The 144,179-nt window shown below is 40.5% G+C and overlaps 4 protein-coding genes across 6 annotated transcripts; all 4 read left to right on the plus strand.

The window, feature by feature from the left end:
• Nucleotides 1–8,557: 8,557 nt before the first annotated feature.
• gramd1ba (GRAM domain containing 1Ba) lies at nt 8,558–35,303 on the plus strand. Its single transcript, XM_034117252.1, has 20 exons — nt 8,558–8,686; nt 11,737–11,980; nt 14,630–14,650; nt 19,079–19,163; nt 19,974–20,077; nt 20,455–20,550; nt 23,120–23,200; nt 23,904–24,019; nt 24,701–24,869; nt 25,769–25,943; nt 26,096–26,239; nt 27,866–27,984; nt 28,071–28,213; nt 28,397–28,500; nt 29,691–29,936; nt 30,091–30,178; nt 30,683–30,694; nt 30,803–30,910; nt 31,997–32,117; nt 34,513–35,303. The coding sequence occupies exons 1-20, from the start codon at nt 8,676–8,678 to the stop codon at nt 34,606–34,608; spliced, it is 2,283 nt and encodes a 760-aa protein (XP_033973143.1). The 5' UTR covers nt 8,558–8,675; the 3' UTR covers nt 34,609–35,303.
• Nucleotides 35,304–40,965: 5,662 nt separating this feature from the next.
• Nucleotides 40,966–65,088, plus strand: LOC117472128 (dapper homolog 3-like). Its single transcript, XM_034117261.1, is given in 4 exon segments — nt 40,966–41,391; nt 60,317–60,440; nt 62,152–63,266; nt 63,268–65,088. Coding segments are annotated over 4 exon segments (2,046 nt in total). The 5' UTR covers nt 40,966–41,106; the 3' UTR covers nt 63,790–65,088.
• A 21,038-nt stretch (nt 65,089–86,126) lies between these two features.
• On the plus strand, nt 86,127–125,540 carry LOC117472180 (myotonin-protein kinase). 3 transcript variants are annotated; one of them, XM_034117337.1, is made up of 15 exons: nt 86,127–87,140; nt 105,157–105,248; nt 105,420–105,503; nt 106,979–107,074; nt 107,193–107,341; nt 107,672–107,765; nt 107,963–108,160; nt 109,618–109,866; nt 117,907–117,986; nt 118,103–118,199; nt 118,382–118,569; nt 122,678–122,775; nt 123,720–123,781; nt 124,041–124,115; nt 124,431–125,540. In XM_034117337.1, exons 1-15 carry the CDS (start codon nt 86,975–86,977, stop codon nt 124,530–124,532), a joined length of 1,830 nt encoding a protein of 609 aa, XP_033973228.1. In that variant the 5' UTR covers nt 86,127–86,974; the 3' UTR covers nt 124,533–125,540. The 3 variants fall into 3 exon arrangements, 2 of the variants coding, with proteins under 2 accessions (XP_033973228.1, XP_033973229.1); XM_034117338.1 differs by lacking the exon at nt 123,720–123,781; XR_004554885.1 differs by lacking the exons at nt 124,041–124,115; nt 124,431–125,540 and having other exon boundaries at nt 122,678–123,585.
• A 1,500-nt stretch (nt 125,541–127,040) lies between these two features.
• On the plus strand, nt 127,041–136,061 carry ei24 (EI24 autophagy associated transmembrane protein). The gene is made up of 11 exons (XM_034117272.1): nt 127,041–127,195; nt 128,553–128,689; nt 129,933–130,078; nt 130,755–130,815; nt 131,036–131,102; nt 131,198–131,322; nt 132,511–132,630; nt 133,393–133,504; nt 133,594–133,705; nt 134,401–134,475; nt 134,561–136,061. Exons 2-11 carry the CDS (start codon nt 128,648–128,650, stop codon nt 134,721–134,723), a joined length of 1,023 nt encoding a protein of 340 aa, XP_033973163.1. The 5' UTR covers nt 127,041–127,195; nt 128,553–128,647; the 3' UTR covers nt 134,724–136,061.
• The last annotated feature ends 8,118 nt before the right edge of the window (nt 136,062–144,179 follow it).

Below are 144,179 nucleotides of genomic sequence, written 5' to 3' on the forward strand. Positions count from 1 at the left end.
GTATTATTACCACCTGGAACATGGCTCTAAACAGGAAATGATATACATGCACAGTGGGCTGTATAATGGATGTATAATTCCTATTAGAGGTTGTCAGTGGCGCATGAGGCCCAAAATGCCTTTTGCCTCACAGAGCACCAGAGTGAGTTTTCTTTAAGCCCCGCCTCCGATCTACCGCTATTGGCTCAGTCAAATGAATGGAGAGGAAAAATAACTTTGTTTTCGGCCTTTAGTGTATTTTACAACTTTTAGACGATAATGATTCAAATAAGGGCTCTAAAAGTATTAATGCTTGATAGTTTATTCAGCTTTCCCAATGTAAGTCAATGGGAATAAGTCTTTTGGCGCCCGATTACGTCAATGACTAGAACTGGAGTGTGGTACCACTGTTTGGCCATTATCTCCTATCTTCCTATTAGATCATTCACTCGACCAACCATCAACGTGAATAGTGGCAATGTAAATCTTTTAGCACCATGATGGATCCACTGATCAACGTATTGACCCATTCGTCAGATGATGTCTTGGAATGAATGGCATTGAATCAGAAGCAGTCCGCTAAATCTGTAATAACCTGTATCACTCTTCCAATACATGTATGGTTGTTTGTTGATTATAATCCATTTAGGCAGGCTGGGCACATTTTCAGTGGCCACTCGTCAGTAGATGAAACTACTTCCTCTAATAGAGCCGCTTTAAATGTAGGCAATTAATTCAAGACTTTTATTATATACACCTCGAAATAAATACAGAGGTCCGGCCTCGTGACCTCAATGTGGGTACAGCCATGACTTGGAAAACATGGAGAGCATCACATTTAACAACAACAAGTGATGTCACTAACACAACACAACTTTTCAAATCCTACAGAGTTCCAAGCTCATGCGCATCAAAGTACTGTATGGCTTTTGTCTTCATTTGTGAACAATTAGCAAGAGGAAAGGAGTGTTTCTTGCTGATTTGGCACAAAAGGCCCCATGGTTAGCCAGCATTCTGACTGGAAGCATGTTAACGCTGTCCTACATCTTGATCATGGCTGCAGGCTATCATAATAAATACACAAGCTATAGTAATGACCCCTCTGTCATGGTGATAACTGGGGCAGATGAAACCTATTGAATGAACCTAAATGTACATTGTGCCATTAGGTCTCTATCTTGCTAATGGATATTGAACACATCGTTGTGCTGACTGTAGGTAGAGATGTCCCGATCCGATCACGTGATCGGGGATCGGAGCCGATCACGTGATTTTCAAAAGATCGGAATCGGGAGAAAAAAATCGGGGATCGGGAATTTTTTTTTTTTCTTTTTTTTTTTTAATAAAATATTTTTATTATTTTATTTAATGTTACAAAACAAAAATGACCATGTTCACGTCTTGAAGTCATCCTGAGGCCTTAGTTTTGGTTTAAAATTACACAACATCATGTATGTGTTGCTTCTTTTGGGCTTGTTTTCATAGACCTGGTTGCTTATTTCTCTCAAATCTGGCAACAGAGTGGGCGCAGTGTCTAATAGTAGCAGTAAGCTAACGAGAGGCTACGTTCAGCTGGTGACTCGGGAGTCGGGACAGAGAAAATGTCAGGAGTTTGGAAGTATTATAAAATTGAAAGCGAAGGCAGTGTAACAGCCAGATGCAATGTTTGCAAGGCGGAGGTTCCGCGTGGTGGAAAGAACAGAGCTACGTTCAACACGACCAATCTAATACAAACACCAACAACAACACGACGAGTACACACTCAGGTAACGGCACTGAAACAACCGACACTTTCAGAGACTTTTAAAAGGAAAGAGAAACTGCCCCAGAACAGTGAAAAGGCCAAAAAAATAACAGCCAAGATAGCTGAATTCATCGCGTTGGATGACCAGCCGTTAACTGTTACCTTTTTTTTTTCTCTTAATGCATTGCATAAAGATCGGATCGGGAAAAATCGGTATCGGCAGATTGTCAAAATCAAATGATCGGAATCGGATCGGGAGCAAAAAAAGGTGATCGGGACATCCCTAACTGTAGGAGCAAAGAAAATATGACATTATTGATTAATCTTGAAATCCTGACAAACAATATATGCAGTGAGCTCAAATGTGAAGTATAAAATATGAATTATCCTTTTTTCCTCAGTGTGTAAAGCATTTAAACATCTCTATTTAAAGTGGACCTATCATGCTATATTTGAATAACATAGTGTAGGACCATACCTATATAAGGCATATTTATACTTTTTTTTTTTCAAAATACCAAACAGATCATGCATTTTAGCCATGCCTCATTTCGCTCAATTTGCACTTTTTTAGCTCTGTTTTTGCAAGGGCTGTTTCTGTGAGAACAGCACCACCTACAGGCCTGGCATATGTACTACTCCAGCACTTTCGAACGGCAATGGCCGTGGCTGTCTCCTCCTGATAGGTGGAGAGTTGGCCCAATAGCCGTAGCGCCACCGTCCTGACGTCAGGACAGTGTTCAAATCTGGATCAGTTTTTATCAGATCCGTTGCAGCCCCTTTTTTAGAGATTTGGGTATGGAGGAAAATAGAGAGGGTTGTGTTTTCTGACACTTGGTGAGTTCCCTGGAACACCGGGGACACATATTCATGTATAAAAGACGTACAAAAGTGCATTTTGCATGATAGGTCCCCTTTAAGCAATCTATGATATTAATGAAAGACAACAATAATAAGAATCTTGCCTACTGTGGATAAGAGTTCCTGTTTTAACTGATGCCTCCCTGATTGCATCTCTGGAGTGGGTACAGGTGGACAATCTTGTTGGTTTACAGAAAGGAACAACTGAGTGGGCAACAGTCTCTCAAACAGCACTAAACGTGTGCTCCTGCTAAAGAAAGCTAATCATGGCTGAGCATTGTTGCATACTGCAGACACAACAACCCCATCAGGTCAGAGGAGCGGCCATGTTCTGATGTGAAGGGCTTCAAGGAGTCTTCCTGATCCGGTCCCTGTAGCAGCACCAGCCTTCATACCAACACTGCTGAAAACATAAGGGAAGAATCCTGGACCATATATTAATTTCTACTAATTAATAACAATAATACATGTCATTTATAAAGCACTTTTCAAGACACACAAAGATGCTTTACAAAAGTTGAGGGTGGTTTATTGTGGTAATTATAAGACTTATTATTATTACTAATAATTATAGATAGACTAGATGGATATCATATTATTATTATTTTATTATTTTGTGATTGTTTTTAATTATATATTTATGTATCATTTTTCACAGTGCATTGCAAAATCATTTACATAACTAAAGTATTTACAAATATAAATAATACTTACACATAATATAGAAATATAATAATAAAGTATATTATAATAAATATATAAAAATAGGAAAGGAAGAAAAGGAAGCATAATAAAAGGAAATTATTATTAGATTATTATTATAATTATTACATATATAAAAGTATTTACAAAACAAAAAGTATTTTCTAAAACGTAACCAACGCCTAATAACAAAACTGAAGGAGAAAAAAGGAAACGAAGAGACAAGAAGAGGAGAGAATACATTTGTAAATATATTTGTGTATAAGACTTAATAATATTTTTAATTATAATGAGCCCCATCCACTATCCTTAACCATGACAATTAAAAAGTTCACTTGTGTTAAAATATCAGTTATTCGGATCTAATGACCTAATTTCATGATGACAAATGCTCGCTTTGATCCTTTTTGATCTTTACATACATATAAGCCCCTCCCTGGCTCCTGCCTTTTATAAAAGTAGATGTGTCCATTCAGTCCTGAGTGACACTCACAGCTTCTGCCTTTACCTCCTGGAATCACCTTCCATCTTTTACTGACTGCAACCTCCATTGGCTGCATCTCAAACAACTCAGCAGTGAGGCCCTCTGTGATTGGCTGTTACATGGCTCAGTGGGCGGTACACAAGGTTGCAATTGGCTGCCTCTGTCTCAGGCCATATCATAAGGATCTGTCCCGAGGGACATGAAGAATCTGGGTTACTCGACAGAATGGGATCGGATGTATGCAAAGGACGGAGCTCTGCACTGTAAAGATTACAGTAATAATTCAGCACCATTATTAGCTGCTAGGGAGCACTTCACAAACATACATAAAGACAAAAGTAATCACAGTGTTATTTTTATTCATGAATAACATCTGCATATATGAATGCAAACATTTTATTTTTCAAAGTAATGTTCGTTATGATTTCAAATCAGATTTTTCAGACATTATGAATTAATAAACTCTATCACAGATGATGTCTACATAGCTATGAATAACTATGTTTATTACAATAAATAAATACTTCCAATAATAAATCCAGACAATACGATGGTGAATCAGATGAAGTTGTGCTGTGGGTCAGCCAGAGGTCAGTGTTTCTCTCACTCCCTGCAGGCAATGCACAATTAGATAGAATAGGAGAGAATTGACTAAAGCAGTAAGATAAGTGACTTCCTGTGCTGGAATAATAAATAAATTGTATGTGCATCTGTACAAAGCAGATTAAACTTGTTTCACTTAAAAAGGTTGGACCGCTGTCAGGTCGCCTTAATAATACTAAATCACCATTGTATTTATTGTAATGCACATATATTGTAGTACAGTGTGCACATTTAACATTTACATTCTTAAGCTTATACATATTTTTATACATATTTTTATTTTTATATTCGGGATTGTTGGAAACGGTATTTCAATCTCTCTCTCTGTACACACAAACTGGAAGATTGACAATAAAGTTGACTTTGACTTTGACTTATTTAAATAACTGTTTTCTATTTTATTCTATTTTATGTTACTGCACATTTCACTGTAACATCTTATGTTTATCTAATTATCTTAATTTTTTATATATATTTCGCTCATACTTATTCTAACTACTTTCCTTATAAAATATGTATTTTTCAATTTTTGTTTATTTTATTAATTGAATTCCAAAATGATTGATTCTGATCCCTATTATTATACAAACCTGACTCACTTGTTTGTTATTGTGGGTTTACTGTCACATGGAACTGGATTAATCATTGGATGCATCTCATAAGGTGTTTTTATATTGCCCATTGCCAATATAATGAACACAAAAGTCATTCAATTAAAGAGAGGATTTTGTAGGTTTATGCATGGAAAGGGAGGATATGAGAAATAGAGTAAAGGCGGCTTTCAAAAATAAGAAACTGAAAGGTGAGATTTAAGTGAGTCAGATGTGAAAAGTACGGTGGCTGAGAGGTGCAATCGACAATTACAAAGTGTGAAACACTTTAACAAAGCTTGAGACAAATTTACATTTTATAAAACAAATGTACATTTTATAAAACAAATTTACATTTTATAAAACAAAATTACATTAGCAAAACACTTTTACCAAAGAAAAAACAATTGAACATTAACAAAAACAAATTAACAAGATGCAAAACACTTTAACATTTGCCTAAACACTTTAACATTTGCCGAAACACTTTAACATTTCCCGAAACACTTAAACAAACTAGAGAATCAAACCGGAAAGGGAATGCCCATCATACCAGAAGTGACGTATCCCTCAACAAATATAGCAGAATACATGAATGATTGTACTCAGGAGGGGAGTTTGACAGAGTATTACTCAAAAAGTACACAGTAAAAGTACTTCATTGTATTTGTGGTTGTAGTCTAACAAGTACTGAGTCCAACAGTACCAATTTTATTAAGAACTTATGGCTAAAAATCATTTTATCTCTCATCAAATATAGCAGAAGTGGCTTGAATTTGTTCTCAGGAGGGGAGTTTGACAGAGAATAACAGAAAAAGTACACAGTAAAAGTAGTTCATTTTATTGTTGGTAGTAGTCAAACTCGTACTGAGTCCAACAGTGTCAGTTTTATTAAGAACTTATGGTAAAACATATTTTTATCGCAAATATAGCACAAAAACATGCATTATTTTACTCTTGTACTAGCGTCAGTGCCGCTTCTCGGTCGATTACCGTAAGGGCGCGATTAATCGCGCACCCATCTCTTCAAGTCTGTAGAGAGCCCCCCCCCCCTCTCAACCAACTTCCTCCTGACTGCTTTTCTGTTTTGTTTTTTTTATTTTTCTGTTTTGTTTTTGTTTTGTTGTTGTTTTATTGCCTGTCCTTGTTTGTCTACCCTTCCCCAAATGTAAAGCGTCTTTGGGTTTAGAAAAGCGCTATAAAAATAAAATGTATTATTATTATTATTACTCACAAATGAAGAGCTGCTGATTTGACCAAGCAAGCGCGAGAGACGGCTGAGTTGACCGCAGTGTTCCGGTGCACTCAGACAGCACTGAGCACTACATCGAGATTAAGATTAAACACAGTTATTTCATTTGGGAACACACACATATACCTATGGAGTTGGCCAGATGTGTGTAAATTACTGTTCATGGTCATTTGAAAACAAATGCCGGTTTCGGACATTCACAAACACACCGAACACACACACAGAGCGGAACTGAGCACAGCACAAACACACACGTCATGCGCCTTTTAGACCGGACATATCCTTCATAAAACGAGTAATAGGGGGAATAATCGGGCAGTTCGATGTGTGTAGAGGTGTGTGTGTAGAGGTGTGTGTGTGTGTAGAGGTGTGTGTGGCTATAACGAAGCAGCCTGCAGTCGCTCGTTAGCTGTCTAATGAAGGTAAACACAGCGAAGGCTGTGTGTAAAAGGCACAGCTCCACTTCCTACTTGGTGAACCTGTAACTTTCTTGTGTGCACGAGAACGTATTGCGCATGAGAAAGTATATCGTGATGAGCAAAACCATGTCACTTGGCCCAGGTGGTTTCCACAGAACGGACAAAACATGTTTAACGGCCATAAACACACTCGGTCTATCCGCCAAAACAAACTTAAGTTTGTGTCAATCACTTGCACGTCACTTCTGGTATGATGGGCATTCCCTTTCCGGTTTGATTCTCTAGTTTGTTAAAGTGTTTCGGCAAATGTTAAAGTGTTTCGGGAAATGTTAAAGTGTTTCGACACTTGTAAATTTGTCTCTAGCTTTGTAAAAGTGTTTCGCATCTGTTTGTTTTTGTTAATGTTAACCTGTTATGCACCGCCCCCCCGGTACCGGGCGGATAAACGCGTCATTTGCAGGAAACAACGTCTAAAGAATCTTAATATTTAATAAACTATGAATGTGTTATATCCATGTAACGGGAAGAAACTCAGCGAACTGATCTTTTTAATTTTTTTCTCCAAAAAAACCCCACAATGCTAACACTCAGCCTCTGAATTAGCCACGAGCGAAAAAATGTAACCTATCTCTGCACCTAAACTCACTCCTAACTCCCTTATTACTTATCCTAGATGCACAGCCAACCCATTGATTAGCATCAGCTGGAGACACAGGATCTGGGGGTGCCCACCTCAACACTCAGTGATAAACATTTGCGACGCTATAAACAAAAGCGTACATCATAACATGTGGAGCTAGGTAGCTAGAAACGCTAACATGGCTTACCTTGGTCAAAACTGGTCTTCAATGGCATTAAAACGATAAAAAAACGATGCTTTGGCTAAACCTCTCTAAAAAGGTCAAATGTCACTTGTTTTGCATCAATCTTGATACAGGGTACTTATTATATGTTGTACTTTGGATTCCTAAAGCTTTTAGTCTACTAACCCATCATCCAAGGGTAGTTTTCACTATCTGTAAAAAAGAATCTTTGGACGGACACTATAATTTACAGTTTTTTACTATGTAAAATCTGAATTGTCTTTAAAATAAAAAACATCTATATTGATTCTGACACTTCTACATCCAACTCACAGATGTAACCTTGCTTTGATAAAAGAAATTATTCATATAACCCTTTTAGAAGTTAAGTTGTAGTCATTTGTTTTGGGCATGTCATTTTCGAGCCTGAAACATGAAAAACAGGCTTGGTGCTGAACAGGTTAAATAGTTTTTTCTTTGGTAAAAGTGTTTTGCTAATGTAATTTTGTTTTATAAAATGTAATTTTGTTTTATAAAATGTAATTTTGTCTCAAGCTTTGTTAAAGTGTTTCACACTTTGTAATTGTCGATTGCACCTCTCTGCCACCGTAGTAAAGAGAAGGAGCAGATGAACATTATGAGAGTGTGTGTGCCTCTCATTGGATGTCAGAGCTTATGTGTGCATGTTTTAATGGGGAGGGGCCAGCAGAATGGTGTGACAGTGAGGGTTAATCCTCGTCATCAGCGTTCATTCATGAAGCTCATGCATTAATGAGGAGTGGGAGTGTATAAGATGCTGAAGCCCACTGTGCAGAGCGGCAACAGGAGCAGGTATCAAGCTCTGGGCTCTGGCATCCAATCACTGCATAGTGGGTTGGAAGGGGGGGGAATGGGGGGCTCAGAGAGGGCGGGATTAGTGAAAGAGTGGCAGCAGCAGCAGCCTCTGAATGACATTGCAGGGAGTAAAAGAGGGAAAAAATAAAGGAAGGAGACAGAAAGGAAGCATAGAGAATTGGCCTCTTTATCCCTCTGAACTGCATTTCTTGGAGGGGCCGTGTCTGTCTACCAACCCCTCGTTGCATGGACGCTTTGGCACGGATTCTCAGCGGCAGCCCCATCCTCCACCTCCTCTTCCTCCTCCTCTTCCTTCTCTCTGCTTCCTTGTCTCCTCCTCTTCTGCTGTCTGAATGAATGGATGAATGAAGCAGGTAGTCTGATGCTGTGGGCTGAGCTCCTCCATGGCTGCCAGGTTGGTCTCTCCATATAATGCCTTTTCCCGCATCCCTGTGTCCCTGTTGCTCTGTGCTTACAGGAGTGTGTGTGTGCGTGTGTTACTGAGGGAGGGTGTGTCACCTTGCACCATTTTACATCCTACCATGTCTGCTGCATCCGATGGTTAGGCTAGGTTAGAACCACAAGCCCACATCCAGTGATGTACACCCCACACACAGCATGATCATCGTAATGTGTTTCTGTCATGGTGTCTGTGACAGCTGCACCGAGCGGTGAATGCATTGAAATGCATTGAAATGAGATTAAATATAAAAATATATAGGCTGTTATTTCACTACGTGCCCACAGTTAAAGCATGATGATCTAAAATGCAAGATTGAGTCTGATTGGAGGCTTCTGTTATCTACAAGTCTATAGAGTAAATGAAGGATTACATAACTGTAGAGCTTACCGTAGTCAGTCAGCGTTCACTGTGAAGTAAAAACTGACAGTCGTCAATACTGGCATCCCAGCATCCCAGCATGTGCTAACACATGACTATTGATGTCATAATGTTTGCAGGAAGCCCAGATTGACCTCTATAGCTCGGTGCTGTTTATCATTTGACCTTTGACTGGGGGCAGCAATGCAGGGGGAGGAGCTTATCAGTCAGCCCCAGTTCTCCTGGTTAGTTCCCGCGAAAACATGGGGAAGCCATGATGTTCCTGATGTTAGATGAGAAGCTCTTGGAATGGTCTAGGAATGAGCCCCAAGAGAATCTCATTATTCCTATAACTGATTCTGCTATTTCTAGTCTTTAATATGGGTCGAAATGTGAGACACTGGAGCGTATTCACAAAGGATGGATTACTTCCGCTGATAGCACCATGAATTGTGCATCATTGAAAACCACTATCTGCCCCATCTCAAGGTCCGATTCACAAAAGACATTGCAATTATGACATTGCAGTGCAAACACTTAGCAGAATACAATTCCAGAGTTGATTACAATTTTCAAATTGTATGCGCTTGGTGCAATTCTCCATGTGAAATGTATAAATGTTCGCAGATAAGTGTAGGCAGAGAGAATTTATATTTTTGTATTTTTAGTATACATGATACAGGTCCTGTCTGCCAATGTGAAGAGGCATTCCTCCAAAATGCCGGCAAGGATGTTATATTTAACAGGAAGAAATTGTATTTGGGATTGAAAATCCCAGTGTGTCATGTGTGCTTCAGTTACCATAAACTCTATTAACACACTAATCATTGCACTGTAACCTCACATGGCTATTAGCACTGATCTTTGGGAAATGGAGTTTTGCAGTGACGCTTATTTGCCAATTTCTGCCAAATGTCCTAATCTGAATATGTACGAATATCACAGGAGCACAGACATGTTATTTACTTGGCAGCGCAGTTAGGGGTGCATACCAACATTTGCCAGTGCGTACAGTTTATTACTGCCAAAGCCATACATCCGTTTGTGTATTTGTATTAGCGTTGTTTAGACCTGCACTACAGTAACAGTACTAGTACTGTACCTCTATGGTTGCCTATAATATGTAGTATATGTGCTCATCAATACTAGTTAAGCAAAACTGTGATAATGTCTTGTTTATGTGGTCACCTAGTTATTTGTGTCAGAAGTAGGAGAGTTTACTGGGATATTGGAGTAAAGATTCCTCATGCTGTTGCTGTAGTAGAGGCAGCTTGTCTGTATAGCTGCAGGTGTTACAGTTCTTGATGTGTCAGAATTTCATATGTTGTAATTGTTGGAGGATACAATTTTACTAATACATAACAAAATTGCACATTTGAATTGTCCTTAAACTAAAGTGTTCTGAATTTTTGAAGCATTTTATTCTTATTGCGGGTGGTAGTGTTCTGCGTTTAAGAGGTGTTTTTAATCCGTTCTTTGGAAGATGCAATATTTAGCTTTTTTGTATCAGCATAATGGAAAATTAGCTTAAAAGACGGATATTTTTTTTCTTCTCAGGATACGGATGACCCCATAACAGAGCTTAAAGTATAGTGAATTGTGCCCTTACAGGTGGACACTAACATCATGCACCACAAACGAAAACTAATGCTGCTTTGTTCCTGCTGGGTGTGTAAATTAGCAACTGTCTGCTTAAGACTTAATGATGTGACTGATTCAGATAGTATGTCCTCAGTTTGCTCCACTGCCACAAAGAGGCCAAAGATGAATACAGCTGAGAGCTCTTTCATTCTGTTGGCATCAATACTGAATATCAGTTGGTAGATATAAACCCTATAAGGACCAGGTCACAACGATATGTGGGTTAAAGATTTAACTACAGAAGGTATTGAATGTTAAGCACTGATGTATGTAAGGGGAAGCGGTGAAGAACAATCAGGGATGTGGTCTGTTGGCTGGTCTGGAGGACGGACTGAAGTCCAGGCAGAGACGGGGGGGGGGGGGGGTCCTGTCTCGGATATGTTATGAACAAATGGATATAGGGAGGGAGGGATTAAGGGAGGAATGATCATAGGGAAGTAGTTAGGGCTGTAGGGAGGAAGAGATAGGGGAGTATTTGGAGGGAGGAATGAACACTGGACACTTGCAAAACAGAAACGTTAACTTTAATTAAATGAATTATTTCAACAGATTTAACATAACTGTATGAGGTTAGATGAAAGCAATACTATTAAGTTGAACCTAATATATGTTATACAAACTTAATATTATTGCTTTCAACTAACCTAATGTAGTTATGTGAAATCTGTTGACTTAATACATTTAATTAAAGTCAATGTTTCAGTTTTTTCAGTGGATGAATGAATGAAGGGAGGGAGGAATGAAAGGATGTAGGGATGTGGGTAATAATGAAATAGGAAAAATAATGGATGAATTGAAGGGAGAAAGAAGTTGGGTCGTGATAGAGGAGACAAACAATGCCGGATGTGTTGACCTGGTAGCTCAGCATGTTTAGAGGTGTGATTTAGGTGTGGACCTGCTCCCAAACCTCAGTTAACTAAGGTATAAACACTTAGTGGTGACCCTTGCGGATGTCCCATAGCAATTCCAAAATCCAAGCCTCAAAGTGTCTCTCTCTTTTTCAGTACTACCACTGCCACCTCGGACCGGAGCACCCCAGCCTGCTCTCCTGTGCTGCGAAAGCGTTCCCGCGCCTCCACGCCCCAGCTGAGCCCCGATGCTGACAGCAGCATGGTGGAGAAGGGCTCCTCAGACCAGGCCTCGGACCGCTCCCCCACCACTGAGCAGACCATCCAGCACCAACGCTCCACCTCCCAGGCCCTCCACCCCACCAACAGCAGCAGCCGCAGCGGGGGCAAGAACTCCAAGGTGAGCAGACAGAGGCGGACATTGGCTTAACAAAGATGTGCTTTCATTTGCTGACACAAAGCATTACTCCAAGTCAAGAGAGGTTGGCATTACTGCAACAATATTGTCATTACTTTTGAGCTAATACTAGAAGTATTCACTTAAAGTAACAAAGTAAATAGGTCATTGCTACAGTGCATTGATTATGGTGATTTAGGTGTAGATTGATGGTACAAAATGAAACTCATAATGATCTTACATGCAGATTATCTACCAAGGGTTGACATGGGGGGTTTAATTGACTGTATGTGTTCCTGTTGATGTCAAAGGTATACCACTTGTTTAAGGGAACCAGGATCCACAATGTTAACACATACAGATGGGCAAGATGGGCATGGATAAAGAAACGTTGCCCCTGTAAAATCTATAAGAAATAATATATTTTGGCACTACCATTTAAACATGGAAACAATATCTATAGTAAAATGTTGTATCCAAAACACAAAACTTAGTAAGATCATAATCTGAATTGGCTGGTGCTGGTTGATTTGCTTGTTGGTTGAATAAGAACGTGTTGTGTTTGTTGGTATGAACTGGCAAAGCTGGATAGCCTTACTTCTCTATATGAGCCTCACTCAGACACACTTAGTATGCTGAACTGTTCACAATGTGGATGATAGACAGGGACTTTGGTCACCTTACACAGCATGTACTGTAACAGGAGGAAGGACACAAGTAGTAGATTCTGTGGTTTTTCTTTGTGATGTGCTGTTCTGGACTGTTGTTGAGCTGTTGTTCAGGGGTCGGACTCCGGTAGTGTGGAATGTCAGATCAATGTTGTGCATTTGCATTCAAAATGTAGTGGAGTAGAAGTATAAAGTATCATAAATCGAAAATACTCAGGTAAAGTATTACTATAAATACCTCAAAATCGTATTTAAGTTAAAGTACTTCACTACATGACACTACACTACATGTACAACAACATCAGAGACCGAATACTGTAGAGCTGTAGAATCCGCCAATAATATGGTTAGATAATCAGGATGTATACAGCCTGTTATCCTATGTGACTCTGAGTATTTGAACCATCAATTATCACATGTCATCTTTCTGTAAGTTCTCACTTGTAGTGTGTCCTTTAGGATTTAGCTCACTGCAGCAGTAAACACACTGCTGGATTCATGCAGATAGCCATGATACAAAGGTCTATAACTATGATCTAAATCATCAAATCACAATAAGGATTTCCAACAATTGTTCATATCATTATCTAGAAATCATTGCTTATCTTGGAAACATCCTCAGATATTATAGAAACACAGCATCATGGCCCTCTTGTGGTCCAAACATAATCTGTTTCTGAATAGCACATTGGGATACTAGGTTTTACTATTATTTGAAATATTGTATTGTACCGCATACAGAACTTTAATGAGCTTCCTCTCTTATCATATATTAGCTGAGGTGAAGTATCAGACTAACACTTTGAAAACCAAAATTGCTGTCATGTAATGCTTCTTCTGTGAGTAATGTAAAACAACTATCTACTTAAAGCTGATTGTTGTCTTTTTAAAGAACAGAACACACCCACATAAACCCAGATTAATATTATTGATCATGACTGCCTAACTAATATACGCAACTGTCATTTTCAATTTAGATTTCCTATCCAAGGACATCACCTTTAGTTCTCTGCCCATTTCTTCTGTCTTGTTTTGTTTTCTTCAAATCTTGCACTGACTTTGAATGTATTAGTTCTTTTGATTACCACATAAAGTCATGGACTCTTTTAATTCATCCTTTTGCCATGTCTCTTTTATGTTTTTGAATCGACTTCTTTCTTTCCTTCTCATGCATGCAATAGTCTCACCAGCGGCATACTAAAGTAAGCACGATTCTTTTCTGGATCTTTTATTTCTCCTGGAACTCATTATGTCTGGGACACACCAGCTGAGCTATCTATCCTACAACTCGAGTTGCCTAAACATGTCTGAATATTGTTTGATTTCTTCTGCTTATTTGAAAGAGTCTGTAACAGAGCTGAAATGTGTCCACCGATCTTTGAATAAGCATTAGTCCCCAAAGTAAAAGTCTACTTAGTTTCCTGCTTCGGCTGTCACTGTTTTAAGCAACTTATACAAGCATTATGTAAGTGTGAGATACAGACAGTGTGTTTTGTACATTTTGATACTGTTGTTTTGTTATTTTTGATGATTCCTACAAATGAAAAGGCCTTTTGGGTCGGTGTATGTGAGTCCTGTTTTGGGATAAGGATGCATGTTTACATTTTTTCTTTGTCCCTGAATATAATAACTGGAAGAAATGCACATGTTTGCGTTTATTTGTGCAAGGTAACACTGCCTCCTTGTGGCACATATGTGTAATTGGTTAGGATATTATAAAGACCCAATCTCACTAGTAAACAACTGGATGTATTAGTCAAGCTTTAAACTCTGTAAGTCCAACTCTATTATCTGCTTTAAGGAAGCTCGGGTAGACGTTTGAAATGTCATTTTGAGACCTATTATTGACCTCTAAAGTACTTTGCATTAATGACACTGTTGAGAATGTGTTGCTATGAATGATTGTATTAATGAAGTTCTTCCTCTTTCTCTTTTTCTCTTCTCCTTTCCCCAACACCTCCACCATGCTTCCCTGTGACAACAGAAAAGTCCGAGCTGGTACAATGTAAGTTCCTTTGTTTCTTCTACTGTCAACCTTTTTCTGATGTGATGTTTTTTATTATCATATGGTATTAGAGACACATGCGTTTAGAGCACATCTCCATGCTTTAATGTTCAAAAAGCTCTTTATCTCTCTCATACTGTCTGTGCTGCAGCACCTCTTTTCACCCTCTGTCTGAAACCAGAGCCCAGTCTGCTCGGATTGGTTAGCTGGCCGGCTCTGTTGTGATTGGTCAACCGCTTAGAGATGTCCCGCACCTTAGCCTATCACGTACAATATGTTGCGCTAGCCAATAGAAGCGCAATTGTTACATAGTGATGTCATTATGTTATGGAAGTAAACAAAGGAGTGTAATGGAGGTGTTTCAGGGGGTGGGAGAAACACTTCTAGCCTTTGCAGACCATTCACATGCACACAAACCTATATAACACACTATGGGAAAGAGAAACACCCAACTGGCTGTTGGCATGATGAGTTGTGCATTTCCCCTTTCAGAGAAGGCCAAAGTAGGGTGGAAATGAATGATAAGATACAGAGAATAATAGAATCAGCATTTTGAAACAGAGACAACCTGTTATATTTTGGTTGTGTATTTAGTTTTTTACAGTTATCACACAAAGCTGTAGCAGGATTTCATCCAGATAATAGGTTGCTTTGCTTTCATTCCCAGTAAAAAGACGTTTGCTTGTGATGTTTTCCCCTAGTGTGTGAATCTTTCTTCATAATTAGTGCGTACTTCTGTGTGTGTCTGTCGCTGGCCACACTGTATTTGTGTGTGGGAGACATTTTCTCAGGCTTCCATTCTGTGCCTGGGTCATAGTTCACCCAGCCTGTGTTCGGCCTCAGCAGAAAATCCACACAAAACGGACAAAAAGCGACATTGTACAGCTGACCAGTGTCAAACTGCAGCTGACTGAGGCAGAACGGTCTGTGTCTCACAGTGTGTCTCTTTCTCTGCAGCATGTGGGACATGTTTGCTCTTTTTTATTACTGTTACCCTTAGTTGCCCTTTCCCTTGAGACCAGTTGAATGGGGGTATGGGCTCAGAGTCTTCAGGCTAATTGCTGTTGATAATGCAGTCCTTTATTCAAAGACACGGTTGCCCATAACGTTGGAATCATTTAGTTTTCAGACAAATTCCTCTCTTTAATTCCCATTTCATTTTCACTGTGATATGTTTGGAAGAGGTTGATTAATAACGTCTCAAGATTGAATAAATCACATTGTGACAATCATTTCATGAGAAGAGGTACAAAATAGGAAACTCCGTCTGGAGGGATTTTTGTATTTGTAGACCTAAATGCACATAAACCTATATAACACACTACAGGAAAGGGACAATTACAAAAAGCACAATAGGGCCTCTTTAAGAGTGTTTGCTTTTGTAAGAATAGAAAGAACCACAATCCATATACCTGCTACTGGACAAGATGTATCAATGTCCAGTTCACTGAGGCCCAGGCTAGTAGTTTGTTTACCAAAACATAGCAGAACAATCTTTTTATACTGCAATGGTGAAAAGTTGTCAGCTTTCAAATTGAGCTAAAGGAATCTCCAGTTTAATCGCAGGAAGAATGATGAGTACAATGTTACAGCAACATCTGCAAGGAGGAACAGACAGCCTCAATGTGCTTAATGATACATTGATATGAGTCACCCTAATCAATGGGGGATTACAGGAGGCACTTATAATTCTATTGTATTCAAGCTTTGAAAGTAACTTTGGCTTGTGTAAAATGTTTCCCTTTACGGTCTCCATGACATTAACTTTATTATTTACTGAAAATATGATTTAGCATCAACATAAAGCCACCAGTCATGACGTATTTTTATCAACATAATGTGGAGTTTCATCATTTTTTCAACCTAAAATATAACACAACATTGTATTTTCTAAGTTTTCCCACAATATCAGAATTCCCTACAACTAAAGGCCGCTACACACCCACCTGAGACCAAAGAACGCGTACTGAAGGCGTCCCGACTTTTCCCGACTTTTACGTCAGCTACGTCGCTGCGTCGGCTACGCCGCCCGCCTACGCCGCCCGCCACGAACACACCGCAAATACTTCAGTCGACGAGTGGCAATAACTGTCCTTACTAGCAGGCAGCGGTAGTGTGAACAGCCAATCAGAGTGATTGCTTGTCCCGACTTTCTCTGACCTCCCGCGGCCGATTCAACATGTTGAATCGGCCGCGGGAGGTCAGAGAAAGTCGGAGGCCGCGGGAGGTGTGAAAAGGTGCCGTAAAGAGACGACGGTGCGGGACACACCAACCTGAGTAGGGCGCCGCGAATGCCCGACTGCCCTGACGACCTCTGACGGCCTCTGACTCCCAAAATCGGGCTGGTGTGTCCGGGCCTTAAAACATCACCTTTATATGGTTTTCACACACACACACACACACACACACACACACACACACACACACACACACACACACACACACACACACACACACGGAGGAAGTGCATTGATTCCTACACTTCCTGTTGTTTTGGTTGTCGTTGGACACAGTCGGCTTTATACTGACAGGCCAAAGGAGTATTTGGGGGGGAAAAAAGAATAAACAGGAGAGTAGTGAAACTTAACATCTAATGTAGAACCATGGGCAATGGTAAACAAATACTCATAAGCACACACACACACACACTCTCCAGATGAACTTGAGTAAACCCAGACCCTCCTAGGACCAATAACACACTCACTCTGGCTCCTCCTGTTTCCAAACCCTCAGCGCTGTCACACAGCTCAGTCTGAGGAGGAATCTCAGGATTATGTATCCACATGTTGCTCCAGTCGTACCTCTTCTTTTTTCTATAAGTTGTTTTTAAGTTGGACATCAGAAGTGTGTGTGGAGTTATGGTGCGGATGGACTAACGTGAAGAAGAGAACTTTCTGCACAGAGAGAAGAGTTCCTCCTGCAGCCAGGCTGTTCCTTGGAGTTGTGATCTGATGATAATGATCTACAATTTGTGAGATCCAGCAGAACATCATGGACAAAGAACCTCCTGCCTTATTCTGAGACGACCATCAATGGTTTTGGAATGAATTGACTTCATAATACTTCATCATCTTTTACAAAGTCTACTTCTTCCTTTTGAATACTTGAGCCTCTTCCTGAGAACATATGTTGGGTTTGTGTGCAACATGAAGAATGCACATTAAAAAAGGATAGTATAAAAAGGGGGTCGTCATTTTGCTTTCTATCCTGAAATCAATAATACATTGTTGCAACAGTTAAACTCTCAAGCTGTTGCTGCTGCAGACAGAACATGAGTGTGTGACCGGAGTGTGTGTGTGTGTGTGTGTGTGTGTATGGACTCGATCCACTGCTTTTGATACCTGTAAACAGAACAATATGAAGGAAAGGAAAGCAGACACAGATAAAACAAGTTGCCAAAAGGACAATAACTCGAGACAAGACAAAAGGAGAATAAAAAGAAGGACGATGACTCCAGTGCAGACTCAGAGTGTATCAGCCCTGGACTCAGACTGGGACAGAGACTCAGAGTGTGAGGCGGGGGGGCCGGCCCAGTGGCAGCAGTGGGACTGGGCCTCAGAGCGGGTCCCTGCTGTAAGTCAATGGATCACAATCAAAAATTAGAAGGGCTGGTGAAAAATATGTCATTTGTAAAAAGTGAATGTATTGAAAATCTGTGGCGTAGTTTTTAAAAATGGTGTCAAATTTGACCAAAGGTTACCTCAACTTCTGGCAGTTTGAATTCAGAACAAGTAATGAGTCTCATATTATGCAAATGTTTAGAATTCAGCTCTTTCTCTCGGCCTAGGTGCCTCTGACTGATAGGTGCAGTTTTACTGTTAGAAGCAGCAGGTTCATGCTTTGCTTTGATCAGACTTGTTGATGAATTGCAGATTTTATCTCAGGAAGGACCAGTCTATTATAGTCCTTTTTGAATATATTACATTACATGTTACTTGTTAGACGCTTTCATCCAAAGCGACTTACATACTCAATACTGTGGACAATCCCCACAGGAGCAATTTGGGGTGAAGTGTCTCAGGGACACAACGACATGCTGACTGCAGTGGGGTTTGAACCTGTGATCCCAACACCAAGGCTCTACCCACTGCGCCACACGCCTCCCTATCCATAGTGTGATTAGGTCAAACTGGGGGAGACAAAGTGCACTTGAGGCTTCTGGGAATTTCAATTAATGTATTGTCCTGATGATGACACAAAAAAAAAATAGGCCAATCACAACAGTCCTCAAAGACCATAAGTTATTGACGCAAGATCGAAAAGTCCAGCAGGATACATCATCTGGGGACCATGAGTGTACATTTCAATCCATTCAACATTTGTTTACTAGAAAATTGCCATGAGTGCCATTAGTCCCATTGTTTGCACTGTAGGAGTATATGATATGTATACACTGTGAGTATATAAACATGTTTTTTGTCTCCGTAGGTATTGAGTCCAACCTACAAGCAGCGCAATGAGGACTTCAGGAAGCTCTTCAAGCAGCTGCCGGACACTGAACGCCTCATCGTGGGTGAGTCTGAAGCAGGCATCAAACTGCGTCAGGGTCGCTATAATGAGTCAGGGTTCTATAATGAATAGAAGTTCAACAATATCACATTATCAATACATTATCAAAAGAAGAAATCGAAAAATATATATATATAGTTTGAAGATAAAATAGTTTTAAGGGAATTTTACTGTTTTGCCACTTCTCTAAAAAGATAAATCTGCCCAGAATTCATCTAAAATGGCTTGTTTTACACAGACCTACTGCATTCAATACCTGGCTTTACTTTAAAGTGTGTAAGTTGTTATGTTTTATTGCTATGCATTGAACATAATATGGAGTATTCATGAAACTATGTCACCACGTCAGGGTTTGTATCTACTTAAGGGTCCTTTGAGGCAAAAGGTTGGGAACTTGTGGTCTATCAAATAATGTTATCACGTCCCATAGGCTTAAACCAATTGAGAGAAACTAAGCAAAGGGGGTGGTGGGGGGTGGGTGAGGGAGCATATTTCTACAAACTTTGTCTGAGAGGCTTACAGTCTTTGAAAGTGCTCGTCTGCACATGCACTGATATGCATGCATACACTCAAATGTACTTTAATAGCAAAGATGACAAATATTTAAAAAGTGTTGCTCCCATGGCCTCAACTGCTGACATCCTGCCTTCATCCTTTCCACATGACCTCTTAGTCAATAACATTATCCTTTGCTTTTCAATGCTATGGACTCGTGATGGCGCTCCCATGCTCCCTAAGCTCCCAGCTCAATGGTAGAGGTCTGTTTTAAAACACAGTTGTCTTTCGTTGACCTTTGACCTTTAACTCCTTCCAGACTACTCCTGTGCCCTGCAGCGAGACATCCTCCTGCAGGGACGCCTCTACCTCTCAGAGAACTGGATTTGTTTCTACAGCAACATCTTCCGATGGGAAACTCTGGTGAGGACACGCCTCTCACTTTTCATATCGAGCTCGTATGGGGCCGTACAATACTCTCAAGACTGGGTTGGAAAATATTGGTATTGACTTTGTTTTGGCCATAAACACGAAAACAAATCCTAGATCATTTGTTTCACAAAAATATATTTTTATCACAATTTCAACATAAGCATGCAGCACTTTTCCTCTGTCCATTTTTTACTGTATATAATTAAGGATGAGTCTTAAAACATATATTATTGCTTTGGAGGAGAGACACATGTTGGTATAAAAATTATTCAACACAGAGACACATGATTAGAGCTTAGAAAAGTGACTTTTTCTCTCTTTGGTAAGAGGTATTAACTTATACATGATATCTGCTCTTTCCTCTCAAGCTGATGGTGCGACTGAAGGACATCTGCTCCATGACCAAGGAGAAGACGGCCCGCCTCATCCCCAACGCCATCCAGCTCTGCACCGACAACGACAAGGTACTTCCTCATCCATACCTTTATTTAGTGGGAATGCTGATACAGCATTCCAACTATATGTTATGCTACGGACAAAAAGTTTATTATTATTATTCCGCCGACTTATTTTGGCCCTCTTCTCCTCCCACATTCAACATCGCAGAAACTCCGTTCAAACATCAAAACTTTCAGCTCGGTCGGGAATCGCAGGCTATTACTTTTCTCATTCATAACTTTCATAATTCCAGAGATACATCCCATAATTCATCAAATGTTTAACCATTGAAGTCAATGGAGATATTCTTCAGACTTCAACAAATCTTCATGCGACTTCAACTGCTAACTGTTCATTCATACTTTCACTCAGAAACCTCATTCCAACTTTAAAATGTTACACATCTTTCTGACATTATTCGTGTAACACAACTTTTAAATCTGATTCTTACTTTTAGAGATATTAAACATTGTTCAGACCTTGTTAAAGAGGTTTTCTTCAGAATTGAACATTAACTAGAGTGCGTGATGTCACAGCTAGAGTGGAGCAAATCTTGAAATATATCTTTTTTTTAAACTGCCATAATTCCCAAACCCTACATTCCTGAGACATAATTTTTCATGACAAACGTAGGAAAACATCTCGTAGCTTGAAAAATGACAAATAATTAAGCAAAAATAATTAAACAAAATGCCTCTTGAGGGCATGAAGTGACAAAAACGTTCAACATGTCTCCATTAAAACCCATTGTAATTTCAGGCTGATATTTCCTCACAGCAGCACACCTTTAGTTAAACTGTCAAAAAGGCCATATTATTAACCCGAAAGTACACAAAAATTACACTTCAGATACTCAACTTCCTTGACATGCTTCACGTTTTGAAATTTCACAGATATCTGTTATCGTTCTTCCACAAAACGTTCACATGTAAGAGGTTTATCTCTCATTCAGAACAATGCAAACCTTTGATCTCTTCAGAGCTCGTTAGCTCAACTATAAACACCAGTGTAATGGAACACGATGATGTCATCACTCCAACTGACAGCAGTCAGTTCTAACTGTTCATTTCATACTCACACACACACACTCTCTCTCTCTCTCTCACAAACTCTCTCTCTCTCTCTCTCTCTCTCTCTCTGTCTCTCTCTCTCTCTCTCTCTCTCTCTCTCTCTCTCTCTCTGCCACACACACACACAGACACACACACTCTCTCTCTCTCTCTCTCTCTCTCTCTCTCTCTCTCTCTCTCTCTCTCTCTCTCTCTCTCTCTCTCTCTCTCTCACACACAATGTTCCAAACGGCCCAAAACTTCACAGGTTTGGTAACGATGCAGCCATAAACGCATCTAAGCTTAGTATGGGGTGTCATCAAATGCCGTTGCCATGGCGACAGACCACCCGCCATGAAACACGATGTCGCTGTAAGTCCAATGGACACGGTCCAATCGTCCCCCAATCTTCACTTGTATATCACCGGTACATGCCTCAACAGCTCTACGCCAAATCTGAACTCTCACCATATGCCGTTTCCATGGAAACGCATCCCTCGCCATAAAACACGATGTCCCTTTAACTCCTATGAAAATGTTCAAAAAGTGCTCAAAATTCACATGTGTGCTAACAGTCCAGCCGTGAAGACATCTACGGGACAGTTTTGAGATTTCTTCAAATGCCGTTGCCATGGCAACACAATGCTCGCCATGAAACACGGTCTTCTCATAACTTCAGTGAAAATGCTTCAAACAGCCCAAAACTTCCCAGGTTTGGTAACGATGCAGCCATCAACGCATATAAGCGTATTATGGGGTGTCATCAAATGCCGTTGCCATGGCGACAGACCACTCGCCATGAAGCACGATGTCGCTGTAAGTCCAATGGAAATGGTCCGATCGTCCCCCAAACTTCGCTTGTATATCACCGGTCCAGCCCTCAACAGCTCTACGTCAATTATGGTGTTTCTTCAAATGCCGTTGCCATGGCAACACAATGCTCGCCATGAAACACGGTTTTCTCATAACTTCAGTGAAAATGTTCCAAACGGCCCAAAACTTCACAGGTTTGGTAACGATGTAGCCATCAACGCATCTAAGCGTATTATGGTGTGTCATCAAATGCCGTTGCCATGGCGACAGATCATTCGCCATCAAGTTAGTTCAAAGGTTTGCAGTTCAAATATTCTGCTGCTTTTCCAAGCCTTTTTACTTTCTTTTCTTCACTCATCACACATTCAAGCCCCCAGTGTTCATGTATCATTTCAATCTAAATTCTTCACTTTCTTTTTACACATTACATTTCAGCATAGCAGTTTAGCGTCAGCTTTTCAGCATAAAGCATTCCCACTAGCAATTTCTTCAGGAATTGCATTCTCTAGTTATTCACTACTGTACAATCTCAGAAAATGCATTTTATATGTAAGAGGCATTCTTACTAATAAAGAATAGGCATTAGCAGTAAAAAGAAGATTTAGCCTTTTGTCAGACAGGTTTTCAGTTTTCCAAATAATACAAATGATAAAAAAACGACTTCTTAAAAATACTTTTCCATTAATTCATCCATCTTTAATCTCACTGTTTACTGTCTGTACTCTTCTTTCAGCACTTTTTCAGCTCTTTCGGGGCGAGGGACCGGACATACATGATGATGTTCAGACTGTGGCAGAACGCTCTCCTGGAGAAGGTGAGACCACCCACACTGTCATTGTTCAGGGGGGCGTGCTGCTAATGTTTATCACTTAAAGGTAGGGTAGGTAAGAATGGAGAAACTAGCTTGAGTGCGCTAGAATTTGAAAATACACAGCCGAAAGAAATCTGCCCCTTCCTTCAGACTTCCTTACAGAGCCCCTCCTCCAACACACACGAACGCGCACATGACCAATGAGGGCACGAGATAAGTTTGTGCACAGATGGAAGGCTGACAGGCAGGTAGGCCATCCAGTTATTTTAGCCGGGCCAGCTCAGATGATTGGTCGTGCTTTTTACAGTACTACGGCTTCCACAGATGACATTTTTTATGGATTTTTTGTCAAAGCATTTAATATATTCATTGCTATCGGGATGTTAAGAGCATTCCGTGGCATATAACAACAAGTGTTTCTGAAGTGGATTACCTACCCCACCTTTAATATATTATAACTCAACCACGTTTCAGTAATTGAGGCTTTGGAAGGGAGAATTGGTTGATATTCAACATTTATGATTTCAAATTCCTCTTCTGCCAAATACCACATGGACCACATTACACCCCTGCACTTTATGTACTATCATACATTGAGATTTTTTTAAATGTTTCATAGTTATCTGCCACCCAAATTCTGTTTTGACAAGCTCAGAGAGTGACATGTATTTCTCTCTCTTCCTCTCCCCTCTCCCTTCTTTCTCAGCCTTTATGTCCCAAAGAGCTGTGGCACTTTGTCCATCAGTGCTATGGTAATGAACTGGGTCTGACCAGTGATGATGAGGACTATGTCCCTCCTGATGAAGACTTCAACACCATGGGGTGAGTTTTAACACAACCATTCAAATATGATGCATCCACCATGTGTTCCATTTCCTGCAGTTATGGTAAGAAAGACTTCTGGTGTAAACACATGTTTATCTTATTATGAACATTACAATTGATTTGAGTCTGACATGACTGCTTTCTTTCTTACTTCTTTAAGTATTAGGGAATGTATTATTATTAATTGGGTGATGTGTTGTGGTAATGGTAATGAGTGATTCACTAAAAGCATACCAAATTGGTAGAAAGAAAAAAGGATAAAGACAAATTGTGTATTTAAATGTGCCATTTGATAACTCCAATGAACTAGGAATCATAGAATTAAGGTTTAAAGTTTAGGAAGATGGTAAAAATATTCTGCAAATTAAACCAATAACCTGTAGTTTTGGTGATACAGAACAAGGGATACATACAAATCAAAAAAACACGGTGATACACAGGTAAGCCGTACTAAGAAATAAGTAGCAGAGTTTCTATGTGTTTTTTTTAATTATTTACAACTGAAATAGTCATCAGAGATCCAAACAGTCAAAATATTTGATGTCCATCTTGCAGGACAATAAGCACATTAAAACCATGACACCCCCATCACACCATGCATGTGTGCAGCCCAGTGCGGGCAGTGTGCAGCAAGCTGGTAACCTTGACCTACAGCTGCTGTCCGTCTCCATGGTGCAGGTACTGTGAGGAGCTTCCTGTGGAGGAGAACATCGAGCAGAGCCACGACACCAGCAACAACCTCAGCAAGAACCCCGAGGCCAAGCCCGATGTGAGCCCCCTCGTGCCTCACAGACCCTTCCCCGAAATCAGCCCCCCGGAGCTGCCCAGCACGGAGCCCCCAGCCCCTGTGAGTCCACGCTCAACTGTGTTCGTACTGTGTGAGATAGCAAACATTGTATCTTTGGGGACTTCTAAAACATACAAGAAAGTTGAAGCTGGCTTCCTGTAGCGATCATTGTACGTACACACAGTGTTAACAAGATACTGTACACATATACCGGATATTAAACACACACAAGTAAATAGCTATTATATACAGCGAAGCCAAATTAAGGAATAGACAAAAAAACATGCATGTAAAGTTGGTGTCTGTGAGACTATACTGACAGTGGAGACTTCTGATTAGAATAATCAGAGCAGTAATTGCTATAAGAGATAATAATGTGGTTGCCTTTTATTTCATAGAAGTCTTGATAAAGCCCTCAAGGAGTCTGAGTGACATAAATAAATAGGATTTTGTAAAACTGTGCCATCATAATGAACCATCATCACACATTACATAAGTTCTCAATGTGTCCTCATTATCGGCGCAATGATGAATGCAAAGCACATGTTCCACTGCTGTACTGTTTGAACAGAATTGATATATACTGCATTACGACACATGAAGGGTTTGCATAAAACATTTGTTATACTATTACATTTCATCAATGTAGATGTATCATGTTGTTAGTTCACATACAGTACATCTTAAGGAAGTGCTTCAAAGGAAAGCGCAGATTACAGTTTACTCATAACGATCAGTATCTTCATAACAGTTGCTCAGCCAATGAATTCTATTGTATCATTTATTCTGTGGGTCTGCTCTATCGCAGTTTGAGAATTGTTACCCTTTTTTAAATGTTGATTTATCTCTTTTGAGTTCCCCAACTTCATGGACTGGAATACTGAACCTTTTTAAATAAGTGTGATGTGCTTTTACTCTTCAGTATCACTGGTTGATCATGTTCTCTTCCCCTGGTCCAGCAGTGTGACCCGGCCCCTGTGGAGGACGTATCCAGCCCCTTACCTGACGCAGACTTCCTGACCCTTCCCCTGCCCGAGAACCTCTGCAACACCGCCCCTTTGCAGCCGCTGGACCTCAACGAGAACGAGGACCTGCCCACCGAATTAAGCGACTCATCCGAGACACATGATGAAGGTGAGTCATTTCACCCTGCCTCGTAAAAAGAAATCAACAATTAACTTCAGACAGTTCATTCCCAGGGGGTTTTTCTCTATCAAAGTCGATTTCTCATATGTCTATCTGATTAGTTTTAACCGTAGTCTCACACAGAAATATTGTTTATGCAGGTGAGGTCCAGGCTTTCCACGAGGACCTGGGTGGCCGGCAGTTCATCAACGAAGTGTACAAGTTTGGTGTGGACAAGATGTATGACTTACTCTTCACTGAGTCTGACTTCATGAGGGACTTTCGGGAGCAGAGGAGGTTCTCAGGTAAAGTCAGGGGCATCTCCACCAGTGTCACGCTATTACATCAAGACAGAATCTGAAGTTACAAAAAAGTCAACAACCTAAACAAAAGGAAGGGCCTCAGTTCTTCATAACAGTTATTAGTTGAAGACTTGTATTCTTAAAATGGATATATCACTGATTTGTACAGAACATTAAACAGGATTGTATATATTAAGATTCTAGATGCATTTAGTGTCTATCTAAAACACAGGGATGCACAATGCAATGCAACTAGTGATCCCTTTACGAAATACAAAATCACAAAACCAAACTTTGTGTAATGAGTACTGAGGATTACTTCAGGGGTATTACTGACTCTGAAATGAAGCTGCTCTCTAGTCTGATGGTTCGACTGCAGAAACGTCTACATTGTTTAGCAGAAGGAAGTGGGGTGAAAGGTTGTTGTTGGTTCTTTAAATATCTCTCTTGGGATTTGAGATAGGCACTAAAGAAAACTATTATCACTATGCCGTGCAGATTGGTCCCAATATACCCTGTCTACCAGGAGCCCTCGTGTCCTGGGCCGTGCACATCCTATGTTTGTAATGTTTCCAGTCAGAATGCTTTTTATTGCCACTCTGTGAAAGTAAAGACGAGAACTTGGCATGGGATTTTTTTATTAAGTTTCCTTGTAAACTGGCGAGTAATGTTAAGGAAATCCACAATCTACAGAATGATCTCCATGTCGGGGTAGAGTTGTGGGTGTGGGTGTGGGTGTGCGGTAGGGGGCTGAACATACAGCCCTTCAGTGCTCTGGTGAGAACAAGAGAAGAAGATTACCAATTCAGACTGACTGGGGTTTGTTTGTGAGGAAACCAATATCCAGTTGCAGAGTTTAGTAGTACTAGTGCTGAGAATGCCAATGGGGAGATACTGTAGTATTACGGTTGTTTTGCTAAAACTGAGCTGAAATAAACAGATTTGATGCCCCTGCATTTTAGCCTGTGATATTCTGGATATTTTCCAACAAATCTTAAGTGATAGCTCCTCAGTCTTTACTAATGCTACCCCTTTCCCTTATTGATGCCAGCTTTCAGTTCCAATCGCTCAATGCTGTATGTTTCTTTGTTGGCTCTGAACAGGGCCGTCTCCGCTTCCCTTATTGTGATGTTGATGGTTGTGTTTCTATCATAGGCAATGGATGCAGCAAAAAGATAACATATTGAAACAAAGATGTTTTAAGAAATACCCCAGATTGCTGGTTATATTTGATTTGATATAACATAATTACTCATTTCAAAAAATGGTCTGCATCAAAATAAGTACCGTAAAAAGTCAAAGTGAAAAATGAAAGAATGCATTGTTAGGGGTGAACTTAAATCTCTTTAAACGACTATAAGGCCTCAGTTTTTCTAAATATGAAATGGCATATTGTGCTCAGTGGTGATGTGAACCGTGATTGAGAAATTGTGACCTTCTATATTTTTGAAGCTGATTTTAAACAGTTTTTCCGTGTAATTCTACAACTGACTGTTCATCAGCCGAAGTGTGTGAAGTGAAATGTGCGTGTTTTTATCATACAAACAAAACAGATAGATTAGATGTGTAGCCGTGCTCAAAAACTTCTCAGGGTCCCTTGAAGTTTAATTTTCAGATGTTCTCCTGCAGATGTGGTGTATCACACGTGGAGGACAGAGGAGGACGGTAACCAGTCAAAAGAGATCATGTACACCATCGCCCTGAACAATCCCCTGGCTCCAAAGACAGCCACGGTCACTGAGACACAGGTGAGGACTGAGGAGCAGCCTATAGTCCCTGAAGGTCTCACTTGAATGGTTTATTCATTGTGAAAATGTGTGCTGTGTGAGTTCAGACTCTGTACAAGGCCAGCCAGGAGAACGAGTGCTACATCATCGATGCAGAGGTGATCGCCCACGATGTTCCCTACCACGACTACTTCTACACCCTCAACCGCTACATGCTCACCAGAGTAGCCAAGAACAGGTGTCGTCTTAGGTACGGAAATGATTTACTCTCATATGTGTTCCACGACAAAGAGAAGTGTGCTTCCCTCAAGGGCCAAGTGCTGAGTTAATGCATTACAACAAAACTAAAGCACTTTCACTGTGATCCATTTCAGGTGAATATTTTAGAACACGCAGAAATGCTATAATAAATATATGTGTGTGTCTCCTGCAGGGTGTCAACAGAGCTTCGGTACAGGAAGCACCCATGGGGGCTTGTCAAGGGCTTCATTGAGAGGAACTTCTGGAGTGGCCTGAATGAGTACTTCAGACACTTAGGTTAGCACAACACAAACAAGATTTTACAAATATCTCTGGTCTTTTTGAACCTTCGTCTTATCCCTTTGTATTGTGTTTGTGGTTAACACTGTTGCTTACTGTATAGTAAGTATATTTTGGTCAATTTGGCTTTTTTCTTTAAGCTGATTTTAAGGACATTTTTGTTATAAACCCATAGAACAGCTGTGAGAGAGAGCTATCAAGGTGTTTGACAGAAAGCCTTATTCATACCACCACTGCACCATCCTTGAGAAACACCATTTCTTGAGTTTTGACAATTTTAAGTCTTTTAAAAGTATGTGTTTTTTTTATAAATGTTTACATGGACTGGCCCCCCCCCCCCTCCCTTAGGGGAATTCATCCACAGAAAACACACTGGACGCTACACTAGGACAGAAACAAGAGGAGACTGTGAGGTCCACCGCAGACGGACCACTTTTGGACAAAATGTCCTCTCCATTAAAGGCAGCTCTTTGTGGAATAGCCTCCCAACTGAGATACGGGATTGTCCCACTCTCAATAGTTATAAAGGTCAACTCAAAGAATGGTTGAGAAACAAACAGACGTGCAATCACCGCTAAATGTACTTTAACACAGGGGCATCTCCTCTTGCCCTTTATGCATCTCTTGTATCATCTCTTGCACTTTATATGTCGTTGCTGCTATATTGTATGACCATGTGATAAATACTTGTGTGTGCTGCTCTTGCTCTTTTGCACTTTTTGCATATCATGTATTTTGTTTTTGCTATGTTTGTAAAATGTAAACTTCTTAAATGTTTTATGTGAGGGACTGCGGATGGAAATGAGCTCAAAGCTAAATCTGGCACTGTTACGCTTGATACATTTGTAATGTTCATTACTGTGCACTGTAAATAAATAAATAGAAAGTAGATATTAGCTAGCTAGTTCGATGTTTGAATGTGAAAGAGCTACAGAGTATGGGGAAGGGAAGAGTAAAATGTTTTGGCATGTCGATTTTTATGATTGTGTAAAGTTGACAAAAGTCATAATGATTCATCTGATTGTGATTGAGTTTAAGTCATGTGACTCAAGTCAAATTGCAGCTTATTTTGCCAGAAGAAATGGTCAAACCGTTTACTAAATGAAGATGGAATAAAAAACTGAACCAAATACCGACTCTCACTGAAACCTTAACCTCTCATTCTCTCTCTGGTGTATTTCTTCTAGAGTTGGCGCTGAGTAAGCTGGATGTGATGTTGATGGAGCCTCACAGACAGTCACCTAAAACCAAGGCTCTGAGGATGTGTACCAGCCGCCGGAGGAAACGGATACTAGTCCATCACCTCAGAGCTCCGGGGAACATGGACAAGGCTTTGAGCCCTGTCAGCACTCCTGAGAACGAGGAGGACGAAGACATCCACCTCACCAAACACGTGGCAGGCCAGCCCTTCAGAGGCCACCAGCTGATCTGTGGTCAGTGAAGCACTGTAGAACTGACATGACAAGATAAGAAATGTGGCCTCCTTGTGCATTTCAGAGAAAAAAGTCTACACATAACAATCTTTAAAGATGTTTGAGATTCTGTCACAATTCATTTATTTCTGTTCTTTTTTGTATTCTCCGGTAGGTTCCACACAGACCAGACACATACCTGACTCTCCAGGTGGTTTTGCACTCTACAACTTCTCCAAACTCCTGCTTCTCATCGGCCTTGTGTGAGTTACAGTATTTATTGTATATTGTCCCTGTTTGGTGACAGACAAATGTTTCATAACATACTGTACGACCGACAGACAACTCCAACTGCAATCATCTCCAAAATAAATGTTTTCCATTTACTGATCAATAAATGCTTTTACGATTAAGACTGCAATCACTTTTCTGTCCCCTGTTTGGACTAAATGCCCTTCCAATTGTTTTGTGTAAGCATACAAAAGCAGAAAGTCATGTTTGCTTGATTAAATACTTGAATGAGTGGTTGATTATCTGAATGTATGTCAATGAATTGTCTGTCACTTGGCAGAATGTTACTTCCACTAAGACAAAGCCAATTTCTTATCAGGGTTGACATTTGCATTCTATCACATCTCATGGTAAGTGTAATAATCTACCAGGAATATTTGAGGATGTTCTCTGTCTTTCTTCTTTATTTTTGTTTTGTTTCAATCTTTTGTAATCCCCCTGTTCTCTCTGTTCTTGTCTTTAATTGCATCCCATAGGATCTCTATAAGGTATTTTTATTCCTGCCATGGCCCTGATTCCTTTCAGTAAATGGCATGTGATGTGGAAGATGAGGCTCTGTTTTACAGTCTGTGTTTTCTCTCCTTCTCTCTGTGTAGCCTGGTACTGCTGGTGGTTCTCAACGTCATGCTGTTCTACAAGCTGTGGATGCTGGAGTACACCACTCAGAGACTCGCTGCATCGCAGGGACTGAGACCTGATGAAAGGTAAAGATGGACATAGGGAAAGGAATCACTTGTTCTGGTTATGCAGGTGTGTGCATTATTCTGTTGCTTCAGATCCTTGGAATGCAAAGCGACATACATACACACCAGCATCAAATCTCAGAGAGTCTTCAGCCTGCTCATACAGTAAATGCTGGGAGGGTGTCACCCCCCCGAACACAGACTTGGAGCTGGTTCCACGGAACAGGAGCTTGATAGCTGAATGCTCTTGTACTTTTGGAGACTCTATGAACAACAAGGAACAATGCATTCTGTGATCACAGTGCTCTATAGCAGTGATTCTCAAAACACCTTTAGCTGTTGTTCTGATCAAAAGTCGTGTTCAATGGCATTAAAATGAGAAAAACGCTGCTGAAGGTTAATCCATAGGTTAATCCAATGTGTCTGTCACTTTGAAAAAATTATTGATAATCCATAATTATGCGTCACTCTCACTCCTTATTTGGTAACCTGTGTGTGTATGTGGAACCTCCCCTCGATTCCATTGGCTCTAGCGGTTAAAAAGAGATGTCAATCATCAAAATCAACCAATGGGGGCCAGAGATAGGTCAAATCCACCCAAATGACCCCAGAAGTGGGCTTTCTTTGCTAAATCTCTCTAAAAAGGTCAAATTTAACTTGTTTTGCATCAATCTTGATACAGGGTACTTATTATATGTTATAGTTTGGATTCCTAAGGCTTTTAGTCGACCATCCCGTTTTTTTTTGGACGGACACTATAATTTACATTTTTTACATGTTCAATCTGAATTTACTTTAAAATTAAAAAAATCTATATTGATTCTGACTCTTCTACATCCAACTCACAGGTTTATCATTGCTTTGAGAAAAAAGATTATTAATTTTCCCCTTTTAGAAGTGTAGTTATGGTCATTTGTTCTGGGAATGTCATTTTCGAGCCTGAGACCTGGAAAACAGGCTCAGGGCTTAAGAGGTAAAGTCCAGATTTCTGTGTGTCTCATTCCTAATCTTTGTTTGATTCCATCTGATAAAATGATAGATTTTCTTATACAGAGTCCAGCCAAGTCCATCTTTACGGTCAACACTTTTCTACCTGTGTCTCACCAGCGGAGCTCCGGACACCCAGCTGGAATGGGTGCAGCTCACGGACTCCCAGCAGCGCTACGATAAAGAGGATCTCCAGAAGTGGAAGGAGATAATCAGATCCTCAGTGGTGCAGCTCGATAAGGTGAGAGAGCAGGTCAAACTAAAATACTGCACCATAAAAAAGAAAACGTCCCCAGGATAATACAACAACAAAACCCTTAGTTATTGCTAGCTTGTTCAGAGATGTTGAAGTGGGGTTTCATGAGGTACGTATCCATTACAGTCCCTGCAGTCAGCATGTCCACAGTTTGGAAAAACAGAGATTGAGCTGTGCAATGTACTGAAGTGTACATATTTGAACCACCTTACAAATGTCTCACCCAAAATAAATCTATATAGGTCTAATTGTATGATTTATTTAAAATATTTTCACAGCCACTGTTCATCCATTTATGCACTCACCAAAGCTACCAGACTCCTTTGACAACAATAACAATTTGACCTTGCAGAACACGTCAGTTTTGCCAAACTCACCCTCTAAAACAGTGATTCTCAAATGGGGGTACGCGGACCCCTAGGGGTACGTTGGGGTACTGCAGGGGGTACGTGAGATAAAAATGAATAAAAAGGTTAATTAAAAAAATACCATGCATGATTGCAAAAATAATCATAGTACAATAAGTCAACACAACTTTATATAAAATATTCCTAGAACCACCAAGGGTTCAAGATCTGTTCTTGTGCATTTCTGGTGCTTAACTGGTCCTTCTCTGTTTTTACAAGTGTGTGGTCACGTTCTAGTCACTTTGCTCAGCGCTACTGCTTGTTAAACAAAATGCTGTCAATATCAGGAGGCGTATGCTTTGATGGGATTCACGTCAACAAACGGCAACCCGCCCCAGGCATTGTGTTTTTTCTGTGGGGAGAAACTAGCCAACAGCTCGATGAAACCAGCGCACCTCCAGAGACATCTCAGCACCAAACACCTGTGTCATGTTGGTAAGCCACCGGAGTTTTTCAAGAGAAAACTTGCTGAGTACAGATCCTCGCAAGAGATGATGCGAAAAGCCTCCACAACATCAGCCAAAGCACTGGAGGCCTCGTATGCGGTGTCTCTTCTCATCGCTAAAGCCAAAAAGCCGTACACGATCGCTAACGACCTACAACTCCTAAATAGTGTTATTGCAGTGTTATTACATAGTTTGTTTATAATTGCACATTTTTTCAGTTACAACGTTGTTGTTTTTTAACCCTTTCATGCATTGTGGTCACTACATTAGAGACTGCTAATTTAATGCTGTTTTCTTGTATATCCATGGGGTTTCGGTTGGTATAGTTGCACATCAGGCACCACAGTGGATTTTATTATAATATTTGTGTATTATATTTTATAGTTTTTGCATAATATATCATTTTGTTCATTGGTTTGTTAAACATATATTACTTAAAAATCTGTTTAAACGTCTCATGCATAAAGATGAAAATATCCTTAGTTTGTTGTAATTCATGCATGAAGGAGTTAATACATCACACACTGATGGAACATCACTATATTGTAATTATTTGTATAGGCTTTTTCTATCAAAAATGTTCGGGGTCGGTCAGGGGGTACTTGGCTGAGCGGTCCAGACCAGCAGAATGACTATTGTGTAAATAGTTGGCCTTTATTTTGGGATATAAAATATTTTGCTCATGCCCCCATACACAGCATTGCAATGTGTTGCCCCCCTGCCCATACCCCTGGCACGAGTGTGCCCAAAATAGTACAAAAAATATACAACCACAATTCTAAAATTCAAAACTATGCCTAGAATGTTTTTTGTAGAAAAGTTATGTTTTGGTTTGAGTACAAATAACTTCACTTAAGATATCCTCTAAATGCTAAACATTATAAATAAAATAAGTGTACAGCAGTGTAGTATTTTGATGAACAGAGGCTGAGTCGCTCACCAGCCAGCTGTTCATTTATGGAGTGGAAGACTGAAGCAGAGCTCTGTTTCCATCAGCCATAAACAGAAGATCAGAAGGAAGTTATCTCTCCTTCTCTCCCTCCATCAAAGCTCTTTACTCCAGAAACAATGTTTAGAGACAGAGACATTTGACTGGAGACTACTGTAGCTCCAGCCCTTTATTTACAACATATGAGGTTAAGCTGCTTCAGTTATCTGTCTCAGGCGCGTCCTACAGAACAGATACCCTGCTGGTACAATTCATCCAGCAACAGATGTAGTTGCAATAATATTTGGCCACATTCAGTTTTTTGCAGGATGTGACATACCTATTATATCAAAATGTTTAGTTGCTGTTGTCACTTCCTATATTTCCAAATGTGTCCATTCTCGTGTGGATTGTACACTGAAAAAACGGAAACGTGGACCTTAATTAAATGTTTTATGTCAATAAATTACACATAATTGTATAAGGTTAGTTGAAACATCCTCTTTTTTATTTCAATGTATCAGTAATGTAATGTCTCAGTTCTTCAGTTTTTTTATATTCAGATTTTCTGACTCATTTTCTCCTGCCTTTTCATCCAGATAAAAGACTCCCTTCTTCATCTCCATAAAAGCATTGGCCTCAAGGACCACCCGCCACACCCTGAGTCTGAAAAAAGGAGAACCCAGAATAACTGATCGATAACGTCAAGGCATGCGGACATGATGTGCAATATTCATCCTACCTTTCTGAGCCCATGGAGGGAAGGTGGCCTTCAAAAGGCCCTGCTGGGTGTTCAGTCCGAGCTGCACCCCGCTCAAGTGACCTCATCAGACCTGCGGGAGATGAGATGGGATTACACACTGCTGTGTCTCCTGAAGAGAGACAACATCTTTGGCAGGATTTGTCTGCAGCTTACCTTCCATCTTGATCATCCACATTCCTTCTCTCCACACGATGCTGCATCAAAACCTTTTGTTTTTTGTTCACATCCAGACAAAGATCAGACTGACCCAAAGCATGCAACTTCTTCTCACTTCCGGTGCTTTGCCAATTGAGAATCCATATTGGAATTATATATGCATTCGCTTTGAGAGGTGCAAAAACACATAGACATTTTCCTACCCTTCAAGGATCTCAAACAGCTGCTGTATCTCTTTGTGTTACACCTTGAGAAACATGATGAGAGACGTTAACTAATCCACAGCCTGCAGTATCAAAACTACACTGGAAAACCTGACACTTCAATGAAATGTATTATATCAACAGATTTCACATAACTGTATTAGGTTAGTTGAAAGCACTAATATTAAGTTTAAATAACAAATATTAGGTTCAACTTAATATTAATATCTTTCATCTAACCTAATAAAGTTATGTGTAATCTGTTGACATAATACATTTCATTAAATTCAACGTTTCAGTTTCTTCAGTGTACACGGAATCAAAATGTAACCTCATACATTTGTGTGTGTGCGTGTGCGTGGATGTGTGTGTGTGTGTGTGTGTCAGATTATTTTGTAGTCAGGGATATTTTTACTGGGCATGCTGGGCAGATCAGGGCTGGTTCCCTGAGAGCTCATGCCATACTTTGTGATTTTATTTTATTTCGTATGTTTATGTGACTTTTATGGCATGCAGTATTCTGAGCTGTCGCTGGAGCATCGCTCTGCTAGCTGAGTGACGTGGTAATGCAGAGGGTTGCAAGCAGAGAGAATTCATGGAAAGAAAGCAGGGACTCTGAGGTCAGGGTGGCACAGCTCCTACTTTCCTAATGCGTTGCCAAGGAAACAAAGAAATGTTTTGTTCACAGCCAACCATTAATGTCATTCCAGTGTTTAAACGATTTACTCCGACACATCTCACTGCTTCTTCACTGCCAAGGCTCACACGTCAACATTTGATCCTATTAAGGATAGTCACCGTTGTATAAGCCATGTCTGGGTGTTGCATCCATTCATATGTGATTGTAAGGCAAGGCAAGTTTATTTATATAGCACCTTTCAACACAAGGCAATTCAAAGTGTCATTGATCTGTACTGTGGGTCTTAGTCATGAAGCAGACTGAATGTGAGATGCAGTGACATGAAATGCACTGTTCTTTATTTGCTTCAGTTGTCATTTATGCTGGGTGTTTTGATTGACAAACATTTCTCAGTGGCAGAGATGATCTATAACAGAAATGATCTCAATGAATCCAGCAACAGGCCCACATGTAGTTGTTCAGTTTGAATTAAGAAATGCCCATAGTGGCCTGCAATGAAAACACATAATACATTTCATTGAACCTTTTTTTGATATCAAGGAAACTTAGATATAAGCTATATCCTCTCTCCTTGACTTTGGTTTTCTTTAGTTTTCAAGGAACATTTGGCTCTAATTGTTGATATTGACCTCCCAGTGGTTTCTGCCTCTGAGGAATGTTAGTCTAACTCAACAGGACGCTGTTTATCCTCAGTGTTCATATTATTTTTGAGAAAATGTGTTCATGTCCCAGTTGGAAGACTCGTTTCAGAAATGTAATTAGTCACTGCAGCTATAACAATTTGTCTGATGATATATTCATGAATTGATTGATTAATCACACCCTTGACCGCACTGTCTGGGAACAGTGTAATATGTGTGATGTCTTGCAAGACTTCCATGCCTTTATTTTTATAATACTGGTCCAAAGTGTTTTATGACTCAAGGATGAACGCCAAACTCTTCAAATGTATGACAGATCTAATGGAAAACAACATTTACTTTTGGTTTAAAATGTCAAATGTGAAGGTTGATATACAAGGAAAGCTCTTTCAGATGTTTGCTTTGTGCATTATTGAGTGATCGATGGAGAGAAAATAGTGAACGTATTATTTAAATGTCTTTTTATATCATTGGGGTTTGGTGAAATGAAAAAAGGGAAATAGGTGCACCTCAAAACTTCTTTCATATTCTATCATGCTATGCACTAACACAATCATCTTCCCAGCAGCCTTGACATGAATAACTATAGGGACGTTTTTGCTGGATAAAGATGTAGATTCTTCAAGCCCTTCCACAAAATATACTGTAGTACAAATATATCTGTACATCTACAGTATGTGGGTTTGTTTCTACAAGATAAGACAATACATAAATCAGGACCATCAGGTGCATAAAGGACGATCGTTCTTAACAGATCGAACAGGTCAACTACAAATAGAGTACAGTTACGGTATGAATTCGTTTTGGGCAAATATTCAGATACAAGTGCAAACTTTTATTTTCATTTTTGAATCTTATGAAACAAACATACATGATGAATTCCCTATTTTCTCTCCATGTCGTTTGACACTGCAAATGTAAGACTGTTAAATTAAGAGGTGCAATTTGATAACCTTATTTACTCCAAAGCCATGTTTAAAACAGTTCAAATGCACATGTTGAGATGATGTCATTTCACTTGAAATCATGACTTGTTAATGGAATATCTTGTAAAATACCACCGAAGTCACGTGGCTCCTCTACTGTATATACAATGCATGGCTATTCTATTAATGCTAGCGATTAAGATCATGTTGAACTCCATGCATCGACACTAGAGCTTTCAGTTGAGCGCATGTAAACACTGGAGATGAGCCTGAAGAGTAGACACCCTGAGGTTTAATCACCAAGCGTCAGTCACAGTGAGGCCCATATGTGATATGTGACAAGTCTGTTTGTGCAATCAACAACATCAATGAAAATGAACCAGCTGACATCAAAATGGAACTTATAAACGAAGATGGTTTGATTGGATATATTTCTTAAAGGAGCAGTGTAGCATTAGGGGGATCTCTTGGCAGCCATATATTATAGTATTCATGATCATGTTTTTTTAAGAGTTTAATCATGTGTTTTCTATGCTCTGTAATGTTTCTGTTTGCTGTATGGGGATCTAGTTGGCTGCACTCTGCAAACTGGCCACTAGATGTCACTAAAACCTACACACTGAACCTTTAGAGTCGAGTTTCCATGACATCACAGAATGCACCCTCAACTTTCAGCACTCCATACCTATGCTCCATACACACACACACACACACACACACACGCGCGCGCGCGCGCGCGCGCACACACACACACACACACACGCACACACAGCTGCAGTATCTCTTCATCCTGCCTTCAGTCATCTCACTTGGTTGTAAAGCGTTGTGTTCTCCTGTGTGTGCTTACAATATCTGACCTGTCGTCTGAAACCTATTTTGATCTGCATATATGAACAAAAAGTATTTATACAGATATAATAATGTAATGCATATTGTTGTGTAGAGTTATAGTACATATTATAAGGGCTCAAACTACGCTGGCAGTGGTTTGAGGATAAAAAAAAAGTTATTTTAAGGGAAAAAAAGTGATTCAAGACAGAGGAATGAATAAAAGTGCAAAACAATTCATGGATCAAGTGTGATTCTTTTCATTCGGTGATGTCAGATTTTGCTTTTAATACTAGAGCACTTACCTTTGACAAGGTTCTGAAATTGAACATGTTTAATTGATTATTAATAGTGTACAGATGTCCCATTACATATAACATATTTGAGCTGTTCACACTCATAACCTATAGGTGGCATGCTTAGCTCTAAATATTCTTCTGTACAGAAAGTCTTTCCAAAGCTTAGGAAAAGATGACGATGCTGGTCACTGTTGTAAAGGAATCATCTACCACAGGAAAAGGGGTAATGTGTATTTATTGAAAGTACAAAGTGTACTATAAACATAATATCTACAGTATATTCTGTAACTGCAGTATATCCATCAGTGCTGCACGATAGATAGAGGCACTGACTAATATTGACAACATCTTATCCCAAACTATATCTTTGATACTTAAATTGTATTGTAGTGACAATTGCTATAATCTCAGTAATAACTCAAACACACCACTGTGTGTGCCCTTACTCACAATATCAAATTATTGGGGGAGGTTATGTTGTTATTTCCTTTTATATTTCAGATTTGTATTTCATTGTGCTTTCCATTTGCAATCAGAGCATGGAGTGCCCTCAGCAGATAGTGTGTGTGTGTGTGTGTGTGTGTGTGTGTGTGTGTGTGTGTGTGTGTGTGTGTGTGTGTGTGTGTGTGTGTGTGTGTGTGTGTGTGTGTGTGTGTGTGTGTGTGTGGTGTGTGTGTGTGTGTGTGTGTGTGTGGTGTGTGTGTGTGTGTGTGTGTGTGTGTGTGTGTGTGTGTGTGTGTGTCATGCCTTCAGACTCCACCAACAGCTGTCCGAGTGAGCCTGCACAACAGAGACAGGGGTGAAGTCAGTTTGAGGTTGTAGATCCAACAGACTTAGCATGTTTGGCAGTGGGGTGAAAGTGACCAACCTGTATTACTGTTTAAATAGCACAAAACCAGTGTTTTATTTTTGAATACTTTATGCTCAAATCCTAATAAGTTTAATTGGTATTATCTATCCCACTTTTTTGATCAAAAAAGGGTAATTCATTGTTTTAAGATAAATATTTTATCGGCAAACAATGGGTGTTTAGAAATATTGCATGCATGGACCCAGTGGCGTTTATATATGTACAAAAGTGGTGGGGCACGAACAACTTAGATGTTTAGTGTGGCGCTGCTAGTATGAGTTTGCGCTGTGGAAGATTCCCATGTCGGCTAACTTTACCGAACAACGCTCATACATTTTGCAGTTGGAAACTGCCTTCAGTAGAAGCTGCTGGGTCCCATCCTCCGAGTAAATCGCCAGAAGCGCCGACACATCCTCATCACTCCACCTCTCCGATGATTTTCTTATTCTTATTGTTGCCATAACTTCACAAAAGTACTCTTTCCGTTGGTGCGCTGGGCTAATAATGCGAGGATAATAAAATGGCGGCTTAACAAAACTTTTTGGGAGTTTTACGGGGCGTGGTTTGCATTCCGCCCAGCCAATCAGACATAGGAACCTTTTTCTCCCACGAAAGTACCAGGGACGGAAAAGGGGTAAAAAAGGTTCTGATGAACAAATTTTAGTTCCGGCTCTTTTTGGTGTGAACGCGACATTTCGGAACTATCGCGGAACTAAAGTGGGAAAAGTACTGCGGTGTGAACGCGACTATGGAATACAAAAAGACTCTGAGCATGCGCAGTGTAGTTTTTACAGCACCCATTCATTTTGACAGCACCCATTCATTTTGACAGCGAGAGAGGGGCTAGATCGGGGCTTTCCCCACATCGCTCAACACGGTTCAATAGGCACACACACAAGAACGCAGACTAAAACAGCAATGTACAGACGAATCAGATGACTAAACATGATCTTAAAATATATTTTAAGATGTATATTTTTTGGATATTTTTGGAATTATTATTTTAATTACTTTCTGCTGACACTAGGTGGGGCCCAATGACGAGTCGCCACTGCATGGACCACACATGCCACAACTCTTCTTAATGATTGTTACTGCTTGCCCAGTTTTATACAAATATTTTAATTAAAAATGTCTATACATTTTGTATATCTTTTCAATAACTTGTGAGCCAATTTTTGTGTACTTTTAATAACATGTTATGAGAGGGGCACATTTCATGTAGAACAAGAGAGACAAAGACAGTGTTCAACATTTCAAAAATGTTTAGTATTGCATAAAGTCATTGCACACACAAAGATCATAAAATAACATTATTGTTTTTTAATAACAGAGTTTGTGTCAATGACTTAGTCACAATTTTAGTTTAGTTACTTACTTTGCCATTAACCTTAATGCAGTTTGGGGTAATAAATACGTAATTTATGCAGCCAAACATTGTTTTTTATTTGTATTTCTTAATATTTGTTGTTGGTATTTGTTTTGGTAACAGAAGTTGTTTCAGTAACTTAGTTTCAATTTATTTAATTACACTACTGAAAAACGGGGGGCCACAGGGGGGGTCCAAGCACAGTGTTACAGGGGCACAGGCCCCTTGTCTCCCCCCCCCCCTAGAAGCGCCCATGTAACTGAGGGGAAACTGCCGCTGCTGGGTGCAGCGTAACTGTCTGTCGGATATCCAACTTCAAACTAACTTCACTGTGCTTCAGCGTAGCTCAGACTTGAGGAGGAGAACGGGTCCGAGTCTCCAGCGGTGAGTCCAGCCGCTGAACGCCCAGCGCTGCAGCTCCACTGCGGGATCCGGAGAGCTAGAAGAGTGAAGGACTTCAGAGGGTCTATTTAGCCTCCCTTTGTTGGGAAAAAGTTAGAGTAAAACTGGAGGGGAGGATGTCTTCACAGAAGCTACCGGGCTCTTTTGGAGTCCTGTTCCCAGGATACTCTCTGCCGATGAAAGCAGAGCGCAGTCGGAATAAGGAGAGGCTGGAGGCCAGTCTGGCCGGTTTGTGTGAGCTGGAGCTCCTCAAACAGAGGCAGGAATGCCGGGTGCTCAGCGCTCTCTGCCTCGGGGACTCTCCGGTTCCCGGGCGTCCGCCTTGGGGAGCCCTGCGGTCGGCACGCTGCGCCCTGGACGCACCGAGCGGCAGCGCGTCGGAGGACCTCAGCCTCCAAACTGTGAGTAACTGTGAAATGATGCTGTTTTAGATTGCATGGGCTGTAAAGGAGATCCTGCTTTCTGCTGGAGTAAAGGGCAGTTTGGTGTGCATCCTTATGCAAAGTTGACTAAATTGTAGGTTTGTTTGTCGTGCGCAATGGCAGCAGTTTCGAAAACTTTGCATATGAAGGGCACCGAAACAGGATCCTGAAATGATTAGAGACACTCAGCCTGATAAGGTTCGGTCTTATCAGCAGGGTTTGTTGTCATGTGTGACCTGGCCCGTGCCGTGTGTCTGCTGCAGACACAGATCCGGGTATTGGGGAGGGCTGGCATATGGGTTATTTTGTATAATTACTTTATATGCTGACTTTTTAGGATTACATTTGTCATGTCTTTGTTACATGTTTCTTATCTGAGTCTCTTCTTGGAACACTGGAGGTCCCTGGACCTTCTTATGGTACATTAACAATTGAATTAGATTAACAAGCACTGAGAGTATTGGGAACATTAGAAGAAAAGAAAATCCTCCTGGCTGTCATTGACCTCAGTGTGCAAATATGAAGCCATGTCAGGAGGGCCCCTGAAGTCACACTCAACATTACCATTTAAGGGAAAACCTGGGGATAGGCTCATTACCTTATCCATTCCATGCTGAAGACAATGGATTATCCAGACATGTATATCCCCTGAGTTTGGATAAATAATGCTGTAACAGTTGAGGTCATTACTTTCTACAGACTGCCTCACTCCTCCGGATTTGTTCTAGTTCTATCCAACTTCTTGGAACTCTTTGAAATGAATTCAAAAACCAGCATCAGCGTTTTTAGATTAACTGTTACTTACTATTGGCTAGAAGTTTTATATGGCAGTTACTTTAGCCAAAGAGTCTATTTTGCATCTGCTTAATGTTCTTACCAGATGATGCTTCGGAATATAAACGACATGCCTCAGGATACAACAGTTTGGATTTTCTAGCATTTGCCAAATGTAATGCACATTGTTGCAAAAATTGCAAACTATCAGAATAATAGACACTAAAGCAGATACAAACTGTAACGCTGTAGAAAACACTGTCTTATTATTGTTTTATTATATTATACTTGCATACAGGAAACTTTTGTGAGAATGTCACAGCGTTAGCATTTTTTACATTTTAAAGAGCTGTGATATTTCCTCTTGGGATCTGTACCTGAATTTGTGTGGAATTTTCAGCTGTTTCTGAAATTAACTAACTTGTGTAAAAGACCAGCAGATGCTGTTATAATAATAATAATAAATGGGAATTGTATAGCGCTTTTCCTAATGCTCTAGACGCTTGACATAAAATCATCTAAGATATCTCCAGTTTCCTCTGAGGCCAGCGAGCCTGCACTATATCAGCTCTGTGCAGCAGTGAGACAAAAGTGTTCTTGAACAGGGATGCAGCAGATAAGTGGATGAACTGAACAGGCTACATGAAACAAGACGGATTTTGTCTGGCTCTTGACAAAGAAATATTTTAAGTATCACAAGTGCACCATCATGTGTTTTACAGAGATTTGGACATGACCCAGCTCTCCGATTGCTCAGTTACAGCAAACAGTTCTCAAAAAAATAGAAACAACACTGTAGAGGAGAAAAAGGAGCCAGATGCTGTGTTACCACCAGAACCATTTTAGGACTTTATCCATGTAGAGAATTTGAAGGAAAAAACCCCAACCATATTAGCAAATCTAGTAGTCCTGTAAGTAATGGAAGACATTTTAACACTGAGATTAAAGTGCAGTGGTTTGGTCCAGAAAAAGAGGGCTTCTGAGTAATTGACCTTCTCACATCTATCTTTTCCAGACTTTTACTCAGACCATTGTTTAATTCCTAAACTGTGACACAGGATATCTGATTCAGTGTTATTAAGACTGTCTGCACATCTGCTGGCTTTCCAACTGTTAGCTGAAGGAAACTAAAAATGGAAGGCATTCCTTCTGTGAGGTCTTCAGGATCCCACCAGTGTTTGGACTATACATTAACTTGAATCTGATAAGGGTTCCAGTTGCAACATTTTTCATGGCTATAACTTCTTTAAAAGATAAACAAATCCGAAAGGCATAAGCAGAAAACAGCTCAAGCACGGGATTGACCACGAAACAACAATCAACTGAATATTTGTTTAGAGACACAAGTACTTCTTCCCAAAATACCAACGTTTTGTCAGGACCCTTTAGGTTCAGGCAACACATCTACTTGGTCAGTTTACAAAAATATCAAGATTTGGGAAAGTCGGTTTTAGTGTTCGGGTTACTTTACTTAGGTTCATAATTAAAATCAGTTCAACGTTGAGTCTTGGGTTCACATGGGACACAGACTGGGGTCTCCTGGGTGAAAGTCCTGTGTTTGTTGACCCATCAATCCCTTTGCTGATGGAGTGAATAGCGGGCCAGAGCAGTTTCTCTGTTCAGCTGATATTGCTGCTGGTAGATTTCTATTGGAGTGAGGTTTGTCTCAAAGAGATGCTAACCAGGGGCGGCGGGTACTGTAGGCTAGGGAAGGCTAAGCCTTCCCAAATATTTGTGTCACATGCATCCTGGTAAAATAAATATATAATGTATAATGTTTGTGTCTTTGACATTAGCGCTGCTATGCAGCCACCTGTGCCCTGTGCACTACGAAGCCAGTTCAGCATACCCTGGATATGTTTGAGTTATCTTAACTAACCCTAACAAACGAGATCTCGCTAAGCGGTCCTACGACGCTGGTTATCAACTCGGTAAATCAAGCCAGGGTTTCTCTCTCCAGCTGAGAGCGCGTTCACGTGAAAGGGGCGGGGTTAGCTATATTTGACCAATCACAAACAGGGACAAGTGTACTGACAGCGCAGCGTCATACTTCATTAATGAAAAGTAAACTAATATTAGACAAATATGAACTTTAAACATCCATGATTTAAACATATAATCCCGGATACAAGCCACATAGTTGCACCTGCAAGGTGAATATAGAACAACTGGTTAAAAAATAAATAAACGATACCGAGTGTTTGAAAGTGTACAACAGTTTTATGATATCACTGCCCCGTCTAAGACACGAATGGATCTGACTTTAATTACATTTGACTTGAGTGTTTCGTCAACTTAATGTGTTGCTTAAAATAATACTTCTGCATACAGTATGTGACAATGTAAGTGTTGCACGGCCAGATACAGCTCAAGAAGCTGACTCAGATAAGGAAATATATGATATATTATGATATTATATGATCGATGATCTGATTGATGATGTGATATGATATGAATGATAAGTGCAACACGTCGGCGTCTTCTCTGCATACGGCAGTTTAAACTGTATTTCCTTTATCCTGTAATATGACTTGATAGATTTAAACTCTGCACACTGAGCTCTGATTGGTCAGCAGGCGGTGCTTTCATTGAGTTGATCTCTTTTCTATAGAGTGGCGAAGTCCCTCCCTTTCCGGTGGACCTCCATGGGACCTTATTTCGGAAAAATTATGTATTGAAGTCAATGGAGAGAGAAAGATTATCTTTCGATCCCGTTTGAATTGTGCCACGAATTACACATATGATGTTTGTCAATTTAAAAGATAATTTTGCAAGTCAAAAAAATATATATATGTCGTAAAACTGTGAAGTAACACATTTGTTTGTGTGAAACGCTCAATGAACTACATCTCCGGTCTCGCACAATAACACACATTTGTGCAGATAGCATGAAGTGCAAAAGATCGCAGATGCTAATGTAGCGTTAGCGTTAGCCTTTCTCCCCTGGGCTTAAATGGTGTATTATAGAATGATCACACCGGTGTGACAGTACTCTTCAGGGTTCACGAAATATGACTACTACTCTTACTGTTTAACATTTTGGGTTACTTAATGTTACTTCATGTTAAGGCTAATCAAAATGATAAGGCTGTAATGCTAACTAACGTGCTAGCTACTAGCTATGTAGCTAAATTGATCAAGCCACTCCTGGTCCTTTCATCAGACGGGAAGCAAAAGAACGAGCAAGACCCATTGCTGGTATAATAACAACCTGGTACTAAGCACACAGGCATCTTGTTAAAGTTATCTTATCTTAGAATCTATCTATATGGCGCTGATCTTAGCTATCTCTTAGTGGAGGAAAACAATTGTGACATCACTTACGCAACTCTGGGATTTGTAGTCTTTCTAGTTGCGTATTTTTCATAGTCTTATATTTCAACAGTTTTACGACAAACTGTGACTTTTTTGACATGGAAATGATTTTTTAAGATTGACAAACATCATATGTGTAATTCATGGCACAATTCAAATGGGATCGAAAGATAAGTTTTCTCTCCCCATTGACTTCAATGCATAATTTTTCCGAAATAAGGTCCCATACCCCGGAAGTAAGTGGGAGGGACTTCGCCACTCTATAGACGCCGGAGGCGGGCAGCGTCAGGTTAAAAAAAGTTATTTAGCCTTCCCAAACCTGAGACTCACGCGCCGCCTATGATGCTAACGGTTCATGACTCATGTCGGTATTTGTTGACAATGATTCGTAACACAGACACATTACATTTCAGAACATTTGAGTACTTTTTGGTTCCAGACTTTTTACTGTTACAGGCGTTGATCTCATCTTGCATTATATGTAATGCTCATCAGGTTAGGGTTACTGACATCACAATTTTCCAGAGAGAGTTGAATATGAAGAAAACATTCAGTCAGTCCTTAAATAGAGCCAGACAAGCGTGATACAATAAACATGCACAACTTTCAAAGTGAAGTTGAAAGAAAAGTTCAACATTTTTGTGGCAACCGTTATTTATAATCTAACAAACAGAGGTTTAATCCAGTGGTGTTCATCACATTTTAAATGTTTTATTGAAGCTCTATTGACACCAGTTACAAATGTCTATAAAGATATTTGAGATTAGAACAGTTCCAGGCTACAGTGAACATTTTCGGCTATTATTCAGTTGTTGCCACTTTAAATTCATAGCTGGTAAATTAATCTTTTATCTGAAAACCACACAAAATCTTTGGTGTTTACACATACCGCATCAATTTTAATTAGGCTAATAGCCTCACAAATGTTAAATGTCAAGCTAAAATGTTTGATTTTTAAGGAATAGTTAGAAATGTATGGAGCCTGTGCCAGGAGATGTTTTGTTTAGCATAAAGACTGCAAGCATGGGAAACCACCTGTGAATCCCACTGATAAACATGGTGTACCTAATCTGTGTAATCTGATCACAATCTGTTCACAACAGAAATGTGAAAGCATCATGGTATTTGCTGGAACTACTTTCTTGGGAGCAGTGGCTGAAGCCTTGTTGTCACGGTGAGGTTGCCAGGGTAGCAGCAGAGTCTGCAGGAAGTCACTGCACTCTGATGAAATCATTCAGACTGTTGAAAAAAACTTGAAGCTGCCAAAACCCATGTACTTAGTAATAAATGTTCTAAGTAGCTAGCCACAGTCAGAGAGTCTGGAAAGAGATCTGGTCATCGGGCTGCAATACTCCCTCTGAGACCCTCGGTGGTTTCCAACACACTCAAGTTCTCAGCCATGACTGAAGATCTTTAATCATTTCTCAGGCCGGTTCTGCTTCAGACCTGTATTCACCATTACACTCAGTGTTTCCCAGTTCCTACTTAAAGTTATTCTCCCTTGCCATTGTTCCCATCAATCAGAGGGTCTGATTGACTGATGGATTTCCAGTAGAGAATCTCTTCACTCCCTCTTGTTAATTGTTGGATTCTTATACTGCAAAAGCTGAAACGTTGACTTTAATTAAATGTATTTCAACAGAATTCACTACTAGCAATAATATAAAGTTTAAATAGGGACAACTTCATATTATCTCTTTCAAGAAGGTCTTTGTTGACATAATACATTGAATTAAAGTACACTTTTCAGTTTTTACTGTGTAGGATGGTAGCTAAATAACAAATAATTAGCATCCCTTAATGTATTTTATTTTTAAACTTAACTTAAAATAAGTTCTATAAATGTCACATACATTTCCCTTGCCATAATTCAATTGACCACAATTAGACTCTACCAGTGTTGTTCTGAGGGTATAAAGTATCCTTCATCATAGGATTATGCTCAAGTGTAAATAATTATTTTGGAGCACATTTTTGGTATGGTATGTGTGTCAATGTTTATATACACTCAATGAGCTGCACTGACACACTGCTCACTCGGTTCCCTTGTTGATATTGCTGCATATGGCATGTGCTTCAACCGCCAGTCTGAGGGTTTCATATGACACATAACTCACTGCAGACCAGTGGAACGTGTAACTTCTACAGGGTTATATACGGTAACTTTGATATGCTGTATTCAGTAGCAGTTCATGTGTGTGTGTATTCATTAGTGTGTGGAGGAGATATATAAAGAGGTGAAGGGGCAGAGAGAAACACTCCTGTCTGTGATGCAGGATAAACAGAGTCGTGAGAAAGAATGTGTGTCTGTGTGTGTGAGAGAGAAGCTGTGTATGTATTCGTCAGCAAGAGCTGCTGACAGCCATGTGACAGCTGACAGCAGCTGTGGAGGCAGCATAACCTTCAGTGTGTGTGTGTGTGTGTGTGTGTGTGTGTGTGTGTGTGTGTGTGTGCGTGTGCGTGTGCGTGTGCGTGTGCGTGTGCGCGTGCGCGTGCGCGTGCGCGCTCTGCATAATCAAATAAGGACATTGATAACCAGAACGGCACTCAGGGAGCACAGAACTCCACCAAGGCCAATGGGGCGTTCAAATGCTCCTTGGGTGGTCCCATTACCTGAGTTGGGAAGTCGTTCTCTCGACTTCGTGTTTATTAGCTTTAAGTTCTAACATGGTAACAACCTGGATGCTAAAAAGAATAAAGTTGTACGTTGCTCGGAGCATTTCTGATGAGATCACCCAAGCTTATATCTGTTTCAAAATAGTTTTTGGAGTGAACACATTTTCCCATTATTGTAACAAAGTATATTTACTGAGGTACTAAACTACAATTTTGAGGAACTTGTTTTTCATTCTATGCTACTTTATGCTCCTCCTCCACTACATTTTGGAAGCCAACATGTTACTTTTGACTCCATTGCATGTATATAGTTACTTTACAGGTTCAGGTTATTCGCAAAAATGTAAATCAATAATTAAATAAACATTAAAACCAGTGTAGGTTAAGATATCCAGCAGCATTATAATAAGAATTAGCTCCATATTTTTCAGCTGTGATAAACATATCCATGCATCAATAATCATAATTTAACATCTATTTTTACACATAACGAGTACTTTTAGTATATTTTGAAACTGATACTTTTGTACTTTTGTACTTTTTTTACTTTAAACAGAGTACTTTTACAATTATGTATTGCTATTTTACATTATTAAAGGATCTGAATACATTTTCTACCAGTGACCTCAGCCCAAAAGCCTTATATGGCGATGTTAATGAAAGAAATACATTCCTCAAACCAAGCCAAAAATACCGCCTTGGCAGTAAGTAAGGTTGATGATCAGGACGTTGAAACTAATGTTCTTGCAGTTAGGTGAGGTGAATAATAGCATCAGGTTAACAGCAGAAATCTTAAAGGACTTCAAATGAATGATGTTCTGTTTGATAGGGAAATCTTATCTTATTGTCAGTGTGGAGCTGCTTCTTTGATTAGCAGAGCTGCTGACAAAACATCAAGAGAGTGAGCAGTAACACTCTCCCCTTCAACAACAGCTGCAGATGAATTCCCCTTGAGCAAGGCATCAATCCACCAAATGCTCCTGCAGCCATCAGTTAAAGTCTTTCCTGGGAGTGCATGAGGTACATTTGGTACGGTGTGTATTTGTTGACAGAGTGTGTGTTTGTACTGTCATCTATCATACAGTAATTCTCAGTGGAGAGCTTTGCAGCTGTGACCAACATGTCACTGAAGCCAACACAAACATTCTCAACTCTAATGGATTTGTTTTGCTTACGTTTCACACCTTGCTGAATTGGGCAAACACAGTAGCATGTCTGTAGCTGTTTGGGCTGCAGTGGGGTAGAGGGGTGGGCCTGGGGGGTCTTCACTGAGCTGGCAGGTCACTTGTGCGGTCTCCAAAACAAAAACTACCACTTGGTTACTTAAAGTCACAGCTGTGCAGCTTCAGGGGTGTCAAGGGAAAACAATGCATGACTAGGAGCTGGGACACAATAGCCCAGAGCCCATCCTCGGTCTCATTGTTGCACCAATATGTTTCTTTAATAACATAGAAATGTTGCAAGCTTTTGTTACGAACCTTTCTCATGTTGCTGTTCGAGGTGAAGATGGTGAATGCAAAACAAAGATAGAAATCCTGCAGGCCCAAAATACAATCAAAAACACAATAAAGCCGAAAGCTTATTTCCAATCCGTCATGCAGGACAGATTGAATTCCCTCTGAAAAAATGAGCTTTTCTCCTCAAAAAGCTTGCTATGGTTGGCGGGCGGTGCTGAGAGGAATGTAAAGAGAATTTAGGAAACATCGAAACCAGAAAATACAAACGGGTGTACAGACTGCTTAGCCAATGGGTGAGCGCATGCCATTTCCACAGGTCAAGCAGAACTCTCAATGATATTGCTCTGTCACATTCCTTATTTAGTACAGTTAACTCGTAAACAATGTTGGACAGTGTTTGTTTAAATAAGTATAGTACATGCCAAGTATAAACCACCTGATCCACGTCAAATAAGCAACAACACTCAGGACAAATGGGACTATTTTGGAAGAATACTGTCTCTGAATTGATTCCAGTAGACACAAGATAACACATGTAATCCAGTTTGTACTTGGAATGGAAAACATATATATCAGTCACACTCACATTACAATTCATTCCTTATGTGATTAAAGAAAAATAGTCACAGGATCAATACATCCGACAGTAAGCCCCAGTATGTGTTCACTGTCTGGCTTTAATCAAGAGAAAGGAAATGACGGCGACCTCTGCAGGATACTGAGGGCGATTTCCTGCAGTAATCAATATTTGTTTCCAAGAAGGATCAACTCATTTGAGTAGATTGAGTTCTTAAGCATCTCCATCTGACTCTAATAACCTCAGAGCAGTTGAAAAGCAGTCAGTGAATGGATCCTTGGCAGCGTTGGTCCTGATCCTGGATCAGCTGGATCCTCCTAAAGTCCTCTGACTGTGCTACAGTAGTTCCAGCTGAAATATATATTTATATGGATAGGGCAACACCAGCTGCCAAATGCCCCTTAACCTCCCTGTGAAACCTGAGCTGGACCATGGAGGTTTCATGTTCATGCTTGTTTGCCATCTGAAGATACTATCCAGGAAACCGAGAGCCCAGTGTTAGGGTCCCTTCACATCTGGTTTAAAACAGAGCTGTATTAGTGGCAAACATTCCAAGGTGACTTTGAAAATAAGCTTTCAGCCATTCCCAGTGCATGATTTAATAAAACAAATGGCATTCATATTTCCTTTCAAGTTACATTTTGCATATATTATATATAATACCTGTGTCTTTCTTTAAGATAAAACAGCTGAAAGGGGAGTTGTAAAAAACTGATGGTGCAAGGTCTTTAAAGAAGTTACAAGATCCAGTCCTCAGAACTTAGTTACATTTAATTCAGTGACTGATAAGAAAGTGAAGGAAAGTAGATCTTAGTGCCTACACTTGTTACTTTTTAGTGTACTTCAACAACATAGCCTAAACTGATTTCACTATGTAACTTTGGACTAAATGCTACCCAACCGTTACTTACTACCAAGAGCAAACTAAATATTGGAGACCACAGCTAAAAATGCAGGCCTACACAAATGGCATCATGGTGCTGCTTAATGTCAAATTGAGTACATACATTTGCTGTTGTAAAGTATGGCAAAATGCCTTGTACTTAGAGTACACAGATGTTGCACTCATAACGTAAAACAATCTGAGTTTGGAACGGACACTTCACACACTCTGTCGCCATCTTTGCATTGGAAGTCACGTGACCAGCAGTGATTGCAGCTGCTCCTGTCAGCATAGCACTATACAAGTTATACATGTTGGGGTTTTCCACTATTTAAGAAACATTATACTGGTGTCGAAAAGAAGCCACCGTTAGTTTCATAGGGTTGATTGAGCAGTCAGTAATGATTTGGTACCAACTGTTAGCTAAATAGCAAGTTAGCTAGTGTGTACAGAAGCATCAAAATTGAGACACATCATTGGTGCTTTGACTAAGTTAGTTAGCTGTCTTTCTACCAACAGAAAGTCATGCAAAATAAAACAAGCACTCAACACATAGAGAACCTTTCTTATGATGCAAGCCTCCAGTCACAGGCAGAGTAACACAGTTACACGATTAAAGCTAAATTATGGAAACTGTTTAAGTCATTACACTTCTGTTTCTAATTGGAGAACAAAATAAGTTTCTCAAGCCTTGTATACAACTTTCAGAGTGTAATTAACATCACATGTAGCTTAGCTTGAGATACGAGATAAGATCAGCAGACTTCCTCCAGCTTGCTATTTCTGACATACATAGGCTACTGCCCATCCTTCAAACCATCACACTTTGTATGATGTGGTTGCTTCTTAAAAGTATAGTAGTACCTTTATTTAGAACTTCGCAATATTCAAAAACTGGTGTGCATGTAAACTGTGTGTGTGTGTTGTGTGGGTGATAAAGGGTGCAGACAGAACATGTGAAGACTTAGTGTTTAAGCAGTTTAACTTTGCAGGGTAAGGGTTTACATTATTGATCACAGGAAATAAGACTGAATGTTTTCTAAGGCGGCTGCAGGGGGACTCTTTGTTTTTTAGTCCGTCTCTGTTTGTTTGAACTCCTTTGAAACATTACTCCCATTAATCCGTGTTTCCTGGTTCAGTTTTTTTCTCCTTCTCTAATCCCCTAACCTAGAAGGGAGAGCCTTTCTGCTTTCCATCCCATCTTTACCTCTCCATCCTGTATCTCATTGTTGTCATGATGACAGCAATTCAAACCTTTTAAAATTATTTTTAGATTTGGAGTCTAATGTTCAAGGTGCCTGCCTATCAGTACACACACTTACATTGTTCTGCATAACTGAGAGTCCACCACTGTGAAATGACCTTTCATTGAGACAGCCTTCTCAAAAAGCATTCCTACCCCCACACCCAACCACACACACACACACACACACACACACACACACACACACACACACACACACACACACACACACACACACACACACACACACACACACACACACACACACACACACACACACACACACACACACACACACACACACACACACACACTCTCTCTCTCAAGCGGTTTATCTATTCATCTGCACTCATGTTTCAAACAGGCGTATGTCTCGATTTACATTTCAAATTTAATTGTGCGAGAGTTCAGTGGAGCACGCCTACATTCATGTCCATGTAAATGAAAAGTCAGGTTTAGTGCAAAATCACTCATTACACCCCTACATACACAATAAAAGTAGCCTGTATCAAATATGTCGTGGCTCAATTCATTCCTAAAATGCATCTATCTTTGCTAGACTTGTCTAAACATCACAATGCATAATCACATTTCGACAAATCAAATCTGTTGCCAAATGCATTCCTGTGAAAAGACAGAGCTTGTGTTTGTGGAATGCATGTTATGTTCATTATTTGTGTGAAGAGGATGGTCACATACAGGTGTGATTAGTCAGCAATGTCGATGTAATGAATACAGGAAGTGTAGTTCAGTTCTGATCATGGTTGCAGTTAACACAGCAGCATGAAGCCAGAGTGAATATTGTTCATTTATCACAAAAAAATACACTTTCTGAGCAGAGGATGGAAAACATTACAAACTCTACACCCAAACGGGCGTCCTTGCCAAGTATGACTTTGTTATAGTCATGCAGCCAGTAAGCTGAAGTCATCCAGACTATACAGAGTGTTAATTGTCTGGGACGCAGTCATACGAATGCTTTAGAGTTTGACCTCTGTGACCAGTGAAAGTGCGACTGTCAGCTTTACAGCTCAAGGCGGCAGTATTACTGAAGGTGTGTACCCGCGGTTCATGCATGACTGGGTGTCTGTCTATGCAAAGACATGAGTGTGTGTGTGTGTGTGTGTGTGTGTGTGTGTTTGTGTGTGTGTGTGTGCGTGTGCGTGTGTGCACTCATATGAGGGATACAAGCAACCATTGAGCCAGAGTGGTCTCACATAAGTAGCCGCTTAAACCCACACACAACCCCTTTATACAGTGCATGCCTGACAAAAAGCCAGCTTAATGTTGCATGCACAGCCATGTGCATACACACACACACACACACACAAGAGCATGCACAAACACACACACACACACACACACACACACACACACACACACACACACACACAAGAGCACGCACAAACACACACACACACACACACACACACACACACACACACAAGAGCACGCACAAACACACACACACACACACACACACAACACACACACACACACACACACACACACACACACACAAGAGCACACACAAGCACACACACACACACACACACACACACACACACACACACACACACACACACACACACACACACACACACAAGAGCATGCACAGACACAAACACACTCACACACACACACACACACACACACACACACACACACACACACACACACACACACACACACACACACACACACACCACACACACTCTCAGATGCATGTTGAAGAGTCTTGTAATGCACAGACTAAGTTAGTTAACGGTTTGAATCTTCAAGGACAGAGATCTCCATGTCAAACTTCTTCCATTTGAAGTTAATATTCTTTGAGTGAAATTTGCAAAAAAGGCAGCTTTATGAGATTTATTATATTGCTATAACTCCAACTTTGTACAATGAGAAGTGGGTGCAATTATACTCAGATTCAAAGGCTTTTGGATTTGTTCCAAAACTAGCATACTCCTGGAGAGACAGATGTTTTGTTTCACTCTTAGCTTTGTAGCACCTATGCTCTCTGTTATCTGTTCTATTCAACCGTTTTCCAAACTTGATGCATGTGAGCTCTAAAAAGCAATGTATGTGAACTGCATGCCTCAAGTTAATACATCAAGTCTTTGGAGACGTGCCCATTGATGAACTTACCCAAAAAAATGAAATAAATTCTCATACCAAAATCACCGCTATGGACTTATTGTTGACTGTTGGCTGACAAGGAGCCATACATTATGGTATCTTCAGTTTAATGCTGTGTCGTTGGAACTCGAGACATGGACTCAAGTCAAACTTAAGGCATAGAAATGAGGACTTGAGGCTTGACGCCTCTGCTCCTATTTGCTTTGGTGTACCCCAAGGTTTAAATTGAGTCCCTGTTTATTTTTGGGATTTTGTAGAGATTCCCACATATCTTTTTATGGCTTTGCTGATGACAGACACCTCTAGCTGAGGTTCTTTTTTAAGTTACCTCGAGAAATGCTGAATTGCCAAACATTTTCTCCAGCTTAATTTAAGCAAGAGAGGGTTCCTCATTTTTGTTCTTGCAAATTCCACCAGTAGTATAGCCAGAGCCTGTCCTCTCCATACAGTCATTTGGGGATGACCGTTTTGATTCTTCTTTACATTTTACAAAACATTATGCCTACATACAAGTCAAACTCCAAGTGGTATTGGTATTGGTATCCAAATGGTCCAGTATTCTATCAGACCATTTCTACCACAATAGCCAGCCCTATCATATGCCTCCCACTTTAAATCCTGTCTTAAAAAACATATTTTTATAATTACTTTTGAGATAGTCATAATAGACTATACATGATTTATTTAATTGTGTCAGTTACAGTTATTTACCTTTTTTTTATTTCAGTAATTTAATTGTATTTTCCTAGAGTCAGTCAAATATTCTTTCATCATGTATTGCATGTCAACCTTTATTATAATCCCTGCAGGCCTGCTAAATATCACGGGAAAGATCTTTCCTCTTAGCTTGCAAGTTATGATTTGGTCCCTCTTGAGATGATGCTCTGGAACCCCTAAAGTCCTGAAATGTGATGTTTTCTTTTTCTTGTTTGCACAGGTTAAGTTTACCTGTGGAAACAAGGTATAATCTTGTGCACACAAGACAAAAAAACATTACATGTTACAGGACTTGATTGGCTCCATATAATGCTGACGGCTTTTTGTAACATCAAGTCAACAGTGTGAGCATACAAAATGTAAGTTAAGAGCCCCAGAGCCAATGATAAACCAGGGCCAGAGGTTTGACTCTCAGTGTGTGCTCTCTTATTATCCAGTCCAACATCTTGCTTCTGCTAACCAACTTTATGCTTGTCTCAGAGGTGTTTGGATTGGAACTAAAACTTGGAATCACTTCTTCGCCCCCACTTCTTACTGAAACTTTCCTACAGCACAGTAATCCATTTCCTGAAGCGAGTTGGCAGATGTGATTATGTTGGAAAGAGATTTGTCATTTTAAAACCTCTGTTCACATGTATAGATTTGATCTACTGCAAGGCATCCAGTGGATCATTTAGAGGCTGTTGTGTTGTGATACCTGTTAGCTGAGTCTGGAGGGGTTCACATTCACATTCTGTGAAACAAACAGCACATGCCACAAGTCAGTGCAGACAGTCCATCTGTTTGTGTAAGGAGAATTCATGTCTGGAATTTGGTTCTCTTGGTTCAGCTGGTGCATTTTCCTCCCGCAGGATATTATAATGTGGTGCATTAAATACAGCGTAAAAACGACCCTACCAAAAACTAATTGGAAGCTCCCAATTTCCAATAAATTCACAGTGTGAGAGCGCTCTCTCTGCCTCTTTCTCACACTCCGATGTTGATAATGATGGAGATGATGCAACATATAAAGCAGAGTCGAGGGTGGTCTCTACTGTGCTAGTGTTTAACATCAATACATGCAAGATGCAGTCATTATTATTCAATAGTGACGTATTACGGAAACTAAACAAGAAAATGCCTCACAATACCATCCCCTGTTCTGGCCTTTCCTCTGTGTTATTGATGGGTGGTGGAACATTTAATGAACTGCTCTCCAGTAGAAACATTAATGAGGTGTGCTTCTAAGAAAATAACCAGACCTCGATTTTCAAGTTTGAAGCTATATTAAAAGTTGTAGAGAAAGTGAAAAATCTCTCACATCATAATGTCAATTAATATAATGCCTGGGAAATTGGAAAATGACCTCATTGAGAGTACATATATTTTGATTTATTTGTTTTTCAAATGAGCTCAAAATCAGTTTAAAGGAATTCTTCGTTCAAAAATGTAATTTGCCACCCCCCCTCCACTAAAAAGTAAAATGTTTAAAATATAGCCACAGGCCAATTATGTAACCTTTAAAGGGGCCCTATTCTGCTTGTGGGGGGTTTCCCTCTCCTGTAGTGTTTTCCATAGGTTTTAGTGCATGTAAATGGTATGCGAAGACTAAAATCACTGTGTTCCTTCCAGAGGGAGTTTCCCTGAAAAGAAAGAGCTTTTTGAACATGAAATCATGGAAATCATGTCACAGAAGAGGAACAAACATGAACCTAAAAAGGAGCATCATAGAACCCCTTTAAGCTTGAAGACATAACATTTGTGGCATATAATGTTAGAAATAATTGTATAAAACTGTGACATAGCAGTCACTTGTTTAGAATAAGGAGGCTAAAACAAACTTCACCGGCTGTGTGTTGACTAACATTGTGTTCATAATTAATTGCAGCTGGTTTTTCTCTCTTGAAATACAGCTGTTGCTCTGTGAGTGTGTGTCATCAGTGGGGGACGCAGAGAGAAGACTTCTCACAGTCTCCGTGTTTTGGCAGCTTCATGACTCTGGTTTACAGACTTTTATAGACGGCCTCACCATGGAAAACTTATATAAGTAGGACAGACATTTCCCCACTAAAGTATATAACGTTAATTATGTTTTTATACCCTGCAGTATCACTACAGGGGGTTCCTGAGGTGTATCATGTTTGACAAATAGTAGCTACACTATCAAATAAAGTTTAACTGCAGTAGTTGTACAGTGTTACTGCATTAGTCATAGTGGGTTTAAAACCATTGTTTTATCTGAAGGTACTACTAAACAGACTTCATTAGTAATCCAGATGTTGGCATTTGATGGACTTTCTGCGGTAAGCAGGTCTGGAATTTGTAGAAGTGTCTCAAATGCGAAACATGTGGGTTTGGTTAAACATGTGAGGGCTGCTACAGAAATCAGCTGACCATCTCCTGTGTCTCAGGAGTCTGTCTATATTTGTCTCTGTTTTGAGTTAATGGATGGTAAACGTAAACATAATTCATGCAGTGACATTTATCATGAATGTTTTTTAGTACCTATATTTAGTACCTATATGGTGATGACTTCTCTTCCCTGTCACTGTGCACTGTTGTTCAGACAGGTGGGGGGTGCTGGCTGGGGGTAGGGAGGGTGGGGGTGCACTGATGGTTGGCATGTTATTGTTCCAGTGTTGTGATAATAAGTGCTTGTGGTCATAGCTGTCTGTGAATGTGAAGGTTGTTGCTCTCTGTGTCTCTACCTCTCATCCTGGGAGAGGAGAAGTGAGTGGTATCCACACTCCAAATAATTGTGGATTTGAAGTGTTTTCACATATATGTTGCAGTTTGGATTTGGTGTTCTTTTGAAGAGGACATATTCTGCTCATCTTCAGGTTCATATTAGTATGTAGTGTCTCTACTGGGACATGTCTCCATGCTTTAATGTTCAAAAAGCTCTTTATTTTTCTCATACTGCTGATACAGCATTCCAACTATCTGTTCTTCGACGCACGAAATTCTTTATTATTCCGCCGGGTTATTTTGCGCCTCTTCTGCTCCCACATTCCACATCGCAGAAACTCCGTTCAAACATCAAAACGTTCAGCTCGGTTGGGAATCGATGGCTATTACTTTTCTCATTCATAACTTTCATAATTCCAGAGATATATCCCATAATTCATCACATTTCTAACATGGAAGTCAATGGAGAAACTCTTCAGACTTGAAAAATCTTCATGCGACTTCAACTGCTAACTGTTCATTCATACTTTCACTCAGAAACCTCATTCCAACTTTAAAATGTTACACATCTTTCTGACATTATTCGTGTAACACAACTTTTAAATCTGATTCATACTTTTAGAGATATTAAACATTGTTCAGACCTTGGTACAGAGGCCTTCTTCAGATTTTAGAGTGCGTGATGTCACAGCTAGAGTGGAGGACAGCTTGAAATGTGCCTTCATATTTTCTTTTAAACCTGCCATAATTCCCAAACCCTACACTCCTGAGACATAATTTTTCATGAGAAACGTAGGAAAACATCTCGTAGCTTGAAAAAATTAAGCAAAAATAATTAAACAAAATGCCTCTTGAGGGCATGAAGTGACAAAAACGTTCAACATGTCTCCATTAAACCCCGTTGTAAGTTCAGCCTCATCTTTCCCCACCACAGCAGCCGCACACCTTTAATTAATCTGCCAAAAAGGCCACATTATGAACCCGAAAGTACACAAAAAGTACACTTCAGATGCTCAAGTTCCTTGACATGCTTCACGCTTTGAAATTTCACCGATATCTGTTACGGTTCTTCAACAAAACGTTCACATGTAAGAGGTTTATCTCTCATTCAGAACAATGCAAATGCTCTCCTCTCACTGATTACTGCACATCACCACGGAAACCTTTGATCTCTGGACACGTCGTTAGCTCAAATATAAACACCTGTGTCATGGAACACGATGATGTCATAACTCCAACTGACAGCAGACTTCAGATAATGGTTAATGGTCCTGCCCTCAACAGCTCTACGTCAATTATGGGGTGTCATCATATCCCTCGCCATAAAACATGATGTCGCTGTAACTCCAATGTAACACGGTCCGATCGTCCCCAAAACTTCGCTTGTATATCACCGGTCCATGCCTCAACAGCTCTATGCCAAATCTGAGATCTCACCATAGGCTGTTTCCATGGAAACGCATCCCTCGCCAAAAAACACGATGTTGTCGTAACTGATATGAAAATGGTCAAAACACCACCAGACTTCAGATGACAGTTAATGGTCCAGCCCTCAACATGTCTATGTGCCATTAGTGAGTTTTCCTCAAAAGCTGTTGCCATGGCAACGAATCCCTTGCAATAAAACACGATATCGCTATAACTCCTATGAAAATTGTCAAAAAGTGCTACAACTTCACATGTGTGCTAACAGTCCAGCCGTGAAGACATCTACGGGACAGTTTTGAGATTTCTTCAAATGCCGTTGCCATGGCAACACAATGCTCGCCATGAAACACGGTTTTCTCATAACTTCAGTGAAAATGCTCCAAACAGCCCAAAACTTCACAGGTTTGGTAACAATGCAGCCATCAACATATCTAAGCGTATTATGGGGTGTCATCAAATAACGTTGCCATGGCGACAGATCATTCGCCATCAAGTTAGTTCAATAGTTTGCAGTTCAAATATTCTGCTGCTTTTCCAAGCCTTTTTACTTTCTTTTCTTCTCTTATCAAACATTCAAGCCCCCAGTGTTCATGTATCATTTCAATCTAAATTCTTCACTTTCTTCTTACACATTACATTTCAGCATAGCAATTCAGCGTCAGCTTTTCAGCAAAAAGCATTCCCACTAGCAATTTCTTCAGGAATTGCATTCTCTAGTTGACTCCAATACTTGTTGGCCAAAGCCTTTCAAAAAAGTAACATTTTCATCAAATGCAGTACACAATTTCAAATGTGAACCAAGATCAGCTTTACCTGCTTAATGGAAGTGAGGATGTGAGTTTCTGCAGCCATAATGACTATTCCCCTGAAAGTTTAAATGATGCTATTGGATAACACTTATGCTGTAATAAAACTGAATTTGGCTTGAAGCATAAAGCACTGATATAAAAGTAGAAAATAAAGGGCCTGCCAAACACAAACATGTGTCTTTTCTTTTTGTGTGTGCTCTGTAGGGTGTTTTGATCATGCTTTTGTGCATTCCACCCCTTCTCAATACAATCTACTGACCTGTCTGTCTCTGTGTATTTCAGAGCAGTCTGCAGTGGGGTATGAAGGCGTCTTTAGAGCAGCAGGTGGCAGAGCTGAAGGTCAACACGGAGGTCCACTCAACAGGTTCCCCTACTGACCCACGGGAGGAAAGCCAACTGATTTCAGGTAACAATAACCACCTTTGCTTCTCCCTGAAAGACGTTTCTAGTGAAAAGTACATGCAATTTTGATGATGGACACTACCTAAGCTTATTTAATTATTTGTATGTATTTATTTACCATGGACAGTGCACATTAATATACAATATTGTAAAGGTGCCAGTTAGCCAAGAGGTTATTTTTCCTCTGTACAGACATACAACATAGCAAAATTGTCTTCTATACTTTGTAACTGTTATATAACTCAATTGTGTGCATATCGTAGTCTATTTTCTCTGTGTGCAGAATACAGAACAAATCTCCTTCAAATCTTAATGGATTATTCACTCTTTTTTTGTCTAATGCTAACTTAATTAAAAAGTCTGCCTGAGCTCAATGCTGTAGACACTGGGGTCATTATGGATGCAGTTTAGTGCCCGGTAAACAAACATCAAGCAGACAAATATATGACACATCCTCAGTGGCTAAGTGTCCTCCCTCACTGAAGTTTCACCACATCTAAGCCCATAATTCATGTCGGTGAAGAAGATGAGACCCATATCTGAGCACATTGGGATTTAAAACGACAAACAATGCTGTCTGTTGTACCACAGAAGCAGTCATCTCATTCTGCACGTCCATAAATAAACTTCTCCTGTGTCTGCTAGGCCAACAAAGAACATTCTCAAACATTTGTTTGGGAATTTTGAAAGAAAATGTATTTCTCCTGTGTAGCAACTAGCAAGTGAAGAGTCTTCGGTTATTATGTTTGGAACAGAACTAAAAAAGTATTCATGAAACTGGTACATCATGTAATATTGAGACTTTAGCCCAGGGTCAGTGTTGCATGTTTTTGTAGGTTAAAGGTGCAATATGTAAGATCGTTATCAACAAAATGTAAAGAGGTCCAAGACGTGTATGTATTGCATTGCAGATATATGTACTGAAATAGGCATGCCTCCACAATAACACAATAAACAAACTAACATAAAGCATGGAGCATACAGCCACTGGTAAAAGTCAATTCCAGGGAAACACACAAGGCCCACGCCACATCTGAAGATTAGAAAATATTGACTGGCTCTCTTAGTTTTAGCACTTTATTAGAAGTGTGCATATTCGTGCCCTTCTTGTAAACAATTGATGACTTGAAATGTATACCTTCATTTGTATGCAGATAGTAATTGAAGTGAAATGCTGCCCACGGGCGGCTCGGAACTACACATTGCATCTTTAATCACAAATACATCATTTGTAAATGCAAATGATGGCATCCACTTTTTATGAGTCAGAAAATGTGTATACAGTAGTAGAATTAACAATATAATTTAAATAAATAAAAACTCATCATGCTTCGTTTGAAGGTTTGTTGTTGTTATTGGATTTCTCCCTCCATCATTTCTATTTAAATACCAAACTTCCTCTCAAGAAAGAGTACTGTATATGAAGTTATGATTCATCGATGTGTTGAAGTACCAGGTTGATACAGATTTGCCTTCCAATTAAAGTAGTCATATGTTTATGTGTTTTGTACAGACTGTCTGTACGGCTCCTTCACTCAGCCACCTCTCCATTAGTGCATGTCTATCTGTTTGTGCATGTGTGTGTCTATTTTGGGCCTATGTGTGCCGTAAATAACACCAGAGTGGATAACTGAATCCCCCCTCAAATTAATAAAGGTGATCTTAAAAGGAAGGATGATTCTGATAACTTTCTTTGCCTTTTCTCTGTTTACCAGGAGAGGTTCTTGCAGCCCGTAAAAATGGATCTCCTCAATCAAATTACCATCCTTTGGTCCCTCGATCCCTATCAGCACCTGAGGGGACAGGGGAGACAGAGAGGGGGGAGACATGGCTGCCAGACTCATCAAGATGGGCCACGGTTAATGATGCTCTGGGGCAGATGAAGGATGTTGACCCGAGTCAGGAAGATTATCAACAAGCACAAAAAGTTGAGACCTATATATTTGGATTGGTCCAACGCAGAGTTCTACCCTCGCGTTCCTCAAAACCCCGAACCAGTTTGGCCCATGATCCCCGAGCTGCTAGTGTGGTGAGGCAGAGTAGTTTATGCCGCAATCAGGAGCAACATTCAGCGAAGCAGGTGTCTGTTCAAGAGATCACTTCTCCATCCCAGAGTACAGAGGCTCCACAGGATTGCCATAACTTCGACCAGGAGCCTTACCTAGGGACAGGGTTTACTGAAGATGCCCCACCCCCGTACCACCAGCATCTACAGCCCAGTATCCAGCATCAAGCAGGACTTTATCACAGGTCAAGACAGACATCCATGATTAACACCTCCCGCTCAACATTGCTGGACTATCCAGCCTGCAGAGTGCTTCAACCACACCCAGACTCCAGCAACAGCGAACCCGAGTCACCGCAACATTTTCACAACTACCCTTCTCCTCCAGCTCTGTCAAAGCCTCATCAGCCACCTGATGAGCAGCTGGTCAATGCAGAGTATATCCCAGCCCAGCCTTGCCGAGCCTCCACCAGAGCGTATGCCCATCATCATTCAAACCCCCATAAGGCGTCCGTGGTGCCTAAACCCAATCGAACCACCTATTCTCCAGAAAGAAGCCATCATCATCAAGAGCAGCCGCCCACAGCATCCCAGATTCAACCCTCCAGATCTAGAGCGGGCCCAAAGAAGTGTCGCTCGAATGAAGACAGAAATGGGGCCAGCAGGAAGCCAGGGAAGAAGGCATGTAGGTCTCAGTCAGAGAACAGCCTGCAAAGGGTTCCAGAACGCAAGTACAACACAGTGGAGAGGGACGGTGGAGGAAGTGGAAGCGGTGGAAGGGGAAGCCGCAGTAGTCAATCAAGGAGCAAGAAACAACAGCAAGGAGGGGGGGGGCTGTCGGCGCTGGCAGTCCACCCTGGAACTCAGCCAAGACGAGGCTGAGCAGCCACCCATGCAGGCACCCATGCAAGGCTCTTCAGCTTCAAACCAAAGGGACCCTTGTGCAAGGCGAACGCGCAAATCTCGCCCCACTCATGCAGCGCATGTCTACCCACACCCCCCCCACTCCCACCATCATCAGCATATGGAGTACCAGATAGAGAGGGACCTAGTGCCGCTGTGTCCGCCTACTGAGGGCTACCCTCACCCCCGTCAGGGAGAGTCTGAGTCCAGCATGAGCGAGGCAGACTCTCCTGATTCCAGTACTTTGTCCAGTGACTCAGATGAGAGTGGTGGTCTGGTTTGGCCTCAACAACTACCCCCACAACTTTCCGTCCCATCACCCTCTGCCCAACCAGGGGCACCTCTGCAGCCCAAGGCTTTTGTCAAGATTAAGGCCTCACATGCCCTTAAGAAGAAGATCCTGCGCTTCCGCACTGGCTCATTGAAAGTAATGACCACTGTATAAAGTGACATGATGATCAGACAGAACTGAGCTTTGAAATATATAGAACAATGCATCACAGACATTACTGTGTTCATTTGAGTGTAACAAACGTGGTTATAAAATCGAAAGGATGTTTTAGATGACAAGAAATGAAGTAAATGGCCATTATCATATCAGCTGTTTTTTTTTTTTTAATGGGATGTTAAATGCTATTTCAGTGTTACATTTTGCTAAAACTCTAGGATGATTCATGCTTTGTCAAAGTGTACCATATTTGGCCATATTGGCCCCCTGAATATCTCCAGACACGACAGTCACCATAACCCATGCTGGCATTGTCTTTGAGCTCAGCCCAATACACCTACCATTATAAGAGACACTGGGCCTCATTCAAGAATGTTTTGTGTCCTGAAATATTGGTACATTGTAGGGCTTGTTCCTAGTGGAGTCAGATCCACCAAACATGCTTAACCACACACATCTGACAAATGCCACCTGTTGTTGAGGGGTTCAGTGAGATTGTATCACTAGCGTAACCAACACTTTGCTATGTACAGGTAGGTTTCAAATAATATGCTGCCAGGTTTTCAACCTCCTTTCAAAGAAGGACCCTTTCTTAGGAAAACTGTTACAAACAGTTCGATTTTATTAGGACTGAAAAATCCTCTTTTGTTGTTGAAATAATGCAAAGCCGTTATTATTGAATTATTAAGTCATATTGTAATTAAATAGGAACATATCTCAAGACAAACAACCAAAGGTTAGTGCTTTCTACATGTTTTCTTCATTTACCCACAGCCAATAAATAAACTGTGGGTGGTAGTAAATACATCTGTTAGGCACACAGAGAAGTGATTGCAGTAAATAAATAATTGTTGTGTAAGAGAGGATTGTTACTACAGTACAAAGTGTGTGTGAGACATTTTGTCTGGAACTGTGTGGCTTTTGACTGAAAATAAGTATATAAATCTTCAACATTTTACTGTAGGAGCTGTCAGAAACAAACAAGACACCACAGCAACAAGTGTTATATTGTCTTTGAAATGTTTTGGAGGGATCAAATGTCAAACTAACAAAGTCAAGTATTCTTAAAAAGAGCATTTTAATGTTATACAGTATAGCAAATTGCAGTTCTTATTGTATAAAGTTAATATGAGGGTACTTGAGCAAATGAAATGTGTCTGTGCCCAAAGAATGTAATGTTATTAAGTCACTTTCACTATTTGACAGTATTATAATTTTAAGTGCACTCGCCAACTAACTATTAGCTTCTCTTTGTATGAAATGTGTTTGACAAAATGCAGTATATGATATTAAAGTGTTTGTGAAAAACTAAAATGTCTACTTTTATTCTACCAAGACTTTGCTTCTGTACAACCACCAGTAGTTTTATCATTGGAGGCTTTTGTTAAGGCATCATGGTGTTCAAATGGCCAGCTAACATTAATGTTGCCAGGAATACCACATTGCACAGGAGGGGGCACTTTTATCCTGTCATAGGCCATTTAGTATTGGTCTTTCAAATAACAAAAACATCTCTCTCAGAATGACATGTCTCTCAACAGTATGACATGTCTAGTTCTATTGACATAGTTGCCAAAAGCTTGGTTCCTCCTGAGGCATGTCTTTGGTGTTTATATTGGCTAAACTACTTGGAAAGGTCAGCATATCTGTTTTGGCTAGCCTCCGGGTCCACTTTGGCCCAGTAAGCACAAACAATGTGATCAATCCCCAACCAGTGTCAGCATTGTATGGGATCGTCTAGTGCTCAGTTCTGTGGATGCACTTGTTTCAGTTTATACACAGTCAGTGCCAGCAAATGCTGTTCTTCACAACTTATATATTGTGATAGGAAGATCTGCCTTTTGCCTTCTTGGCTAGATGTTCTCTTAATGGTTCATGCCAATAGTATAGGGTGGGTTGGTTGTATAACTCTTTAAAATAACTGGTAACTGTAGTCTTTTTTTGGGTCTTTCTTTCTGGACTCTTTCACTTTTGAGTACTGCTCCTTAAGTCTCTAAAACTGTAATGGTTGGGTATTATGAGAAATCAAGATGCTCATAACTGATAGACTGACCAATTAAATCAACAAATACAGGGGTACAGGAAACATTTATCAAATGTTGGGCAAAAAACTGGCCTGTTCGCTCACAGCCACTACTTACCCAATTATTTTGTTATATATATATTTTATTATATAATTAATGGACATTCCAACTCCCCTTTAGGGCCCCTGGGTTTTAGCACAGGAAAGCCTGTGCATTGAATTGCCACTGAGCACACCATGACAAAGTTATAGAAAACACACCCTCACACACACTCACCCGTCAGCAGCCCTGGTGTTAGTGATGACTGTTGAGTGATTGAAAAGTGTGGAAGAGAGAGAGTGGGGGAGGTGACAGTGAGAGGAGGGATTAAGTGGAAAGTTAAGAACTCAAAGGGAACATTGGCTTGTTTGAGAGTAATGTCGCCAATGTCCCCCTGTTACCAACAGCACAGAAGAAGAACAGTGGAGTGAGCTAGTAAATGTAACTGGTCCTTTGGATGATCCCTGAGACTCTATTGTGATTTACTGCATTCATAGGGTTAGTTCTGTTTCTATGAGTACAACTACTGCTACTACAGCTGCCAGTACTTTCACAAATGCTACTACTTTTTATTATTACTACTGCTGATATAACTTTACTATTTCTATACATTTGGTAATAGCATGTTTGCGTACTATTACTACTGTTAGTAATACTTTTACTTATATTACTGTTGGGAAAATACTGAATGTTCCTTCTATATCAGATTATTACATGGTTTAGTTGAATACTCGATTCTGATTGGTCAATTCAGAACACGTGACACGTTGTTAATCCAGAACAGACAGACCGCTGTCAAGGACTTATTGACCGTTGTTAAGGACGCTCACATCTGCACAAAGAAGTCCGGTCGATTTATCTGTATACAGTTTGGCTGAATGCAGATCTAGATCCCTCCGCTTCGCGTCGGGCTCCTGATCAGCCTGTCCGTGTTCTTTTCCCCATAATGACCGCGTCGCTGCACATTATCCCTTACGTAGCACATGATAACAGAGGCCCTACGTAGCTGTGTACGTAGCCGGATGTATGACTACATGGATGACGCTCATGAGACACTGTGTTGAAGTTATGATAGCTATGCTCCTAAGATTGGCATGATGACACAGCCCTGCCTAGAGAGATAGGCATATGACTGTCATGTGTATTGCTTACGGAGGCCTTAGCTAATCTTAACCAATGTCAGAATACTGCTGTGAACCGGTATTCTTCCATCTCCATCAGTATTTTTAAGCAGAGGTCAATCATTTGTACGACCCTCAGAGGATGTTGAAAAAATTGAAATGGCCCTTGAGAGGAAAAAGGTTCCCCACCCCTGCTATAGTTTTGTGGACCACCGACCAAGCTGTCGTTCTTTCAGTGTAGTGCCAATAAACTAAACATTATAGACAAGTAATTGAGCTCCTATAGGGTTAGGGTTAGGTTGAGTGTGTGTGTGTGTGTGTGTGTGTGTGTGTGTGTGTGTGTGTGTGTGTGTGTGTGTGTGTGTGTGTGTGTGTGTGTGTGTGTGTGTGTGTGTGTGTGTGTGTGTGTGTGTGTGTGTGTGTGTGTGTGTGTGTGTGTGTGTGTGTGTATTCAGTAGTTGCCTTAGTTCATTGGAGAAGGAAAGGAAGAAAGGAGAGGCAAAAGAGGACAGGAAGGAGGAATGGGTTCATTTAAGCTCTGCTCCGATGGGAAATAACAAAAACGGTCTCTTCTGCAACATTTGAAGCTCTTTATCATCTCACAATCTACCTCAGTATTACCAACATTTCTCCAGCCGCTCTCATACTCACTCTCATATCCATCCCTTCCCTCTCCATCCCTCCATCTGTTAGTGGTTAACAGAAACATGCTCCCTCCAGGGCCAGGAACCTGCAGTATTTCCTGCTCTGCCAGAGAGCAAGGGGGAGCAAGGCAAGAGAGGAGGAGGAGACAAAGGGGAGAACAGAGAGGCACTGAGCCTGAGGAGGAAACCCACACAGAGAAAAAGAAACAGAGAGACGTTGAGAGAAGGAGGGAGGGAGGTTGAAGGGAGGCCTCGTGTGCATACATCTGGCTTCCATTAGCCGACAGAGAGGGTGATGGGGAGAGAGAGGAGACAGAGGGGCTTTTATTTTTGGCACTTTTGGGGATACAGAGTGATTGACCTATTTTGTTTTCCTCCATCCTCTTTGATTTTTCCTTACTTCTATCCAGTTCATCCACATTTCAAATATATGAAACCAACATTATTCATCTGCTGTCTCTAGACAAACAATCAGCAAGGCAGTTTAAGGCGCGGCACATTTTATTCTCTGTCATGTTGTTTTTTCTTTCTCTGCTACAATCCCCTCTGTTTCTTGTGGAATGTCAGTGCCAAACACCACCCCAAATGATCAGACTAAGAAAAGCATGTCTGCTCAAATATAATGAAGAGTAACCACAACTACTAAATATATACAGAGTGTTCGTAATTTCATTTTGTTTAGATGAAGAGATCAGGTCGATATCAAAAAGGTTCAAGGAAACATAATTGTATAAGCAAAAAGTGCACTAAAAAAATGGAAGCGTTGACTATAATTAAATCTATTATGGAAACAAATGACACATTCGTATTAGATACAGAGATTACACATGTCAACAGATTACACACAATTGTATTAGGTCAGTTGAAAGCAATAATATTAAGTTAAAATAAAGACATTAGATTCAACTTAATATTATTGCTTTCAACTGTAATACAATTGTGTGTAATCGGTTGACATAATACATTTAATTAAATTAATTGTTTCATTTTTTTAATGTGTCAATAATTAAACAGAAACCTTACCTCTTTTGAAAACGGTCATTTGTATAGAATTTGTAGAGCAAGGAAATGTTTCTGTTTCTTTTTCACCCTGTTCTGCACGGAGAGATTCTCTGTTCCCTCTCAGCATCTTTGGGGATTCTGCTTTTGGATTGCTATTGATCATAACAAGTACATTTGAGGTCCAGTTTGGGAAGAGATCTTATATATTTGCATGTGGGCAGAGTAGCAGTATCTGACTTTCCCACGTGGGTCCAAGCAGTCTTCCTCTCACAGTTTAGACCACAGCAGTCGATGCAGTCTGATGTTTAGTCTAGCATTTATATAAAAACAAGTCTTGAGGCGATGGAAACCATCAGAGACAACATTTGCAAAAAAAAGAGACTCAGTGTCAACGTTGTTTCTCCAATCCCTGGGAAATGTCAAGCAGCCCCTGATATCTTCTCCCCAGGGGCCCCCTTACCCCCAGGCTTTAAATCCAACTCCGATAACTTTGAGACAGACGGGAGAATGTCATGTATATCTTACATTACAAATGTTCAGCATTTGTGCAACAAAGGCACATTTCCGGCTGAAAGTCAGCCACAGTATTTGTCTATAAGGGGGAAAAAATCTATCTTTCATAATTTTATATTCATAAACACACAGCCTCTCTGTCAGTGTCTCTTATGTGTGAAGGGAGCTTTTTAAATTTCTGCTGACTGAGGAGATATCACCATGTTGTTCTCCAGAACTACAAAAAAATGCTGACTGTGTAAGAGCAGCCATGACAAGAAATCGGGCCCCCTACTCGAACTGCGCCCATCATTTAACGTTCACTTTCTTTTGATCTCAACTGCACATCTGTAAAGTCTTCTGACTGCATCTTTCATGGTTGCTTCCTTCACTCAGTCCAAAATCTGTTAACACACACACAGACACTCACACACAGACACTCACACACAGACACTCACACACAGACACTCACACACAGACACTCACACACAGACACTCACACACAGACACTCACACACAGACACTCACACACAGACACTCACACACAGACACTCACACAGACACTCACACACAGACACTCACACACAGACACTCACACACAGACACTCACACACAGACACTCACACAGACACTCACACACAGACACTCACACACAGACACTCACACACAGACACTCACACACAGACACTCACACACAGACACTCACACACAGACACTCACACACAGACACTCACACACAGACACTCACACACAGACACTCACACACAGACACTCACACAGACACTCACACACAGACACTCACACAGACACTCACACACAGACACTCACACACAGACACTCACACACAGACACTCACACTCATTGCTCCAAAAAGGACAATCTTTAAACGCAACCTTTATTTAGATTTCACCTACACATCTGTAAAGATTCATGACTGCATCTTGGATGCCACAAAAATATTTCCACAAACACAAACACAGACTCACAGGGTGAAAACAATACCAGCGTCTCTGTCATGGCTTATAATGTGGATTCCTGGACATTAACTCTGTATTGACTCTCCGTTCTCCGCTGCTGCGTGACTCTGGCAGCTGTGGGAGATAATTCATGGAGTGTGGCTCCTTTGTGTAAACTGTTTCTCCATGCGGTTCTGTTTTCAGCGAGGTCTTCCTAGTTAGAGCGGTTTATGTGGAATTCTTGATCCTGATGTTGTCCTTGAAATGTTTTTTTCTGGCCTCTAGTTGCTCTTGGCCAGCTTTTAATCCTGCATAGGAAACCTATTTTGAGAAAATGTTATCAGGCATGTCCATCTGATCTGGTAAATGCTAGAAGTGGAAAGGTTTTCTTCAAAAACACTGATGTTTGTTCGTTCTCTTTCCAGTAAAAGCTATATTTTTACAATGATCTGGTGGTAGGCTTCCAGTACTTATGTGCTTACTGTAGGTAGACCTGGGGTCTCATTTATAAAGGGATATACGCTCAAAAAATGGCGTACGCCAGTTTCTACGCAATGTTTGCGATTTATAAAATACTAACTCGACGGGAAAATGTGCGGTCCTCCACGCAAACTCTAACCCATGCGTACGCACTAAGCACAAAAACGGGAGAGACGAGAAACTGCGACACCGTTGGCAGAAGGGAGAATGGAGAGAAATATGTGGAAATAATACCATAAATAAAATGTTACCTCTCATTTATCATATATGAGGAATTCATTTTCAAACATTGATTAAAGCCAATCTTAAAATGATTAAACAAACGCCTGTTTGAGACTCCTCAGTGCACACAAAAACATAACTTGGAGAAATAAATAAATACGGATATGTTATTTAAAACCACCTCGAATATGTTGTGTTAATGTTATGAAATGTTTTCTCATAAATGATGCGGTAAGCAGGAGGACAGAATTACGTCTAAACTGACGCCGCTTCGCATTTCTCTAGGTTGTAGATACGAGCATGGTTTTATATACTATCACGTTTAATCGTGTTTATGCCGTTTGCCAAGACTTGATAAGTCGCTCGTAAAACACAGGAGGTATGGAAACTAAGAACACCATATGTGGTAAATTGTACAGCTAATATAACCAACCCGGTATCACGGCAAGACGTGAACATGTGACGATCTACCATGCTGGGAGACGTGAATATGTCACGATTTCGTCCCTTCAAACGTGACAGTTCCACGGTATTGTTAACATGGCCCAACCAGTGGAGAAATACCCGGAAGTGCCAAGCAAATGCTCTACTAAGAATATTGGTCGGTTGTTATTGTCAAAATTAGATGTTTTTAATTTATTTTTTAATCGTCACACTCGATTTCGCCGATTTTCTTGTTGCCCTAGCTGGTCGACACCTCTTTTAGCAGAAACAAAGGCTACATTAATGTATTAAATCGATGTTAATCCATGTGGATGTGGAATTAACGGACGTGACGTTGTGCGTTTGCGTTGCCAGGCAACAGCTTCGGTGTGCTTGCTTTTCTCTTTGGAGGTCATCACATAACGGCATTGTAATACACGGTTCGGCTGCACTAAATATTACATATCTGCCATAGTTAACTCTATTTATAGAGCCCTGATGAGAAGACTTCTGGACAAACAGGAAGCACTGCCGCCAAAACTGAAAACGTGACATGGATCATAAATATATCAGCAATTAAACAACATCTTACATTTATTTTCACACAATACGTCTCCTTGCAGTATCAATACTAATTCGGCTGACTTTTATATTTGATCCAATTGGTAGATAGGCTGTATTTACACCATAACGGTGCACAGCTGATAGAAAGGCACATCTAGTGGTTAAAGCACGTTATTGCATTTTATTATTTTATTATTTTTCACAAAAATGAAACCATCAATAGCAAAAACAGAATTAACTCTCATTAGTAAACCACTCAAATGAAAAGATCATAAGTGGTTTTGTTTTACATATATTTTAAGGATAATAATAGCAATGTAACACTGTCTATGACACTTACTGTATAACACTGATTTGAAAAACATACAGAAAAAACGAATTCACTGCCCTTAATAAAGTATTTAAATATACATTTCAGGTGTGCTGTTTTGTTTAGATCATTAACATCTGGAGCTCTTTTAACCTGTTAAGCCCTGAGCCTGTTTTCAGGTCTCAGGCTCGAAAATGACATTCCCAGAACAAATTACCATATCTTCCCTTCGAAAAAGGGTTAAATTAATAATCTTTTTCCTCAAAGTAATGATAAACCTGTGAGTTGGATGTAGAAAAGTCAGAATCAATATAGATGTTTTTTATTTTAATGAAAATTCAGATTGAACATAGTAAAAAACTGTAAATTATAGTGTCCGTCCAAAAGTTCTTTTTTACTTATAGTGAAAACTACCCTTGGATGATGGTAAGGTAGACTAAAAGCATTAGGAATCCAAAGTACAACATATAATAAGTACCCTGTATCAAGACTGATGCAAAACAAGTGACATTTGACCTTTTTAGAGCGGTTTAGCAAAAATAACTCCACCTCTGAGGTGATTTGGGTGGAAATGGGTTTTGGTGATTGACATCTCTTTATGACCGTTAGAGCCAATAGAATCGAAGAGGAATCTCCCCACTCACTTACATTGTACAACAAAAAGGTGGGGGCTTCGCGCATTCAGAATTGCATCAGAGCGAACCTATACTGTAGCTCTGACATCTAGAAACGGAAAAGCTGTTTTATTGTTCATGGATTATCAGAAATCATTTCAAAGGGACACAGACACATTGGATTAACCTATGGATTAACTTCAGCAGCGTTTTTATCGTTTTAATGCCAGTGAAGACCACTTTGGACCAGACTACGACACAAGGTACACCATGTTAGCATTTTTAGCTACCTAGCGCCACATGTTTTGATGTCTGTTTTTGTTTATAAAATCGCGATTTCGTATAATTGAGTGATAATGAGGGTACCCTTCGATTCTGTGTCACCTCACGATGTGAAACGATGTCATGGATGTGCAGAAAAGATAAATAATAAGGTTTTGTGAGTGATTTTCGGTGCAGTAATCTGTTAGCATTTTTTGCTCGTTGCTAATTCAGAGGCTCAGCGTTAGCATTGTGTTTTGTTTTTTTTTAAATAAATTTAAATGATCAGTTAGATGAGTTTCTTCCCGTTACATGGATATAAAACATTCATAGTTTATTAAATGAACATGCCCTCAGACACTGTTTCCTGCAAGATGTTGCGGCAGTGCCCCGGTACCGGGGTTTCTCGGGCTTAACAGGTTAATGTCCTTTTTGATTATTGTTACACCAGGTCTTGTCAAAACCTTTATTCCATATTCAATATCCATTACTAAACAAAACAGCAATTCTACTCCACTACAATTCAGAGGTTAACCTGGTATATTTACTCCACTACATTTATTTTAGTTAATTGCAGATTCTGATTAATGATGTGAAATATAAACAACCCTTAAATCAGACTTTAGTTACACCTGAGTAAAATTCAGGGAAAGGTGATTGTCAAGTGCCAACAATCAGGAGAGATATTTGATAGTTGCTGCTTGAGAAGACTAAACATTTATCTGCAGATCCCTATAAAGTATATTCATTACTCGTTATTCTCTACTAATAGTTAATTAACCTGTTACGCACGGCCCCCCAGGTACCGGGCGGATAAACGCGTCATTTGCAGGAAACAACGTCTAAGGAATCTTAATATTTAATAAAACTATGAATGTTTTATATCCATGTAACGGGAAGAAACTCAGCTAACTGATCTTTTTAATTTTTTTTCTCCAAAAAAAACCCACAATACTAGCACTCAGCCTCTGAATTAGCCACGAGCGAAAAAATGTAACCTAAAACGGCACTTCAACTCACTCTAACTCCCTTATTACTTATCCTAGATGCACAGCCAACCACTCGTTTTTGGTGTCCTGGAGACACTGAATCTAGTGGTGCCCTCCTCAACACTCAGTGATAAACATTTGCGACGCTATAAACGAAAGCGTACATCATAACATGTGGAGCTAAGTAGCTAGAAACGCTAACATGGCTTACCTTGGTCAAAACTGGTCTTCAATGGCATTAAAACGATAAAAAAAACGATGCTGCAGTTAATCCATAGGTTCATCCAATGTATCTGTGCCCTCTTTGAAATTATTTCTGATAATCCATAAGCAATAAAACTGCTTTTTAGTTTCCAAATTCCAGAGGGAGAGATCCCTCCACTCTGCTTTAATTTCCATGCGCACAGCCCCCACCTTTTCTCTTTACAATGAGTGTGTATGTGGGCCTCCCCCTTCGATTCTATTGGCTCTAACGGTCATAAAGGTATGTCAACCATCAAAATCGAGCAAGGGGGGCCAGAGATATAGAAAAAAAAACATTTTCACCCAAATCACCTCAGAGGTGGGGTGGTTTTGGCTAAACCTCTCTAAAAAGGTCAAATGTCACTTGTTTTGCATCAATCTTGATACAGAGTACTTATTATATGTTGTACTTTGGATTCCTAAAGCTTTTAGTCTACTAACCCATCATCCAAGGGTAGTTTTCACTATCTGTAAAAAATAATTTTTGGACGGACACTATAATTTACAGTTTTTTACTATGTAAAATCTGAGTTTTCTTTAAAATAAAAAACATTTATATTGATTCTGACACTTCTACATCCAACTCACAGATGTAACCTTGCTTTGATAAAAGAAATTATTCATATAACCCTTTTAGAAGTTAAGTTGTAGTCATTTGTTTTGGGCATGTCATTTTCGAGCCTGAAACATGAAAAACAGGCTAGGTGCTTAACAGGTTAAAGACTATATATAATGGCTATTTTGCATATCCCTTTCAAGATTTCAAGATTTTCTAAGGTTCATTGACATATCATATACACAACTAATTCAATAACGTGATTTAACCACGAGGCGGTGCACACAAGGTACACACAGCCATAATAACTTTGTATTATTATTATTTCAGGTCTCCCTTGAAAAAGAGATCGTTGATCTCAATAAAAGCTACAAACAAACAAACATTATTAGTGTAGGACACTTGTGTATGTATAACATCTGAAGATGTGTAGTTTTATTCATGTTTTCACATAATTGTACAGGATATTGCTATATTATTTCACATGTTTTACTTCTAATATCTGATTTGTAAAACATCACAGACAGAAAGGTATATTCGTCATTTAACAGTAAGTTATTGAAATTGTGATTCCATAGATGTGTCTCCCATCACCCAAATCCCCTGACTATTCTCTCAACTCAGTATTTACATTCTTATATTCAAAGAAAATCAGTAATATCTTTAAAAACTACAAGTCCTTTTATATCAGCTGTGCACTGTTATGGTGTAAATATAACCTATCTACCAATTGGATCAAATATAAAAGTCAGCCGAATTAGTATTGATACTGCAAGGAGACGTATTGTGTGAAAAGAAATCTAAGATGTTGTTTAATTGCTGATATATTTATGATCCACGTCACGTTTTCAGTTTTGGGGGCAGTGCTTCCTGTTTGTCCAGAAGTCTTCTCATCAGGGGCCTCATTTATAACGCCTTGCGTAGGATTGACGTGAGAAGGTTGCTTACGTAGTACAAAGCAAAAAAATAGGTACAGAAATTTTCCGACATTTTCCGATTCACAAAACATTGCGTACCGGCGAGGGAAGTGCGTACCGGCACTTCCTACGCCTGTTTCCCTTTATAAATCACAATCGACTCGAAATGCGGCGCAGCTTTTGCAGGCTTCACGTAACGCCCATATTTGCCTATAAATAGTCAAAGAAACGCCCATTCATTCATTCATTTTGACTGACTGCATCAAGAAGATCGCAGGAAATTACGACCGAACAGCTAAAAAAGACATCTCACACCGTGTCAGATTTTGGTTATTTTGGGGAGGTCGAGATAAATCATATTGTTTGGTGGATGCAGTTTGAACCAGAGTAGCAGCATGGAGGTCGGATCGTCACCAAAATAAATAAATAAGTGGTCCGAAAAAAGTTAATGACAAAAAAAATACACATAACCTTCCTCATGCAGTGTGTTTGTCCCGGGGACAGGAGACACCCCCTTGATGAGAAACTCTAAGAAATGATCGGGGAATCCCTCCGGAGTGGAGTCATGACGACTGGATCTGAATTATTTTGTTGTATTTGGTGGTTTGTGTTCCAGCTGTCGATCAGCAACTATATATCCATAATCCACCAGTTAAAGGAAATACAACTAATGTGTTGTGTTATATTAGCTGTACAATTTACCACATAGGTGTTCTTAGTTTCCATAACTCCTGTGTTTTACGAGCGACTTATCAAGTCTTGGCAAACGGCATAAAACACGATTAAACGTGATAGTATATAAAACCATGCTCGTATCTACAACCTATAGAAAAGCAAAACGGCGTCAGTTTAGACGTAATTCTGTCCTCCTGCTTACCGCATCATTTATGAGAAAACATTTCATAACATTAACACAACATATTCGAGGTGGTTTTAAATAACATATCCGTATTTATTTATTTCTCCAAGTTATGTTTTTGTGTGCACTGAGGAGTCGCAAACAGGCGTTTGTTTAATCATTTTAAGATTGGCTTTAATCAATGTTTGAAAATGAATTCTTCATATGATAAATGAGAGGTAACATTTTATTTATTTCCACATATTTCTCTCCATTCTTCCTTCTGCCAACGGTGTCGCAGTTTCTCGTCTCTCCCGTTGTTGTGCTTAGTGCGTACGCATGGGTTAGAGTTTGCGTGGAGGACCGCACATTTTCCCGTCAAGTTAGTATTTTATAAATCGCAAACATTGCGTAGAAACTGGCGTACGCCATTTTTTGAGCGTATATCCCTTTATAAATGAGGCCCCTGGGCTCTATGAATACAGAACTATGGCAGATATGTAATATTTAGTGCAGCCGAACCGTGTATTACAATGCCGTTATGTGATGACTTTCAAAGAGAAAAGCAAGCACACCGAAGCTGTTGCCTGGCAACGTAATCGCACAATGTCACGTCCGTTAATTCCACATCCACATGGATTAACATCGATTTAATACATTAATGTAGCCTTTGTTTCTGCTAAAAGAGGTGTCGACCAGCTAGGGCAACAAGAAAATCGGCGAAATCGAGTGTGACGATTAAAATATAAATTAAAAACATCTAATTTTGACAATAAAAAACGACCAATAGTCTTGGTAGAGCATTTGCTTGGCACTTTCGGGTATTTCTCCACTGGTTGGGCCATGTTAACAATACCGTGTAACTGTCACGTTTGAAGGGACGAAACCGTGACATATTCACATCTCCCAGCATGGTAGATCGTCACATGTTCACGTCTTGCCGTGATACCGGGTTGAATATAACACAACACATTTAGTTAGTTGTATTTCCTTTAGGTGGATTATGGATAGTTGCTGATCGAAAGCTGGAACACAAACCACCAAATAAAAAATAATAATTCAGATCCAGTCGTCATGACTCCACTCCGGAGGGATTCCCCGATCATTTCTTAGAGTTTCTCATCAAGGGGGTGTCTCCTGTCCCCGGGACAAACACACTGCCTGTGGAAGGTTATGTGTATTTTTTTTGTCATTAACTTTTTTCAGACCACTTATTTATTTATTTTGGTGACGATCCGACCTCCATGCTGCTACTCTGGTTCAAACTGCATCCACCAAACAATATGATTTATCTCGACCTCCCCAAAATAACCAAAATCTGACACGGTGTGAGATGTCTTTTTTAGCTGTTCGGTCGTAATTTCCTGCGATCTTCTTCATGCAGTCAGTCAAAATGAATGAATGAATGGGCGTTTCTTTGACTATTTATAGGCAAATATGGGCGTTACGTGAAGCCCGCAAAAGCTGCGCTGCATTTCGAGTCGATTGTGATTTATAAAGGGAAACAGGCGTAGGCACGCAATGTTTTGTGAATCGGAAAATGTCAGAAAATGTCTGTACCTATTTTTTTGCTTTGTACTACGTAAGCAACCTTCTCATGTGAATCCTACGCAAGGCGTTATAAATGAGGCCCCAGGTGTTTGTCAAAGTCAAAGATGGTTCCTTGGTATTCCAGGTCCTTCAAAGTCGGGACTCTTCCTTATAAATCAAACAACACTCATTGGAGCAGTACTGTGGAGTGTGCTGCTATGTGGGGAAAATGGATGGTGTTTCGTTTTTTTCTTTCAGTGGAAGAAATGGTTGCAGGAAATGGCACTTGGAGCAGGGAAAGAATCATCACCATTTAAACTGCCTGGTTGTGCAGCGGACTCAGCTAAGGTTCAAGTGAAGGCGGAGGATCATCTAGAATGATGATTCTCCAGAGCAGTCAATGTATAAGATCATATATCAAACGCTTCGTTCAAAGGTTCGGTCAGATCATAGAAGTGTTACATGTCACTACTTAAGTTGTTTGTTGTTGACCAAACCTGTGACCGCAAGCCAGCAATTACCTCAGACTCACAATGCTAAAACAGGCAAAACACACATGTGACTGGTGTAGTGCTGTTGGTGGTCGTTTTCATCTAAAGGTGGCCTTCGCAATAATTGAAAGGGACTGCAATGTATGCAACAGCTTACAGCTGATGTGCACTGGTTCCACATAAACAACTTCCAGTTCACAGTTTGATACATTTCATTGCATGCATATGTTCACATTGCTGGTGGAATGAAATGTTACTTTTGGTGTGCGGCTGCTCACATCAACACACCAACAGATACAGTATTTCTCTGGAGCGTAGCTTTTGAGGTTAAGTCTTCATTTATTTGTCATGTTACCACATAGTTGCATGACGATGAAAGCTGCAGCCCCATCATAAACACACAACGAACATGTATACAGGATCAAATATAAAATAAAAGACACCTCATAGTCCTGCCCGTCCTGCCCGTCCTGCCCATCCTCCCGGACCCCAGAACATCCACCTAAAGTTTCCTGCTGCGCTGCTCCTCAGTGCCCAGGCCATCCATCTGTTAGTTCCCCTTAAATCCTGTCAACGTGATTCAAACTGCAGTTGGTCAGCACAACTTTGTGTCTGCCTGTCCTCAGCTATGTGATGGCTTGATTAGAGCTTGGACTCAATGTTTGGCTAAAACTGTTGGTTCTATAATGAAATATTAAAACTTAAATGACAGCTTACCTGACTGATGAAATCAACTCAAGAATATCAGACATATTCTAAATGCTAAAGTTGGGGAATAGGAAATCACAATGAGTTGGAGGGGGCTTATCCAGGCAGGGGAGTGTTATGGCCGTATTCACAGCTTCCTCCCTATCTCTCACCAACTTCCAACTAAGTGGGGACCTTGCTCCCACCTCTGTTTCTTACTCTCTTACTTGCTACCCTTTTCCCTTAACCTATCCTAAGGGAGTGCTTGTTCTTCCTTCTGTCTGTCTGTGTCTGTGTAACCCAGCCAAATTGTTCTTTTTGTGTCTATATCGACGCCGGGATCCGGAGTCGAGGCTGATCCTCTTGCTGTGGTCCTGTGCCCTGGATCCTCTATCCTGAGTTCTGGATTAAGTCGTGGACTTCGGGTCGTGGCTGGGCCTGTCTCTGCGGTCCTGCCTGGGTCACGTCATGCTGCTTCCCTGATGGCTCCCACAGGATTGTTGACATCCTCGTGGATTCATCTTCTTATTATAGACACATGCATTTCCAAACATTTGGTCTACCTATGTTGTAAATGTATTATCTCTTCGATTTACACACAGCATCTATTGCACGTGTGTCCGTCCTGGGAGAGGGATCCCTCCTCTGTTGCTCTCCCTGAGGTTTCTCCCATGTTCCCCTTTAAACTGTGGGGTTTCTCTGGAAGTTTTTCCATGTACGATGTGAGGGTCTAAGGACAGAGGGGGTCGTATTCTCATACTGATACTCTGTACAAACTGTGCTGTTGTATTTGTTGTAAAGTGTCTTTACTGTAGGGTATTTTGTTATATGTACAGCACTTTGGCTCGACCAAAAATCGTTTAAAAATGTGCTATATAAATAAAACTTGATTTGATTTATTTGTTTTTGTTGAGTGCAAACCTAATATTTAAGAAAAGTGGTTCCTGATTCAACAGTGTTCTTTTAAGAATCTTATCACTAGAATAGAGAACATATTGTTCTCATTTTTACTCAAGATCTTTTTTTCGAGATACAGTAGTTATGGACATACCAAGTCACCAACGGTACAAATCCCAGTATTCATTATAAAACTGTGCATCTGGGGATCTGTGAGTAATGTGTAGTGAGGAGTCAACACACTCTTTGGAATATGAATACTAAACTTCATGTAAACATTATCACCATGATGGACTGGACCTCATACCAGTGGTGTGTGTTGCTCTGCTGCCCTCTAGAGGCCAGTGGCTGTAATCACATGGTCACTTGGTAACTTGATTGGGTCAAATGATGTTATATTGCTTTCTGTTGTGAGGGCACCTGCATGTAAAGTAATGTGAGTGTTGTTGTTGCAATGTAGTGTAACCTTGCTGTGCCTCTCAGGGTTTTTTTTTGTTATCATCTATGTGCTGTCAAGTAGCTAGCAAGGTTTCATACTTCAGCTTGTCATGCTGACCAATGCAAACCCATGTATCCAGAGTGAAGAGTCCCTCATATAATCAACTTTCACATAAATGCAAATGCAGTGTAGTACATTAGCACACCAGACTGACCTGGCCATAAAGAAAGGTGCAAATAGACCTAGGGTTATCACTAAACATAATAAAACACATTCCACGTTGGTCTTTTCTTTTTATTATACAATTCTCAACAACCTGTGGCTTCAACCGTCAATCAGCTATGTCAATAGCTGCATGTACCATTTAATAATATTTGTTTTCATAATCAGGAATCCTCACCAAATTGAACAAAGAAGGACATGATGGAAATGCATTTGTGAAAAACTAAACTGGAATAATTTGGGAACCTCAGGATTTGAAAATATATTGTTTGGGGATAAGAAGCACATAAAACAACTTGGCTTAACATTAACACTAAGTTCTCAACCAACATTCATATCATCTTTTTTCTCTTTTTTGAATAGGGGTGGACCATAATTCACATTTAAGTGACTTCCCTGTATGATTTTTATTATTTTTAAGGGACACATGTATCCAATTGTATCCATATTTTGAGGGTTCAGTCAGGGGGATTGTTTTTACCACTGGAACAATCTTCATAAAGTACTCCTTTTAAAAACACCCACAAAGGCCACTACAACAACAACTGCTAGCATTTAGTAAGCTTGCCTCGATGGTAATCATCTCATGCCTTTGCTTCTGGGATTTGAATCAGAAAGTAAAAAGTCCTGGTTGTTTTTGTCTCTGGTTGGGCCATGCAGGACCAGCAAACGACAGCAGTTAACCACATATCAGATTATTTTAAACTAGAGTTATCAATCCAAATTTCACAGTACTGGAATCAGCTTGAAATGGGCCTTATTTAGCTCACATTGTTTTATGCAGTTATCGCAACTTTCCCAAATGGTTTCAAACATGCAGAGGTTACATTTTACAAGGGTCACAGCCAGCACAGTGCTATCAGCCCTATGAGCCCTTATGGCAGGGTGGAGCTTCCAAGTGGGTGGGGGAGGTCGGAGGGGTCAGCCGGGAGAGACACAGTTGACTCTGGGATGGTCCAATAGAAGACTTCCTCACAGCCGTGCTGCAACAGTGGACATTAAAACACAGAAGAAAGAAATCCAGTTGAATCCAGTGTGTGTTGCACTGATGCTTCTCTAATAGTGGCAACACAATAAGATGACTGGACAAAATGTCTTTGAAAGACTGGATTGTCCTTTTCTCTGTCAGTGTAAATCCAAAATATTGTAAGAATTAACCAAGAATTGCCATCATTTTGACCCTGACAGATGAATGTGTAAGAGATGATGGTGCTCTGGTCTTACCGTTCTTCCATCCCTTTGTCCTCCTGCGCTCCACCAGGGGAGTCTTCTGTGTGATCTGCACTGTGGTCCCCCTCCTCTTCCTCTAAGTTGTTGGCCAGGCGCTCTACGCTCTCCGGCAGCCTGTGCTCTATGGACTCCACAACTATAGAGGGAAGACGCTCCCTTCGGTAAATAATATCCTCAGGCAAGGAGCTGGAATCTGGATCCTCATTGGTGTTGGCTTCAGGGAAGATCTGGTCCAGGGAGGAGATGTTGATTTATAAACTACTTGGAATGAACTTGATATTAATTATATAAGAAATGGCTGATGATTACGGAATTTAAAAAAACAACACTAACTTACTAACAAAAAATAACCAACTTTTGAGACACTGCTATTGTCTAGCAGTCACGTCCCATTATTATTAAGGAACAACCTGGTAACATTAAAGGAAATGTGTGCAATTGTACTGAGATGTTATCATTTAAACCACTCATTTAGATTTTAAGTGATGATATTTACCAGAAAATGGGAGTTCACTGCATTAGAGTGAAGTCAAAGACCCTTGTGTAAAGGTGTGTGTTATACCTGGTAGACTTTGCTCGCTCTTCTCTCAGCTGGTCTGTCGTCCATCTGAGATTCACCTTGACCTAGAGTGGGGTTCAAACTGTTTCAAACACACACACAACACATTTCAGGTACATGTTACATTTCTCTGTGACGGTATCATCCAACCTCATGGATACTAAGGCAGTACAGAATCAAAGTATGCCTTATTTCCTTCAAATCCACACCGAAAAGACTTCAGCAGCTGACTGAGGCAGAGCTAAACAACTGGAAGTGGTTGTCGTGTGTTTGCTGTAATGTAATGGATTAACTGTATTCCCTATAGAAATAAAGATAGGAAAGGAAAATCTGTGTTATTTGTTTAATTGGCCATCATACCCAACAAGGTATTTTGGTCTTTAGGTACTGCTTCTATCTGACCCTAAGCATTATCCAGTGTTTAAAAATAGACCATTGTACAGAAGCTGTACATATGTAAAAGTCTGATAAGACCTAAGATCATAAAGCTTTATCTCAGGGATTTTCTAAACTGGACTCAATCCATAGCAGTGGATAGACATCTGTGTGTGTTCCACAGAGAAGGACACAACACAAGTAGGAATGCGCAGAGAGGGGGCAGGGAAAGACGCTGTGCTGCTGTGTTAATCCTGAAATTAAGAACTTAATGAAATAAAAGGCTTAAAAACAAGTGACTCCTCAACTCCAAGGATGGAGGAGGAGTGAGGTAACCTGGATATAAAAAGAAAGCCCTGGGTGTAAGAAATATAGTCGAAGATTTGGTTTGAATACCTCAGGAAAAGCTTGCCATGACATGTTTCTTTTGTCTTACAGGTAGGCATACATTCATTTCAAATGAATGTACAGTATGTGTGGGAGGTCAGTATGGAGCATATGAATAATAAAGGGCCCCTTCAGTAATCTCAGTGTTTACATTGGCCGATCAGTCGCCACTCATTTTTAAATGAACCTATATGGAATCTATATTTTAAACATCACGGCATTTCACACTTCTAATAACGTCATGTTATACCTGGTGTGGTGTGTAATCCTATTTCCATCATGTTTCATTTACAGTGCTTTAAAAAGGTACAGGTACATTGTGTCAAATATCGCTTTAGACGGTATATTATGCAGCTTACCTGTGTGAGGCAGGAATACAGCTCATCTTGAATGCATCATAAAGGACCTTAAGGCCCAGAGATCCAAAACAAGAAGGTATTCCAAAAAGTCCAACAAGCTGGACTATTTTCTTTGAAAGTATATATTCTTGGAAAGTCTGCCACACTTTGCTGTCAGTCCCTTTCTCTTCCCTCCTTCTGCCAGTCACAGATTCAGAATCCCATCATCCCCTCCTCTAATTTGTCTCCTCCCCTCCCTTGATTTTCTCAGAGTGGTCCACTCAGTGACGCACACAACAATGCACATTCACATGGAACCTGCCTCCCAAGCTGACAGGCTTAGTGTCACCTTCCATTAGAAGCAGAGCCTGGATGTAACATGTGAGGTTGAGCAGCACAGGCCTCCCTCGCACATTCAGATTAGCAGGTTAGCTGTCCTTGCTGACATAAGGGTTATTTGACTTCAGAGGCTTTTCAACCAAATCATTCAATTTGCTGAAGTCGTGCCAGATTATGAAAACCACAGATAAGGCTAATTTATAAGGTTTGAACAACATTTTGAAGTAAAGGCATGTATTTGTTGGTATTTCAAACGAGAGAGTGGTGCATTTAAGGCAGACTATTACTCTCACTTTTAACTGAGTCAAGAAAAAAAAAAAAAAAGTCTATACTGATAAATGTCTGTCGACTGATACTTTAGTTAAATAGGAGTTCTTTTCTCGTCTGACCAGCAGGTGGTGCTACTACATCTATGACAGTACTGTCCTCTGAACTGTAACCATGAATAAGTACTTAGATTCTTTGCTTATGCAAAAGTAGAAATAATGTGGTTTTAAAAAACTCCAATGTTACTTAACTGAAAGTACAAAAGTAGTGTATAACCTAAATGTACTTAAAGTATCAAAAGTAACAGTTCTTTAAATGCAGAATGTCTCTTTTTACAGTATTATATTTGTATGCAATATTATATTATCCTGTTTCTATCACTAAGAAATGAATGTGAGAGGGATGATAAGTTGTAAGTGTATGTCTCTTCAAAATTGAGGTTGCTAACAAGTGACTAAATGAGACTGCTAAATGTCATCACGCCAAACACGGGTCCACCTTTAGCTTAGTGTTGTAGATATGAAGTCATGGCCCCTTGATGTAGTTTGTTATTAGCTTTTTATTAGCCATTCCAGCGATTGCATTTATGCTTCAAGAATCATAAAACTTAAGTTAATAATGATACCCTGAGGAAAACAACATGGAAGTAGCATTAAAGTATGTTTGCCAGAGGGATCTTTTTCTGCAATATTCCAAAATACATTGGTTAATCCCATTGCTTTTTGTCAAACAGTGCTAACCATGGCGATGCTAACTTCCGGTTCGACCTTCAACAATAGGAAATCACAGCACCACTCTGTTGGTACTCTCCATAGATCATGTCCTGTCATGTTCATTGGGGATATTTGATACAAAATCTGCCTCAGGGGGAATTAAGTAAAACATTTGGAAATTGTTCACTAAGACTTAGATAAGTGTCACATTTTGAAGCCATAACCCTAGAGGGGATGTTGCATAGGGAGTGGATGCTTTTGAGCAGAGCTGGTAAACAGTACAGTAGCTATGCACTATAACATACCTATACAGCTATATGGTCCTGGTGATCATCATAGTGCTTGAGATACAAATACTGACAATTGTTCTTTCTATTGGCAATATTAATGGATGTCGACAGGAAGGCACAATTTAAATGTGATTTCAATGTAGTGGGGAACTGGCCAAATGGCACTTCCTAGTTCACAATATTCATATCAGAATCAGAATACCTTTATTAGTCCCACAGAGGGGACATTTGCATCGTTACAGCAGGAAAGAGCCACAGACAGCCTAATGTTACATATGTTAAAAAAAAACTAAGTGACATACTTCCATAGAAGCAATATAGCATGTAAGTATCCAATGTAGTCATATAAAGATGGCAGAATAAAGTTAATAATAATGGAGTTAAGTGTTTATTAATCATGAGGGTTTGTACACAAGTCAGGATGTACGATACACATACAGTATATGAAAATATGTTTTTTGGGCTGTAAGATTAGTAGCATTTGTTTACTTTTTCAAAACTAGAAATAAATCCATAATTTTAAGTTTATGTTGTTAATATGTAAATTTTTGTGTTTATAATATTCCTTATTTTTCCTTCAACTGATTCCTATTTTGTTATATTTTAAATAACTGACACATCTTCTCACTCAAGTGATCAGTGACACAAAAACGAAATACAAAAAATACACAAATACTAGCTTTGTATACAAAAATATGCTTTTATTATTAAGCTTGAAGCTCTAGTTTGATGCCACTGCAGCTGTAGGATAAAGAATCACGTTTAAGGCGGTGCTGTGTGGCAGCTGTGGTGTATTTATAAAGAGAGAAGTGGAAGGAGGCCGTACAGTGGAAAAGTCGAAGCAGAAAAGTTGGGGAGGAGAAAGAGAGGAGAGAGACAGAGAGTACAGACACAGAGAGCTACTGCATTAGAGGAGGAAAGAGGGACAGAGTGAGTAAACGGGTAAACAGACGGAGAGCGAAGGAATTTCAAATCCACTGAGCTGGGGAGAGGAAACTGTTCTGCAGGATGGAGACATGACATGAGCAGGACTGAGAGGGGAGACAGGGGGGAGAGATGAGTGACACAGCAGGGACACACAAATAATCACGGGGACTCAAAGACATCCTTGGACGGTTGACAAAAAAGGAGATTTGCGCTCTTCAAAACATGACATGAGTGTAACAGCAACAGTTCAGGTCAGTGGTTCCTGTTTCTGTCACGGGGGGGAGAAAAAGGGGAAACAAGGACAGGTAATACAAATGTAAAAAAGTGATAGACGTAAAAGGGAAAGAGGATTTGTTTCAGATCATACATGCTTCTCTATTGGGTCTTGCTGGAGAGGGAGGCAAAGACCAAAAAAGGTCTGGAGTCAGAGCTGGAGAAACTGCAGGCTTGACAGATGCTGCAGAGCCATGGGGAGAGGAGAGGGGAGACAGGCAGAGACAAACAGGAGGGAGACAATAACGTAAGTGACAGTGAACTATAAGAAACTTGGGGTGTGGTTAGGTGCGATCCAGAAAGAGTTCCAGAGAGTCAGTGTGTGTGACAGCGGGGGGGTCAGGTGGCTCAGTCCCAAGAAGAAAGTGAGGGCTGGCTGTTACTGTAAGTGTGCTTCAGTGATTCTAAACAGAGCAACTGTTAACCCTGAGGAAGAAGAGTTTTACTGTAAATGCGACACCCCATGGACACCAGGGTTTCAAAGAAATTCTAAGCCAAACGGACCCCTCACCCACCGGGCACCATGTCGACGGGCCCTGGCCTTGGTGCACTTGTCCCCGCCGAGGGGCTCCAGTCCACAGGGCCTGTTGGGCTCCAGACCCTGTTGGACCTGCTGGTGGGGGTCTACCAGGAGTTCTACTCCTCACACTTTGCAAGGGATAAGTACGTCTCTGGCTTCCTGCAATGGGGTGAGTGTTTTCCTCTTGTTGCTAAGTGTATACGTGTGTGTGTGTGTGTGTGTGGTGTGTGTGTGTGTGGTGTGTGTGTGTGGTGTGTGTGTGTGTGTGTGTGTTTGTGTGCGTCTGTGCGTGCATGCGCGCGTGCGTGTGTGCGTGCGTGTGTGCGTGCGTGTGTGTGTGTGTGTGTGTATGTTCTTGTTATGTACCAGGTTCTTCTGCTTTTGCTTGACTGACTCACACATGAAGCCACTGGGAAGTTCCTGACAACCGTTTAAATGAGATATTAACATGATGACCTAAATTACTCCTCCTGTTTCTGACAATACTTGTTGCTTGGCGACCACTTTGTTTGGCAAGGACAGTGAATCGATGCATCACCAAACGTAGCACTGCGTGCGACTGATCAAATATTTTAGCCGTTTAAGAGCTACATTCCTGAGTAAGGACAACACAAGTTCATTCATTATTGATTAACTCTGTCAATGAGGAACTGTCTCAAAGTGAATCCACTAATTCCATGTTGGTCCTTTGACTTGCTCGCATTGTTTAACTGTTGAAGAACTAATGTAGGCAGAAAGGAGCCTTTACAAAGTTTCACAAATCCACTACACATTATGTTCATATTGGATGATTCTGCTCTTACAATTGACATGAGTGCCACTGCAAGTTTGTAACCTTATATGTGTGTGGCTTCCAAAACCTTTACCAATCCTTTGCTCTTGACGGGATGAGTCCCTGAATTAGTTATTGATGTCATGTGTTTCAGCTTTCTCCACTGGAACAGACTGCAGCTAACCAAACCGAGCCATGGTTTGTTTAAAACAATGTCAGGATTAAATATAGTGATGGTTTATTGTTGATTCATTATTTGCCGAACTGTGGGCTGTGTTTGGCCAATAAAAAGTCAGTGAAGCTTCAGGTTTCATGGGTCTCAGCGCACTTGATGACATCTCCACCTTCATTTATGTGCTGGAGAATATTTTGGGAAGCACATAAACATTTGGATTTATCCTTAGAAAAAAGTCTGGACTTTGATTTCTAAACCGTTGATTTAAGTTTGGGTTCATAAATGACTTACATCACATTGGGTGCTGGAATCAGATGTTTTCCTAAATAAAATATATATATTATAGGTCACATGGTATGTCCTTATTAAGGAATTTATCATAACATATGTTTATAAAAGAAAGGACTTTTTCTTCCTTTTACAGAGCCCCCCGAAGCCGTTTGAAAATACATAAAAGTACCTGGGTAAAATAAATAAAGAGATAATGGTGATTTCCTAAAATAAAAACATAACATCATGAAGACAAAATGAAATAAGAATTAGTGAGAAAGAAAGATTAGCGCTGTTTGAATTAAGATAATAAAATAAGTGTTATTTGCTTTAAAACATGACACAAAATGGAATAGATGTTTGACATACAGTTTATTCACTACTGAGCATGTTGAAACAAAAGTCATGTTGTTTTTCCACAGATCAGATTATGACACACAATCCATATTTAGTGTTATTATAATGTACAGGATGCGGTATACAATATGTGAAAAAGACTTCCATACGAACAAAAAATATCTGATTTATAAACAAACTCATATAGCGATAATATTACTATCAAATTGCACTAAACACATGAATGATTTGATATTCATCTGCTGTAAATCCACACTGGATTCCATTTAAAGACCGACCGACAGACAAGGTCAGCATTTGTTCAGGGATTACAGCAGCATATAAACAGCTCTCTAAAATGAGCTGACCTCTGAGTTCTGACCCAGAGAGCAACCGGAGACCACCAGAGCTGGGGGGTTACTTTCAAAATGGAATAAAATGATTAGTTACCTGTAAAATGTATCACAATAAGAAATGCAATGTAAATAAAGACAAGAGCACATGTATATCAATAAGATGTTTTATGCTTAAGTGTATTATATTACAATAATGACAGAACAATGTGACCTTAGAAAAGAAGAAACCAAAATATTTAGGATAAAAAATATTTTATTTATAGGAAAACCTGCCTTTCATGAAGCATATCCAGGCAGCAGCCTATACACCAACACTGACACACCTGAGCACATACTACAGTTTGAAATAGCAGAAATAAAATCTGAGCTGACAGGAAATGCTCCATTTTAGTTTAACACACACAGTTAAGCTCACACACACTATTTAATGAACATATAGGTTCACCTGCTGAATTAAAAGCAGAACAAATGAAGCAAAGAAAGTGAAAACCATAAAGCAGATTCAGTATCGTATAGATTCACACTTAAAGTATTATCCTACAGAACAGTACAGCTTACAGAGAAGAGAGAACATCTGATCCTTTACAACAAACACTATATGCTCTTTTTAGGTTTTTAGTGACATTGTATTCCTGCTAGTAATCCATCATTTTTAGAAATGTAACAGAAATCTGATTACATATTTTCTATGTAACTAAGTTGCCTTCTTTTGTTAAAAAAGCGTCACGTGGTAACGTAATCAGGATACAAAAAAGAGTAACTGTATTACCTTTTTTTTAAAAAGACAATCAGATTGCTTGTACATTTTTACAAGAATGGGTAGTACTAGCAGTTACAGCACTTTCATTTAGGCTTTCATTCTTCTTTATTTTAAATGTATTTTTGTTTTAATGCAATAGGTCACCTGACTTATTAAACACAAATACAGTGTTGTTTGCTTTTGATTCATGTATTAAAGAGCCATTTTGTATACAAAATAAATTGGTTTCTTCTTTTCTAAGGTCACATTGTTCTGTTGTCTTACACTGCAGTAAAACATGCGGGTACCTGCCTCTGCTCTGTGTAAGTCTGATAGCATGTCATCACACCTCAACTCTCACCCCTTCGTCCTCTCTCCTCCCTCTGTCTCTACTAGTGTCAGCAAACCCCATGCATGTGACTGTGTTCAGTACCGGGGGCATGGGGCCATCATGTGCCCTCAGTGGTGGGACACTCCAAATGTAACCACACAATGCGTCCAGGAAGGAGGATCCAGTGTCCAATGTGTCTGTGTTAAGCCCCTTCCTTTGGTCAACTTTTTGTTTTAATCAACTAGTCTTTGGCATACCCCATAGTGAAACCGCATATCTTAAGGGTGTCTTGTAGACACTGGTGGTGATTGTGATGAGATTAGAATAATAAAGATCTGGATTTGATGAGGAGTGGACTTCTGATGAGCTCAACTGGATATAAAGACTTGAAGGAGGGCCTCAGTGATCTCGTCTTTCAGCTGACGCCAGCAGAATAAAGAATAGATATACAGTTTGGCACAGCACCATGATTGACCAATTGGCTAATTGTTTACTCAAAGAGTGCACTCATTATCAGCGTTTTAGAGGCAGCTGAAGGAGTGAGAGAGGAACAATTCAAATGAATAACTTAAATGTATTTAAGATTTGAACTTACAATAAGCTTCATTAGTGTTCTTCGCAACTACCCTACTGAGGAAATATTTATTGTGAAGTCAGAGGCATGTGGAAAGTATGTTTATTTGCAATTTTTATGAACCTTTCCTAATGCGGAAAAGCTTGCACAATAATACTTTAACACTCAGTTATTGTGTTGCCGTCTGTGAAGCTCAGTGAGGCCTTGATCATTAAGGTTTGCTATGACAAGAAGAACTGGTGGATTAGGAGGGAGACTGTGAGCTGAGCCAGACATTTCAATATGACTGTGACAGCCAATTCTCAACGTATCACCCTCTGTTTTCATGTAGCTATCGTTCCATAGCTCCATGTCTGTATTGCTTGTGTTCTGGTCACCCTCTACATGGTTTTCCTAATAGGTGAGGTCAGTAATGGATACAGAGTCAACATTTACATGAGCTGACTGCATCACTGTTTTTTTCTTTCATTAAAAATATCACTAGTAACAGCAAGTAACAGTAGAGTTTACATGTTGTCCTTTGTGTTGATATGAAATCAACATCTAATAAATTGTACATTAATAATAACTAGAGAATGCAATTCCTGAAGAAATTGCTAGTGGGAATGCTTTATGCTGAAAAGCTGACGCTGAATTGCTATGCTGAAATGTAATGTGTAAGAAGAAAGTGAAGAATTTAGATTGAAATGATACATGAACACTGGGGGCTTGAATGTGTGATGAGTGAAGAAAAGAAAGTAAAGGCTTGGAAAAGCAGCAGAATATTTGAACTGCAAACTTTTGAACTAACTTGATGGCGAATGATCTGTCGCCATGGCAACGGCATTTGATGACACCCCATAATACGCTTAGATGTGTTGATGGCTGCATCGTTACCAAACCTGTGAAGTTTTGGGCCATTTCGAGCATTTTAACTGAAGTTGTGAGAAAACCGTGTTTCATGGTGAGCATTGTGTTGCCATGGCAACGGCATTTGAAGAAATCTCAAAACTGTCCCGTAGATGTCTTCACGGCTGGACTGTTAGCACACGTGTGAAGTTTGAGCACTTTTTGAACATTTTCATAGGAGTTATAGCGACATCGTCTTTTATGGCGAGGGATGCGTTTCCATGGCAACGGCATTTGAAGAAACCCCATAATTGACGTAGAGCTGTTGAGGGCTGGACCGGTGATATACAAGCGAAGTTTGGGGGACGATCGGACCGTGTCCATTGGACTTACAGCGACATCGTGCTTCATGGCGAGTGGTCTGTCGCCATGGCAACGGCATTTGATGACACCCCATAATACGATTAGATGCGTTGATGGCTGCATCGTTACCAAACCTGTGAAGTTTTGGGCCGTTTGGAGCATTTTCACTGAAGTTATGAGAAAACCGTGTTTCATGGCGAGTGGTCTGTCGCCATGGCAACGGCATTTGATGACACCCCATAATACGATTAGATGCGTTGATGGCTGCATCGTTACCAAACCTGTGAAGTTTTGGGCCATTTGGAGTATTTTCACTGATGTTATGAGAAAACCGTGTTTCATGGCGAGCATTGTGTTGCCATGGCAACGGCATTTGAAGAAACCCCATAATTGACGTAGAGCTGTTGAGGGCTGGACCGGTGATATACAAGCGAAGTTTGGGGGACGATCGGACCGTGTCCATTGGACTTACAGCGACATCGTGCTTCATGGCGAGTGGTCTGTCGCCATGGCAACGGCATTTGATGACACCCCATAATACGGTTAGATGCGTTGATGGCTGCATCGTTACCAAACCTGTGAAGTTTTGGGCCGTTTGGAGCATTTTCACTGAAGTTATGAGAAAACCGTGTTTCATGGCGAGCATTGTGTTGCCATGGCAACGGCATTTGAAGAAACCCCATAATTGACGTAGAGCTGTTGAGGGCTGGACCGGTGATATACAAGCGAAGTTTGGGGGACGATCGGACCGTGTCCATTGGACTTACAGCGACATCGTGCTTCATGGCGAGTGGTCTGTCGCCATGGCAACGGCATTTGATGACACCCCATAATACGGTTAGATGCGTTGATGGCTGCATCGTTACCAAACCTGTCAATGTGACATCATCGTGTTCCATGACACAGGTGCTTATATTTGAGCTAACGGCGACAGCTGTGTGTCACCAATAATGTATAAAATAGGTGGAACATGTTGAAGTCAGTATGAAGTCTCCATCAGACAGAAAAGAATAGGCTCAGACAGTGGGTGTTTCTCAATCGCGAGTACGCTTGCTTGGTAGTACATGTCTGCCGAGCATCTTGCTTCAGAAGCGAGGCAAGAATACTTCCTGGCATTCGGAAAACAAAGGGTGTTTCTCAATCGCGAGTAAAGCTGCTCCAGAGCCACTATTTCAAGCATACTACGTCATCGAGTGCCGCCGAAGTACTGTTCCAATCTCCAGCATACTTGGAAATCTACCGAGCCCGGCGTACTCCGTTTGGAGAAATATGGAGGCTGCACATGAGTACACTCCGCGGTCTTAAAATCCCCACAATGCTTTGCGCATGGACCAATTTCCCCAAATCTGTGGCGGAAAATGTAAGGCGGGGCCTCTCATATGACGCACACCTGCACACTTGCTAGCCTGTTCCACTCTTTGTTTTCCGAATGCCAGGAAGTATTCTTGCCTCGCTTCTGAAGCAAGATGCTCGGCAGACATGTGCTACCAAGCAAGCGTACTCGCGATTGAGAAACACCCAAAGAGTGGAACAGGCTAGCAAGTGTGCAGGTGTGCGTCATATGAGAGGCCCCGCCTTACATTTTCCGTCACAGATTTGGGGAAATTGGTCCGTGCGCAAAGCATTGTGGGGATTTTAAGACCGCGGAGTCTACTCATGTGCAGCCTCGATATTTCTTCAAACGGAGTACGCCGGGCTCGGTAGATTTCCAAGTATGCTGGAGATTGGAACAGTACTTCGGCGGCACTCGATGATGTAGTATGCTTGAAATAGTGGCTCTGGAGCAGCTTTACTCGCGATCGAGAAACACCCAGTCTGTTAAACTTCAGTGACCACGTCGTTAGCTCAAACACGAACACCTGTGTGTTATGACATCATCGTGTTCCATTACACAGGTGTTTATATTTGAGCTAATGAGGTGTGCAGAGATCAATTGTTCTGAATGAGAGATAAACCTCTTACATGTGAACGTTTTGTCGAAGAACCGTAACAGATATCTGTGAAATTTCAAAACGTGAAGCATGTCAAGGAAGTTGAGTATCTGAAGTGTAATTTTTGTGTACTTTCGGGTTAATAATGTGGCCTTTTTGGCAGTTTAACTAAAGGTGTGCGGCTGCTACCGTGAGGAAATATCAGCCTGAAATTACAATGGGCTTTAATGGAGGCATGTTGAAAGTTTTTGTCACTTCATGCCCTCAAGAGGCATTTTGTTTAATTATTTTTACTTAATTATTTGTCATTTTTCAAGCTACGAGATGTTTTCCTACGTTTGTCATGAAAAATGATGTCTCAGGAATGTAGGGTTTGGGAATTATGGCAGTTTTTAAAAAGAATATGAAGGCAAATTTCAAGATTTCCTCCACTCTAGCTGTGACATCACGCACTCTAGTTAATGTTAAAATCTGAAGAAAGCCTCTTTACCAAGGTCTGAACAATGTTTAATATCTCTAAAAGTAAGAATCAGATTTAAAAGTTGTGTTACACGAATAATGTCAGAAAGATGTGTAACATTTTAAAGTTGGAATGAGGTTTCTGAGTGAAAGTCGCATGAAGATTTGTTGAAGTCTGAAGAATTTCTCCATTGACTTCAATGGTTAAAAATGGGATGTATTATGGGATGTATCTCTGGAATTATGAAAGTTATGAATGATAAAAGTAATAGCCATCAATTCCCGACCGAGCTGAACGTTTTGATGTTTGAACGGAGTTTCTGCGATGTTGAATGTGGGAGGAGAAGAGGTCCAAAATAAGCCGGCGGAATAATAAACTTTTTGTCCGTAGCATAACATATAGTGGGAATGCTGTTATCAGCATTCCCACTAAATACTTGTACAGTCTAGCACAATTCATTCACAAACCATGTGTTGTATAGCAGCTGTCTATGTGCTTTCAGCCTGATACAAAACATTTGTTATCCACATATCAGAATGGATTATTACGGAGGGTTTAGTCATCAACATGTGCAGTCATGGGATATCATCACAAGGCCCTTCAGCTATTCAAATGTGTTTCTTGTTTTATGTCCTAATTAGAACTGTGTAGACATGAATCAAGCAAATGACAAGCAGAAATGTTAGTAACAAATCTTACATAGAGACTTTCCATCATATCAAATAACTGTTCATCAACACATTTGATACATTTTGTAAACCTCTCTCCTCCATCTTCTTTGCCCTGACGTTCTTCATGGAGGGGAGTAATTTCCATTCATGACGATAGGAAGCTGGCAGAGGGGCCGGGCGAGCACTTACACTGGAAGTCTTGAATAAACACAAGCTGGCACACAAACACAGGACATACGTACATACTGTATACACACACACACACACACACACACACACACACACACACACACACACACACACACACACACACACACACACACCGACTGTTCCACAGACTTTCTTTTTTTGGTGGGATACAGCTGCAGGAAGCAAGCAGAACAGGACGGACAGCGATGTCCATTTCCTGCCCAGAAACAAACAGAATCATTTTTCTCCCAGTGTTGGGATTTTTACTAAAGAGCATCTGTGAAGTGATGTCACTGAGGAATGAGCAGACTGTTCAAACTACACCCAAAAGTTATCAAGGTGTTGGGTGGACATTATGTTTTTCATGGCTTTACTGTACATCAGGAAGTCATCGGTCAGACTTCCACATAGCTAAGGGAATATTAATCGACCTAGACAACTACATGAGGCTGTACGGATCTGGATTTCTGGAGCAATGACATATCCCACCTAGCCAAACGTCCTAGCATTTTTTGGATTTGGCCAGGGTGAAGCACGTCTGAGCACCTTGTCTGCTGTCACTGTAACCTAGACCTTAGAGACAAAGACGGTACAAAAGAAGTGGACATAGTCATCGTGATTCCACCTATGGGTTTGTTGAATGTTTTTTAAGCTGAGAGTGGTGCAGGAATGAGTCCTAAACCTGTAGATAACTTAACCTTTTACCACTTCCAGTCCCCTCGTCTCGAAGTCAACGTTTTTCAACAAGTTTGCGGTTAGAAGTCTGAAATAAGGTCTGTGGTTAACACGTGTTCTACAGCAACTTTTCATTAGTAATAGTATCCAGATATTTCTGACATTGCACTTGTCTGACCAATGCTTCCATAATTGCCCATTCAAGCTTGTACACCCTCTTTGTGAGTGGCTGTAGCGTTTTGTTTCTTTGTAGGCTCCAACATGTTGTCATGGATTTAATGAATGAGTGGTAAGTGGAGACTCAGGGATGTTCCAGAATATGACAAATCCTATAATGACCCTGATTGAAGTGTTTACAAGCTTTAAAGTGATCAGATGATTTGACCTTCTGGATCTTCCTTTTTAAGATGTGGTCATTTTGTTATGACTCTACTTCTATAACATGTGAACACACACACCGTTTCCTGATCGGTGTGTCCCTTCAGTTAGACAGAAGATTATATTTACCATAAAGGGAGTTCCTCTTCAGCAGAGTAACTGTCTGAATTGGAGTTGCTCAGTACATCTAAAAATAGCAGCTATCATTTATGAATTGAGGCAAGTTTTCCAGTCCTTCATTTTTATTTTCATTCCCCACCTCCTCACACACTTAGAGGAATGCAAGAGAGAGAACCTGCAGGCACACACACACGCTGTGGCCTCAGAGCTCAACATTTCCTGAGTCAGAGGACAATCCTGTGACAAGGATCCTTTATCCTCAGCGAACACATGCTGTCGCCCTGGGTCAGGGGCTGGGCATGCATGTTGCGTCACAGAAAAACACACAGACGACTGTTTCTATGCTAGAATAGAAATAGACTGATGAATGGACAGCATTCATTTTGATGTCATACAGATCACTGACCTTTGTACTATTGCACTACATAGGGGTGGCATCTCGGTCTGTAGGGACTTGGCTTGGGATCTGAAGGGTAACCGGTTCAGGTCCAGATCGGACCAAAAATACAGAGTGCGGATTGGTAGCCTGAGAATTGCCAGTTCGCCTCCTGGGCTCTGCCGAGGTGTCCTTGAGCAAGGCACCAAACCCCCAACTGCTCCCAGGTGTTGGAACACTGGCAGCCCCTTCGCTCTGCCACCTGCCCCTTGGTGCAAATCAAGGACTGAAATCCCCATCAGGGCTTAATGAAAGTGATCTTAATCTCAATCTCTTTAGGAATTTATAAAAAGTTTTAGTTTGTTAACAGAAAGAAAAAGGTAGATATATAAACCAATTTAATTTGGCCGCATTTTATGTCTTGTCTGTTTATTCGTTTTTGCTTTTATTTATATTGGGGGCAGATGATGATGATGGTTTTAGCAATGACATAATAGGGTCACTTGATGTATTTTAAATGTGATTTTTGAACCTGATTGAGACTGTGTGCCTTTGTGTTCTATGTGTTACCTGGCTGCTAGACTAAAGTTAAAGTGAAAACAAAGAAAGGCTATAAGAGGAAGAAGATTATAGAACATATAGAGCTAAGGCAGAATGCAGCAAAACATCTGCATAACACATTGTCTCTTGTCTGTTTATTTCCCTCAATATATATAAATCATGAATTGTGGACTTGGAGAGTTTTCTCTTCGGGCAAGTTTTTTCCCTTGCCCGTCCACACGGCGGCGTGCGTTGAAGCTTCAACGCTGCTTCCCATTCACTTTGAATGGGGTGACGTCACGCTTTGCCGAACTGCATTGTGGTTCCGTCGCTTCGCTTTGCCTCCGTTGCTCGCTTCAAAAGTTGAGAAAAGTTCAACTTTTCAAGCTTCGACGGAAGCGTCAGCCAATCAAATCATATGCCAGTACAAGCTCTAGCCAATCAAACTGCGTGCTTGTGTGTCCGGGGCGGGAGATTCATGTGATTGGTTGTTGGTCGAGCTTCAGACACGCCCACCGGCAAGCTTCAACGCACGCTGCCGTGTGGACGCTGCGTTAATGTAATCTAAGTGATGCTAATTATGTGCTAGCTCTTGCTTCGTAAGTGTTAGAGTAAATTAGATTGTAAGTAAGTGTAATTCTATCAATCTTCTCATCTATGTCTTACTGCAAGAAAACAAATAAGCTCAGTCCGCAAAATGTCATACTATTTCTTTTATTGATGTAATTTTCATGTAACATACCTAATTGCATAAATGATTTATTTATTTATGTGTTTATTTATTTATTTATATATTGTATTTATTAAGTTACTTATTTATTTAATTTTGGCTTAGCACAATCAAACAAACAAATCAAGCATGCAGGGTTTCAAATGACCCATCTGAACTCCTTGTATGAAATTGAGGATAAGGATATGTTTTTTCAACTGTGGTACTGTGGGTGCTTAGGAAGTTTAAGTCCTACCATCCTTAAAGACACAAAACATTTCTGCGTTACCATCAAGCGGCAAACTCTGGGGAAGAGCCGGGACGCCAATACGGAAGTGCCACAAACTGCAGTTCATATATTGGCCGATAGGCGATGACTGCAGAAAGGAGCAATTTCCATAGACCCCAATGTTAAAATGCCCAATTTCACAGCAGAATAAAAACGTTTCTAGCCCTGGCTCCAATACATTTTATTATGTATATAGTTAGATTCCACCTTCGTGATTATGAATCTGTGAGTGAATTGTTTTCTAACGCGACCCTTTTATTTATATTAGGTCTTAAGGTTTTTGCATAAATTAGGGCGTGGTCACTTTGATGGACAGGTACGTGCCTCACTGTCAGCTAACAGCAACTTGTCCACTCTGCTAGGCTACAACGTTAGTTAGTTGTAGTTGCTGTACTTGACCCTTTAGCCGTGTTCGTGGTGATTGTGCCTTTTAGGGAATATTGTTACAAATACCAGACAATTAAAATGTCGTGCTGTGCGCTTGAATGTACTAACAGACCTTCCAAGAAGTCTACTCTCAGCTTTTTTCGGTGAGTAAAATGATAATATTATACATGTTAATCCCGTTAGCAGGTGTTTGTGTGCTTGTTAGTTTAGCTTGTTATGTAGCTTATTATGTAGCTTATTAGTCAGCTAAGGACGTAACCCTTTATACATGTGTATATATATATACAGTTTAGTTTATGATTCAGCCTTTTATAGTATATGGCTGTGACGCCCATAATGCTAAACGGGAGCAAATGTTAAAAGGGGACCCAATAGAGTGGCGAAGTCCCTCCCCTTCCGGTTGAGCCCCATGGGACCTTATTTCGGAAAAGTTATGCATTGAAGTCAATGGAGAGAGAAAGATTATCTTTCGATCCCGTTTGAATTGTGCCACGAATTACACATATGATGTTTGTCAATTTAAAAGATAATTTTGCAAGTCAAAAAAATTAAAATGTGTCGTAAAACTGTGAAGTAACACATTTGTTTGTGTGAAAGGCTCAATGAACTACATCTCTGGTCAACCACACACGTCACCAAGATGGCCGTCACTACTGTCTTGTCAACAAACGATTGACTATCACCACAATGAAACACGTCCTGAAGAATGTCATGCAAAGCCTGCCTTCCTTTGATTCTCTCTGAACTGCCTGGTCGTTTTAATGTTTAATGTCAACCATTTGTGCAGATAGCATGAAGTAGAAAAGATCGCCGATGCTAACGTTAGCGTTAGCATTTCTCCCCCGGAATTAAATGGTGTATTATAGAATGATCACACCGGTGACAGTACTATTCAAAGGGTTCACGAAATATGACTACTACTCTTACTGTTTAACATTTTGGGTTACTTAATGTTACTTCATGTTAAGGCTAATAAAAATGACAAGGCTGTAATGCTAACTAACGTGCTAGCTACTAGCTAGGTAGCTAACTTGATCAAGCCACTCCTGGTCGTTTCATCAGACGGGAAGCAAAAGAACGAGCAAGACCCATTGCTGGTATAATAACAACCTGGTACTAAGCACACAGGCATCTTGTTAAAGTTATCTTATCTTAGCCAGCGCCATATAGATAGATTATATCTATATTGCGCTGATTTTAGGTATCTGAATGGTGGAGGTAAACAATTGTGACATCACTTACGCGACTCTGGGATTTGTAGTCTTTCTAGTTACGTATTTTTCATAGTCTTATATTTCAACAGTTTTACGACAAACTGTGACTTTTTTGACATGGAAATGATTTTTTAAGATTGACAAACATCATATGTGTAATTCATGGCACAATTCAAACTCTATAGAGTGGCGAAGTCCCTCCCACTTACTTCCGGGGTATGGGACCTTATTCCGGAAAAGTTATGCATTGAAGTCAATGGGGAGAGAAAACTTATCTTTCGATCCCGTTTGAATTGTGCCATGAATTACACATATGATGTTTGTCAATCTTAAAAAATCATTTCCATGTCAAAAAAGTCACAGTTTGTCGTAAAACTGTTGAAATATAAGACTATGAAAAATACGTAACTAGAAAGACTACAAATCCCAGAGTCGCGTAAGTGATGTCACAATTGTTTACCTCCACCATTCAGATACCTAAGATCAGCGCAATATAGATATAATCTATCTATATGGCGCTGGCTAAGATAAGATAACTTTAACAAGATGCCTGTGTGCTTAGTACCAGGTTGTTATTATACCAGCAATGGGTCTTGCTCGTTCTTTTGCTTCCCGTCTGATGAAACGACCAGGAGTGGCTTGATCAAGTTAGCTACCTAGCTAGTAGCTAGCACGTTAGTTAGCATTACAGCCTTGTCATTTTTATTAGCCTTAACATGAAGTAACATTAAGTAACCCAAAATGTTAAACAGTAAGAGTAGTAGTCATATTTCGTGAACCCTTTGAATAGTACTGTCACTAGGGTGACCAGGTCCCAACAAACCAAATGTGGGACAAGGAGTATGTTTGTGTGGGACAATGTGGGACATCTGGTCACCCTAACTGTCACCGGTGTGATCATTCTATAATACACCATTTAATTCCGGGGGAGAAATGCTAACGCTAACGTTAGCATCGGCGATCTTTTCTACTTCATGCTATCTGCACAAATGGTTGACATTAAACATTAAAACGACCAGGCAGTTCAGAGAGAATCAAAGGAAGGCAGGCTTTGCATGACATTCTTCAGGACGTGTTTCATTGTGGTGATAGTCAATCGTTTGTTGACAAGACAGTAGTGACGGCCATCTTGGTGACGTGTGTGGTTGACCAGAGATGTAGTTCATTGAGCCTTTCACACAAACAAATGTGTTACTTCACAGTTTTACGACACATTTTAATTTTTTTGACTTGCAAAATTATCTTTTAAATTGACAAACATCATATGTGTAATTCGTGGCACAATTCAAACGGGATCGAAAGATAATCTTTCTCTCTCCATTGACTTCAATGCATAACTTTTCCGAAATAAGGTCCCATGGGGCTCAACCGGAAGGGGAGGGACTTCGCCACTCTATTATCCCAGTGGTGGCCGCCGGAGTCCACGCCGGCCGAAGCTAACGGAGCCGCAGGGGGCTAGCTCGCTAGCGCGTCCCGGCGGCTCCGTTAGCTTCGGCCGGCGGCGGAGTCCGGCATTATAACTGGAGATCAAGGAATGCAGCGAAACGCAGACTTGGTTCGCCTGCAGCCCGCTGTAGTATTAGCTAAATAAATTATGTTGAACAAGGCTTATTAAGCTGAACATCGCCACAATTGTTCTATGTATCGGTACTTATTTTATTTTATTAACGTGTGAATGACAAGCATTAAACATAACAACAAATAGCTCATTATCTTGCAGATTGTCTCGTTTGATTATGAATGTAACGTTTATATAGTGGAACTACACTGTTTTATCAAAACCAAAGTGCCACGCAGTAACTTGGTATGCATGTATTTCAGCAGGAAATGTGCAACCTAGATGACATTTACCAACACAGACTATATAGAAATATTTGTAAAAGTTGTTCATGTGTTATTAAGTGAATATGGCATTAACCCTCCTGTTGTCTTCGGGTCAAATCTGACCGATTGACTACTTTCATCAATCATAACTTTTTTGTTTTACATTCGATTGCATTCAGGATTTATGATATCCTTCACAGTAGACATTTGAGCATATAAAATTGCTGATTGACCTTGTCGTGGTGAGTGGGCTTTAAACTAAGACGGGTCATACTGAATAGTCTGTGCACACATTTTTAACATGTGATCTTTCTTTCATGTAGGACGCTTGAGGGAAGTTGCAACGCCTCGGCCAATGTGATGTCTTCCCCACGTGAAAGAGATTGAAGGCATAATTTATAACTTGAGACAATTTTCCAAAAGTTATGACTTTTATTGGCTTAGGTAGTAATGGATTACATCCAACACGAATCAAGATCGTATAGAAAAAAAGGAAAGTGTAATCCTTAGTTACATAGGAAAAGATGTAATCGGATTAGTTTGACTTTTTTTAATAATAGGGAAACTCAGGATTACAATCTTATTCAAAACCTGAAAAGAGCATATAGTGTTTGTTGTAAAATGATCAGATGTTCTCTCTTCTCTGGAAGCGGTACTGTTCTGTAGGCTAATACTTTAATTGTGAATCTATACACCTACTGCCTGAGTCAGCTTTATGTATATTATACATTTAAGTAAAAAAATCATATTAATATTTCTTCTCTCCTGTGTTTATTTGCATTGCATTTGATATTGAGGTAATCCAAAAGAAAAATAAAGTTATCAGGTTACAGTACATTACTTTTATATCTTGATACTCACATTAAGTTACTGGTTGCGTTTTTGGCAAGTAGCCCTCCCAACCCTGTACATAAGTTATATCATTTTAATTACTGATACAGTTGTTGCACATCTTTAGTTTATTTTCTAGTGTACTTAAGTCGTACATTTTCAATGTGAAATAGATCGGATTAAATAAAGAGTAAAAGCACAATCTTAAATGTTGACATTTATCATTTTCCTATGCTTATTGTTAATGTAGTGGTGTTAAACAAAATGTTGTCGTAAAGGAAATTAAGATGTTTTTTATTTGTTGACAAAAGATTTAAAGTTGATGCTCACAACATGTGGGAACATTTATTGAGAAAAATGTTTCTATTGTAAAACAAATAATTATCTGCATACTGAACAATTTAGAAACTCTCTAAAAGGTATTATTTTCTGTGATGTTACGACCCTGTAGGGATTGTGGGTATTGCATTTCATAATTACATTCTATGGTATGCTTATGACATATTTGATGCCAAAATACATGGGATTAGGGGAGACCTTCTTGGTGTTTGCATTGTCACTGATAAATGACAAGGTAGTATTCATTGTCAAGATTTTGTGTTTTTAAACTTGGGACTCTTTTCAGACTGCTACGGCTTGGGAAAAGATTTGAGCCTTAATGTGTAATGTTTTCTGTATTGTATGGTTAGCTTATCCTTTCATTTGATAGTCAGATTTGGATGTGATAGCTAACATTTTCAGTAAGCAGTAGACAAAAGAAGTGAAAATATGAATGTGATTTATTTTAAATATTTACAGAATTATTTTAACAAATAAAATAACAAAAAACATAATAACAAATTTAAAAAAAAAGTTTGACAGACAGCCATGCCCAGCATGGGCCTGGAGAGCTACAGAGTCCATTGGGGGGAAGAGGGGGGGTGGGATGTGGGGAAGAGGAAGAGCAGCCATGTTAACAGTGTTATGGCTACAGATGTAATATCTAACTCAACATTAGCCATGACAGTCTGGGCTTAGCAAGGGCCTTAGAAAACATACTCTAAAGGCCAAATCCAAAAACAGTGATACTGACATTTTAGCAGTTCACAGTCTTTGGAGATGGTCTTTCAGGCAATTGGCTAGTGACTTTAAAAAAATATCATTTCCCCTAGGGGTGAAATGAACTCTATCTCGCAAAAAAAAGCCCAGGACTGTCATGTCTAATGTTGGAGTGGTCAACAATGGCACCATTTAGGCTATGAACAAAAGTAGCGATAACACTGTTAACAAACTTCCGGGCCTTGTCAATTTTGACAGGATTTGCACCAGCCCTCCATCGGCACCTCTGGTTGATCTGGGAGAGCATGATCTTCATGCCAGGGTGCCGATGGTGAAGCTGGTGCAGGTCCTCCTTCATCTGATTCACCAAGTGAACACTGGGCACATCCCCCAAGTCGTTGCCGCCACAGTGGATGAGGAGGACATCCAGGGCTGCTCTTCCTCGCAGGGAGTTGGAAAAGAAGGGGAGGAGACCTCTCCAGCGCAGTCCACCCCAACCGAACCAGCAGGCGCGAAGGTCGAGGCCAAGGTTGCTGCCGATGGTCTCTGTAGCTCTCTGGGCTCCACGCCGGACATAGCTGTCCGATTATCCATACAGTCACTATGGGAGGAAAATAAATGAGAGTAACAAATGCTTCAGATAATGAGGAATATCAAATTAAGTATAAAGGGTTGCTCATTTTGTTCCTTTGACAATAACATACAACATAACATATGAAATCACACCTGACGTGTATATATATATATATATATATATATATGTATATATATATAGTATGTTTGTGTGTAATGTCAACCATCTGAAGTCATGTAAAGTAAGCCAGGACCATCAATTTACAGGTTGTGGAGGAGGTTGCCATCTTTTTTTCTTAATGCTGAAAGAAATAAAAATGGTTTAATCAATATAAAAGCGCCTTTCTTTTTCTACAGTCATATTTAATTTATACTCTCACAGCGCTGTTGAAACAGTAACGTTGGATTAAATGTATATACAATTGATGGTCAAAAAGTATAAATATGCAAATTTTGCATTTGTTAGCCCATGCATATTACACTGTTTATATTTGAATCATGGACAAGCGTTTTTAAACTTGTATAGTGTAATATCAAGAACAGTTAAATCATAGGGAAAAGCTTTGTTTAATTCACAATACGCTAATTCCTTTACATACTGTATAGGCCACAGTTTATGGCTAATTCCATAGGCTAATTCACGCAACACTGGCCATATCTCTGCTAGTTTACAAAGTTGTTACAAATGACATTTATATTTGAAAAACGGTGAAGCACTTAAAAAACAATTGTATAGTGTAGGTTCAAGAACATTTAAATCAAAAGGACAAGTTTTGTAAAGTTACAGGGGATCTTACCTTCAGAACGCCGGGAACGAGGAGCAGTGACCGGAAGCTGGGTTGTTAGCTTAATACTGTGAGCATGTTAGCTTAGCTTCTTAGCCTGAGCTAGGTCTGGAACTTCACGGCCGTTGGCAGAAGATCCCGCCCTGTCCCGCCTCGTCTCCGCCACGGCTCCGCCTCTTTGCCCTTATTTGGATCAGGATGTAGCAGGCGGGAGTTAGACTCAGACGTCACTGTCGAGCCGTTAGTGGCCGACTCCGCCTACTAAGGGCTTCTCGGCAACTCTGCAGAATCCTATGGGTGACGTCACGGACCCTACGTCCATTTATATATACAGTCTATGGTTACCATCTGTCATGTTCCTGGTCGATCAGATCCCTTGTCCTGTCTTATTTGTAAGCTACAATATATCATGAAAATGAAACAATCTCTCCCTTCTCTCGTCCAATCACAGCCGAGCCCCTGGTGAGGCAGGTGAGAAGGACTCGCATCAAAAGGGAAGACTTTCATATCCTGAAGGTGATTGGCCGAGGCACATTCAGTGAGGTGAGCAGGAGTGATACTTTTTAAAGTCTCATATTAACATGATCTGATCAAGCATTTTGAAGTATCTGCTTTTACACTCTATTTACCCAAATGTCTTCCTATTTCATGAGCAGTGACAAGGTCTGTTATTAATTTGAAACTTCACGTTCTTCTTAATCGTCACCGCTGCAGGTTGCTGTGGCAAGGATGAGAAGCACACAGCAAGTGTATGCTCTGAAGATCATGAATAAGTGGGACATGCTGAGGCGAGGAGAGGTACACACACACACACACACACACACACACACACACACACACACACACACACACACACACACACACACACACACACACACACACACACACACACACACACACACACACACACACACACACACACACACACACACACACACACACACACACACCTGAGGCCTGTACTACGAAGCCGGATTTTTGCTTAGCGAGCTACCTTCAGGGAAAACTCTGGGTTTCCGGTCCTACAACGCTGGTTCTCTTCTTAGCGGGCTAGATCCCCATGGTAACTTATGCTGAACGGCAAACCTGCTCCGGAGCAGGTTAGGTTCCACGATAAGAGATCAACTCAGTGAAAGCACCGCCTGCTGACCAATCAGAGCTCCGTGTGCGGAGTTTAAAGCTATCAAATCATATTACAGGATAGAGGAAATACAGTTTAGACTGCTGTTGCAGTAGAAAGACGGCCGGCAAAAATCAACTGACTGTGTGAATGTGAACATTAATAGAATATCACCTCCCATCTTCAGAGCAATCTGACTATTATAACATTAGCGTTAAGAAAGCTTACTTAAATATCTGCCACAAGTTAACATAAGTAACCGGATCAAAGTAACATTACGTAGCCTACAGTCCGCGGCACTGTGAGTGCAGACGTCGATGTGTGTCCCATTATCATTCATATCACATCATATCACATCATAATGTAGCCTAGGCCTATCATATATTTCCTTATCTGAGTCAGCTTCTTGAGCCGTATCTGGCCGTGCAACACTCACAGTGTCACATACTGTATGCAGAAGTATTATTTTAAGCAACACATTAAGTTGACGAAACACTCGAGTCAAATGTCCTAATTAAAGTCAGATCCACTCGTGTCTTAGACGGGGCAGTGATATCATAAACCTGTTAATGTACGCATTCAAACACTTTTTCTTTTACCAGCTGTATTCACTTTGCAGGTGCAGCTATGTGGCTTTTATCCTGGATAAAGTGTTTAAGTCATGGATGTTTAAAGTTTAACGTCTTCATATTTGTCTAATATTATAGTTCACTTTTCATTCAGGAAGTATGACGCTGCGCTGTCAGTGCGCTTCTCCATGTTTGTGATTGGTCAAATGTTGCTAACCCCGCCTCTTTTATGTGAACGCGCACATAGGGCAAAACTGGCTTGAGTTAACGAGTTGATAACCAGCGTCGTAGGACCGCTTAGCGAGAGCGCGTTTGTTTTGGATTAGGTAAACCGGGTAACTCAAACATATCCAGGTTATGTTGAACCGGCTTCGTCGTACAAGCCTCTGCTCTCACATTCACAAGACAAAGAATATGTGCTGTTTTCTCACTGCAAAGGCTGGGCTTAGATGAATTACTTACGAAGGGAAAGTAAAAGTAAAGCACATGGTGAAACTGTCCATGATTTGTTTTGTGTCTCAGTGGGACAATTATTTGGATATCTGTCTTTCTACTTGAAGCCTTTGTGTTTGTGTTTTACATAGACAGCGTGTTACCAGGAGGAGAGGGAGGTGTTACTCAGGGGCGACCGATGCTGGATCACAGAGCTGCACTATGCCTTTCAGGATGACAACTACCTGGTGCGTATGAACATACATGATGTCAAGTATATATGTTGTACTTGTACTGCTAGCATATTCTGCTTTTAACAAAACTTCTGCTGCTATTTTCCAACACATCCACCCTGTCCTCCCTCAGTACCTGGTGATGGATTACTATGTAGGGGGGGACCTGCTGACTCTGCTCAGTAAGTTTGGAGACCGGATCCACGAAGACATGGCTCAGTTCTACTTGGCTGAGATGATCATGGCAATTGACTCCATCCACAGACTGGGATATGTACACAGGTACACTATTCTTCTCCTTAAACTAGGGACTATTTGTCGATGGGATCACACCAGCAGCTATGCCAAATTGGGCCACAGGGGCATCAAGTTGTTCCACACTTTTTCGCCCTTTCTGAGACCACACCCATTTCTAGACTTGGTCCTAATCTTGATCTTAACTGCAAAACGGTTAATTTCTGTGATGCCAAATCAGGCCTGGGACTTTAAGACTACACACTAACATGAATGCACTCTATCCTGGGACTGTGACATGGAGGTAAATAATGTGATATCAATTAAATCTGACATTTAGAGATAACAATGGCCCGTTCTTCCCAATTCCTTACACAGAGACATCAAACCTGACAACATCCTGCTGACAGCGGATGGACACATACGACTAGGGGACTTTGGTTCCTGTCTGAGGCTCCTCGAGGATGGGATGGTGAGGGTTGACACTTTCTTAGAAGTTTCACAAAAGATACCCTAAAGAGGGTAAAAGAATGACAAAAATCCAGCATATCATGTTAAAACATTTGTTCTTGTAAGTGAATTTTTAAAACAACAAAACAAATTGGAAATTCTGGCCATGACCTTATACATTTGTATTTAAAATCAATTGGCCTGCTTGTTTCATTTCAGGTTCACTCGTCACTAGCAGTAGGGACCCCTGACTATTTGTCTCCAGAGATTTTAAGGGCCGTAGAGGGGGCTGGAGGTTATGGTCCTGAATGTGACTGGTGGGCTCTGGGTATCTGTGCCTATGAGATGATGCTGGGGACCACACCCTTCTTTGCAGAGTCCATCTCGGAAACATACGCAAAGATCATCAACTTCCAGGTACATTGACACGCTGACAAAATTATTTCAGATTTCATTATTTATAAATATTTATATTTACCTGATCTATATATTGATTTTATGGCTTTGATGAAAACTTGATTATGATAGTCAAATAATGCATTCTATGAGTATTTCTCTAGCAGACCGCTGGAGAACATTGCCTAGTTGCAGTTGTCTGAAAATAGCGTGAAAAATATGTTTTAGCCAAAGCAATAAAATAATTTCTAATTATATAAAATCATTTTCAAATCAGCCTTTGGTTTTGATTCTTTAGTAAGTAGCCTGGTGATAAGAGGGGGACATTTATGGCTGCATTTCCACCACACGGTCGGCCTCGGCCTCGCTCGGTACTGCTAGGCCGCGTTGGGCCTTGTTAGGGCCGGCTCACTTCATGCTGCGCTTCCATTACAGTTTAGGAACTGGAGTAGTTACTATAGTAACGCAGTGTAGGCGGAGCCGTGACGTCATCTTCAATGAGAACCCCAGAAAAACAACACAGCCGTTAGCTTTTAGCACTCAAGCTCACAGCTCCTCATATCTGTTCAGAAACTAGACAAAAGTTAAACAAGTACAAACCACAGACTGTCTGTGTCATGGCGAATACAGTCGCTGGTTTATTTATGTCTGTATAGGCCGTTGTTGTGAGTGTGGACGGTCGGAGCATATATTGCGTTAGCTTAGCCAATCTCCATCTAGAAAACACGCATTTTTAAGTCTGCAGACTTGTCAAAGCATTAATTCATGGTTTTTACTAACCGGTATTAGTATGTTGTTACTTCGGCATCATTTTGAAACGTGTATTACAATTAAATCACGGTCAAATATGTTCATCTTGTTGTAGTTGTAGCCCCCTTGCCAGCGATTCTCTCTCTAGTTTAGCAAACTCAGCCCTGTTTGTTGGCCCCGATAGAACCACGATTTTGTCGGGCCAGAAAAGAGGTGAAAAAGTACCCCCGGGCCGGAACTAGGCCTAGTGGAAGCGCAACCAAAAACGGGCCCGGCACGACACGGCACGCTTAAACTGCGCTCCGCGCCATGGTGGAAATGCCCCATTACAGAAACTGGGTAATTTGGAAATGTACCTTTTCAGGATGATTCAAAACTGTATTTTGAAAACAGTGAAAGCATTTTTAAGATTGTGTAGTACAAGCTCAATAACAGAAATCATTATTTCAAACTTACCTTAAGAAATGTCAGATGGGACAGCATACTGCCTGTGAGCAACAGACCACGAGCTAACCGGCTAGCAACGCAGAGAAGCATTTCCTACCATGTAAGACTAAGCTAGCTAGTAGCTTTGAGCTATAGGTGGCCATGGATTTGGAAAGAGCAGGCAAGAGTAAGACTTCCTTAAAACCCTTTTGTTTAGCAGTAGTTATACTACTAGTGGTATCAGAAGAAGTGATGTAATCAAAAGACATTTTGAAATGTGTCTTCCTCATCTTCTTCCCCAGGAGTATTTCGAATTCCCTTCTTCTGGCCCTGAGATTTCAGACAAGGCTCGTTCCTTCATCACTGGGCTCATCTGTGAAAGGGAAGTCCGTCTGGGAAGGAAAGGCTTCAGTGACTTCAGGAGCAATCCCTTCTTCTGTGGACTGGACTGGGCTTCCCTGCATAAACTCCCAGCCCCCTTCCTGCCTGAAGTGTCTAATCCAACGGACACCTCCAACTTCGACATCCTGGATGACTGTCTCAGTGAAATGGTATTGTCTTTAGAGAATGTTTCCATACACTTATGAAGAGACCTAGGTTGTGTCGGAAAGAAAGTGTAAGACATGTTATCACGCTGAGAAACCTGGTAAATGGTCCACCCTTAATAATCAACCCAGTCTCACGGCATTTTGTGTTATAGTCACGACATTTAATCTATTGATTCGTGTTCACCAACACGATTTTCCCCTTTTTTTCGTGTCACACAGAACGATTTTCAAAGCAATGTATTTCTATTGGTAGTATGTTTCGTGCCTGCACCACGTCTTTTTGTCCGGTTGGGTCTTGGAAGACCGGAAGCTGTGTGGTTCATAAAAACATTTTCTTACTCAATATCAAGCCACGATTATTGTTTTTATTTTAAATCGTATAATGTCGGACTTTTTTTGCCATCCGTGAGGAAAATAAATGGGGCTCAGAGCCTCAGAATACGGAAATCAGTATTTTTTCAATCTTTTTTTCCTTCTAATTTGTTATTCTTTTCTAAATAACACACTGTTATTTACTCAACAATAACACACAATTCTCCTTGTTTTCATTTATTTGTTTAATTCTATAATATCGGGCTTTTTTGCCGTCCGTCAGGAACTGATTTTCAAAATAAAGTCACCGGAAACAGACGTAGGCGATACACACCCACTGAACTGATTACCCAAGATCCTCAGCTATGGTGGAAGCTCGGTGATTGGACGTTTTTGTACATACAAAATAGGGGGAAAGTAGAAGGTCAATGATAGAAATATAGAATATAAAATATCAAGAAGATACTGTAAGTGATCTCTACAATAAAACAGTTTAGTGCCGGATGTACAAAGATATTAATATGAGGATGTGCAAAACAGAAAAACGAATTAACCTTTATTTAAACATTAAAGAATACTTTAGGTTAAGGTCTTCTTTTAAATAAGAAAAAAGCTTTGGGGGTATCTACAGATAAATATTAAGCCAGACAAAGTACTTAACGTCTAATATATTGCTTTCCTGCAATGTTAACTATGTTGAAGCACTTATTTTAACTGATATTATACATCAATCAATTATTTATATAGCCCAATATCACAAATGTTACATTTGTCTCAGTGGACTTCACAGTTTGTACAGAATATCAGTATGACAATACGACACCCTCTGTCCTTAGACCCTCACATCGTACAAGGAAAAACTTCCGGAGAAAACCCACAGTTTAAAGGGGAACATGGGAGAAACCTCAGGGAGAGCAACAGAGGAGGGATCCCTCTCCCAGGACGGACAGAAGTGCAATAGATGCCGTGTGTACATTGAAAAGATAATACATTTGCAACATAGGTAGTCCAAATGTTTGGAAATGCATGTGTCTATAATAAGAAGATGAATCCACGAGGATATCCATCCAGGACTTATGATCCAGGACCACAGCAGCAGGCACAGCCACGACTCAAGATCCAGGGCTCGCGATCCAGGACTCAGGACCACAGCAACAGGATCAGCCATGACTCCGGATCCCGGCGTATATAGACACCAAAAATAAATTTGGGGAAGCTGGGTTATTCGGAACATGAGAGTACACAGGTACAGACAGAGAGAAGGAAGAAGTAAGGTGTCCCCCGACAAACTAAGCCTATAGCAGCAAAACTAGGGGCTGAATCTAATCAGCCCTAACTATAAGCTTTATCAAAAAGGAAGGTCTTAAGCGCACTCTTAAAAACGGATAGGGTGTCTGCCGCCCGAACACAAACTGGAAGCTGATTCCACAAATGTGGATCTTGATAAGAAAAGGCTCTGGCTCCCATTGTACTTTTAGAGACTCTAGGAACAACCAACAACCCTGCATTCTTGGAACGCAATGCCCTAGTAGGACAGTAGGGTATAATGAGTTCTTTAAAGTGGACCTATCATGCTATATTTGAATAATATAGTGTAGGACCATACCTATATAAGGCATATTTATACTTTTTTTTTCTTCAAAATACCAAACAAATCATGCATTTTAGCCATGCCTCATTTCGCTCAATTTGACATTTTTTAGCTCTGTTTTTGCAAGGGCTGATTCTGTGAGAACAGCACCACCTACAGGCCTGGCATATGTACTACAGCGTCTCCAGTGCTTTCGAACGGCAATGGCCGTGGCTCTCTCCTCCTGATTGGTGGAGTTGGCCCAATAGCCGTAGCGCCACTGTCCTGACGTCAGGACAGTGTTCAAATCTGGATCAGTTTTTATCAGATCCGTTGCAGCCCCTTTTTTAGAGATTTGGGTATGGAGGAAAATAGAGAGGGTTGTGTTTTCTGACACTTGGTGAGTTCCCTGGAACACCGGGGACACATATTCATGTATAAAAGACGTACAAAAGTGCATTTTGCATGATAGGTCCCCTTTAAGGTAAGATGGCGTCTGCCCATTAAGGGCTTTGTAGGGGAGAAGAAGAATTTAAATTATATCCTGTGTTCTATAGGGAGCCAGTGTAAGGCAGCCAGAACAGGAGTAATGTGGTCCCTTTTCCTAACTCTGGTTAGTACACGTGCTGCAGCATTTTGAATCAGCTGAAGCAATTTAACTGACTTCTTGGTACACCCTGATAATAAAGAGTTACAATAATCCAGCCTTGAAGTAACAAATGCATGGACTAGTTTCTCTGCATCGTTTTGAGGCAAGATATGCCTGATTTTTGCAATGTTATTGTAGATGGAAGTAGGCGGTCCTTGAAATTGATTTTATGTGGGCGTTAAAGGATAAATCCTGATCAAATATAACACCAAGATTCCTTACAGTCTCACTGGAGGCCAAATTAATGCCATCCATAGTTAGTATATCTTTAGATAATTTGTTTCGTAGATTCTTTGGGCCGAGTATAATAACTTCAGTTTTGGCCGTGTTTAACAAATCAAAAAGTTTAAGGTCATCCACGTTTTTAAGTCCTTGAGGCATATTACATATTAATTATACTCTTATAAGATGTATGTAGATAGAATAAGAAATGTGCAGAATATGACAGTCTAATGGTGGAGGTAAACACATATTGATAGATGTCTTGTAATGCACTGTTGAGGAACCTGCGACCCAAGTTTTTCATTCATTGCATAACTACACCGTAGTTGTGTATATGATATGTCAATAAACCTTAGAAAATCTTGAAATCTTGAAAGGGATGTGCAAAATAGCCATTATATACAGTCTTTAATTAACTAATAGTAGAGAATAACGAGTAATGAATATGCTTTATAGGGATCTGCAGATAAATGTTTAGTCTTCTCAAGCACCAACTATCAAATATCTCGCCTGATTGTTGGCACTTGACAATCACCTTCCCTGAATTTTACTCAGGTGTAACTAAAGTCTGATTTAAGGGTTGTTTATATTTCACATCATTAATCAGAATCTGCAAAGTAACTCAAATAAATGTAGTGGAGTAAAAATACCAGGTTAACCTCTGAATTGTAGTGGAGTAGAATAACAACGAGCTGTCATGTGGGTATATATTAATGCTGCCCATTATGGACACAAGCCATTTTCACCCATTTATTAATTATATGTTTTAAATGTGATAACACCACTGTGTTTCTTATCCCCTAAACCTCCAGGGGTGTACACAGTTTAATACTGGCAACTTCTAATTGTGGGAAAAACGAAAACGTCTTTTAAAACTACAATTCCCAGTAGAGACGTGCCATAGAACATGTTGCGAAACACAATAGCCAGCATGTGTAGTTCTGGGGGGGGGGGCTGGACCTGTTCGAGTCCAGTTTTGGATAGTCTGCCGTGGTTTCATTCCATTTCATAGAGCTGTTTGACGCTCGGCGTAACCTTGGCACACTGCCACTCCAACATCCAATCACAGAGCTTGAAGATTAATCACAGGGTTTGTCCAGCAAAGGGACTGTAGCATGGATGTATAATAAGAACTGGATACAGCGTGGGAGGCGGGGCCTCATTCATTCCTATGAGAGTTGCTCATTCGCGCATGATGATAAAATGGCCCAACTTTTGAGAGAGCGAAACGTCACAGATTACCCGGCATGCCTGAGAAGTACCCGTATGTGCGCTCATAGCGCATGCGCAACTTTAACCATGCCCCCCAAAATGCTCGTTCACATCAAGCACGTCAATTTGCGTACACGTAACAGCACCGCACGTTCATGACAGCATGGTAATAGGTTGTTATTATGATAGATTTGATATTAACGAGGCGGCAGTTAGCAGCTAGCGGTTAGCTAGTAATTATGCTAATTTACACATCAATCGTTATGTACTTTTATATTACGCTGTAACAGGATCTAGTGATATCCAAGCAACAGAGCTTCATTTAGCATGAAAGAATTATTGCACTGTATATATATATATATATATATATATATATATATGTATATGTATGTATATATATATATATATATACAGTGCAATAAGCTTCTTAGTGCAATAAGAAGCTACTGTACAGGGACGTTAATCTACGTCGGTAATATTAACTTTATTTAATACAACATTTACGGTACAAGATTTAATCATACAGCCCATGTAGTATAATATTTTACAAATGATGAATTACAGCAAACATGTGCAATATATCCATTATTACAGCTCCGTGGGCTGGCAGTAAGGCGATATGGGTCCGTTCTTATTGTGCATCCATGGGTAAAGATAAACGCATGTAGTGCTGAACCTTTATATATACAGTCTATGTGCTGAACACGTAACATGAACGTGCCGGGCGACGCGGTCCCGTGGGTTAGATGCGCGTTCATAATGCAGAGGGAAATAACTCACAGAATAACGTTATTAGCACATTTTTACAACTTGAGGAACCAATGTTTTTAATAAGGGCTATACAAGTGTTCATACTGGGTAGTTTATTTAGTTTAAAAAAAATTATCCAACGATTTACAGACCACTCTTTCCCCATGTAAGTCAGTAAGTGTTTCCGGGCCTGGCAACCAAAAGGAAGTGTAGTACCGCCGTTTGGCCAGCACGAATATTTTCATCTGAGTCCGGCGCACTTCCTGGGGGCTTGGACTGTAGTCCCAAACGATAGCTGAGGATTATGGGTAGTGTAGTGTCTTCGGCCATCCTAAACAGCGAAAAAACTATTTGTTTCTCCGAATCGAAGGGGGAAAACACAAAAGCATTGTACATAATTTAAACCAATCAATGTTGTGTAATTAACAAGGATAAACTGATGTTTTTAGTTGATGAGTACTGCAGATTACTATGCAAACTTCGAGACCGGAAATACTGTTTTCACCCCAAGCAATTAGGCTTGTTTGAGACGAGCTGCGGCTCGCCTCGAAAGTAGACGAGAATAGCCGATCGCAGCCGGGGGAGGTCTCAAAAAGCTCGCCTGAAGTCGGACAGCTCGGAGTCGGCTTCTTCCTCTTCTTCTTCTTCTCTCGGTTTTTTGGCGGATTGCAAACAACTTTAAGGTGCATACCGCCACCTCCGGAGTCGGCTTGACTCGGTTTGCATTTATAAAGAATGCACAAATGTGTTTAATCGTTAATGTCAGATATGTACTAAGTAAATACATTTGTTCCTGCTCAAGATTAGATTCAACTTTATTGTTATTGCACAGATTACAGGTACTGAGACAACGAAATGCAGTTTAGCTTCTAACCAGGAGTGCAAAAAGCAGTAAAGTGAAAAGTAATGTACACAATCTACAGAATAAAATATAGAATGAATTGAATGATGAAAAAACAGTGAGGGGTATGAATACACTAGATATACACAGCAGCCTGTGAGCAGTATGAACAGTGTGTATGAATACACTAGATATACACAGTAGCCTAGCCTAGTATGAACAGTTTGTTGTATGAATATGCTAAGATATATAAAGTATGACAACGGTAAGCAGTGCAAGTATAGTATAAAATATATAGATATTAATTTAATGATGATAAACATTCTGGAACAATGATGAAAAATGTGAATGGAAGTGGCGACGTAAAACTGACACAAAACAACAACAAACTTTTGCCGAGCCAATGGAGAGCTTCATCCCCAGCACGGGGTAAAAACCACCAATGAGCGCTCAGCTCGAGATACCAGCAAGTCGTTTCCCATCAAGCATTTCGCTTCCGCAGCCCGTGGAGAGAAACTGCGCCGCCTCGCCGCGCCTCGCTCTCAAGTCTGCGGGCGTCTTTGTCCCGCGAGATTTCAACGTCTCATGTAGGCGAGCCTCCAGAGCAAGTCGGACAAAATGACTAACCATCATGCAACGCACTAGCAAGACGTTGATCGCAATTGCGCAGGTCTGCGCAGGTCTCGCTTGTCTCAAACAAGCCTAATCTGTTGATAGTTATTTCATATCGCATTAACACCATATCCCAACGTGCATTGCGGCTAAAACATCCAATCACCGAGCTTCAACCATAGCTGAGGATCTTGGGTAATCAGTTCAGTGGGTGTGTATCGCCTACGTCTGTTTCCGGTGACTTTATTTTGAAATTCAGTTCCTGACGGACGGCAAAAAAGCCCGATATTATAGAATTAACACTAGAACTGCCAACCGGGTCAATTTGACCCAGAGCTGTTTTCTTTTGTGTGTAACTTTTTTCAATAAAATATTAAAGTCTTCCAGTCCGTGACTTTTCCTGAAAGTGTGTTATGTAGCACCCTATGTTGTTAAAAATGGTCAATATGAAGTCAGATTGAAGAAATCGCCCCAAAAATTGCCATTTATACCTATTTCCGCCAAGCGGGTCATATTGACCCCACCCCTTTTCATATAAACATGACGTGTTGCTATAGCAACGCCTTTTGTCTACTGCGGTTCCTTATAGATTGAGAGATAGATTGAGAGAGAGAGAGAGATAGATGGATAGATATATTGATAGATAGTTATAGATAGAGAGAGAGAGAGAGAGAGAGATAGAGACAGTCTGTAGTGAAGGAGTGCGCTCCCGCTCACGGGAGACTGCTCGCGCTGCGCTCCGCAGCAAACAGCTGTGGGGCGAGTTGAAAGTATGTTATGCTGGCCGCGGTGTCTAAATAAAGCTTCCGGGCCAGCGGGCCATTTATAATGTCGAGCCCTGAGAGTCCACAGATTATATTGGTATACGTTTCATCCCTGTGCGATCAAAACTCACTGTTCAATAAAATAATATTTTACCTTGAAAATCAATGCATTCTAATAGCGGGTCAATTTGACCCAGGTGGCGGTTTTAGGTATAAAAAATCTCTGGCGGTTCTAGTGTTAAACAAATAAATAAAAACAAGCATAATTGTGTGTTATTGTTGAGCAAATAACAGTGTGTTATTTAGAAAAGAATAACAAATTACAAGGAAAAAAAGATCTAAAAAATACTGATTTCAGTATTCTGAGGCTCTGAGCCCCATTTATTTTCCTCACGGACGGCAAAAAAAGTCCGACATTATACGATTTAAAATAAAAACAATAATCGTGGCTTGATATTGAGTAAGAAAATGTTTATGAACCACACAGCTTCCGGTCTTCCAAGACCCGACCGGACAAAAAGACGTGTTGCAGGCACGAAACACACTAATAGAAATACATTGCTTTTAAAATTGTTCTGTGTGACATGAAAAAAGGGGAAAATCCTGTTGGTGAACACGAATCAATAGATTCAATGTCGTGACTATAACACGAAATGCCGTGAGACTGGGTTGTAATAATAGTATATAGCTGTAGGTAAGCATGCAGGTTTTACCTCAGGTAAAAAAAGTCTGACCTAAAGCAATCGTCTGGGTGTATGCATGATTTCAAGCAAGCTATTTAGATGTATGGGACATATTTATTAGCAGTATGTTATGTACACTAAGCCAGTGTATTTAGACAATCCCGTTTAAGTTAGACAAAGAATGAGGGACAGGGGATTTACTGGAAATATTTTTTAGTAGTTGTCCGGTCGACCTTACACTTGATGGGTATATAGCTGAGGACCCAGGGAGAATGCCGTGTTAAATGTGAAATTTTAAGGATGAGCGCTTCTCAGGCACGTTGTAAACAAGTGCTTTATTAGCGAACAAATGTTGCCTTAAACACGACTCAGTTCAACTTCTAACAAAACAACACCAGCTGGTTATTTGTATCTGTTGTGTCCTGCAGGAGACGCTGTCTGATGTAATGGACAGAGCTCCAATTGGGGTGCACTTGGCTTTTGTTGGATACTCTTACACCGCAACCTGGTAAACTTATTTCATGGTTGATGCTTTGTGTGCATCCAATGAGTATAACCGGCTTTTTAGAAAGAATCTGATTGCGGAGTTACCTGAATATTCTACAATTGCTCTCTCTTTTATAGTCAGACGGGTGCCATCGACCGCAGTCTAGACATCATGATGCAGATTGACCACTCAAGTCTCAGGGACTGTGAGAGCCGTTACACACCGGAGAAACTGGTGAGACATCATCCCCCTGAAGTCTTTCAGAAGGACCCTTTGTCTGTTGTCAGGTTGCACCAGTTAACTTACAGTGTATGCAGCATTGATATAACTGTACTTTCATATGATCATAAATATTATTCAGTATGTTTTCCTCATTGTGCTGGGCCTTATTTGGTTTACCCATGGTTCGAATGCAGAGTCAGCAGTGGCAGCTCACAGACAATCTGCCAGATGAGCTGTCTGCATTGCTGGAGCTTCCACTCACTTTAGAGCAAGATCCAACTGCATCCACCCACACCACCACTGAGGAAGAGGAGGAGGAGAATGAGGAGGAGGATGTGGAGGAGACCGACCAAATATCCGGACTCCATGAAGACTTGCAGAGGTATCAATTGATACTAATACCCTCATTGCCCAATCCATAGACTAAACTACTTGGAGCAGTTGAGTCCCAATTATTTGTAATCAGTACACTGAAAAAACCGAAACATTGACACTAATTAAATGTATTATCTCAACAATATTACATTACATTAATAATAATACAATATTTGTATTAGGTTAGTTGAAAGCAATAATGTTAAGTTTAAATAAAAAAAGATTAGGTTCATCTTCAAGGTCCCATGTCATGGCCATTTCTACTGATCATAACTCCATTGCTGAGGTACACTAAAATAGATTTATATTGTGCAATTTTCCAAACTCACATTGGTTTCTCATACAGCATCTCTGTAAAGTATGTGTATTCACTCTCCTAAACGGCTTGTTGGAGCTCCTGCTCCTATTATCATTTGAACAATGACAAATACTCTCATGAATATTAAACACAACAACCTCTGAACATTACAAATATTCGCCTCAATTCAACCTGGAACCTCTCTCATACAATAATACAATACAAAGTGTGTGTGTGTGTGTGTGTGTGTGTGTGTGTGTGTGTGTGTGTGTGTGTGTGTGTGTGTGTGTGTGTGTGTGTGTGTGTGTGTGTGTGTGTGTGTGTGTGTGTGTGTGTGTGTGTGTGTGTGTGTGTGTGTGTGTGTAAATATGGAGACACTGTGATGGATCGTTGGAGCTATGTGCAGCTCAAGGCATATATGCTCGAACGGGAGCTGCCTGGACGCTGCAATCATGTTGCGCGCACTATCCGTGCTGAGTGTGCTGACTTTTCGTACAATGTCCCACTGTCTGGCTACCTGCATAAAGTCAAGTGCTCGGCGCAGTTGTCGGCGTAATGTCGCTCCTCTGTTTCCATTGAAACAGCTCCTTATATCCGTTAGCGCAGCTAGCTAGCACCAGATGCTAACAACAACAACACGTAAGGTGTGCCTCGCTCGCGCCACACATACACACACCCTCCCGGTCCTCCAGTCCGGGCCTGCCGGTGAGCGTGGAAGTGTGGTCTGCCACAAGCGGGCGGCAGGAGCGGGGCTGTCAGCATCAGCTTGTAGATGGTATTTTAAACTCGATGTGCTCTGAAACTACGGGGCGGCCGAGGACAAAAAATACACATGCGTTAATCGCGTTAAAATAATTAGTGGCGTTAAAAAAAGATTGCGTTAACACGTTATTAACGCGTTAACTTGACAGCCCTAGTAATAACCAGAAAAGCATGACATGGGACCTTTAATAATATTGCTTTCCATAGTGCGTCCACTGGGTCAGGGAGGGAGGGGGTGATGTCAAGGTGCCTTAGATATATTTAGTGGGCACAGGTTCTCCTCAGCCTGGAAGGTTTTTCAGGTTTAATCAATTTAAGTTAATCATTCATCTGGGAGTAATGTAGACAATACCTCATCGCTGTGTTATTTTCTTCTTTTGTACCATGTGTTGGTGCCCTGGTAGTTAGATTTCTATAACTCTTTGTCATTGTATTGTCTCTTAGCACTGCTATAAGCAACCTGGTCTCACCAGAGTGACTCCACCACGACTCCTTAACACCGCAGTGCGTGGTGGAGTCACGCACTCTGCTACATTTATGTGTCGGCACCACGCAAACAACCCCAATGTAAAGTGAATGAGGCTCCTTTGTCGTGGGTCACACACGCATTTCTACAACGTCCAGCAGTGAGCTTTTATTCTATAAAACGTTTTTAAAATCTACTGTATAGCTTGTAGTAACTCACGGGAGGCTTCTTTTATTTTATTTGTATTCATAATCATTTTTATTTTTCGTCAGAATGTATTATGGTGCATTATTTACCAATTTTTGTTCTCAAAAAACAGTGCATTGTGTGTAATACAACTGTGATTTTTATTAAATTAGTTAGTTTTTAAGGAAGGCCAGAGCTTCAGCTGTGTCAAATAGATTGTTCCCTTTAGTTAACGTTATTTAAAAGATAATTATATTCCTATTTGATCATGTCCCCTTTATTGTATTACGGACGCAGAGAGCAATGTGAGCGTCCATTCCCATTGGATAACGGAGGATTTTACACCCAGAAGTAAGTATTCTCCTTACTGTCGATTGATTTTACAGTGATATCTGCACTACTGATCAACTCAAAAACACCAGATTATCCTTGTTAATTACACAACATTGATTGGTTTAAATTGTGTACAATGCTTTTGTATTTTCCCCTTTCGATTCGGAGAAACAAATATTTTTTCTGAGTTTTTGGATGGCAGAAGACACTACACTACCCAGAATCCTCAGCTATGGAATTACACCATGTGCTTAGAACGTGATATTTGTAACACAAAAGCGATGTAAAAAACCCACAGCAACACAGAAAAGATGGTCTTAACATGACCCAGCGGTCTAGTAGTTAATAAAAAACAATAATATCAAAACAAATTATTACTACTAACTTTATTGTGAAATTAAAACAGAACGGTAAAAGAATAGTTTCCGGTCTATTCTGAGGCCCGATCTCTGTAGATAAATAAAGAACTACGACAGATGTGTAATATTTAATGCAGCCAAACCATTTATTACAATGCATTCATGTGATGACTTTCAAAGAGTAAAGCAAGCACTGCTGAATAAAGTATGATTTTATCTTTTACTAAACGTTTTTTTTCATATGGAATGCAGTTGGAGGTCAACCAATCACAGAGCTTGAGGCAAAGCGGAACAATAGCTGAGGATTCTGGGTAGTGTAGTGTCTTCGGCCATCCTAAACTCTGAACAAATATTTGTTTCTCCGAATCGAAGGGGAAAATTACAAAAGCATTGTACACAATTTAAACCAATCAATGTTGTGTAATTAACAAGGATAATCTGGTGTTTTTGAGTTGATCAGTAGTGCAGATATCACTGTAAAATCAATCGACAGTAAGGAGAATACTTACTTCCAGGTGTAAAATTGTCCGTTATCCAATGGGAATGGACGCTCACATTGCTCTCTGCGTCCGTAATACAATAAAGGAGACATGATCAAATAGGAATATAATTATCTTTTAAATAACGTTAACTAAAGGGAACAATCTATTTGACACAGCTGAAGCTCTGGCCTTCCTTAAAAACTAACTAATTTAATAAAAATCACAGTTGTATTACACACAATGCACTGTTTTTTGAGAACAAAAATTCGTAACTAATGCACCATAATACATTCTGACGAAAAATAAAAATTATTATGAATACAAATAAAATAAAAGAAGCCTCCTGTGAGTTACTACAAGCTATAAAGTAGATTTTAAAAACGTTTTATAGAATAAAAGCTCACTGCTGGACGTTGTAGAAATGCGTGTGTGCACCACGACAAAGGAGCCTCATTCACTTTACATTGGGGTTGTTTGCGTGGTGCCGACACGTAAATGTAGCAGAGTGCGTGACTCCACCACGCACTGCGGTGTTAAGGAGTCGTAGTGGAGTCACGCATTCTGGTGAGACCAGGTTGGCTATAAGCTCTAAATCCCTGGATTTTCTGTGTAGTGTAGGTCCATGCTTTAAATTTAGCACTGACTTCTGCATTAATCCAATGCTTATCATTTGGGAATCTCCGCACAGTATTTCTGGCTACAACGTCACTCCATATTGACAATTCAATGACAAAGAGTGAGTGTCTGATCCAACACACCAGCACTGGATGGTTTCAGAGATCTGTTGGTCATGCTTAACTGTCAAGCAGAGCTTACTGTAGATGTGAGCTCTATTGACACATACACTGTGGACGGTGCCCTTGTGGGGTACTTTGATGTCAGTGGTAGAGAGATGAATAGGTGTAAAGTGTTTGGGCTGCAGGTCTCAGGATCAGGTATCCATCCAGGGAGAAACTCTGGAATCATACAGCTTGAAAAACTATTTTTATGTCATATATATATTTATTATTTTAAGCAATTACTTATTCAACTGCTTGTAAGAAAAAAATACTGTTAGAAACATTCGCAAACTAGAAAAAGTACAGGTATAGGTCAACTATATATATTTTACCCTTCAAATTAAATATCCATTGCAGAGGCATTACATCATCCCAACCCAACTTGAGAAATAAAACAACAACAATAATAACATGTGATGAAACTCACAGTCTTCCTTCTTTATCCACCAGGCGGTTACAGGAGGCAGAGAGGAGATATTGTGAGCTGGAGAAAGAAATGGAGAGGTTGAAGGGGGAGATGCAGGACTGGAGAGCCCCCAAGGAGACAGGCAAGGGATCAACAGCCCTGCTTCCTCTTCACACCATCATCTTCATCATCCTCTGTTCCGCTCTGTTTCACTTTATATTGTATGCAGTCATGCCATGACACCACAGGGACCAATAGATTTGAACACTGCAAAGAACACATTCATGAAATTGCAATCATTATATGACAATGAATCATAGTATTACTGTAAAGCTACACATGGGGATGTTGGAACTGTAAATTACATTAAAAGTCATGGCCATATATAGGTAGACATGTCGTTTTTGTCAAGATCAAATTTAAAAATCTGTTGCTTTCAGAATGCCAGGTATTTCAGTAACATGACCTAATCACACAGACATCAACATGACTCAAGTACTACTTTACAGTCCTGAGTCTCTTAAGAACAACATAAATGTGAGGTGGAGCGAGTTCCAAACAATATGAGCAACTCTGAATAAACAGACGGCTTCACAGTGCTGGCAGCATCTGCTTATATTGGAGCGCTCAGTCAGAACATGGTGATAAATACCCACTCTAAGAATAGCCTTGGTATGCATGAACTTGAAAGCCCCTTTCCATAAGTCAATACGGTGTCATGAGCTTTTTAAAGAGGCAGCGGTGAGGGTCTTCCTGCTGCTGGGCTAATGGATGACAGTGCCATGAAAAATGACCAGAACTCCTGTTGTTGCAAAGCCATGTGGAAAAATATCACATGCCTCGCTCCATGTGTGACGATAAAAAGGCTTTCTTCACTTCAGCTGCTGTTCTCTCCATCACTTCTGTCCCTCCATTAACCTGCACACCGTCGTCCTTTCATCATCACAGAGATGTACTGTTTTCTTGTTTTGTTCTTTGTGTTATTACAAATCTGGCTGGCCAGCAGTGCACCCAAAGGCTGAATGCCTGCAGCAGCGCCGCCGCACATCATGGGCTCTGATGTTCCTCTCTCTCCTCCAATCACAGCACTGAGTCTCTGCCCAGCATCTCTTGCTCTGCCTGCCCACTGTGTGGATGCACCAAGGGATGTAAGCCTAACTATTTTCCTCTTTCATGTTCTCTTTCTCTGCCTGACATGGAAAAACAAAAACTTTTTAAGCAGCATGTAACCGGTTGGATTCTCTGATGAATCTCTGCATCTGTTGCGTAAGTAAGGCTTGCAAACAGAAGGTTGTACTGTATGACATACGACTGACTAAGCACTAAGCACTTATCAATAGCAGAATATTTGTTTATGTTTCTATAAAGCTGCTGTCTGTTCACCAGTCTGACTTGCATGTGTTACAGAGGGAGAGAGCGCCCCCTGCCTGCCGTTACCCGCTGGTGATTCCTCTCCACCGACACCTGCTCCTGTTCCACAGGGTACACAAAACACTCAGACAGCAATCTATCATTGAGTGTGGGAGAGAAACTCCCTCTGGAGGGAACACAGGGATTGTAGCCTTTGCAGACCATTTACATGCACTAAAACCTATAGAACACTACAGGAGAGGGAAAACCCCAAAAGGATCTACTCTACTGTGAATTATTATCATTACTATTATGGTTTCACTTTTGGTGTTGTAAATGCAATACAGTATACATCAGCATAAGACAATATTTTAGGCCAAAATGAATCTTTTATATGAGTTCATTTCAATCAATTTGAAAGAAGTAAGCTGTTCTTTTGTCCTCCAGGTTCGCCTGCCACAGGTGACGAGTGAGTCCTACCTGCTGGTGTGTGCCAAAGGGGGGGAGCTCCAAGCATGGCAGAGAACCTGTTACACTGAGCTCTCCTGAATGCATTTTCAAGGTGGCATATAATGACTTCTCCTAATATAACAAGACAAAGGACTGAGGCCATGCTTTGCCGGAAACAGGAAAAGCAGGACTGCAAGGGGAGCTGCGGAGGGTGTCGGTACTGTACACAACTTTTAAAATTAAGTGTTCCAACTGATATGAGGAGGAAGGGGGCTCAGACTGCTGGGAGCTAATGAGGAAGAAATGATGATGACATCTTCTGACCTACCTTGCCTGCTTACCAGATGGACAGTCATGATAGAGATGCACTGAGTTTTGAGCACAGTGAGAAAAACACTCACTTTAATGTGTGACAATGACAATCAGGTTTCAGTGACACACAGAGGGTTAGAATCTCTTTTGTATCATGTATCTGCACCTTTGGGTGTTTTGGTCTTGTGTTGCACTCCTATAGGCATGTTTTTGCTGTGCCTGTATTTATATTCAAGGGTTACTAATAATGACCCAGATATATTTGTATATTAACTTGGGCCATACCATCATAGGCTCTGAACGTGTAAAGGGTGTGCTGCATAGATACAGGCAAACATTATGGAGGATTGAGATTAATCATTTCACTATTACAATTTATCTCTCTATACAATTGTCTAAGTGGCTATTTCAAAGCCCTCCACACATTGCCAGAATTATAATTATGATTATAGTTGAACGTGTTTGAATTTGTTTGGTGTCAATTTGTAAAATTTGAGAAATAACCAGAATCAGGCTTAAAAGCCTATGATGTATAATTTGTGTTTTATTGAAGAATGTGAGCTTGTCCTCAGGTGGATGTGAACCCCTACATTTCCCTTGTTCTCTCTACATCCCCAACCTTTACAGTGACAGTGACCTTCAATTCTGCCATTAAAACATTTAAAAGTTGTATTGAAAACAAAACATGAACTCAAATTTGAAACATTGATGTTCTTACACTTGCATTCAAAAAGGTTGTATTTACACTGAAAAATGAATGGCACTGAAACAATTAAATACTGTCTTTAAACATTATTGTATGTTTTATAATTAATTATTTAAGCATTCTGATACGTTTTTTCAATTCCAATATTTTTGTATAAGCCCTGGGAGAGGATGTTAGGATAGGATCACAATTTTTGTGGTAAAAGTAAAGGAAAAAGGATGGGATACAGATATTGCCCCCATGATATTAATTCAATTGCTGGTGTTTATTTCTTACAGACATAGAAACCTCCTTAAGTTTATTATTGAGCAAAAATGTGTTAACGTTTCACCAAATATGTTTCCATGAAGTGAATTAACAACAGGAAGTTTAACCGGTTACACATGTCACATGACTTCTTCTTCTGTAGTTTTACCTATAGACTGTAGTTATTGGGTAAAGCAGTGATGGAAGAAGTACTCAGATGTTTTACTTGAGTAAAAATAGCAATACTATAACAAATATTCTGTTACAAGTAAAAGTACTGATTTCAAAATCGTACTCAGGAAGAACTACAAAAGTATTGGCATCAAAATATAATTCAGGTACCAAAAGTAAATGTTATGCGTAATGGCCCATTTCAGAATTGTATATTTTATATTACTGGGTTGTGATTATTGATGTGCTAGTGTGTTTGTCAGCTAATGTTAAGTGCTTTATTTAAAGCTGCTGGATATTTTTGCCTCTTTTAACCTCTATGTTGACACAGGGAGAAAATTACTTCTTTATTAATTAATAATGGCCAAATATAATAGTCAAGCACCTCAGAATATAGTGCATTTTGTGTTTTAGACACGGGATAAATTAGATGTTAAATGCTGCAGAGTTTTACCTGTGTTCATTTTTAGAAAAGTGTACAACGACCACACTGCTGTATCATGTTCATTTTCATCTTGACTATAATGTTATTTACATCCTTTTTTAGCCCTGTGTGGCCCTCAATGTCAGTGCTCCCCACACACTGCCCTTTATTTTATAAGAATATAAAACATTTCCTTTAGTGAAGGTAAATAAAGAGTGTTAGAGATTTAGGCTGTCTCGTTATTTGAAACATTCTCCTTGTCCACTGCTATTATAGAAGACACCTTTCTCTATAACACAAATACACTGTTGGTGCCCAGACTAGTCAAACACACTCAGCTAAACACCGCCATCTAGCGGGTAAGGGAAATCATTACATCTTCAGAAAGACTCCCGGAGTTTAAAGGTCCCAGGGACTGGAAAACACATCGACTATGCTCTCAGTAAACACGAATGTCATTCTAGGCATAGCCTATTTTTATTAGATTATTAACAAAAATCGCGAGAAAACATTTGAACAGGCCCAGCCGAAATTACATTGGCCCACCCAGGCACCCACAATTGAAATCCTGGCGCCGCGGCTGCCACGGCCTGTCGTGAGCTATTGCTTAAATATAATAGCTCATAATGATACAAACATTCCAAATGTGTTTATTTCAATGCAACATTTCCTTTTTCGAAACAGTAATGAGGTAAATGAGATATTCCCTTCATCTGGCTTCATCCTTCAGTAAGGAGGACTACACTTCCCATGGTCCTTCAGAAGTCGGAGCTTGCGCAATATGTTTTGCAAATTTGCACGGCCCTGGCTGCTGGCAGTGAATGTTTAGTGTTGATGTTTTCACATTAAGGGGCAAGAGAAAGAATACCCGAAGTTAATAATACCGCAGGCTGGTCGCATGAGGTAAGGAATACGCCGCGGTTAGCTGTGTGCTCGGTGTGACTTTAGCCGCTGGTTAGGGAGTTGTCTTGGAAAAAAACACACAGTTACATTAGTTGTTAAGCGTTAACAGTAACTGTTAGCTAGCAACACAGACAGGGGAGCTAGCAGAGCACTAAACCAAGCGAAAGTCAATGAATATGATACAAGGGGCATCATGCTCACCAGACTAGCTACATGACAAAGGGTTTTCATTAATTTAAAAAAACGTGATGGCTTTGGAGCAAACCAGAGACAGCCAGCTAACCCTGACTGCCTGCTATCACCCATGAGCTAGCGTTAACCCACGAAGCCATTGCTAACGTTAACTTACGTGTACAGTCATGTTACCGAAAGACGCTGTCTGAATTAACGGTTGAATTTAACCGTGTTAGAGACGTGTGTTATTGACCAAGACCAAGTCTGTTTGAGAAGTAATTTAAGTGACTTTTCTGATTATAATGCATAAATCAAAAGACAGAAGTTAACAAGATATTAATGTTAGCTATGCTTTCTTAATTTCAATAATAACATCAATTATTAAACCTGTAGGCCCTATGTAGTGGGAAACTAGTTTGTATCCTGTTTGTCTCTTTTTAATTTATATTTAATATTAAAGGGCAACAAAAACTATTCTTAGTATTAAAACAACGTTATAATGTTCAGAACAAAGAACACGCTTTTATTAAAACTAGGGCTGGGGGATATGAAAATCCAATATCACCATATAATTGATCAAATACCTTGATATCGATATTGTATACATTTCACAAAACATTTCATCTTACACACTTACTTTTCTGTCATCAGTTATGTGGATATATATATATATATATATATATAATGGCTCAAGGAAAGTAATAAAACCAAAAGGCTAACACATATTCAAATATATTTGGGAAAAGGTTTTATACCACTGTTTATCATTGACAAGAATGTGTTTTGTGTATTCATGTAATACTTTCCTTTGAAGTAAATTAAAAGCTATGTAATAATGGAAAGTTAAAATGTAATGTCTGCACATGGAAAAACTGAAAATAAGAAATGCAAGGTTGCTATTGATAAAAAGACAAGTGATTAGTTTGCATGAATATGCTAAATCCTGCTAATGCTGTTGGATAAAGTTGACCTTGGTCGGGAAACTAAGTAAACAAAGCTGCCTTTATATAATATTAAAAACAAATGCACTATGTTCATGATCTAGAAACTGTATTTCCAAGCATACCAAAGTGAGTCTTCTGATGGTTATATCTACATTCTTTTAAGGTTATTGTACATTCCTAGAAAAGTTCCAACCGCTAACTATTGTCCTAATCTTTGTCTTGGTTTTGGGATGTTGCAGGTTACTGGGTGAGCTCGTCCCTGCCATGAGAGCTGACCACCAAGTCACCAGCCCCCCCTCCTTCTGCAGTTGATGGATCTGCAGCTGGTCCAGAGATGACAGACAGCGTCAGGGCCTTCCTCCGCAATGTTGCGACGGTCAGAAGAGACACACACACACACACACACACACACACACACACACACACACACACACACACACACACACACACACACACACACACACACACACACACACTCTGTACATAAGCCATGAAACAAAGCACAAGGGTTTAATTTATTTACAAGGATACAGATGCATGAAAAAAAAATGTATTCACTTGCAAATGTAATGTAAAAAGATGATCAAAATTGATGTTTTTGGTTTAAAAGTGGTGTTCGAAACATTTAAGTCAAGAAAACATGTGGTGCACATCCAGAACTGGAGAGCAGCACAATAAATGCAACCTTTGCATGTTTTAAGATCCATTTATACAATAACGGCTACCTTAATAAAGACTAAAGTGTCACATACATTGTCTACAAAAAGGGTCAGACATATCCTATGAACATGCAGAGATTATAGTACGCCTTTCACCAGGACGAGCAAGGACTTGTTTTTTTCCCTTGAACTTTATCATTGTGTACAATCAGCTTTAAAGTCAGTATGTCCCAAAGAGTCCAAAGGTAATGTTTATTTTTTAAATAATTAAAGATATATATTTTATTATCATTAATCATGTCTCAGACCTTTTAGAGCCTTCCTATAAAACCCCAAAATGTTCAATATAAATATAATTAAATTGCGTATAAGAATAAATAAGAAATAGTTAAATAATACAAAAATTATATTAGAACTCAACTCACAATTATGACATTTTTTATTTGTATCACTGTATTTTTTATATGCACATTAAACTACAGTAATGTTGAATAGAGCAACCAGAGACTCTGAATAATCCAGTTTACATTAGCTGCTTCTGTTAAAACTTTATCTTAGTCTTAATTTGTTTAATTAATAACAGGAGACTTCAGTGTTGGAGCAGCAGCCTCTTGGGTTTTTCAACTTTTGTATCAGATTTAGCCTGAGCCTAAAAGAGCTTCAGTTACTTCTTCTGCCCTTCAAACTGGCAGAAGAAACAAAGTGTTGTTTTAGTGGCACAGAGTGAGACATTAACATCATTTTAGATAACTGCATTTTAGTAAAAACACCTTTTGAACCATCAAGTCTTAAATATTGTTATGGGATGTGCCCTCAAAAACCATTATCAATGTAATTCTTGTGTTTAACAGGCACTAATTGAGGTATAGCAAAGCTCCATTACGGCTATTTTTCCAGTTATAAACAAATACCGTGTAACACCACTGTGACTGTGTATTCTTTTTCCATCTGGTTGTCTAGGGGATCAAGGACTCCATATTGGGGATTGGAACAATCTCCAAGCTGGATGCCCGCATCCAGCAGAAAAGAGAGGAGCAGCGGAGGAGAAGGGCCAGTGGGGCCCTGGCACAGAGACGGGCCCAGAGCGAGGAGCGCAAACCCGACAAGTAAGACATATAAAAGCTGCACATTTGGTTGCCATGCTATTGATTTTGTTACTAAGCCAGAGTGACATATGCTCGTGGATATTTTATTGTGCCTGGATAAGTCATTGTTGTTTATAGGATTTATTACGATACCATACGATACAATACGATAATACTTAAATTAATTAGCCGCTCTTAAGTTCTAAAATAGCTGGATGTTGGGAGTTGCAACGTGACATGCACTTTTCCCACAACCTCCAGCGGTCAATAACCCATATTTACCTTAAGCCATCACACGGTTTGTTTTTCTGGTGCTCTTAGCAAAAACACACTCTATAAAGATGAGAAATGTAAAGTAGAGTAGAAAGTAGGATTTTATAAAGGCTTAAGAGTTTATATAGCAGCAGAGAGAAAAAAACTTAAGATGAAGAGGTAGGAGAAATATTCTCCAAACGCTACTTTTAAAAAAAAATGATGGTTTGATAATTTATTCAACAGAGATCTTAATTTCATAACAAAGCTTATTCAAAAGTATACCATGTTTATTGACACATGTTGTTTATTGTAGCACAAATGCAAATGCAGCTCTAAAGTGTTCAAACAGAAATCCATGTGCTTCTGGTTAAGTAAGGAAAACATTTTTTAAATGAAACAAATATTCATACAATATTCGACATTGTTTTACTCTCTTGTTCAGTGACCCCAAAGTAGCCAGCAGGATTTTCCAGTGCTGTGCCTGGAATGGAGGAGTGTTCTGGGTAAGATATGTTCACCTGCTGTTACAGCACAGCCTCGTCACACACCACTGAATATTTAAAAGGTGAAACAAGTTGTTCCACATGAGACATATAACATTAGTATTTTAATTTAATGTCATTTTTTAAGGCTGATGAAAACATGAAAATACTTTGTTTTAGTACCTATTGAAGGAGAACCATGAGTTGGAGAGTAACTATAGTATGTGTTGTCTCTCTCCAGCTCAGTCTGTTTCTCTTCTACCGGGTGTTTATCCCCCTGCTGCAGACTCTCACAGCAAAAATCATTGGTATGTAAGTACACAGCGTTTATGTTTGTATGTAACTCTAGGGCAGGTTCTCTTATGTGAGGAACCAGTTAGTCAACAAGCTGTTTTTGCTACAGGTGACCCCTCCCTCCATGGAAGTGTGTGGTCCTGGTTAGAGTTCTTCCTGACCTCCGTCTTCAGCGCGCTCTGGGTTCTCCCTCTGTTCGTCCTCAGCAAGATAGTCAACGCCATCTGGTTCCAGGTCAGGCTCTGCTCTGCTAGGCTGTAGTCATGTGATGGCTGAGCATGAAGCACTTCAAAACCAATGTATCGATTCCATTACACAGTCTGGCAATCAATATCCACGAAGTTGCATCCCTAGTAAGAGTCTTAAATGGCTGCCCAAGGTACCATAATATATCATATGTTATAGAGCTGTGCAGGAATGAGTCCTAAAGCTGGATATGAGTTAGCTTTTTACTAATTCCAGTTCCCTCAACTCGGAATCTTTTTGTTTTTTGAACGTGTTTTTGGTTAGATCCCTGATCTGTGGTTAACACAAGCTTAAGAGATTTTCACTTTTTGGTCCACGACAAAAACTTGTCAGTAAATACACCTCAGGTTAATGTCTGAAGCTTCTACGTGTCATAAACACAGCGGATGCAAGTGATTAAATGAGACTACGTACATTTTTTAAACGTGTGTTTACCACAGATCTTATTTATTCCAATTCTATAGTTCAATGGAACAATCCCTTTGCTTTTTTTTTTTATATCGATGAGCCCTTTGCGAAGCTAACTTCCAGGTCAGCCAACAAGAAAATGTGTCATCACTGCGCTGCACTGTCAGGGTTATAAACGTTTTTTGGAATAGAGTTGGTGTTAAATATAGCTGACTTCACAAATAGGCTGGGAATTATAAAGCCAGCCCTGCTTGTCCTACACTTTTTAAGCAAGTCCATTCATAATATGCAATTTGTCAAACTGATCCTTTATCAAAAAACACCAACGAGGTCAATATATTGAGGCTATAAACTTTGATTGAGAAGTGAGTTAAGCACAAGTCACCATTAAACTGTACTCCTGTGACGCCGCTGCCACACAACAGCTGCTTGAAATCACCTCAAGGTTTTTGTTATGACACATCATCAGGCTCACAACAGCATACACAAAAGCCTTTGAATAAACAGGAAATTCTGACTAGTTGCTTGAAGCCCGTTGTCATAAAACTCTTAAGGACTTTTCTTAGTCCTTTTTAAATGGAAATAATTGTATTAAATACATATTAAAATATTGTTTTTGAAATAATCTCATTGCACATTAGATGACTTGTCGCTCCTATAATGTCATATTGTCATCACAAAGCAATAGCAATTGAAATCTGAATATGACTGTGTTCCTATGCTTTGTTGACACAGATCTAGATATGAATGTGCTCCTCTCTGTTGCAGGATATAGCTGACCTAGCATTTGAAGTGTCTGGCTGTAAAGCGCAGCCGTTCCCCAGCGTCAGCAAGATCATTGCAGACATGCTCTTTAACCTCCTTCTCCAGGCACTCTTCCTCATTCAGGTACTTTTTTGTAGACTGATACCTTGATATCCTTAAAAGAATGTCCCTGTCTCTCTGTATGTCAGTGCTGCTAAATCCCACTGTAGAGCATTATGCCAGAACATCAGTGTCTAATGCTCTTCAGTCACAGGACGTTTGAGTGGAGCATTCGCAGGAAAGCTGCTTCTGTGATCTGTCACTGTAGGCCAAGATTCACCAAATGTTGGCTCAGTTTGCAAATGCTAGCAGTTTTCGGACAAAATCACAAAGTGATGCCGTTCATGACCCATAGTTATCCAGCATGTCGGCCAAACAATATATTCCTACACTCTCGATTCCCAGAGTTATATCATTATGAAAAAGCTATATACCTTCATGCTTATCGAGTTGATTTCATTTTTGAAGTATTGAAGGACTTTTTTGCACAACAACTTGATCAACATTAATGTATCTGTTTACATTTTTATTTATTTAAAACAGTCATAATATTACACAATACAAAGACCGACCCTACAAAAAAATATTTATAACATTTAACCATTTATCTTGCATGTATAACACTATTGGGGACCATTCTCAAACCAACTCATCACGAGTACTGCTTAATCAATCTCTTCAATGTCAAAATAGACATCAGCTTTTCAAACCGTGATAAAATATCAGCATGATCAATCATTTTGAACAATTATCACAACGATCTAAATCTCTTCTCACTAAGATAAAGCCAATGAGATGAACATGTTCACATTCTCTGATGTGATTGTGACGTGTATTCTCCTGCAGGGTGTGATTGTTAGCCTCTTCCCGATCGATGCCATTGGACAGATGGTGAGCCTCCTCCACATGTCTCTGCTCTACTCCCTGTACTGCTTTGAGTATCGCTGGTTCAACCATGGTGAGACGCTCACATTACATCCTACACCCAAATCATCCTGACTGAATGGAGAACTCAAACCTTACTGAGGCTGTTTCTGTTTGTTTAAGGTGTTGAGATGCACCAACGGCTGTCCAACATTGAGAGGAACTGGCCCTATTACTTCGGCTTTGGTTTGCCCATGGCTCTGCTGACAGCCCTGCCCTCCTCATACATCATCAGGTAACACTCCTAATTCATCAGGAAAACACATTAATTGATATTAAAAAATAATCATTAGTGCCATGTTTTAATCAAAGTGCAAATGTGTTATTAGGTTTATTCTGCAGCTGACCAACAGATAGTTTTTTACACATTGTCATGTGAATCATGTGAAATCAAGTAACTGTTTTTAGTCTGGTCATTCCAAAATACGTTTGACAGAATTTGCCCTCTATATGAATATTTTGATAGCACTAGAAGTTACTTTCAAATTGAATTTCTTCTAATGCTTTTTTGAAATGAGTTTGTTCTTAGGATTCCATCTTTATCTATGTTTGTTTTTTTGTGGTTACATTGAACTTTCTCATTTGTAGTTCTGCTGTATGTTTTCGGACTTGTGTCTTTAAAGCACTTTGTTAACCTTTTTTGTAAAATGCTATATAAATGAAGATTCATATTATTATGCTAATCAATCTCACTGACTATTCTATGCCCTAAGATCAACCAATCACACCTTTTTATTTGTATTCCTCAATAATGTTCCACACACACAAAAACAACAACAAAAATGTACATGACAACAATCCACTAGTAAATAATATAGTCAACACAAAAATATCTTTGCTTGAAAAATCCCCTCGTGTTTTCTGAAGGCTAAGTTTCCCTTCCTGTATTCACTGTATGCTACTGTTTTTGGTTCTCTCTTTTCCACCTAGTGGCTGCTTGTTCTCCATCCTCTTCCCTCTCTTCATCATCAGCGCTAACGAGGCCAAGACACCAACAAAGCAGTAGTGAGTGTAACTTAAAACACATTTTCTAAAGCGATATGTTTCTGTAATGCCCAATCCACTGATCACATTGATGTTTTCCACACAGCCACTTCCAGCTGCGTCTCTTCTCCCTAGTGGTGCTGATCAGCAACAAACTGTTCCACAAGACGGTGCACCTGCAGTCCGCCCTGCCGCCCTCCACCTCCTCTGAGAAGCTGGCATCGCCCCACACCTCCCCCACCCGCCACAGATCCCTCCCCCCACAATGATGAAGGAGAAAGCGGTTGATGAAAGGCTTCACTCATCGTGAAAAAGTGATTCTTCCACTGGGATTTCCTTCAGAGAAGATGATATGTGGTGTAGGATAAAGGGTTTACATGTTTTGGATTAATCTCTGTCCCTTTGGTTCTTTATTTGCACCAAACACATTTTAAGAGTGACACAAAAATTGACTGCTGCGTGCCTCACACTCAACACATTAGATACTCGGCTCTTTTCTTTTGTGAATTTATTTCATTGTTTTTCTTTGTAAAATGTGCCATTTAAGTCACTCTCCTTAAAAAGACATTACAGCACAAGAAATCATGTAGTTATAATATGTTTAAGCAAACATGTGACGGAAGGACATTTTGGATTGAAGGGCCTTGTTTGCGTTCAGAAGCAAAGCACAGTCTCGCTGTACGTACAGTACATGTTTTCTTGATGTTGCAAGTCACATTCCTTCCTCACAGATAGAATGTTTTTTTGCACATGGATATGTTTTTTCTCTAAAAGCAGTTCCAGAAATAACCCTGTACAGTTAAAGAGGGAGGCTTGTATATCGTATCAGAGCTTTGTTTTTAGTAGAATATACAAAATCAGTTGAAGAGCTGCTATAAAAAAGAGTTGGTGACCGTGGTAACGGAAACCAAATAACAAAGCCACTCTTTTTGAGTGTTGACTAAAGGTTAGCCTGGTGTCTCATCCCAAATTGAATCTCACTCCACTGAGATTTACATTTTGCAAATCACAAAATGACACCAGTTAAGGAAAAGCTGCCGTCGCGTTTGTCACTCGTCTGAATTTAGTAAGTCATAGGTGAGATGACACTGCCAATCTGTTGCATTTGTGTTTTCTTTATTTCACATCAACCACTACAATGCTAAGCTCTGTAATGAAAGAAGGAGTCACATAGTCTTTATTCAACATCTGGGTGATCGGCCTTGACCCGCTTGCTCTAGTTATCCCCTAGAGAGCTGAAGCAAATATAGCTGGACCCAACAGATCATCGGCTGTTCAATTTCTGGGTGATATCCCAAATGTTCAACCAGAGGCCCACCACCATTGCATATACCCTGTCACCAAGCTTTCTGTCACTCTTCAGAGCTCATGGCCACGGGGAGGGCCAGGATTTTGAACTGGTGTGCAATTATTGTAAGAAGAGCATAGTGTTTGTGCAGACTGATGTATGTGTGTGAGGTTTTGTAAAAGTAATACGTCTAATTTCAATAAAATTGGCAGTATTCAATATGTTGATAACTGTGTTCAGTGTTTGGGAAGACCTCATAGAGATGGTGGACATACTGAAAAGCTATTAAAAATGCAGACTTTTCAAACTGCAAAGGAGAGTTGATGGTGGATGTGGTATGCTGTTTTAAATGTAACCCTGTCCTCAGTATAATCAAATAACAGAGTAAATATAAGCAGATAGTGTGGACATTATGCTGAATTGTATTATTAACCCTTAGATGCACAAGTGATTGGACCCTACACTCTTCCATTAGTGGGTGAAAAATGACCATTGTGTTTTTATGCCATTTTTGTCATTTTGGTTAAAAATAATCACTTTTATAATATTTTGTATTATATTTTGGTCCACACAAGAATGATTTTTTTTTTTTTTTTCACTATTTATAATTTTATAATTGTTTTAAACATTTTGAAAAAAACATTTAAAATATAATATTGATAATTGAAAAATTAGAAAATTACCATGTGCGCACACACAGACACACAAAGACGCACACAAACAATACATACACTTGTATCCTGCAGAGATCCGCAATGCTACTTCCCTGGACATCTTCAAGTCATCTTTAAAAACTCACCTGTTCACCATGGCCTTTGACCCCTAACCCATCACAGTCCCCCTGCTTCCACTCCTATTCTATTTATTACATTTTTGACTCATTATTTGCCCCTTTTGTTTGTTTGTTTGTTCACCATGTAAAGCGGCCTTGGGTCCCTTGAAAGGCGCTACACAAATGTAATCTATTATTATTATACAGAAATGTTATAGAGAGGCGAAGTCCCTCCCCTTCCGGTTGAGCTCCATGGGACCTTATTTCGGAAAAGTTATGCATTGAAGTCAATGGAGAGAGAAAGATTATCTTTCGATCCCGTTTGAATTGTGCCACGAATTACACATATGATGTTTGTCAATTTAAAAGATAATTTTACAAGTCAAAAAAATAAAAATGTGTCGTAAAACTGTGAAGTAACACTTCTTTTGTGTGAAACCTCTCAATGAACTACATCTCCCGTCTCGCACCACACACCAAGACGGCCGTCACGTTGGCACATTTCACTTCTTTCTTTCAGAATGAGGCGAAAAGTATTAAAAGAGATGAAAATCACTCCAAGTCTGGGCATGTTGAGAGCTGTGCATACACACAAGGGGAGTTAGTCGGTTCCGTAAGAGCCAGCATGCGGGACCGGGATTCTGGGATTTGTAGTCTTTCTAGTTGCGTATTTTTCATAGTCTTATATTTCAACAGTTTTACGACAAACTGTGACTTTTTTGACATGGAAATTATTATTTAAGATTGACAAACATCATATGTGTAATTCGTGGCACAATTCAAACAGGATCGAAAGATAATCTTTCTCTCTCCATTGACTTCAATACAAACTTTTTCCGAAATAAGGTCCCATGAGTCCCACCGGAAGAGGAGGGACTTCGCCTCTCTATATCTTACACAGGCTCCGCCCTCTACTGGACTCTATGGGTACTACCTCTCAACCATACCATGCAAGCATTCACCTACTGAGATATCTATAAACGTAGCCGGCCCCCGGGGCGGGCCTACCTGAATGCGTGCGCAAGCTCACCGTATAAAAGGCGGCCTCGCCTCCTGACCAGGGACGTGCACAGACATTTTGGGGGGCGGGTGCTCAAGTGAGAAAAAGGGCACTCCCATAAACATTTATTAAAAAAAAATTAAAACAAAAGGTAAAATATAGTTGCACATCTCTGACTTACTGACCAATTTATTTTAATACCCTCACACTCACGCAATTGTTTAATACTCAACAGAATTCTACAAAATAATCAGTTAACACAGAGACAATGTCTTATTTAGTACTTAGTAATTTTGTTATTTTGGTCTATTTTGCTTCCATGTTTTATTTCACACTAATGGTAAGAAAACTTCCAAAAAACACATATAAATGGTGTTCGTTTTACTACCCTGTCTGAATTCATCTATAGATATAAAGCTAATCTGCATAGCCTATATTTAAACACAACATTTCAGGGTAAAATACAACCAAAATACTGACTTGACGTAAGTCAGACCCTGCGCCAGAACAAATCTACAGAGAGGGCATATGATTTTCATGGGAGGGCACACAAAACCGTCATGTGCCGCGGCCAGTGTCAACGCCAGGTATTTTCTTTTGGGGGTGCCGTGGGGTAGCTTGACGTTTCATAGAGGGTGCTCAAACATGTAGGGTTCCCCATTAATGTACCGGCGCTACAGTGGAATGTTCTACTGCAACACTCCCCACACGCACATACACAGTACACCCGCGACTATTACAATGAAGGCTCGATAATCAGCTCACGGCATATAGGTGTAAGCAGGGGTAAAGTGCTATTTTCTTTAAGTGTGGGGTGGACCTAACCTCCTCTAGGGGGGTCCGGGGGCATGCTCCCCCGGGAAGATTTTTGTTTTAATATTGAAGTTAAATGCATCAATCTGGTGCACTTTGAGAGCAAAATGAAGAGATCTATGGATACAGCTCTCAACACCCATTTGAAACAGAACTTTAAACAGATTTACTATTTCTTTATGGATATTTTACAAATCACTCCCCTTTTAAACTCTATTCTTGTTTTACTGTCATGTAGTATTTCATACCTGTTTTTCATTTATTACTCTTATATTACTATCTGACATCACATACATCGTAGCATTAAAGTTCACAGTTTATTTATAATAAAAAATAAATAAATATTTTTTATTTTATAAATAATATAGGGCCTGGCCCTCCCACGGCGCCGGGTGTGACGTAAGTAACTATCTGGGGAAGTTGTGAGGTGCTATGTTTTTTTTGTTTTGTTATCCTTTTCACCTGCAATGCCTTGGTAACTGGCTGCATACCAATTTGTGCATTAGAAACTATTAGATCCCACTGACCATTTACGAGGAACTGCCTCTGAATGTTGTCAGGCTATAGGTGATTGGTTAGGTGTAGGATTAATTGGGCTGTATGAAACATTGCCCATTCCCTGGACCTGGCCATGACTATGAGGTCGTCCAGATAAAAGAAAACCCTCATGTCTTGGAGTCGGGGGGCCTGATAATATTCCGGCAAATTACTCAGACCTACTAATTGACCTAACAGAAGTTATTGAGTCTATGTAAGTTTACTGCTTGGCTCAGATCCACCAACGTGCCGATCACGGGCCCACATGGGTAGGGGCGTCCGAAATGAGGTGCTACATCTGTAGGTGTGAATGTTAGCCCTGGCGATCTGTGAGGAGATTCCTTTGGATTATGTCGGAAGACTTTAATGTCTAAATTAAATCGGGTTTATTGAATGCTGAGTGAATTGTTGGATGAAAGTTTGAAACTGTTAGATCCCACTGACCATTTACGAGGAACTGCCTCTGAATGTTGTCAGGCTATAGGTGTAAATGTTAGCCCCGGCGATCCGTGAGGAGATTCCTTTGGATTATGTCGGAAGACTTTAATGTCTTAAAAGACATCTGCGCTATCCTCTCCTGCTTGAAAGGTAAGACATGCACACTGCCACACTCACACTTAGGTAGGGCCACACCTCATTACTGATATCAAAATCCTTCGGGATCGCTTAAACAGATTTAGCGGGTCGTCTGAATTGAAACAGCAGTTATTTGAACGTGGTTCTTCAGGAGTTAATAGAGGTGAGATCTTGCTGGCGTTGGTGGATCTGAGCCAAGCAGTAAACTTACATAGACTCAATAACTTCTGTTAGGTCAATTAGGAGGTCTGAGTAATTTGCCGGAATAAATTATCAGGCCCCCCAACTCCAAGACATGAGGGTTTTCTTTTATCTGGACGACCTCATAGTCATGGCCAGGTCCAGGGAATGGGCAATGTTTCACACAGCCCAATTGATCCTACACCTAACCAAGTTGGGTTTTGCGGTCAATTGGAAGAAGAGCAATCCCATACCTCACCAACAGGTGCAGTATCTGGGGATGGTGCTCGATGCAGGCAGGCTACGCGCCACCCTGTCAGAGAGCAGACAGGCATCCCTGCTTCGGGCAGTTTGCAGACTGTGACAGGGGGCAACGGTGACAGCTTTGACCATCATGCAGACTCTGGGTCTCATGGCGGCTGCTCACGTTGTGGTGCCGCTGGGGTTGCTGCATATGCGCCGCGTGCAGAGGTGGTTTACCGGCCTTCGTTTAGATCCCAAGAGGCACAAGCGATGTCTGGTGACCATCCCCCCCTCAGTGGGGGGCAACCTCCGATACTGGGGGTCCCCGGAGCATCTCCGGAGGAGAACTCCACTGGGGCGAGTGACCTCCTACGTCACGGTGTTCACAGACGCATCCGTGACAGGATGGGGGGGCCTGCCTGGAGAGAGCTATAGGTGGTCGCTGGTCTCTGACAGAGACGCGGCAACCTTCTAGAGCTACAGGCGGTAGTGTTGGTCCTCCAGCATTTCAAACCCTTAATACAGGGCAAACATGTGCTGGTGAGGAGCGACCACCGCACCACAGTGGCGTACATCAACAGGCAGGGCGGAGTCCGCTCCACCGCCTTGTTGACCACAGCGGAGAAACTGTGGTTAAGGGCTTAAGAGATTGTGTTATCTCTGAGAGCCCTCCACATCCCCGGACTGGAAAACAGGGGGGCCGACCTCATGTCAAGAGGCGGGCCCCTGCCAGGCGAGTGGGTGCTTCACCCGGAGGTGGTGAAGCAGATCTGGGCCCAGTTGGGGAGAGCGGAGGTGGACCTGTTCGCCAGCCGGCGCAACAGCCAATGTACCCTGTGGTTTTCCATGGCTCGGCAGGACAATCCGCCCTTGGGGGTGGACGCCAGGGGCGTCGCCTGGACCTGAAAACATTCGGGGCTTAGCCCACAGTGGCGGCGGCACTACAGTGGCATTTTTTACTGCAACACTCCCCACACACACAGTACACCCGCGACTGTTACAATGAAGGCTCGATAATCAGCTCACGGCATATAGGCAGTGGTAAAGTGGTATTTTTTATGAGTGGGGGGCTCACCTCCTCTGGGGGGTCCGGGGGGATGCTCCCCCGGGAAGATTTTTTTTTAAATATTGAAGTTAAATGCATCAATCTGGTGCACTTTGAGAGCAAAATGAAGAGATCTATGGATACCTCTCTCAACACCCATATGAAGCAGAACTGTAAACAGATGTACTTTTTCTTTATGGATATTTTACTAATCACTCCCCTTTTAAACTCTATTCTTGTTTTACTGCCATATAGTATTTCATAACTGTTTTTCCTTTATTCTCTTATTTTTAATAACTATAATGATCATATGAAGGTGTGCCGCGGAAATAATCTTTTGAATAATTTGTGACCAAACCGTTTGAGACCCACTGAGATAACTTAGACTAAAGTTAACTATCTAAACACTCAGAGAGTCCTTTAGCTCACCTGAGTCTCTCAGTCTGAGAGGAGAGGACTCTCCTCCAGCTTCTTGTGGAACAAACAGCTCCTTATGTCCGTTAGTGCAGCTAGCTAACCAGATGCTAACAACACGGTCCATGCTGACACCGGTCCCTCCCTCCCTCTCTCTCTCTCTATCACACTAAATGCGCTATTGCCACACACACACACAGAGCCGAGCTTGAATGACACAAGCACACGTTTATTTCCATGCAACTCTCTGATTGGTCTGGTGTCATGCCTCTGTTGCATTCACTGAACACGGGAAATTACAGTGCTGCCGTCCTCTCTTGTGTCATGATGAGGCTCACGTAAAGCACGGTTAATGTATTATATTATTGAGGGAGAATTGTCCGGGGCTACAGAAAAAACATTCGGGGCTAAAGCCCCGGATGCCCAGGCCAGGCGACGCCACTGGTGGACGCGTTTGCACACGAGCCATGGCCAAGAAAGCTGCTATATGCCTTTCCACCGCTGCGTCTCATTCTCCCTCTTCTGGGGAGAGTGAGACGAGAGCATCTGTCAGTCATCCTGGTGGCCCCAGATCGCCGCGGAGCGCCGTGGTTCGCAGAGATGACACAGATGGTGGTGGGCCAACCCTGGGCGATTCCTCAGTTCTGGGGGGGGCGATGTCTCAGGAAGCAGGTGCAATAGGGGCGTTTCCCACTCTGGGCCAACCTCTCCAGGCTTGGCTCCTGAGAGGGACAGGCTGAGACAGGGGGGATTGTCTGATAAAGTTATCCAGACTATCCAGTCAGCAAGAGCAGAATCCACCACAGCCTGTTACAGGCCAAAGTGGTTGGGATTCCAGCGATGGTGTGAGGAGCGGAGTCTAGAGCCCCTATCTTGTACGTTGGGCTCTATTCTGTCCTACTTACAGTTACTGGTGGACAGGAGGCTTGCTCATTCCACAGTTAAGGTGTATGCAGCAGCCATTTCATGAGGGATTTGGCGGCAGGTTTTTACAGGGGGTCAGGAGGCAGCGCCCAGGAGTGCACGCCTCCTCCACGCAGTAGGACCTGTCGTTGGTGCTCGAGGCTCTGGGGCCTCATTTATAACGCCTTGCGTAGGATTGACGTGGGAAAGTTGCTTACGTAGTACAAAGCAAAAAAATAGGTACAGAAATGTTCCGACATTTTCCGATTCACAAAACATTGCGTACCGGCGAGGGAAGTGCGTACGGCACTTCCTACGCCTGTTTCCCTTTATAAATCACAATCGACTCGTAACGCCCATATTTGCCTATAAATAGTCAAAGAAACGCCCATTCATTCATTCATTTTGACTGACTGCATGAAGAAGATCGCAGGAAATTACGACAGAACAGCTAAAAAAGACATCTCACACCGTGTCAGATTTTGGTTATTTTGGGGAGGTCGAGATAAATCATATTGTTTGGTGGATGCAGTTTGAACCAGAGTAGCAGCATGGAGGTCGGATCGTCACCAAAATAAATAAATAAGTGGTCCGAAAAAAGTTAATGACAAAAAAAATACAAACACAACCTTCCTCAGGCAGTGTGTTTGTCCCGGGGACAGGAGACACCCCCTTGATGAGAAACTGTAAGAAATGATCGGGGAATCCCTCCGGAGTGGAGTCATGACGACTGGATCTGAATTATTTTGTTGTATTTGGTGGTTTGTGTTCCAGCTGTCGATCAGCAACTATATATCCATAATCCACCAGGTAAAGGAAATACAACTAATGTGTTGTGTTATATAAGCTGTACAATTTACCACATATGGTGTTCTTAGTTTCCACACCTCCTGTGTTTTACGAGCGACTTATCAAGTCTTGGCAAACGGCATAAAACACGATTAAAAATGATAGTATATAAAACCATGCTCGTATCTACAACCTATAGAAAAGCAAAACGGTGTCAGTTTAGACGTAATTCTGTCCTCCTGCTTACCGCATCATTTATGAGAAAACATTTCATAACATTAACACAACATATTTGAGGTGGTTTTAAATAACATATCCGTATTTATTTATTTCTCCAAGTTATGTTTTTGTTTGCACTGAGGAGTCTCAAACAGGCGTTTGTTTAATCATTTTAAGATTGGCTTTAATCAATGTTTGAAAAGGAATTCTTCATATTTGAGAGGTAACATTTTATTTATGGTATTATTTCCACATATTTCTCTCCATTCTTCCTTCTGCCAACGGTGTCGCAGTTTCTCGTCTCTCCCGTTTGTGTGCTTAGTGCGTTCCCGTCAAGTTAGTATTTTATTTTATAAATCGCAAACATTGCGTAGAAACTGGCGTACGGCATTTTTTGAGCGTATTGTAGTGCCGAAAGATAGGAGTCGGAGGCGGTGCATCGAAGGTGCAAATGGGTACTTTAATGAGTGACAGAAATAGACATGTTGTCGGGTCGCAGCCCAGGAAGAGAAGAGAGAAAGCGAAAGGGAGGGCACGCAGTAAGTACCAACCAAGTATGTCCGTGTGGAAACAGTACCCCCAACCTGTAGTTCCATGATTGGATTATGTAACCCCAGTGTATGAATCAGTGATCACTACACAAGCCCCCCCAGAATTCAAACATGGCACAATCCTCGCGTCCGGGAGGAAGCACCACAGGGGCCGAGGAGGGCGGGGCCGCCGGAGAGGGCCGGGCCATGGAACGGGCCGTCGGAAGGGGGCCGCAGGAGAGGGCAGGAGCCCTAATGAGGGCGAGGGCATCCCCACCGGGGGTGGGGGGCGGGCCGGAACGGGCCGTCGTAAGGGGGCCGCGGTAGGCGTCGTGGCGAATGAAGAAAACCTCCGCCAGCCATAGAAAACAGGGCCGCTGTGCTGCGACGTGGGGACGGGCGTGAATATCCCGGTG

Source organism: Trematomus bernacchii, unplaced genomic scaffold (assembly GCF_902827165.1).
Source record: "Trematomus bernacchii unplaced genomic scaffold, fTreBer1.1, whole genome shotgun sequence".
NCBI lineage: Eukaryota > Metazoa > Chordata > Actinopteri > Perciformes > Nototheniidae > Trematomus > Trematomus bernacchii.

Bases quoted from the DNA above. Each gene is read 5' to 3' on its own strand.
- LOC117472180 (XM_034117337.1), top strand. From the start codon at position 86,975: ATGTCGACGGGCCCTGGCCTTGGTGCACTTGTCCCCGCCGAGGGGCTC. The intron at 107,342-107,671 runs GTACACTATTCT...TTCCTTACACAG, and splicing joins AGACTGGGATATGTACACAG to AGACATCAAACCTGACAACA. The intron at 124,116-124,430 runs GTACACAAAACA...TTTGTCCTCCAG, and splicing joins ACCTGCTCCTGTTCCACAGG to GTTCGCCTGCCACAGGTGAC.
- ei24 (XM_034117272.1), top strand. From the start codon at position 128,648: ATGACAGACAGCGTCAGGGCCTTCCTCCGCAATGTTGCGACG. The intron at 132,631-133,392 runs GTACTTTTTTGT...ATTCTCCTGCAG, and splicing joins AGGCACTCTTCCTCATTCAG to GGTGTGATTGTTAGCCTCTT. The intron at 133,505-133,593 runs GTGAGACGCTCA...TGTTTGTTTAAG, and splicing joins GTATCGCTGGTTCAACCATG to GTGTTGAGATGCACCAACGG.
- gramd1ba (XM_034117252.1), top strand. The intron at 25,944-26,095 runs GTGAGTCATTTC...TTGTTTATGCAG, and splicing joins ATCCGAGACACATGATGAAG to GTGAGGTCCAGGCTTTCCAC. The intron at 26,240-27,865 runs GTAAAGTCAGGG...GTTCTCCTGCAG, and splicing joins GGAGCAGAGGAGGTTCTCAG to ATGTGGTGTATCACACGTGG.